We start from the raw sequence: 114,146 nt of genomic DNA, 5'->3' as shown, positions 1-114,146 counted from the left end.
TGAATGATGGTAGCTATTACAACATAGCTAAGTGCCTAGATTGGCATATTGCCATAGACTCTAAACTAATAATTTTTAAATGTACTTCTTTGTTGCCTTATTTTTATGGCATAATTCTGTTATACAAGTGTAATAGCTCAAGAACAGCTACAACAAAAGATCACACTTACAACTCAAGCACATGGACGACAGAGGGAGGTCACATGTCGATCACCAGATACAAGATCCTGCATACATCAATAACATAATTAACCCTATTACACACCTCCCCCTTCAAACTGAAGTATGAGCAGTACTTACAAATTGTGTATGTGTGCAACAATGTTAAACGTTTCCTGATACTCCATAATAGTCTGGAGGTCTGACAACTCGTCCACTTCTAGTCACTGTGCAATGGGTTTGGAGTGAACTTCCATTGTCTTGAGAATGTGAAACTGGCTCAGTATTATGAGTGGTCTGATTGTCTTGGGTCGGGACTAGATTTTCATAGTGTGTAAATAAAGGAGGTGACCAGTTCTCACAAGGGGAGGAATTGTCAGCTTCACCAGTTAACATTGGTCTCACTCGGTTCACATGTACTATGCGCTTTGTGGATCCCATCTGTAATTCTAATGTGAGAGGTCCTTTGATACTGATGATGTTCCATGGACCAGTCCAGCGGGGATCCAGCTTTCCTCTTGTTGGATTATCTAGGAACACTCTTTGTCCTACAGCGAATGTCACTTTCTTCTGTCCAGTGTAGTTGCTCTGCTGTGCCTCTGCAGATTTAGTTGTATTGGCCTCAACCATTTCCCACATCTCCATGAGCTTCCGCTGAAGTTGACAGCTGTAATCACCTGGATCAGGGAATACTGAGGTGGGTGGTAAGGGTAACTGGAGCAGGGGAGGATTTCGTCCAAATAACACTTCATAAGGTGACAGTCTTGTTGTTGAATGCTGAGAGGTTCGGTATGCAAAGAGAAGAAGCTGCAAATGGTCTTCCCAGTTGAGTTGCCTCTCCATCAGTGCTCTCAATAAGTTAAGCAAGGAGCGATTCGTCCTCTCAACTAGTCCATCTCCCATTGGATGGTAGGGTGTTGTACGGGATTTCTCTACCCCAAATGCCTTGCATAACTCAGACAGGATGTGGCTCTCAAAGTTTCTCCCCTAGTCCGAGTGTAATCTTTGAGGAGGTCCAACCATTGTGAAAACTTGATCTCGAAGTGCTGTTACAATAGTAGCTGCTTTTTGATCAGGTAGTGCAACTACAAAGGGCCACTTGGAGAAATAATCTTGTGCCACAAGCAAATACTGATTCCCTCTACTTGACATGGGGACTTTGAGGATATCCACCGCTACCAATTCCCAGGGTCTACAGGTCACAATCGGTTGTAGGGGAGCTGGTGGTCTTGCTGGGGCCTTCACCATGTGACAAGTTATACAGTTGGTGCAATAGTGGCTTGCATCTTTGGCAATTCCAGCCCAATAAGTGAAGTCTAATAGTCTGGCTAGGGTCTGGTCAGTTCCTTGATGGCCAGCAGCATCATGAGCTATGTGAAGGAATTTCTTGTGGAGAGTGGCAGGAACCACAATAAGCAACTTTTCTTCTGCAGCTGAGTGATGTCTCATCTTGTGGTAGAGGACTGAATTTTGGAGAAATAATTGTTGCCACAATTGAAGGTACCGATGAAGAAGGAACTTTCTCCAGTTGCCAGCAACTTGTGGTGGTTGGTTGGCCTCCAATTGGCTGATTAATTGGGACAAAACTGGATCTGACCTCTGGGTCTGGGCAATGGCAACATGGTCTAAAGAGTTTTCTACAGTCACAACTTGTAGGGGATGCCTTGACAGTGCATCTGCATATGGGTTGTCTGCACCAGGTTGGTGTACTATAGAAAATTGAAAGGTACGCAACTCTAGTGACCATCATTCCAACCACTGAGAGCATGATTTGCTTGCCTTCTTAGTGGTTTCCAGCCATTCAAGAGGTTTGTGATCAGTCTCCAGTAAAAAATGTGCTCCAATTAGATAATGACGAAATTTGTGGACAGCCCAAACAATGGCCAAGAATTCTTTCTCGGTCGTTGAGTAGTTCCCTTCAGCCTTGTTGAGGGTGCGGCTGGCATACTCAACAACAGTGCCTTGTTGAGTGGACAAGATTGCTCCTAGGCCAATCTCAGAAGCATCTGTGGCTAGCACAAACTGGTCATCTCTTTTTGGGTAGTCTATAGCAATGGCTGTGTCAGTAAGGCTTGCTTCAAGGCTACAAATGCAGCCTGTTGCTCAGATTCCAAAACAAACTGGGTAGTCTTGCTTGTCAAGGAGGTCAAAGAGTGAGCTACATCAGCAAAGTGGGGAATGAACCTCCTGAAAAAATTCACCAGGCCAAGAAAAGATCTCGCATCCTTGCTGCAGGAAGGTATTGGCCAATCTCGTACAGCCTTTGTCTTCTCTGGGGAGGGTGTCACACCTGCAGAAGAGTACTCAAAACCCAAATGTACAGCTTTTGCATTGCCAAAATAACACTTTGATCCAAGGAGTGTGAAACCTGCTACCTTCAATTTCTGCAACACTCAGCAAAGATCACTGATGTGTGATGTCATGTCATCTGAAAACACTATGAGGTCGTCAACATAATTGTCAACACAATCCTTACATGTTTTTAGAGTGTGATCCAAGGCTCTCTGACATGTCTGTGTGGCCCCAGTCAGCCCATATGGCACAACAGTGAACTCCCAGAGACCATAGCCTGGTCCAGGACAATAGGCTGTCTTTTCAATTGATTGTTTGTCCATTGGGAATTGCCAGTAGGCACTCCGCAGGCCCAATTTGGAGAACACTTTCTTCCCAGCTAGTTGTTGTTGAGGGCCCTCTGGTCGTGGCACTGGATAGGAGTCCTTCTTAGTCACCTGGTTGAGTTTTACAAAATCCACACATATTCTTACCACCCCAGAGCTCTTAGGCACAAATACGGCCAGGGCACACCATGGGCTTGTGCTCGGGCGAATAATGCCTTATTTGGCCATGTCTTCTAGCTGGGCATGTACCCGTTCCGCATAGTGAAAGTGGATCTGTCGAGGTGGAACTTTGATTGGTGTTGCCTCTCCAGTATCTATGACATGCCTTGTCACATTGGTTTGTCCCAGCTGTTTGGAGAATAGCTTCTCAAATTCTTGTATGATTGCTTCCAGTTCAGGGTGAACATCTGTGGGCATCTCAAACTGAATACAATTCTTATCAGCGCACTTTACAGGAATGGCCTGGGGGCAGTCATCATCAATGGTAACTGCACCACATGATTTCAGCTCTGTCAGTTCTAATGGCAGTGCTTGATGTGGAGAATCTGCTCAGTGGAATGTACTGGATTTGAAGTTGAGCACAAATCCATGCTTTCTCAGAAAATCACATCCCAGTATGGCTGGTACAGACAGGTGATCAACAACAATGAAGGAATGTTCAGTAGAAAATGGTCCCAGAGTCACAGTTACATTAGTTATGCCACAGGGTGTGATGTTCCTCCCATCAGCATTCACTAATTTGGTACGGGAAATTGGTTTGATGTTCGGCGGTGACAAGTGATCTTTGCTGAGGACTGAGTATGATGCTCCTGCATCTAAAAATATTGCGAGTGGGTTGCTGTTCAAGTGTCCATGTGTTAAAGCAGTGTAATTGTTGTGTGCAAGTGCAGGAACATGTGCAATGGGTTGAGCATTATTTAAATCTAGGAATCTAGGGAGTGATGGCTTGATGGTTCAGGACACCCCCCTGCCATTTCCCTGACTCCAACAATTCTGATAGCTATGTCCCCTTTTTCCACAATTATAGCAGATCAGCTCACTCCTTGAATGACAGTTGTTGGCTATGTGGCCCACCTTTCCACACTTAAAACAACGTGTGGTGCGGGGACTTGCCTTGTTGACACTTAATGCTGCCAACTTCTCTGTCAGCACTTTCAGAGTTTCCTCCATTTTGTCTAGTCGGCTTGACTCTTCAACTTCTTTCACATGGCTTACAGGGTGAGTTGAGTTTGTGTCTGCCCTCTGATATATCAGGATGACTTCTCTAGCCTTAGCAATTGTCTATGCATATGTTCCCTTGGGTAACAACTTCAACTGAAGAGCAACTTTCTCAGGTAGGGTGCTCATTAAATGGAATCTCAGCTCTGAGTCGCGGATCTCTGCAGGAAGTCCAGGGGATGATCGATCTAACTATATCTCGAACGAGTTCATCTAGGCTTTCGATTCCTTCTAGAAGACGCCTGTGTGTTAGCTGCTTGCGGGCTGCGAGACGATCCTCATCAGTGTCAGGATTGAGTCTGCTGATTATGGCCTTCTTGAGAGCATCATACGATGCGTTGTCAGTCTCTCCCAAAGACTCGTAAATGGCCCAAGCACGTCCCCTGAGTATCTCACTAGTTTCTTGGCCGTGTCCCACTCATTGGCTGCGGTGCACATATCGAATTGCCTGAACCATGACTTAGCGTTTCCATCTTCCAAAGGCTTGGGTAAACAGATCGTAGTTCCTGTAGCCATTGTCCCAGGTTTCAGCACCAATGTAATAACTCAAGAACAGCTACAACAAAAGATTACACTTACAACTCAAGCACATGGACAACAGAGGGAGGTCACGTGTCAATCACCAGATACAAGATCACGCATACATCAATAATATATTAATCCTATTACACACATATGGCTGTGACTGCCTTATTAAAGTATTTTGATCTCCCTTAATTTGAGTGAGCTACAGTACGCAATAGATTAAGGGGCGTAGTTTATCATCTCTAGTTTTCTACAGCAAAATTGCAGCTGATTGCAGCTAGATCATTAATAGGCGTGGTCATGGTGTGTTCTGATTGTTAATAGTGTTTCAGCATGTTCTGATCATTTAGAGGATAATGTGATTGTTTCATAAGTGCAGCTACACATATCTACTCCAATTTACTCGTACAGTTGCTTACAGTAAATGCTTAAAATAGTTTTGTGGTATCCAAAATACACCCTTCTAAGGAAAGTGTCAATGTGGAAAATTAATGCCTTGGCAAGGTTACCTCACATGAAGAAGACAACCATGTAACTGAAAATAAAAGAAAGGTTAAAACATAGAGAACAGACACTCTTTGGAACCTTTTCTGGTTCCAAAGAGTGACTGTTCTCTATGTTTTAACCGTTGTGGTATGAAATGATGGCTGTGTGCTGCTTTGTTTGGCCTCTATCCTTGTGACTGTGGTCAGGCAGGCAGGCAGGCAGGCAGGCAGGCAGGCAGACAGACAGACAGGCTGACCAAGAATTGACTTGGCATCTAAAAAATATATATCAGCCATTTTGTAAGTGTTCTTGCTTTCAATGCTTGGTGTTAGACTATTCCATAAAGGTGGTTTTCACCTTGTAGGGATCGCCCAAAAGTGACACGCGCTGCCAATATTGCCACCTTTAAAAATCATATTCTAGAGAAATACATTATGTGACAAAAATTACCTTTGTGAAATAATATTAGTCCATCTAACATGGAATACAGCAATGAAAACAAGAAAACATTTACCGGCAACCGGATAAAAGTTTTTTTTTTAAATTGCCACAACTCCAAATTGTAGTCTGCACACTGCCTGCCTGACCACATTCGAAAGTCTAGAGGCCAAATGAAGCAACTTATGGCCACCATTTTATGCCAGAGTAACAAACTGACCGGTGGGATGTGTCTTTTGGGGTTCTGATTAGTGTAGGCCCTCAGCACCTTACCTTTACTTTTATCTTCAATCAGGTTGTTTGTCTTCTTAATCTAACAAAATCATATCAAGGCATTAATTTTCTGTAACAACACATTCTTTCGGAAGCATATTTAGACACCACAGAATTATTTTAGAGCTGGATTTCATAAGCACTTCAGTTCTGGTGCTACTATAAGAAGTAAACAAGCAACAACTTTGTGATTAGGATCCTGTTCACGATGGGTTTGTGACCACACCCATCAAATAATAAATATCTAGGTGGACTAATAGTGATAGAGTACAGAGACCATGAACACCTCTTAACAGTCTAGCTATTTACTTAACAGTAGACAAAAAGACCTCACCCCTTGTTGGTCTAGTTAGCTGCACACCCCTTGGCTGACTTGCGATATACTCTAATACAACAGTCATGTGTGATATTCTAATTGAACAGTCACAAGTTACACTGTAGCTAGCTGTGCTACGACAAAAAACTAAAAAAACTAGTATTTTAAAATTTGTTAATTTAGAAATGAAGTAGGAAGCTATGCAATAAAAGTAGTGAAATAAGAGATGAATGATGGTATTACAGCATAGCTCAATGGGAAAGTCCCTACTTTGGCACATTAGCTATAACAATTATTTTGTTCAATACCATAGTAGGGATTTCCCACTGAGCTATGCTGTTATATGAATCTCTTGCTTCACTTTTTATTGCATAGATCCTTTTAAATTAACAATTTTTTAAATACTAGTGATATACAGTGGAATCTGTGTTACGGTCAGACTCACCTGGATTAAGCGGTCCCCTTTGCATAACGGCCATGGTCACGAGGTCCCAAATATTTTCCCATATAAATGTATACATGCTGGTCTGCATTATCCCATATAAATGTATGCATGGTGGTCTGCAATAAGCGGTCACCTGTCTAACGCGTATAACGGCCAACCAAGAATTCGCCTATGAATCATTGTATACATAACTTCATCCTTCGTATAGCGGTCGCTTCCTTTTATGGTGCTTGTTGAGCCAATGGTCTGACACCACGGCACCGTTTCAATTAATACGCAATTATCACGCTTCCTGCCTTTCAATGAATACTTTATAAACTATCAGGCTTCATTGCTTAAACATATTCAGTAGCTATAACCAACATTCATAACAAGCTCACCTTACCCAACTACCCACTTTATTGTGGTTGGCGCGAGCCTCTTAATAATAATTACTCATTTATAACGGTCATAGCTACTAAAATGCTGCAGACCACCTTATGCAGATTTTCTCTATAACAGCCACCTGTATATAAAGGCCAGATATATCTGGTCCCAAGGTGACCATTATAGACAGGTTCCACTGTATATACATATATATTTGTAAGATGATTTTTAATGGCTACATTTTCCATCATATTAGAGGGAAACCCTCCTAAACAATGCTACCATAATTTTGATAATTTAAATAATAGAATTTCAGGAAGAAAGACAAACAGTTTTTATCACATACTGTGAAGATGATGATTCTGTGTATTCATTAAGTGAAACCTCCTTGCTTATTAAGGCCATTTACAGAGCCAGTTATTATGGAATTAAAATATAGAGAGGTGGAATACTAATCATGTACATTGCAAAGTACAGTACATTCAACAAAATAAACATTAAATTTTGAATTTTAACAGAAATGACCGGGCCTGCAAAAATAGGGCATGTGGGCACATGATTTTTGCTTACTTTTTCACTGTTTCATCACTCATAACATTTTGTACCATTATGCTATGGCATTGCAATTTTTGGCTAGTAGCACGCATTTAATTGGCATCATGATGCAAGTTACAGAATGGAAATATACATTTCCACTACTGAGATATGATCTGTAACGTTACGGGATGTAGTTTGTGCCCACATGCCCTGTTTTCGCAGGCCCGGTCACGTCAATGTTGTAACAGCACTAAGATAGTGTTTATGAAATCAAGGATGGCTTAATTTGTTGAAATAATCCCAGTATTTTTCCTTTTACTGAAGCATGCATGTTAATTTTTTTTTACTTCACTAAATGTAACATTCTACTGTAGCTTTGGGATAAGTACATACAGAGGTGTATATGTATGTAACACATGCATGCATATTGGAATTGTACATATGTATAAGTACATAGGATCTTTACACTAACCTGACGCTGAGACACTGTTAGTTCTCACTTCTACAAGTACAGTACGATCAACTGGTCCTGATAATACTAGTTCAAATTCCATGGGAGAATCACTTTCAACAATAGATATTTTCTGTTCAGCAAATTGTACAACAAATGGAGCTAAGAATACAACAATAGAATGTAATATTGCAAAATTAGATCATAAATTAATGTACTTATTTTATTTAATGCTGTCACTGTACAACCCATGTGTAGTAAAGTGTATGACTAGAGTGTGACGTCGTGCTGCAATGCTGCAGTTCATTGAGATTACCAGTTGCTTGCTACACTTGGTGCAGTTGGCAGGATATCATAAACAGCAGATTATCTTTCTAAACCTAGATGTAAAACTTTGTACTGTGGTCTGAAAAGGCACCAGACAAGGTGTGTTCATATGACTGCTGTATCCACTGTACTCGAGTTTTCTTATAGCAACCTGAAAGGATATGTCCCATACTAGTAGCCGCTGATAGTTCCAGGGATGGGATAAGTTAATTACTCAACTTAGAATGTGGCCACTGCAAATGAATGGGATGCAGCTACAAAGTTAAATTGGATAAGTATGCCTAACTGAAAGGACTCAGAAAGCATTTCAAGGATTCCACGAGACACCTATGACAATGTGAAGACCACTCTGACAGAAATATTTGAGCCAGCAAGTAAATGCAAATTATATATATATATATATATATATATATAGAATGCAGAAGTACACGTAAGTGACCAAATGAAGGGTGGGCAGACTTTGCTGAAGAGCTTCAATGCCTGTCATTCCTGGACTTGGATGGAAACAACCAAGAGCAGCACATACTATCGGAGTAGGTTAAACAACTCCCATATTGCATTTGCAGTAAAGCAGCAATGAGCAAAAAAGCTAGATGAAGCTGTTAGGGCCACATTTTAGGTTGAATCATACCTCATTAAACCAGTGATGGTGGGTAATAATGTATCAAACCCAGAAGAAGCGCTACTGACTACAGCTCAGGAAAGCTTATCACTGGTAACATTTCCCATTCATCAGAACAAGTCCTAGTACAACAAATGTCACAGCTACTGTAGAAGAAAACGTAACTCAAAAGAAGTTGAATGGATCTACTGTAACATTAGCACCAGACCTCCCTACCAGCAACATGTAGTAGACCAAGAGTCCACAGGTGGTGTGTTCTGTTTTCACTGCAGAAAGGAGGGTGATTATACTACAAGGTGTACCCTCCACCCCAAACAAAGCCAGGAAGAAAATAGCAACCACGTGAACTCTTGTCATTGGGCAGGGGAGAGTGATATGAACATAACCAATAATGTAATTGATTTTTTGTTGTTAATCCACATGAAACTTTTTACATTACTGATACTATTAACCAGTATCCTGTACAATTCTTGCTAGATATGAAGCAGCTGTCTCACATGGAATAGAATTAAGGGCACATTAACACTACACAGCCATGTGTGAATTCAGGACTGGTGGGGTTGGTGGAATGCCACTAAAAGTCAAGGAAACAGACAGAAGCTATCCTGGAAAATGACTTTTTTGGAGGCCAACCAAAATTCCATTCCTTTTTCCCTGAAGACTGTTGTCCTTGAAGGGAAATGACAAACCCATCACATTAAGCCAACCCAGATCCAAAATGTTACCTACTAATGATGTGTGTATCCCAGAGATGAAAATCAGTTCAATAATGCCTTATCTTTCGCTGAACCTGTCAACAGATGGAAATCAGTGCAATAATGCAAGGGTCTGGCACTATAATGATTGTGGAACAGCTAGTGCTACCTCCTAAACCATTCATTCTAGCTGTTAATGACATCAGTTGTAATTATGCAGTGAAGCACAGATAGCCCATCCTAGTGTTCAATCTATTTGCAGAACCTATCAGTATTCACAAAGATACTAGAGTAACTACAACACTACTCAATAGAAGAATATTCAGCAGCCATACGCAACCATACACCAGACAGACTTACCAGACAACAAATAACAACTTTTGTGGCAAGCAGCAGAATCTCCAGGAGACAAGCTTACCCAAAAGAAGAGGAGTAGTTTTATGTTGTGTTATCTGATTATGCAGATGTGTTTGCTGATCACTTAGAAGATCTTGGTAAAACAGACAAGATGCAACACACTATTGACACCAAGGATACACCACCAGTTAGATAACCAGCTTGTTGCATTCCTGTGGCTCAACAAGAAGAAGTGAGAACATTGTTGCAGGTGATGCAAGAAAAGAATACTGTATTGTTCGACTTCAAGAAGTCCCTGGTATCAAGTGTGAACTACCAGAAGCTGAATGCTGTTACACACAAGGACACCTACCCCATCCCAAGAATTGAAAATACCCTTTAATCTCTTGCCAGTTCTATAATGGTTCAGTACCACTGATTTTTGAGTTGATATTGACAAGTAGGTATTGCAGTGAAAGATAAGGAGAAGACTGCATTCATCACACAAGAAGGATTATTTGAATTCGATGTTATGCACTTTAACCACTGCAATTACCTTCGACATATGCTGCAGTTCATTGAGTATTCTGACACAAGAACAAAAATCCATGTTCATTAAAGTAAGCATTACAGCAATATTGGCTAAAAGTTGAAGTAATGCTGGATATTTATGCATTACTGCAAAAATCTATTCCAAGACCTAAGTCCTAATGCACTGTGTAAAGCACATCTAATCAGCATTCACAACCTCTACTATCCCCACATTGCACTACAGAAACAAGAAGCCATAATTACATACATATGTACACCAATTCAGGGACAAATCCAGGGTTTGGAAAGGGTAGGGCAGCAGATATGTATCTTTTACAATAACATCTACAATGGCATAATGTACATTCAACATACAGATTTCTGCAACATTTTCATAGTACTTGACTACCCTTCTTCGGCACACTACAGCCATTGAAGTAAGTGCCCAGATACCAGGAATAGCACCAGTAAAACTCCTCCTGAATAAGTCTTTAATTGAATAATAGTAAATTTCTGAACCCTTATGAATGAGTAGTAGGAGCAGCAAGGATTGGGTGATAAGGTTGCAATGGTCCACAGCCATGGAAATTCAATAATTTACAGAGTAAATACAATAGCACTAGCTACACAGCAAGACTGCAGGGTAGGAAACATAATTATGTTCACACAATTTTTCAGCCATCTTCCGTACCAAGTAGGCTTGCATCGATTATGCCAGCATAATTTTTGGCATCATAGGGGATGAAAAGCATAAAGCATAATTCTGGCGTAATGGAGCATAATTAGGAGCATAATGGGCAAATTTTTGCCACAGTAAGTATAACTTCTGCTATGACAGTCAAGGGCTAACCTCTTTTCGATGGTGAAATTACTCCTCACAATGAGTAGAAAAATGCACTACAATTTACTACAAATTTACACTGACTCGACAGAATTAATGCTTTTCATTGTGGGTTGAGCTTTTAGGCACATGTAGTCCTGTGCCAATTACAAAGCTAGTGCCAAGGCATAGCAAAGCAGTTTAGGTGAGCTTCAATCATTGAATTTGGCATTATATAAAGCGTCTCGTCGTCTGATTTGTGATATGATGATTATGATTATTGGATGCTCGATTGGAAGACAATTATTATAGCTACAATAGAAGCTCTGATGATAATAAAGTTAGTGTTGAGTCAGCATTGCTAGTGAATGTCTGGACATTGAAAATAGTGAAGTCTGTGCAGGTCTGCAGTGAGACTGGGGTTAATATAAAACTAAGAAAGTGTTTCAAAGAGATCGATATTCTCTAATAGAACAGTCAAAACTCTGATAGAACGATCATCACATGCAACAGAGAGAATGAGAACTATATCCCCAGTAGACTAATATGTCCTTACCATGGTACTGCAAATGCAAGTTACATATTATACTGAGCAGTTGCTGTCCTTTGAATACCAATTGCTACAACTCAGAAAGCCATGTACAGTATTTTATACATAATTATTTGCATGTAAAACAATAAAATGTCTATAGCTTCTGAGATACTACAGATATGCCCCACAGACCCCTTGCTCTAAAATGCCTACTAATTTTGGAGCTCATCCCAATTTCAAGCTATTGGTATTATTTGTATGTTATAGTTGAAGTGACACTTCTCCATTTACATTCTGTCATATGAAGAACTTCTCTGCACAAATAAAAAACACAAAATAAAAGCATAATGCATTTCTGAAAAGCATAAAAATAAGCATAATAGGCAGAAAATTAGGGAAATGCCAAAAGCATAATAGACAAATTTTGGAGCATAATAGACTCAAGCCTAGTACCAAGATAAACGGATAGCTGAAGCACCCGTAACAGTAACAGTGCCATACTCACATACAGGCCTTACAAAAAACTTGAAAGCACTAGCAAGGCCCTTTGGACCTAAATAGTGCTTCACATGATATAGAGCTCCCATCCGCTGGTGACAATGAGTAGATAATTGGTTGATCAGTGCCCAAAGTTAATTCATAACCAAAATGGAATCCCAATATTTTCAAACCATGTTTGAGCAGAGGATCTGGGAAAATAGCCCCTAAAATTCAACATTGACAATTTTAATATAATTATACTAGTTTTGTGTACAAATATCAGAAACAGTGATTAGTGATAACATTATAATTTCTTATCGTATAGTTAACTGTGATCAGTCACTGCTCAGTATGAAAATGTGCTGTGCACTAGGCCTGAGCCTGTTATGCTTTTGAAATTGCCTAATATGCTTTTGAACAATGCTCCAGAATTCCTCTATTATGCTCTAATTATGCTCAGCTGTGCCCCATTATGCCCCATTATGCTTAGAAATTGTATCTTTACTGCTCTATTAGAGTATATAATACATCTGTGAATGTTCTATTAGGATATATTTTCAACTTTCAACCTGTGGTGACTGTTCTATTAGCTTTAGCAACTCTCTTCCCTTTACTCTATACCTCTACTTATTTACCATGTTTACCTCTTTTATTACACTATCTCAATCTGTATCACACAAATATGTGACCAGGCCTACAAAAACAGGGCATGTGGGCACAAACTACACCCCATCACATTACGGATCATATCTCAGGAATGGAATATCTGCATTCTGTAGTTTGCATTATAAAGCCAATTAAATGTGTAATAAGTGATAAAAATTGCATGGCCATAGCATGCATAATTAACTTAAAAGTTATGATTCATGAAGCATTTTTAAAAAAGCAGTCAAATTTTATGTGCCCACATACCCTATTTTCACATGCCCGGTTACATATACGTATAGCTTTCCTGATACCCAATGCATAAAATTAGTGCTTATTATGCTGAAATTATGTTCAATGCTTTTTATGCCCCTAATTATTTTGTATGATCAGCACAGGCTTAATTTAACTTGCATTTGTAGCACCATGCCAACAATTAGTCTAAGAATTCTATGAAATCTTTGTATATGGGATTCATTTGGAGAATTCTCTGATTTAAATGTGATGACTGTTCTATTAAAGTATATCACTGTTATATTAGAGATTATCATTTTGTACAGATATTTCCTTGGTTTCATGATAGGAAGGGAAAGGGCATATGTAGATCCATCATTAAGTTGCTTTGGTTAAACTAAATGAAACTGTTACAGTATTGTGAATAGCTCTAATGTGTATTGTAGGGTTCAGTGAGGGGGTGCACTTGCTCCTTGCACACGTAACTAGACCCACCCCTGCAATTTCTCACTGTATATAATTATGTTTGGTGTAAGCGTTTTTTTATCAATCAACACTTTGTACCTGCATAGCATCTAATGTAGCTATTCTAACAATGAAAATTTAACATGCATATTACCATCATCATCCAAAATTATCCCTCTTGCCATGGTGACATTTCCAGGAATAACAATCAATGTTGTAGGTGTAATTTTTACAATTTCAATAACAAATTCTTCAGTGGGTTCAGCCATATCATCATTAATGAGATTAACACTGACAACCTCAAATGATCTTCCACTGTTAAAAGTTATGTTGGTAGATACACACTGATAATCCATCCCTCCTATAGAGACAGATACAGAAACAAGCAATAATTGTACTGAAGTGCAGAAGTTAACAGAATATATATGCAATACATACAGTAGTGTGTTGTGCTGACAAGAAAGCTAGTGTGTTGTACCACGTATATATTGACAAGAAGAAAGAATGCACTGTTTCACACCTGCATAGTTCTTTTTTCCAAATTACACTGTTTTCATATAATAACTGTCTGTCCCCCTAGGGTGGGCCACACAGTAAATTTGATTAAATTGCTAAACCCATTCATAAGATATTGGCAGCCAAGGTTTTGATTTTTGTTTCTTCATTTTTTTTTTCTTAAGAGGTCTATGGGGCCTAGATTATTCTTTTCACACACTTTTGTAAATGTTGTTACAAAATGCAAATGTGTGATTCTACTACCTTGAAATTCGAAGAGTGTGTCAAGGTGAATTCACGTACTAAGTTGGCAAGGAATTTGATAAACATCCATTGTGCTATGAGCATTTATTCATGTAAAAAAACATAAATGTTTTGTCATGTTTTATGATTTCACAACTTTTCTCATCCAAGCTATTGAAAGCCATACCCTATTTCACAGCTTGGCTGTTTCTATGCGGACCTTATTAGCAACTCCAGACACCTTTATTAATTAAGCTGATCAGTACTCATTAAGTTAATCCTGCATTTCACTTGGACATGACATCCAAAATAACTAATAGTAGCCAGCACTTATCTCCAAACCTTTGATAAACCAGCAGCATAACTGTCGTAGCTGTGCTACAACTGTGTAGTGCATTGACGTGGCAATCCGTTTTTAATTTCAACAAAAACAAGGATAAATGTGACTGGATCTATGAAAATTGTTCTTATCGCCCAAGACAGGAAGTTTGATTTTTTCACACAAACACAAAGCTTAATGAATGCACTATCAAGTTTCACTGCCACAGTCGACCAGAGTAAAGTGGTCTGCTTTTGCTGGCTGCTTTCTAGAGCACAGTGGTGAGCCGTACGAGTGGTCTGGGGTCTTGATGGAGCCCTGGCCGACCAGGAGATGGCTGTGTGTGGCTGTACAGCTCTGTGGTGTTGGACAATGACCTGTGCTGTAAATTTCCTTTCATTTTAGCCAGTTCTGAGCCCTGAATGGCCTATAACTTGGCCTAATTCATCCTAGCACGTCTCTTTTCAATTTTTGAACACCATCTTGCCCGCCTTCCAGGGCCCCCGCCTCCCACCCCTTCTGGAGCTCGCCTGATACAGACAACCTCGGTTTAAAAACTATCTAAAATGGCAGGAAACTTAGCTGTTGACTACTTCTTCAGTGGATGATCAGGAAGGTAAGAAATTGTTGTGAAACGTGTGAAAATTTGGTATGCGTAGCTACCACCATTGGCCAGCTACAACACACAGAATATTTAAAACCGACGTTTCTCGATACTTTTAAATGGGCGATAAGACCGGTTTTCCCAGAGACAGTCACAAATTACCAATTGCTGAAATAGGGATTAAATATCGACTAGTATATCTTTATGCAGGTATAGGCAAACCCCTTGTTTCTTTACATTTTATGACTTCTAACTAAACTTGAAATTCCTAATTTTCCTTGCACTTGTTTGTTTACTTTCTGTAACATAATTATGACTGGTGAACCCATACATACTGCATCAAAAGAATGGTGCCAGACTTATGTTTTTGTCTGCAAGCATGCCCAACTATCATTTTGTTTTCAGCTATGTCACCTGGTGTTGCAAGTGAAGAAGAGTACAAGAAGTGCCCTTGCAACACACGGTACTGTGAAATGACATCTTGCACTGAAAGCAAAGTGAAATGGGACCCAATGGAGGACAAAGGTAGTCCATGCATGATGTATGCATTGTGCTGTATGCCAAAAAGGACCTGATAAGCTGAAACAACATCTAATAGTGAAAAATAAAGTCCATAGTTTTATCAGTTATTGAGTTACACTCATATAGTGTGAAGACAGATGACTTGTAATGGTGATGATGGATTTGTGAGAGCTTTCACTATTTTAGTTGGTTCTGCTGACTTAAGCATGTTGTATGAAGCATACCTGTAGTGCAGTCAGTTCCACTGAATAAAAATGTACAACTTACTGGAAGCATTTCAGATCATACATAAGGCACTTTTGGGTTTGATTATACCTGACCAATATAATCCTGCCAAGGCATCATGAAAGTTGGCTTCTGGTAATTTTTTTTGCAACAAAGTGCATATCTCCATGATTTTTAATATATATACTGTATGATAATTAAATGGATAGGCCATCTCTGTCTTGAATATTTAGGGCCAGAGGATTTTCAAAGGTGGTTCCCAGATTTAGTAGTGAGTGATTCACAGATTTGGGGTCTGGGGGCAGTCAATGACAGATTTTAAACATTAAAAATATTAGTTTTATGACTCAATAATAATATTATGTAGTATAATAATTATAATGAATGTACAATGCATCTGCATTTAAGTAAGAATCAGTTGTTACCACGTGATAGTTAACACTTGAGTTTAGACAACAGCCTATTAGTATATGTAATAGGACGGATGGCTGTGGTATTCGGGATTAATAGTGCGAGCATTGTAAACAGGAAGGAGTAAAATAGTGTGAGGCGAAGCCGAGCACTATTTCCTTCCTTTTTACAATGCGAGAACTATTAATCCCGAATACCACAGCCATCCGTCCTATTGCAAATTAATCCGACAACCTTAGCAACTGTTACTAGGCAACAGAAATTCAAAAATAACCACTGCAAAAGACCAATCACACTTAGCAACCGTTGCCTGGCAACCGTTGCTATGGTCTCATGACTTTTACCTTAGCAACGGTTACATAGCAACCGTTGCTAAGCAACCATATTGTGTAATACCTTGGGGGCATCTATCACTATGGTAACAATAGTTGTCAAATCGGACATTTACTTCTAATGTAAATACACCACACTATTTTAGCCAATCAAAGTAGTATTATAGATTTTTGTCATGGGACCTTGACAAACAAGTGTAATACTAATTCTATTGGCTAATCGCTTGACGTATTTCAATATAATACGTCAAGCTGCTATTGAGAGTATTATATAGTAACACATTCAGTTGTTGGATTATACTGTTAATTTTACCCATTATGTTATGCTGCAGTGCTCAAAATATTAACCTATTACAGTGTGCTCATACTTTAGATCCAAATCCTCCAATTGAAGTGGATAACCACATAGTTCTAGCCTAAGTTGAAGGGTTCTAAATCATTCTTTACATATTTTTATTCCAAACTTTATATACTATACTATTGTCACTCTTTTAAAATTTTGTTACGCATTTGTGTGGCTGTATTATTAAAAGAGTATTGATTGCTCTACTAGAGTATCTTAATATCTTTTTTTCTATTAAAGAATCAATGTAAGCTAATCTGCACTGCACTGTTTTGGTTGTTCTCTATACTTTTGTGCTGCCAAAGTTTTGGTGATTCTGCTGCAAGCCTAATAGGTTTACGGATCCCCTCCCTACACCAGTGACCTAGAACCTCATCAATTTCTACAACAGACACTTTATATGGGATATAATATGTGAGGGTTAAGTACATATTGGGTAGGATTGCATTTGCGTGTGTGTGTTTTTGTGTGTGAATGCATACATGTACACTCATCAACAATTTTTACAATTTACACACAAGTTTTTCTTAGTTTACTTACCCAACGCTGAAACATTACGAGTATGTAATTCCACTTCAAAGGGATGATAGACTGGATGTGATAGTAATAATGTAAAATAAAGAAAATTATCATTCTCAAAAGCTATATATTTTTCTTGATAGAAATAGAGTACAGGGTCAGATGGTAAAGGAACATAGATCACAGCCTCACTTGGTGATCCAAGCATCACACCAAACTTCTTACTATCCTCTGGTACTTCTAAAGTGACATTGAATGATGCAGGGGTATGTAGCACTTCAGGAAACAATAGTATCAGTACTAGAGCTGTGTCGCTACCAGGAGGAAATGGCACTACTTTGAAATCAGGATCAAAGAAAAGTTCACCTACAATGTGAATTCACAAAAGCATATCATATTACGTACCTGTATGTAGACAGTCAAAGGAATGAAATTGTGTAGGTAATTCATAATATTTTTTTACTTCGCGTGGGAGGATCAAAGTGATGCCGCGCATCGTATTGTCCATACAGTGCTAATCAGCTGCGTAACTGTATTGTATGAGTCATCAGAACAGTTATGCAGCTAATTGGGAAAATACAGCACACTTGGCAAATACAATACAGTTATGTGGAGAATTTATTTAAGGAATGTTACGTAAACAACACACTGTAAATCGCTAAAACCAGCCAAACTAATCCTATGAGTTCATTCTACAGCTAGGAATAGATTGTATAAACACATACTGATCGTCTGATCACAAAGCTTTTAAAACACAACTCCACTAAGACAGCATGACTGATCACATGTGTGACATTGTAAATTGCTAAAACTAGCCAAACTAATCCTATTAGTTTGTTCTACGACTAGAAATAGATTAGATAAACACTTACTGATATCCTGATCACCAAAAATTGCAGCGGTTTGAGTACTAGAAAACATCGCTCTGAGCCAGACGATAATACAACACTTAAAGCACTGCCTATGCTTGTGTGTATGAACAATATAGTACTTGGGGGGTGTCTGGAGGCAAATACAGCACTCGGCTTCGCCTTGTGCTGTATTAGCCTCTTGACATTCCCCCTTGTGCTGTATTTTCCATACACACGCACGGCAGTGCTTAAACTATAACATAAACAGCACTGTACTGTGTATATGAATATTTTGCCAGTATGTGAAACAATGTTGAATGTATACATATACCTTGTAGTGCAACATTTTTGGCATCAGGTATGATATTTACAATGAAAGGAGTGTCAGTATATCCAAAAGATGTTACTCGTACAATAACTTCAGTATTGCCAACTTCTGCTTCATAGTTTCTTGCAGTAAAATTGACAAAAACTATATGAAAATAGAGCATGCAGTTAATATAAGTAACTTACAGAATAAATGGCTAAATACATAATTTGAAATTGATTCCACTTACACACCTCCAGAGTTAGTAATTTCTCCATAAGCCATGTCATTATCACCTGTCTTAATCAACAACCTTCCATTGATATTACTGTACTCATCAGGTACTGTCAAGGTAAATTTCAAGACTTCAGTAGGTTCAAATATAGCATCCATTGAGATGTTCAATGAGACGTCCACTTTCATATTACCAGAATTGAATACTGCAATGAGCGTGGCTGATTCAAAATCAACACCATTGCCATCACCAGCAGCTGTATAAAAGCAAATCAGACGTAATCAGCTTAATGTACATTATTACTTATAAGCACCACAGTGTACATGATGTATATGTTTTGTTAATTAAGTGCATAAGCTGTATTTACTGAGTGTAAATTGGTTATTAAAGTTTAGAGTTATATAGTTCTTCTGTAATTAATTGAAAGATTACATAACGGTTGAAACTCAGACACCAGGGAATCCTAAGTGAACTGGGTTACTTTCTCATACATTTTAGGAACCTACTAGTACTTCATACAATAGTACAATACACCATCAACCTGTTGGATTAAGGTGGACATATGCATAGTGAAAACAGTCACCATAATGCAATTATGTACAATGAAGTTTACAAATTTACTTAGGTGACATAAAACGTCTTGAGTAAGGTTGGATTTTTAGCTGTTGCAGCGATTCAAGCTTATATTTTTGTTTATCAACTTCTAACTATCTGGTAGACGCTTATAAATTAAATTAATTGCAAATCAATATTAATTTGCAAAATTAAGCAAAGCATTAAATTTATAAATGATTTACTTAATTTTGAATTTTGCAACTGATTCAAGAATGGATTTAAATCAATTAAATTTAAAAACATAGTTTGCAATTAGTCATAAATTAAATATAATTTAATATATTTAATTTGTGACATAATTTTGCTAATTAAATTTTATTGATTTTCAAGATCAACTTATTTTATAGAAAAGGTAACTAAGATATGCTTAGGTACACATCGCAATTGATGCTGTGTAGACATTCATGAGAAGGACTGTAGAACCATGCTTAGAAGGTTACTCTAAAGAACTTTCTTATGGCATTCTGGCTTGCTTTGTATGAAAGAAATCTCTAGGGTATTGTCATATATTATGAAAAATGTGCTCAGCTGGAATTGTTAAATAATAAAGATTCAGACTTGTTGCACATGTTTGCTGTCAATTCTATGCCACCATATTTAATTGGACATAGTACATATGTTTGTATAATCCAGCATTGAAGCTAATGCGTTGATTTATGTATGTAACTTATTTGGCATCTCCTTGTTTGTATAAAGTTTGCACCAGGTGCATCCCGTTACACCCACAAGTCTTAAGCTTGTTTCTGGGATACTTGCCTGTGGATTTCTGCAATCATACACAGCAACACAAATCCAATAGCACATAAAATACCCCATTGCCTTGAGTAAGCATATGTAGCATGTGCCAGTTTCAAACTGATTGTAAAGCATCATTAGGTTTGTGCCCCAGGAAAGCAAAAGGCTTGCAACATTTCCAGCATTTCTTCTGGTTATAATAAGCAAGATGGCAAAGTGGGACTACATAATGCTTTAGGGTGTATGTGCCTGCACCTACCACAACAGGAGAGGAAGGAACAGAAAACAACAACAACATTGATCCTTCTGAGTGCTAAGCACCTGTTACATCTCAATTAAGCTCATATCTTAAGACTGTACAGTTTAGATAGTAATGCAGTTAACCAATCAATCATGCTACATAGTATAATGATGTGGGGGAGGCTTGACTTATGGTATAAGGCATTTAATTAAGCTATGCATTGATGGTTTTGTGGTGACCACAAGTCAAGCCAAAATAAACTGTAGGTTTCTATGGTTTCTATGTAGTGCCAGCCACTTGTCTCTGTATCAAATTACCGTGCCATTTAAGTAGGGATACCCCAAAAAATTATGCTTTCCAACTAAAATTCCACCTTCAAAAATCATCCTAGAGACATCTTATGCAATGAAAATCACCGTGACCTTTACAGAATAATATTAGTTCATCTAACATAAAGTACTGCATTAAAACACTAATAATAGGTGGCAGGATATAGAATTTTTAAAATCGCTAAAACTTGGATTTTAGCCCAGAATGACTACTACCCTTCCTTCCTGCTTGTCTGACCACTGTCACAAGCAAAGAGGCCATATGAAGCAGCCCACGGCCACCATTTTATGCTACAATAACAAACTCATCAGTGGGATGTGCCTTTTGGGGTTCCAATGAGTTTGTGCCCTCTGTGCTTTGTCTTTCCTGTTATCTTCAATCAGCCTCATTGTCTTGTTGTTGCAATAAAACCATATCAAGGTGTTAATTTTCCCTATCAACACTTTCCTTGAGAAGCATAGCTATTTAGATGCTGCAAACTTATTTAAGCACATACACTTGGTAGATACATGTAACCTCTTCAATGCCACGCAGCCCACACCTATTAATGAGTTAACGTGATCTTAGCTGATTAATAACAATCGAGCACCAAGACCACATCTTTTAACAATCCATCACAATGACACACCCTGTTATCATTGGCCTAGCTGTATTTCATAATGCTAGCACAACAAAATATGAAACAGTGGCACACCCCCTGACTGACTTGAGATACTCTAATACAGCATTCACCCTAATAGAACAGTCACACGTGTATAGCTTTGTGCTATAACAAAAAACCAAACTAGTATATATTAAAAAGTATTAATTTAAAAATGAAGCAGGGATCCAAATGATAAAGGGTAGTGAAACAAGAGATGAATGATGATATTGCAGCATAACTCTGTGGGAAAATACCTGCTTTGGCATTGAACAAAATGATTATTATGATAGCATCATTCATCTCTTGTTTCATTACTTTTTATTGCTTGGATCGCTAAAGTCATAATTTTTTATATACTATAGCGAGTAGTAAAATGACGTAGAGCTTTTACTTGTGGTTTATTAAGTTTTCTCTGTAAAAGTGTTGAATCAGTACCTCGTGCGTGTGTGCGAGCATGCGTGTGTGCATGCATGCATGCATGTGTGTGTGTGTGCGTGCGTGCGTGTGTGTGTGTGTGTGTGTGTGTGTGTGTGTGTGTGTGTGTGTGTGTGTGTGTGTGTGTGTGTGTGTGTGTGTGTGTGGCTAACTTGTGAGACATGCACATACTGTAATGTAATTTTGTTAGGAACTATAAAACATCAGTACAATTTAAAAATTCAAAAAATTCATGAAAATTAGCTAATGAATGTACAAATCCTGAAAATCCAAGTTTGTTTGGGTCTTTTCATGTATTTCCAGTCCCCAGCAAGTTAGCTAACTATTCAGTAATAATTTTTGTTACCCTTTAACCCTTACAAAAATTGTTGCTCACAATAAATAACCTCCATGTATATCAACCCATTGTACACTGAATTAAATAAATACATAACATAATTTTCAAGAGGCAAGAATTCTATGAAAGATCTTTCAATGATATACAGTGCATAATATAAAAGATCTGCTATTTTAAAGATATTGCAAACAGATAAAACTTATACTCCTGAAAAATTTTTAGCTATATATTAGCTAATACTTTACTCGGAATTGGAGCAACAACAGATTTTTCCTATTACCAAAAACCTAGCAAAAGTGGAGATGACCACATGACCACATGACCACATGTAATTACCACATTATAGCGCATTAATGTGTACCACATATGCTGTAACTATAGAATATCTGTTCTGTTCACATAACACTGTACTTTATATAATTGGGTTTGATTATTTACCATGCCTTTTAAAATAGCCAAATGTAGTTAAAATTAAGTGCAGTTGTGATAGAAACAATCCAGATAAGTGTACACACCTGAACCTCCAATCTCCAATGGAGTTACTTCAACAGAGTAAGGCCATGCAGATAATCCATCTGCCTCTAAAGTAATAATCATAATTCCATCTTCCTCCTTAGCTGAATATAAAGCTTTGCTGAAATTCACATATATCACTGCAGAATAACATTCATGGGACATAATCAGTATTCTACTGTACATTTCACAATCAGGACATACAATAGTGTGTTGTGTGGCCATGTACAGCCAGTGTTGGTGTGTGACAGACGAATGTGTATTTTACAGGAACCAAGAAATTTCCATTTACTGTACATGCATCCATACCTCAATAGTTCTTGAACAGAAATTAACCATTTTTTTTGTAGAAACTCCCTCAGGGTAGGGTACCTCCTATTTCAAATTTCAGTAAACTCTTCCTATCCATCACTAAGATACGTGCCTTCAAAGTTAATCTTATTTTCTTGCAATTCTTCTTATGTAAGTATATGTTTTTCTTTTTTTCTTTTCACACACTTTAGAAAATTGCAATAATTTGCTCATGCTTCAGTCAATTTACTTCACATTTATAGTGTAGTATGAGCATAATGCAACACAATCAGATCAGATTAAGAACAAGAGAGCTATGTGCATATTTTTGAAAATACAAAAGCAATTTGTTGACTCATCTACGTACAGGGTAATCCGCTTGATGGAATAACTTGAAAATCCATCTGTACATGAAGTAACTACCATAATGCAAACTTTTTGTAGTTAGAAAGTACTGTGGACATTAGCTAAGGAGATATAAAGCAAAAACCAAACATGCAAAACAAGCACAATTAAGATGCTCCAATAGAACAGTCACCAAGAAGTGAAATAATGTGTAGGAAAAACATCAAAAGATCTTCCAGGGTTCAAACCAGAGACTTCCACACTTATATGCCTAAACCTTTGCAATTCTTCCACTGTGGTGGGTTGCTCACCTCACTTAAGTTCTACCTTGTAAATGGAAGTTCTAGTTTACTACACCAGAACATAATTTCATATATCCTACCATGGAAATTGGATATTTTAGATTGTTCTGTGGGTATTGTATTAGAAGTTCTCAGAAAAAATGTGCACTCTAATAGAGTACCATAAAGAATTTAAATAAACAGGCTATTATAATTATACCAAACATATATAAGGCTAGGAAAAGTAGATTGCTAGTTTTACACCAGCTACATCCTCAATTTGATGCTGGCACATGGTCATTTTCATTATTAGAAGCGTTCAAAATCACAGCAACAGCAGATTATTTGTCACTACAAGGATACCTCAGCTTAAACCATATGCTTAGATTTTAGTAACTTTACCACATTTCTGGAGCAGGAAGAAATATTTTATAGCTGAAAATAATAGCTAGTTTGTCTAAACATTGATACACTAGTGCACAGATCATGCAAACATAGCAGTAATGAATATAAGGCAGCAGGGTGGAAGATGATGTAATGAAAATGTAATGTAATGGAAATCTGTTTAAATATCAAAACCTTATTATAGATAATGTGAAAACCAACCATACATGTATATACCAAGCACATTTTTAGATCCCTTTAGGCCAAGTAAGTTGATTCACAGTTTTTCATCACCCACTCACATCACCTTCCACCCTGCTACCACTATAAATTAATTCGTTATTGCTATAATTGATCACGTGTGCTATTGCTTCAATAGTTAGACAAACCTGCCATCATGGTCCGGAAAGGTGATAAAGTGTGAGCATAAGCTTTAAGAAGGCTAATCCCAGATACCCTTCTGTTGCTGTAATTCTGGGTGACTTTCTTCATACTGGATAATGAAAAATGGCTGCTCACCCACATCAAATGAGGAAGTGGTTGATGAAAAACTAGCAATCTACAGTACATTTCCTGGCCTTACAGAGCAGTCCTTGTGCAAGTTCAGCAACTAACATGCTGTATAATAATTCAAAAAATATTTTAATTAATTTCAACAGAGTACAAAAGTCTCTTAAAATCTACTTCTTTTGTTTACCTGTAGAAAAAAAGATATACAAAAGCCAGCATAGCTATACAAACACAAAAAGAAATGAAAACAGGCAAGCTGTGAAAAAGGGTGCAACCTTCCTAAAATTAATAGGCTAGTAAAATGATATTATATCAAAGGTGGTGGCTATATGACTGCAGTGATAGTATACTGTCATGTAATTTGTAATGTTTCACTCAATTTGTAATGTTACAAATTAAGTGATAGTATAATTATCATTGTAATGGCCACCTTTGCTTTTTCATACTAGTCTATTTTTGAAGACTACACCCTTTTGCACAGTTTGGCTGTTTTGGATAAGATTCTACTTACTATCAGTATCTTCAACTTCAGCAATAGCAATGTTGGGATCGCTTACAGACAGTCCAAGTGCTAAGGCATCCAATGACAGAGAAAGAGTAATTTCAAACTCTTCTGATCCTTCTCTTAGACAATCTGGGTTGATAACTACATTTACAATTTTTTCAGTCTCTCCAGGATTGAATGTCACTTGTATAGTTTCATTGGAGAAGTCTACTACTTCCCTGGCAGATTGTGGATCAGACTCTGATGGTGTTACTATGACAGTGTATGGTATTGATGCTGTCCCTGTGGCTACCACTGTCACTGGTATTATACCATCTGTTTCTGCTCCTGAATATGTACTGTCATTAAACATTACTTTTAGTACTGTAGTGAAAATGGATGGCAATAGTAATGCTTAATTGCAAAGATACATGTACCCATTACCATTGCTATTTAGTATAACTCCAACAGCCTTGAGACTAGCTCCAGCTATCACACATGGAACAATTTTCTCTCTTTCATGATGAACTCCAGTGATTTCTACTGCAAATGATTCAGTTGGTTCTAGTATACCATCATCAATGAGAGTTATGGAGACTACTTGAGATGTGCTTCCAGCAGGGAAAGTCACATTTACCAACACATCATTGTAATCTTTACCTCTTCCTAAATGGAGACACAAAGATTTGCAAAGTAAATAGAATGTTCATTTCAGTATTTGTGACTGGATTTAGGAAAGAAGATCCAAATCACACATTAGAAATTTCGAGATAAACAGTTAAAAGAATTCAAGTCAGTATACTTGCCAAGGACAGCAAGCATTTACACAAGAGATGCATCAATCTATTACCTTTCAGGCCACTTCCAGTACTTGTAGCTACTTGTAGAATTTCCTGCCAAATAAGACAGCAAATCTAAGCAATGGGATGAGTGAAGTAGTATCATGGCTGCTCACAGAGGGGAGGAGGGTGGGGTAGCGAGATGGCCAAGAGGGGAGGAGGGTGGGGGTGGTGAGATGGGAAAGAGATGGACTTCAAAATGGAGGCAGACCATGATTGGAGTCCAGACATGAGATTGCAGGGCTGTGCTGGCTTCTTAGTGGCTGATATACTGCAAAATATCTGGCCAACCTTATCAAGCCATCCACCAGTACACCACTGATTATTGCCAAGCCAGGTCCTTTACAAGGTCATGCAGAAACTGTCATTTAACCTCTCCACACCATCCAGAAAAGATGCCTCTTAAAACAAGTCTGGAGTGGTTTAAGTAATGCTGAGGATCAGAACCAATAGTAGCTATCTGATGGTAGTATTAATTTGATTTTGCCTGATGTACAATTTGGATTAGTTTTGTAAAATCTGGTCATGTAGTAGAGATCTTGACTGACTGCATTAAAATCAATAGTTTGTAACAATTCAAAGTACTGACTTATTTGCTGTGGCAAATATACATATATAGCTACACTAGGAAAAACTGGAACCCATGCGCCACCATCAGCTCTCCAAGTATCTAGAAATTCAAACTGCAATCCCTAACCCGTAATAGTGCATATAAAATAGGAGAATCACTATCATTTGTTGGTGGTGTACATGTGTGTATACCCCTATGTACTTGTACACACTTGGTTATATCTGTTTACTGTCATCTCCAGTTCAATCCATTGATGTACGGATATAACCATGCATCTCTTTTGTATAAAACAACAGTTTTCACTTCAAAAAACAATTCCTATTCTAACAAGAAACACTTTTAACAGATCACTAGTCCAGGAAGGATCCTAATATGTGACTGAATTTGACAAAACCAGACTTCCACACATATATCTAGATTGATTTTAAAGGACAGTAAATCAATGTAGGAGTAAGCTATCACTGACCTGTTATTGCATAATGAATTTTGAGAAAATTGTAGGTCAGTAGCATACTAAATGGCCAAGTTACAAGTGGTTAAAGTTGAAGAATTGGATGTGTGTGGAAGCCTGGTTTTGTCAAATCTGGTCACATAATATTATGATACCTATGGGAATTGTCCATGGTGTGCACTTAACTATGAAACACACAAAACTAGTAAAGTTTATTACAAGTGTGACTAATAATACTATTTTGCCATTATGAATGACAGCTACGTATGGCCATTTATGAGTTGTGTCCTAGCCTTAAGACACTAATCATTTTTTGTTATGCGCCATCCCACTAGGGACCTGCAAGAAAGCTATAACCTGTGAAGCAAGGAGATAAGCAAGGAGATAAGCTCCTTGCTTCAGTTTTTATTCCTGCAATTCCACTAGTTACATACTATCTAAACCAAAACAGCCAAGCTGTAAAAAAAAGAGTGCGGCCCCCAAGGTGAAAAAAGATGTGAAATCCAAGGTGGCGGCCAAGAAATGGCCATGATGGTAGGTTAATAGCAAAAATTTTAATTACAACAATTCTGGTGAATTTGTGTTGCCTCCTCCACTAGGATTTGGCACCAAATTCATCTGAATTGTCGTAATTAAAATTTTTGCCATTAACCTACCATCACAGCCATTTCCTGGCCGCCACCTTGGATTTCACATCTTTTTTCACCTTGGGGGCCGCACTCTTTTTTTACAGCTTGGCTGTTTTGGTTTAGATATCACTTCTTTTTGTATTGCAAGTCACAAAGCTGGCCATATGGCTTTGATGCTGCTTCCTTTTAACTTGTAAGGAATTGTGGAAGAAAGGAAGTGATTGTGTGTATAGCTTTTGTCTGATGAAATATTTGTATATTTAACATTGAATGATGATTATCACATACTGTAGTTAATAAGGTGACTTCTTACATAACTGAACTGTAGCTGAAACTCTCATTGTTTGTAGCTTAACTCTTTTCAGGGTGATTTGATTCTAGCTGAGCTCTCTACAGGATGATTTGTATCTAGCTGAACTCTCTACAGGGTGATTTGTTTGCAGCTGAACTCTCTACATGGTAATTTCTTTGTAGCTGAACTCTCTGCAAGGTGACTTGTTCAAGCTGAACTCTCTACAGGGTTATTTATTTGCAACTGAACTCTCTACAAGATGATTTGTTTCTAGCTGATCTCTCTATAGTGTAACTTGATTGTAGCTAAACTCTCTACAGGATGATTTCTTTGTAGCTGATCTCTCTACAGGGTAACTTGTTTCTAGCTGATCTCTCTACATGGTGACTTGTTTCTAGCTGAATGCTCTATAGGGTTTTCTGTTTGCAATTAAACTCTCTACAGGATGGTTTCTTTGTAGCTGATCTCTCTACAGGGTGACTTGTTTCTAGCTGATCTATGGATGACTTGTTTCTAGCTGATCTCTCTACACGGTGACTTGTTTCTAGCTGAACTCTCTATAGGGTTATCTGTTTGTAATTGAACTCTCTACAGGATGGTTTCTTTGTAGCTGCTCTCTCTACGGGTTGACTTGTTTCTAGCTGATCTCTCTACGGGGTGAACTTGTTTCTGGCTGAACTCTCTACAGGTGATTTGTTTGCAACTGACACTCTACATGGTGGTTTCTTTGTAGCTGAACTATCTACAAGGTGATTTCTTCTAGCTGATCTCTCTACAGGTTGATCTGTTCGTAGCTGAACTTTCTACAGGGTGATTTGTTTGCAGCTGAACTCTTTATATGATGGTTTCTTTGTAGCTGAGCTCTGTACAAGGTAACTTCTTCTAGCTGATCTCTCTATAGGGTGACTTGTTTGTAGCTGAACTATCTGCAGGGTGATTTGTTTGTAGTTGAACTCTCTACAAGGTGATCCTTCTAGCTTATCTCTCTACAGGATGACTTTTTCTAGCTGAACTCTCTACAGGGTGATCTGTTCATAGCTGCACTCTCTACAGAGTGATATGTTTGCAGCTGAACTCTCTACATGGTGGTTTCTTTGTAACTGAACTCTCTATAAAGTGATGTCTTGTAGCTGATCTCTCTACTGGATGACTAATTGCTTCTAGCTGATCTCTCTATAGAGTTATAACTTTCTCTATAGAGTTATAACATGTTTGTATAGCTGAACTCTTTACAGGGTGGTATTTTTGATTGGTTACTGAACTCTTCAGCTACACGGTGACTTTTTTGTACTACAGAGTGACTTGTTTGTAGCTGAACTCTCTACAGAGTGACTTACTTGTAGCTGAACATTGCATAAAGTAACTTGTTTGTAGCTGATCTAGATGAACTCTCTACTGGGTAGCTTTTTTGTAGCTGAACCCTCTATGCAGTGACTTGTTTGTAGTTGAATTCTCTACAGAGTGACTTGTTGTCTCTACAAGGTGACTTGTTTATAGCTGAATTCTCTTCAGTGCGACTTATTATGTTCTGAATCTCTACAGCAACATATTTGTAGCTGAACTCTCTACAGGGTGACTTGCTTGTAGCTGAATTGTCTATAAGATTAACTGTTTGTAGCTGAACTCCCTACAGAATAACTTGCAATGTAATATAATTCTATAATGGAGTAAGTTATAAACCTAGCTGAATGCTCTATTAGGGTGACTGTTCTATTAGAGTATCTCGATCTCGCATATGCTACACGTAGTTGGCTTTGGAATCAGAACTCAGTGGTTTGTAATCCGATTCTTCTGTACTACTGCAAGGACTTTCTATGATGATTATTCCAGCTACACACCGATTTTCAGATCACTGCTCTAAGCGGTTTGCCTGGTAGGCGCGAAAACTAATAGCTTTTTTATTCATAATAATCGATCGTGTAATTGCGACACAGGTTGGGTTTTGTGTCATATCTCGATGGCCTTTATCTGGATTCCTTTCAAACCACAAAAAGGCACTCCTACGATAGTTACTCCATCTACATAGCAATTTTCAGCTCATTCCTTCAAGCGGTTTACCCTGTGGGCGTGACAGGCATTCGACCTTATTTTATGCAAATAATCGGTCATAACTCCGTGAATGTTCATCGGATGCCCACCAAACTTGGTACTGAGATTCGCCTTAATGCGTCCTGTACGTGTGCCAAATTGCAGCTCGATTGAATCACGCATTCGTGTTTTATGGTGGATTTTGCAAAGTGTGCGAAAAGAAGAAGTAGAAAAAGAAAAAAACGAAGAAAAAAAACCCACACTTTGGCCGCTCGTATCTCGGAAATGGCTGGAGCGATTTTCTTCAACTTTGGAATGTGGACTCCCATACCTAGCCGGCACTTCAGCAGCAACTTTAGTTTCAATCGGATAAGGAATCACGGAGCTACAAAGGTGTGAAGATCGCGTTTACTTTCTTCCTGTAAATATACTCACGATGTGACGCGCCGGCTTCTTGGGCCGCGCGACACACTACCGTGTGTCTTGGTACCGTATAATGGATTATTTTCAAAGAAGAAAATTTTCAAACCATAGCCACTAAACAATTTTCGAATGTTTATTTTCATACAAGTCACATCCCCAGTTGCCCACGTACTGGTGTATCACACGTGATGCTTACGTAACTGATTTCTTAAGTCAGCATTGTAGCTTTCTTAAATGTCTCTCTGAAACGGGCCCGGGAACATAGCAACAACACGCTCTATCGAAGTTGAAACATTTATACGAGGTTACCATGTGTACAAAGAAATATGGTCTGCTATGGTCGGTGAAATACTGATTTGCAGCTGCAAAATGGACAACTATCATGATCGTTTTGCTGTAGCTGTTTTGAAGGATACTGTTATTGTTGGTCATGTACCAAAGAAAATATCATCAATATGGTGACTTTTTCTGTGGAGGTCTGGTACAATATGGTGTGAAGTCATTAGGGATAGACAGTACTCTGCTGATCTGGATCAAGGTGCTGGCTAGAAATACCTTGCAAACTTTCATTCTCTTGTAATGATGATCAGCGTTTGGCTACAACTCAAATGTTGCTAGGTTTAGCTTAGAAGAAGAATGATGACACTGAGAAGATGCCACTGAAAATAATAAAGTTTGAATACTTATGGTTATGATGCAATTTTGTAATTGTATTCATTCTATTCTATGTAGAATTGTATGTATACTTTGTATAGTAATGTGGTTTGCAATAAAATTAGATTGTGTTGAGTTATTAAATTGTTTGAATAAATACTAAAAATCAATACAGTTAATACACAATAATATTCTCTAGAAGTCAACACTAAATAATGGTCCTATAAACAATTACAGTTCAAGTGACACTGATAATACCTGCTGCTCGGAATCCATTTTAAGCTAATGAGCTATTTCGCTGTAAATGCTGATAGGCATTGAAAAGCCATTCAGCACCAAGGTATGCTCATACACAAGTCCACAGGAGTGAAATTTCCTGGTGCAGTTGCCCAATATAGCCTTTCTACCTCCTGTCAGTACCAAATCTGAAACCTTTTCCTCAAAAAATCTTTTACAGCCTTAGTTATAGTAAGACACTCCAAACTAGCATCTTCGAAGTATAAACGTTGGAGGAGGAGGTGTTAGAATGATGCAATGAAAGCCAAGGAGGAGCCGAGGTTTTTATTGCATCATTCTAACACTGACTCAGAGGACGTTTATACTTCGAAGATGCTAGTTTGGAGTGTCTTACTGTTTTAGAAAATGGTCTGCCAGCAGTGAAAAAGACATTGCAGATGCCTCGCACCATTGCTAGTGACGGTATCACTGCATAGGGAAGGCTAATTTACTTTCCTCTCAAGGTGTAGTTGCTAAAACAGCACTGTTATTGGTGATACACACTGCTATAACAAGAATTGCATTGGTTTGAGTAAGAAAAATTTGTGAAAAATTAGCGACAGTTGCTGAGCTGCTGTAAAGTTGTATCGTGCTTGGTGTACCAGCCGGTAGGCCCAGACTCTTGACTAGACACCGGAGTATCCTCACAACTATTCAAGGCAAGTCTATACCATGATGGAGATCAATGGATTGGTGTCACTGTGCCTCGTGTAAACAAAGTGAAAGTGGAGGAAGACAGCAAAATTATTGTATAATGGTGCTGGCTTGTCAAGCACTGCAACGCAGCCTATTTTCTAGGAAACTAATACACCAATACCTGCCTTAGCACTCCAGTTAATCCTGCAGCACCAGAATAGGGTGGTGAAGAACATGCTGGTTTGGTTGTGCTATTGTTTTGTTGACAATATTTCTTGACTTGTGGTCAAGACTTATGGTGCAGACTTGTGGCTAACCACATTAGTTAATTAGTTACCCACACCAAGAAATTTATTGTTAACCGCTGAAATATTGGGGTAAGTAGAATTCTAGGGAAACGGGAACGGGACGGGAACGGAAAGCGAAAATGGAAAGCGGAAACGGGAAAAACCAATGGAAAATACTTACCATTTCTCATCAACTATCCCCTGATTTGTTTCCTTGCTTGCTTATTTATCATCATCACCATCATCCTAGCTCATTTCCATACTTATCGTCGCTAAATTAGCACTGCAATAACACAATCAGCCATAAACGGAAATCATGTAGTAATGAGTGGGTGGTCTCGTGAGCTCATTCTATCTTTCTGGTGGAGGTTTACTTGTTGAATGCCTCGTGGCTTAATATTTTATTGTGCTTGGCTTTTGCTTTACACTACTTTGTCACGTTTGTGGTGTCAGACGAGTCTAGAACTAGCGGCTGTGCCAGACCCAGATCTGACAGAGTCTCAGACAGAGTCGACCGTCCAGCCCGAGATCCAGCCAGATATGAATACTAGCCATCAGGCCATTGTAATCTCGTCTGGTGATAGCGGGGATGAAAGCGAGGATTTACCCCCAGTGAAGTTCCCAAGGTACGTAGCTATAGCATTCGCACCAGCAGCTAAACGTAGTAGCTATATTTACCATGCAGAGCCGCTTTTTCGTCTGATTCTATTCCTATTATTTTTGCATGTGATTAGTATAGCATTTACCTTTTATGCTTGCAGGTATAGTAAAGATAATGTGCGGCTGCTGACTAATGACGGTTCTACAAGGTATGTTGCTCACTGTCAAATGCTGCGTTATCTATCTACGAACTTATTGTACAGTAGCAGTGATAGTGGAAGTGAATCAGATGGCTGTGACACATTTGGACCAGCTGTAGTGAAAACTATTGAGTCTCCAGTAAAGTGAGTTTACCATTAGTACGTAGTTGAATTGAATGTGCAATGTGCTTTAAGGTCTGCCTTTAGTTTTGCCAGTGTAGCTACTGAACAGTCAGAGATAGCAGTTATCTGCTGCACTGTGTTATGTGGTGTAGACTATAGTAAATTCAAGAAGGAGATATTTAAGACCTCAGGCATATTCCAACAATCACAGAGGGTGTTATAAGTAGATAATAACTCCTGAGTATGCTGCAGGCTGCTTGTTAAGCTTCACTAACCCAATCAGTGAGGATTGCCTATTTTAATTTGAAATTTCATTGTTGGCTACATCAAAGCATACTTTAAGTGGCATACCCTAATTAGGAATTAAATTCTACTAGCTACACTTCACACTACATGCATGGGGTAGCCACAAGAATGTTCATTAAAGAATAAGACTGCACTCAAAGCTTTAGATCTGGTGCCATTCAGTCTGGTGGTTGTATCCAATGGGTGTGATTGCAAACATGGGATTTTGTTTTCACTTGTGCTGATTGGTCATTGTTATGACTTGAATGGAGGCTCACTTGTTTGCCTATACTTGTTGAAGCATGTGGGATGACTTGCAGCACTTTTTCAGGTTTCTGGCAAAAATCTAAGTACAAACATGATCACATCACATGCGTGACTAATTCTTGGCAGCAAGTTATAGAGGGTGTTTAAGACTATCCCTGGTGTTGAAAGGGATAATCATGTAATTATTGAGAAGTTTTGTATGGTCTTCCCTTCACTGAACTCCACAGCCAGTACCTGTACCCAGGTGTGCAAATTCAAATGATCATACGTGAACGTTTGCACGTGATCCTTTGCCATTTGTATTTTTCACAAGAAACCTGAAAGCACGGTAGTGTGGCAGTTCAACTTTTATAGTACCACTCAGATGTAACATCGCTACATGTGCATGCATGTACATGCAAAACCGGTGCCTGATTGAAGAGCATGATAACCGTGTATGCGTCTTTGTAGCATGATGATAGGTTGTTTTTCAGAAATGTGTCGTGATTCACTTGTGTGCATGTACACATGTGTATACAAATTTTGGGTAAAGCTCTAAGAGACCGGTCAAGAAAACAATTTCTCAGTATGGATAGTTGTGACTTAAAATATTTTTATGAATTGTAATACTTTGAAGCAACTGTGAATGTGTGACCACTCATGTTTGGTGTACTGTATTTTGCGGACTGGACTCGCAGACTGGACTCAAGCACTGAACTGGAAACAACTTTTAAACAATAATCCAGGCATTATCCATCTCTTGCAACGCTGGAGACACCACTATCAAGCTACAACTGCTGGTAATGCTTTTCCTTACAAGTCACAAAGGTTGCACATGCATTAATGTATTAGAATACACTTACGATACTTGTTTCCTAGTAGTGATAAAGCATGATAGAGGCTATTGTAGCGCAGATGCTTTCATTTGCTGCTTCAGTATTGTATTAGGGCTGTAGTGATGAGCCAGTTTATTGGCATAGTCCATCACCTCGTGCCTCCCACCTGCTGTGAGCCTGAGAATAATTACTGGCTCATTACTAGCTACGGCCTTAACACAAGTGCTAAGTACTGAACAGTAAAGAAAACATCTGCCTACAACAATAGCCTTTATCATGCTTTATCACTACTAGGAAACAAGTATCGTAAGTGTATTCTAATAAATTAGTGTGTGTGCAACCTTTTTGACTTGTGAGGGAAGCAGTACCAGCAGTTGTAGCTTGCTAACAGTATCTCCAGTGTTGCAAAAGATGGATAATGCCTGGATTATTGTTTAAAGCTCAGTCCGTGAGTCCAGTCTACAAAATACATTACACCCCTATGTTTACCTTCTTACTGTATTTTGTGACTTTGTTGTATTGTAATTACTTTTGTGGTTAGCAAAAGCAACATAGTCATGGTCCTTAGGGTATAGTGATTGTGTAGAGTAACCAAGTAGTGTAGGCCTTTCTAAACAAGACTGCAGTTTCCCATCCTCCGCCCACATCACGCCTGATCGCCCGCATTGAATGGTACTTATTGTCATTATTCTTTAAAATTGAGCAAAATACGTTGCAATGTTGAAAACTTTACTGTGAAGCATTGCACTCAACTGTGTGTTGGCGGTAACAACTTTTTATGAGGCTAAAAAGAAAAATTGATTGTAGTTGTAGCTATAAAACTGGCTCCCATGGTGACGAATTCATGACTTTAACAATCTTCGGATCAAAATACTCTAATAGAGAAGTCACTTTGTAGTAAATATGCAGGAAAAGTGGGCTGGCTTTAGTAATGAATAATAATAATGGGCCTCATGCCTGCACTGAATTTTGAACTGGAAACTACACTCTCTGTTGAAGTGTACAGTATAGCTTATATGGCATGATTAGTCATGGACGGTATAATCCCCAGAGATAAACAGGTTTTAAAATTGGCCACTGAGACAGGATTGGCTGTACTCATAGTCTACGTATAGCTTATGTATGCTGTGACACATTTTGCCTTATGTGTATATAAATGTTTTGATTGTTTATTGTACATGTATGTGATATTATATTTAGGAAACAACAGCCTATACTGTTCATGATAAACCCCAGAAATTCTTACACAAGTTGCCAAATCTTCCTATTTACAGTCAGACATCTAAGCCATTAAATACTAAAGAGTGTGTTAATACATTGCTCGATCCGGAACTATCATCTAGTTCAGTGTGCTCTAGAGTTCCTTTTGACATCAACTGTAACTGTGTCTTTATAGTTGATATGGCTAGATTGTCTAGCCCTAAGGATGTACTGTGTGATGATATGGGAGTGTGGATATGGAAGGGGAGTTACAGAAGATATCTGAGCATTGATGAAGCTGGTTTTGTTGAAATTTTAGGCAAATCACTTGAAGAAACTCCAGATGTTCCGTATTACCGTGTTTATAAGCGGTACTATCAGAGTAAATCCAGCAAAGACCTCAACAAAATGGTTGTTACTATGGAGGGTAAGCAAAGCTGTATTACATGTACATTTGTGACCTGATCTGTGAAAACTGGGCATAGTCACACCTAGCCTAATTTTTACAGTATAAAGCATTGAATACAATCGGTAAAATACTTGCGTATTATCAAAAGATTCTGTAAAATCTTAAAATGCTTAGTTTGTCATGAGGTATGGTCAAACGGTAAAAGCTTGAATATAATATTATTCTCATATGAAAGAGGAGTTCAAAACTATTTTGTATCATAGCAGAGACCAAGCCAAACTTTAGTAACAGGTATTATTTTACATCATGTCGAAGTGTTAGTATGAATTGATTTTGTTTGTAATGAAGAATAATGAATGTACTCAGCAATGAACATTTTAAAGCTGACATGATGATCAATCTGTATTCCAACTCTGGTATGTCATAGTGTCATTTGGTTATAATTATACCCATTTTAGGAAGTGCCTATGTTTATTTTCCCCATTCTATTTGATCCTTCTGATATTGATGCTTTGTAGGGCTGCAACTCTAATGAAAAGTTCTTGGCATACTTTATCACACCATACATTTGGCGAAGTTAAACATTCAATAACACAGAATTTGAAAATTCTAAATATGTTTGGTTGTTTGCAGATCCATTTACAATTTATATATCTAGTCTCAACTTTTAGCTAGTCCACATGTTATTATAATAGCTACATTTGTGTATCATTACAGATTCTGAGAATGACACTCTAAACCTAGCTTTGGTCCAATATACATTTTCTTTTGAAGAACATGAAGTAAAAGTAGCCCCACATGGAAATTCTGTGAAATCTGAAGGATATGTGCGGACTATGCCTAGTGTTATGAGCAAATTAAAGGATGTCTCTTCAAGTAATTCTGCTAAGCGTGCACTTAGCTTGCTTACAAGTGACATAACAACAGCACATTCAGCAGGAGATATGCCTCGTGGACAACAACAGGTTGATGACATCCGGAAAAAAATGTCATCATCCTTTGACCCACTGTTCACATTAATGATGATGTGCAAAGAAAGTGAAAGCTCCAAATCTCCAGATGCTTTTGTTCAAATTGTAACTGGAGCACCATTTCCTATGATGATGCTGGCATTTGATTGGACACTTGATGATCTTGTCAGGTTTTGCACACCATCTACCTCATTTAGTATTCTGGGAATCGATCCTACTTTTAGTCTTGGAGATTTTGATGTAACTGTCACCACTTACCGTCATCTGTTGTTGACTTCCAAGGATGATGTTCGCAAGCATCCGACTCTAATTGGTCCACTATTTGTTCATGTAAAAAAAGATTTTCAAGCATATAATTTCTTTGCGTCTTCCCTGGTTAGCAGAAAACCAGAACTTGTTCAATTGCAATGTTTTGGGACAGATGGTGAAGCAGCCCTTGTGAATGTTTTCTTGGCTGTTTTCACCAAAGCTTTACATTTACGATGTTTTTTGCATTTTCATCAAAATGTTGAATGTAAACTTCAACAATTGGGTGTTTCTGCTGTTGTCATTAAGGAGTACTGAAAAGATATATTTGGAGACCCACAATCCCTACAACTTGGTCTGGTTGATGTGGTTAGTAATGCAGAGTTGAAAAGCAAGTTCACCAGTTTACAGAATAGATGGAACAATCTAGAGAAGCCATTTCATTCCCCACCAGAATTTTATGAATGGTTTTCAGAACACAGTCTAGAAGTAGTTGGTAACTGTATGATACATCCACTGAGGGAACAGGCTGGTTTGGGTTCACCTCCAACCCCATACTATACTAATGATGTAGAGTCCAAAAATAACATTCTGAAACAACATCTACGACGTAAAGGCTCACAGCTTCCAGAGTTTGTTGAGAGTATGAAAGCCCTAATTACACAGCAACGTAGTGAAGTTGAAAAAGCTGTGGTTATGTATGGTGAGTATCATTTAGTTTCTCATTATTCAAACTTAGCTTGTGAATGCCAGAAGTGGTTCAAGATGACTGAGAAACAAAGATTAAGTAAAATCAACCGATTTATGAAAGCACCTGCTATACCTTTGTCTCAAGATAATTCTGACAATAATTCCCAAACAAATCCACTTGACTGTCTTTTGCTCCCACCGCATATGGCGAAAACCATTTGGAGCCGAGCTAATAACATTGTAGAGGATCAGTCAGCTATTGTACAGGCACCAGGAGATGAATCAGCATATGTGGTAAAAAGTAACAGTGGACAAAAACCACACTATGTGCGACCTGCAAAAGGTGGGGGGTATTTGTGCGATGATTGCTTAGGATACAAGTCAGCAAAGATATGTGCTCACACAGTTACTGCAGTTAGGTTAGGTTTCTTACCCCGGCGTATTTGGTACGTTTCCTCTAAAATGATCGAGATAAACTCTACTGATAGAGCAGTCGTATGGCGCCCACACATACAATAAACTATAGCTACTAACTCATGCTGCTTCCTTTGTCTATACTTCAGTATGTATCCCAGTGGATATACGCTAGGGGCATTATAGCTTTGCGCATGCATACTGAATAAGTGCCTGGTGTATAATTAAAACTGGGTTGTGGAATATATAATCATAGATATTATGGTTGCGGTTACCGACCACAGCATAATGATCACACTGCTATGTAGGATCATCCAATATTTTCAGCATTTTCGCAAGAGTAGAGAGTATGCTAGGGGGAGGAGGTAAATTCACTAATTTAGTGCCAGGTTAGAATGGTAATGTGGTGGAAGTCGAGTGTAAGTTGGGACTCTGAATCTTTGTTTCAGGTTACAAAGCCAGTTACCATATACAAGATTATAAATAATTAACATTCTGTTGACACCTAAAATCAAAGGATAAAGCAAGCGAATTTAAAACCAAAAAATTACACAGGTTATTGTTCATGCACAGTTTAGTATCAACAGTTTTTATAGTAACTATGCTTTTGGATAGTAGTGAGGGGGTCAGTGAAGAGTACTCTCTGTACACTTATGAAAATGCTATTATGGATGATCCCTTACCTATCACACTATGACCAGTGACCACTGACACGCGCTTTAAGAAATTATTAGCTACACCTCTGATAAAAATGCAAATGATAGACATAACTCAGGTACAATCATTAGAACAGTACACCTCAAGTACAACTGCTACATATCAGTAAACTCATAGTGAACTACAAAAATTAAATTGCATAATTAAACCAATGACTAAGTGCAACTACCAGCTACCAAGTGTCCAAAAACTTAGCTACAAGTGAAGGCTGAATTCATCCAACATGTGTTGAACATGTACATCAGACAAGAGTACTTTAACAGAGTAATCCACCTTAATGTGACCATTGGCATCAAAATGCACACAAACACAATCTTTCAATGCATGATAATAAACATTGCGAAGATCACGGCTAAGCTGATAGATGCCTGTGTGAGGGTTCAAAAACAAAACCTTTTCCTTATGCTGCAGCACAATATCCTCAGGTGAAGGCAATCGCCCAATTCTTCTTTTACAACCATTACATCTTGAAATATTACCCTTCACAAAGCAAATCCAAAATGGAGCCTGAACTGGTGGCTTGTCTTGTACTGGGGGTGATACTGTGTTTTCAGCTGCTGCAGATAAACATGGAGAGTCATATGAAACAAGTGGAGGAGGCACAGAACTAAAATGATTTGCATACCCATAATTTGCAAAATAGTCGTAAGTATTGTCATATGCATTAACAGGTGTTTAAGACACATGTGGAGGCATCACAGCACCATCAACGATTGGCCTATGTGATAGCAAACCAGCAGAAGTGCACGTTGTAGGTCCCGACACATTTGAAACTAAAGGAGGGGGAGACTGAAAAACTGGTTCCTGATCGGAAGTGTGCAACGATGCACTAGTAATTTCATTGCAATAACTTTCTTCATCATGAATTCCACTAGTAAAATCATTGTCATAGCATTATTAATATTGGCCTGAATCTGTTCAGAAACCTTCTTGGTAATTCCTTTCCTTGACTTCTTTCCAGTGGTACTGGGTTTTCCACAGTACGCTAAAGCCATCAAATTTGGCTTGCATTTTAACTTTTTATACCATTTTAAAAATAACTCCATTGTGCCAGCTTTCAAACTAGTGTAGTATGCTGAAAGAAATACGCCGATGTAAAAACTCTAACTGTACATTGACATGATGGCCTTTCTCACACATTTTCCGTTGGTTGTTTCCACTTTCCGTTTCCGCTTTCCGTTCCCATTCCGTTCCCGTTTTCCTAGAATTCTACTTACCCGAAATATTGTCAAGTTTCTTAGTAAGTAATAAACTTCAAATTAATTGAAACATCAAAGCATTCTATACATACCATTTTCTAATTGACAGACAGATCCAATTTGCTGGTACCTTAACAACAATGATAATATTTGCTTCAAGCAATGAAGAAATAGCTGGAGTGAGTTTCCCTTTGAATTCATCATAGATTGCTAGTGCTGTGTAGTTTGGTTGAGGCTTCAAATATTTCTGCTTGGCTGTAACATAAGGAATGATTATTTTATGGAACTTCGTCTTCTCTTCATTACTCCAGTAGTTTGGAGTAAATGTTACATTCCAGTCATTTGGAAAGGCATATCTTGGTAAACAGGCTGGTGTCTTTCCTTGGTAAATTAGTTGCAAGGGTAAAAATTCACCAGCAAGGCTAGCACAAAAGACAGCTGTGATCTGTTATTTATCATTAACCCTTCGTTTCCCACCAATAGTTTTTGCCATACATTTTTTGACTTCATGATAATATTTATTTTTAGATGAATAGAAACAGCTTTAATAATAACGTACATTTTTATTGGATCAGTAACCTCTAAGCAAACTTTAGAAATAAAAATTTCCTTATAAGGATCTAGTACAACAAGGCATTGATATATATTCTTATGTACCACTCTGCGTGGGCAGTTCAAAGGCACCGCCAGTGCCATAATTTGTATATTGCACTGCTGCAGACCGCAGCGAGTGCATTATAACTTATAACGCACTGGTTGCGGTTTTTTAGACCACAACGAGTGCATTATAAGTTATAATGCACCGACCGCAGTGCAATATACAGATATTGCACTGGCTGCGGCTTTGTGCAGCATAGCACAAGTGCCGGTGGCGAAGACCACTACGACACCTCACCTAATAGGTGGAAGAACACTTCACAGATCACTCGAATTCTTTTATAGCCTGACATGTAAAGGTCGATTGTGGGCCACAACATCACCAATACGTATAATGTTTACAAACAGCCAATGGCGATCGAAAAAGCCAACACGGGTGGCCACAACTCTAGTCTACATATATATAAACGTACTTATACACCTTACTAGTCTGGTGCCATCTTAGCCCAGATTAAACTGTAGTCCACTTCGACAATGACTCAATAAAACAAATATATTCTAAATAATACTAACCTTTACGTTCGATTGTGGTAACCAGTTTTGTCATGCCACCAGATTCGAGTTTAGCCAGTGTGAATAGTAAGAATTAGACTAGTATCGTTTAGTAGTTAGGTTTTGTTTACTTAAAACGTCTATTTAGCTACTTTTTTTCACTCGAGGGAATCACTATGGCGATTAGTCTGGCGCTTAGTCTATATGGCGATGGAGTGATCATGCTGGCATGTTGAGCACTACATAATGAGAGTCGAACAGCCAATGCAGGTTAGTGATATAACCCATAGCGTACTAGCTTTCAATATCTCAGGTGGCTGCAGTACTGCAGGGGGAACGTCATCGCAACGTCTGGCTTGGTTACCCACAATCGATGTTAGAAACCTGGCCTTTATAAGTGTTACAGCTGTCTTGTGAGACTCTCCCCACCTATTAGGTGAGTGATACATAACAGTTATACAACGTGCACTCGTGCTCTGCCTGTATAAACGCACTTGCCTTCGGGCCTAACGGCCCTCAGGCTCGTGCGTTTATATCAGGCAGAGCACTCGTGGCCGTTGTATAACTATATAATATATTCCCGCATCCATGTCACGACAGTATTTTCTTTGTAAAACCATCATACAGTAATCTTTTGCACTGAATTTTTTTCTGCTTGTCCCTGAATGGTGCAGCTACCCAGCAAACTTGTAAAAGTTGTAAATAAATTCATTACTCCAGTAGTTTGGAGTAAATGTTACATTCCAGTCATTTGGTAAGGCATATCTTGGTAAACAGGCTGGTGTCACACTTTCCTTGGTAAATTAGTTGCAAGGGTAAAAATTCACCAGCAAGGCTAGCACAAAAGACAGCTGTGATCTGTTATTTTTCATTAATCCCAGCAACTTCTACCCTTTTGACCCTCGTCCATGGTGATCCTGGAACAAAATTAAATGCCTATGTGGTCCCAGTTGAAGGCAAGTTCTAGAGGGACCTTTTCCATTTCCACAACCACTTTAATATCCAAGAGATACTGCACCTTTAGCTCAGCAAAGCATAATGGATCTATTTTTGCTGCTGTTGTTGCTTTCTTTTTGACAAAACACATACGATCAAGCAAGCATTTGGCCCAGTATCTGGTTTGTTTGATAGGCCCGCCAGATGCCTTATCCCCATCCTCTTCATGCAGAAGCTTCTTGTTGTGGGTCTTCACTATAGCCTCACCAGCTGCCAAAACCATTGTAGTGGTGACCACTACATGTGGCACGAACATACGATTGCACCTGATTATCTAGTGTGTCACCCACGAGTAGTGGCCTACCCCGTTTTAGGTTAGGAAGAGTAGTTACAACGATTCCACCCAATTCAGCAAGCTGTATATTCTTACTACGCCTTCTAACCTCTTGTCTGTAGCATATTTTGCCATCTGGGCTTGGTACACTCCTGTGAATGTCAAATACTTTCCTCTGCTTTTTTTGCCACTGGTGCCAATATTGTCAGTGGCCTGTTCAACACTGTCATTAGCTGCTTTTATAACTTATGCTGGTATTTCCTTAGACAATGGTCTATTAGGATCAGGAAGCTTGTTTGATATCTTGAAGTAGCAATGGAACAACATAGTTACTACAGTATAGCTGCACGTCATGTCCGGAAGTGAAGCGAAACTGATTGATCAAATAACTAGCTAACTATCCCAAAATCGATTGTGGTTCTACACTAATTTCAAAGAGCTTAATTTTCAAAGAGATTAATTTTCAAAGAACCTGTATTTTCCTAAAAATTTGAACCATACGGTGTCCCAATAACTCATAGTTACCGTATATGTGTACACATTATACAGTGCAAGCTCTATGTAAAAATTAATATAAACATACACAAGACACCAAGTTTACACTAACCAACTGCTGAGCCATCTATAGAGTTAACTCCTACCAGTATAGGATGATTGACTGGTCCTGACAATACCAATTCAAATTGCATGGAAGAGTTACTTTCATAATTCAACACTGTATCATTTGCAAACTGTATAATAACTGGAGCTAAAGGACATAATATTATACATACATAAACTGATGTACAATACAATTATAGTAAATACTCATTGCTTTTTAGTCAAAATTTTATATAGTGGCATTGCATCATAATAATATTACCATGGATTAATTAAGTACATACCATTATCAAAAATATTGTACTATGAAATTGACATACATAAAGTAGTGTATAACTACATGTTATATTCTCCAAACACTAGATAGAAACTTTCTTTATACTAGGTCATACAACCACTACAAATTGCAATGCTGTCAATATTTTAGTTTAATAATAAATTTTCACAGTCTTTAGTGTTGACAATCAGGACACACAATAGTGTGTCATGTGGCCAAGGAAAGCCAATGCATTCAGACATAACCCTGCAAAAAATCTATCAGGGTGGAACATCTTCTGTTGCAGTCCAGTGGCTATTGAAATACTCGCCTTCAAAGTTAATCTTGTATTAGTTTTCTTTTTGCACCACTTTACTCACACAAATCTAATTGGATTATATTCAAATTTGGGAGAATATTATAGGGCTGTACACATTAGTAGAAGTGGAGCAAAGTTATTAGCAATTTTGCAAGTGTAACTTTTTGTCATGCCTCCAGGGTAAACTACTGACAGAAACAACTTAAGAATTGGTATGCAGATGGGCTAACTATTGTAGCACAGACCTTTTGTGATTTGACAGTACTGTGGGTGTTAGCTAAAGATATATATATATATATTTATAAAGCGAAAACCAAACTGTGAAACAAGAAAAGAGCAGCACTGAAAAGTAAAAAAGTAACCCAGGGACCTACACACCTGTACACCACCAAAGCCCTATACCATTTTGCCACTGCTGTCAGTTGCTTACCTCACATAATTTCTAACTTATAAATGACAGTTCTAGTTTACTGCACAGAATATAATTTCATAACTCTATCCATGGAAACTCCGAACATTATATTAGTTTGTTTTTTTTTTACTCAAAAATGTACGTTCTATTAGAGTACTACTACAAAAACATACATAAGAGTCACACAAGTGGGTCACCAACCTTGTGTCCCAATATTTACTTATTTCAAAACTATTTCTAAACATGTTACTATCTTTTCTTAGCAAGATGTTTCACTTCTACGTACTTGAGCATGAAACAAAACAGTGGATGACTGGGGACCACAGGAGCCTCAACAGAAGGAAGTCAATTACAAGGGGGTGACATACAGGCACTCACTGTAGGTAAATCTGCAACCACAGTCAAAGTCAAGGTCACTGTGCCAAGTCAGCAGTCAAGGGTAAAAATTTCCAGCCCACAATCAAAAAGTATTGAAATATTGTCGCTAAGTCACCAGTTAAAGATCAAAAAAGGCTCTTAGGCACAAGTCAAAGCAAAATTTCAGCTGGTCAAGACTTTGACCATGGTCACAGATCTACCTACACACTGTACCTACATGAAACCCCTTGAATTACTCCAACCAGTTGTCGTAGTCACTTACTCATCATCAAAGCCATCTTCATTGTGATTTTAGTCACCCTGACAAGTCAGTAAGTAATAAGTACAGAAAAAATTTTGGAATTTTCAACTAGAGTAGGGACCATAGCACATCGATAAAAAGTACTGAAACTGGCTGGAGTAGTGCATGATATTAAATCACAGTAAAACAATAAGAAGTGTTGTATCTCTATTGTGCTAAAGATATCATAACGGAAATGCACAGTAGGGATATAACACTTCTTAGAAATGGTATGCATAATATGCTTTGATCTTTGGAGGATAATGAGGTCTTTAAAAACCAATAAGAGACCTGCTACAGGTTCTTAAAAGTAATGGTTAGAAAACTGCTAGCAGAAAGACCCCAAGTATCGCTAATCTCACTTTGGATCATTGATTTGCAATGCTCGCTACAAGTATAATGCTGATAGCCTGCAGTGGGTGACCAGTCACCCAGGCCAATATGTGGTTAAACACTCTATTCATTTTATATAGGCATACCTAAAAGAATTCAATTATAGGAGATACAATCTAACATTGTACGTACGTTTGTCACGATGAACGGAGAGTCCAGAAACATCATGGAAAATTCTGTTTAGTTCCCATCTGTTTCTAGAGTGTTTTATGGCTGTTTCGTCTTCCATATTAAACAATGGGTGGATTTTACCACCACCCAACTGGGTAAGCTTCTTTGTAGAACGTTATTTTACATTATGTGTAATGTGGGTGTGGTCCATGTGAACCATGCCTGTTCTTCGTGCTACTGTGGCGCCACTGAATGCACAACTTGTGACAACTCATTCCATCGTATAAATCCACACAAGCTGCTTCTTCGACACGTGTGTTTTTTACACTGCTGTGATGCCATAGGCACTAGTTACCACTAACCTGGCACAACATTATCGATCACTATCATTTCTCAGCTGTGCCAGATCCAAGTTTAACTTGCGAAAGGAAGTGGTGCAAGCTTCAATTTTTTCAACACTTCAACAAAGGCACGCTCAGTCTTCCGTGTTCAAGACACACGGTAGTGTGTCGTGCGGCCTAAGAAGCCGGCGCGTAACACCCGTGAGTATATTGATAGGAAGGAAGAAAACGCAATTTTCGCACCTCCGTAGCTCTGTGCTTCCTTGATGAAACAAGACGATTTTTGCTGTGGACATGCCCTCCAACTTCAGCACTCCACATTCCAAATTTGAGCGAAATCGCTTCATGCGTTCCCGAGATATGCGACTTCAAAAATTGGCTTAGTTTCTTTGTTTTTTTTTTCTTCTTAATTTTCTTCCTCTTGTCGCACACTTACAAAAACTGCTATAAAACGCGAACGCCATATCTGATTGCCTTGAAATTTGGCACACAGAAGAGGGGTATAAAGGCGCATCTCAGTACCAACTTGGCTGCAATACGATAAACAGGCAAAGAGTTATGAGCGATTATTCACGAAAAATAACACCAATATGTTGTCACGCCTACAGCGTAAACCGCGTATGGGAAGAAGCTGAAAAACGGTGGGTGAATAGGTTAACTATTGAACCACAAACCTTTTGTGGTTTGAAAGAAATCGAACTAAAAACCAGGAAGATACAACGAAAAACCAACAGTGTGTAACAATTACGCAATCGAGATTAGCTAATAAAGAAACGACTGCTTGCCACACCTACGTACCAGATAAACCACTTGGGATAATGCTTTGAAAATCGTTGTACAGATGGAGTAATCATCTTAGAAAGGCTCATCAATAGTGTAGAAGAATCAGACTTAAAGCCACGGAGTTATAACACGAAATCCAACTTAGTGCAGCAAGTGCGAGATCGAGATACTCTAATAGAGCAGTCATCCTAATAGAGCAGTCACCCTGAAGAGAATTCAAGAGATCAGCTAGAAACAAGAAACCTGTATAGAGATCAGCTACACACAAGTCACCCTGTAGAGAGATCAGCTAGAAGAAGTTACCTTGTAGGGAGTTCATGCAACTATGGAAAGAGATAGTTCAGCTAGAAGAAATCACCTTGTAGAGTTCAGCTACAAAGAAACCACCATGTAGAGAGTTCAGCTACAAACAAATCGCCCTGTAGAGAGATCAATAGAAGAAGTTACCTTGCAGCTACAAAGAAACCATCATGTAGAGAGTTCAGCTACAAACAAATCTCCCTGTAGAGAGATTAGCTAGAAGAAGTTACCTTGTAGAGAGTTCAGCTACAAAGAAACCACCATGTAGAGAGCTCAGCTACAAACTAGTGACCTTGTAGAGACATCAGCTAGAAGAAGTTACCTTGTAGAGAGTTCAGCTACAAAGAAACCATTCTTTAAAGAGCTCAGCTGCAAACAAATCACCTGTACAGAATTCAGCTACAAACAAATACCCCTGTAGAAAGATCCGCTAGAAGAAGTTACTTTGTAGAGAGTTCAGTTACAAAGAAACCACCATGTAGAGAATTCAGCTACAAACTAGTGACCCTGTAAAGACATCAGCTAGAAGAAGTTACCTTGTAGAGAGTTCAGCTACAAAGAAACCATTCTGTAAAGAGCTCAGCTGCAAACAAATCACCTATACAGAATTCAGCTACAAACAAATCACCCTGTAGAGAGATCAGCTAGAAGAAGTTATCTTGTAGATAGTTCAGCTACAAACAAATCACCCTGTAGAGAGATCAGCTAGAAGAAGTTAACTTGTAGAGAGTTCAGTTACAAAGAAACCATCATTTAGAGAGTTCGGCTTCAAACAAATCACCTGTAGAGAGTTCAGCTACAAACAAATCTCCCTCTAGAGAGATCAGCTAGAAGAAGTTACCCTGTAGAGAGTTCAGCTACAAACAAATCACCCTGTAGAAAGATCAGCTAGAAGAAGTCACCTTGTAGAAAGTTCAGTTACAAAGAAACCACCATGTAGAGAGTTCAGCTACAAACTAGTCACCTTGTATAGACATCAGCTAGAAAAGTTACCTTGTAGAGAGTTCAGCTACAAAGAAACCATTCTGTAAAGAGCTCAGCTGTAAACAAATCACCTGTACAGAATTCAGCTACAAACAAATCACCCTGTAGAGAGATCAGCTAGAAGAAATTACCTTGTAGATAGTTCAGCTACAAACAAATCACCCTGTAGAAAGATCAGTTAGAAGAAGTTACCTTGTAGAGAGTTCAGCTACAAAGAAACCATTTTGTAAAGAGCTCAGCTGCAAACAAATCACCTGTACAGAATTCAGCTACGAACAAATCACCCTGTAGAGAGATCAGCTAGAAGAAGTTACCTTGTAGATAGTTCAGCTACAAACAAATCTCCCTGTAGAGAGATCAGCTAGAAGAAATCACCTTGTAGAGAGTTCAGCTACAAAGAAACCACCATGTAGAGAGTTCAGCTGCAAAGAAATTACCCTGTAGAAAATTCAGCCACAAACAAATTGCCCTGTATAAAGATCAGCTAGAAGAAGTTACCTTTTAGAGAATTCAGCTACAAAGAAACCATTCTGTAAAGAGCTCAGCTGCAAACAAATCACCTGTACAGAATTCAGCTACAAACAAATCACCCTGTAGAGAGATCAGCTAGAAGAAGTTACCTTGTAGAGAGTTCAGCTACAAAGAAACTACCATGTAGAGAGTTCAGCTGCAAAGAAATCACCCTGTAGAAAATTCTGCCACAAACAAATTGCCCTGTAGAAAGATCAGTTAGAAGAAGTTACCTTGTAGAGAGTTCAGCTACAAAGAAACCATTCTGTAAAGAGCTCAGCTGCAAACAAATCACCTGTACAGAATTCAGCTACAAACAAATCACCCTGTAGAGAGATCAGCTAGAAGAAGTTACCTTGTAGATCATTCAGCTACAAACAATTCACCCTGTAGAGAGAGCATCAAGAAGAAGTTACCTTGTAGAGAGTTCAGTTACAAAGAAATTACCATGGAGATTTCTGTAATCAATATATGTATTATATATATAATTTGTACATTTACTAATAAAATATTTAAAGTACATCTACTTCATCTTTTCTTCTTCCTGTGGTAAAGAAAAAAAGATAGGTTAAAAAAGTCCCAAAGACGCCTAAATACAAAAAGAAATGAAATCTAATTCAAAACAGCCAAGCTGTAAAAAAAGTGTGCGGCCCTCAAAAAGGCTATGGTGAAAAAAGATGTGAAATCCAAGGTGGCAGCCAAGAAATGGCTGTGATGGTAGGTTAATGGTAAAAATTTTAATAATGACAATTCAGGTGAATTTTGTGCCAAGACCAAGCGGCACAAAAATTCACCTGAATTGTCGTTATTAAAATTTTTACCATTAACCTACCATCACAGCCATTTTTTGGCCGCCACCTTGGATTTCACATCTTTTTTCACCATAGCCTTTTTGAGGGCCGCACACCTTTTTTACAGCTTGACTGTTTTGGATTAGATTATTTTAACATTGCATGACGATTTCAGTACGACATATAACTCAATCCCACAATGACTCCACCTACAGTGTATATGCACATATATAATGCATACATTTTCTAAGTCGGTTAGAGACTACGCCCTTGGATCTTTGTGGATTTTAAAAACCAAGCAAAATCCATGAAGATCCTCATGCTAGGTCTCTAACCTACACTTATTGTGTTACCAAAGAATAGCTAATATCTTGGGACTCTTGTACACTATGTGAGAAGTCCAATTGTAAATAAATATAAATACATGAAATATTTATTGAAATAATACAAAAATACGCTTTGAAATACTTAAATATTGGGACTATTTAGAAGTTTGCATGGGCGTTGGCAACCCCTCGTGTTTTATTGTGATTTAATATCATACACTACTCCAGCTTGTTTCAGTATTTTTTATCGATGTGCTATGGTCCCTACTATGCAAATTCCAATGTTTTTGTGTAATTGTTTGTTAACTTTTAGCAAATTATTATGACTGGTGAACCCATGTATACTGCATCAAAAAAAGAAATGGTACTGTGCGTCCCAGCTATATCAATGAAGTGAAGTATCTATTACGCTTCGTTATCAGCTATTTTCCATCCGTTACACAACATTACGAATCAAAAACTATTCGAAAAGCACCTCTGCAATCCACGCATACTGCATCAAAAGAAAGAAATGGTGTAGCACGCCCCAGTTATATCAATTATCATCTGAAAAGTGAAATATCCATTGTGCTTCGTTGTCAGCTATGTTCAACCCTTTACACAGCAGTACGAATCAAGAACTGTTTGAAAAGCACTTCTGCAATCAAAGTACCCACTATGAAAAATATGGACAATTTCCGTTATGATGGGAAGCCATCACATGCTACCACCAAATCTACACTTTTCGCTGTCAGAAAAGATGAATGGGACAAAAAAGGATACTGGTAAAAATGAAGAATGCATTGTACATACTGCAGAATGCAAAAGGCACCTCTCGGGCTGAAGTGACATTGAATAGTGAAAAAGTCAGGCCTGTAGCCTTAGTCGTTATTGAGTTACACTTGTCTGAAGGCATCAGTCAGTCAGTCAGTCAGTCAGTTACTCAGTCAGTAGAAAACTCCGTAAAATAATGTTTTTTAAATCCTGTAGCAACTTGTTGAAAACATTTTGGGTCGATCTGAAGGCTTGTTTGGACTTAGGTTTTACCTAACCAATACTGCCTCATTGTTGTCTGAGAAAACACGGCTGGTTTTTGGGTGATATTTTTTCATGGGCCATGCCTACTCCTTTGTCCTACAATACAGTACTATCATACTGTATGATTTGGTAAGCATAAAAATACAACATCCCTTGTTGAGAGAAATATATCCAATTTCGTAGATGATTCCAGATTTCATGATTTCTAAATATTTAACAGATTTTTAATTGGATGGCATATGAGAGTCCCATGCTGTTGGCAACCAGTGACAGAAACACTTTAATAGAGCAATCAGCCTTGCTGTGATTTGTTGTCATGCCTACCAGCTAAACTTATACAAACTAGTTGGATGTCTTGCATGTGTCAGGTAACTATCAAGGTACAAACCTTCAGTAATGTAATGGAAATCTGTTTAGTTATAACATGAAAACCAACCATGCATGCATGTACCAAGTCCATTTCAAGATCCCTATATAAATGCGATGTTCAGTAGCTAATACAAAGTAAAAATAACACAAAATTTTAAAATAGTACAAATGTCCTTTAAAATCTAGTTCTTCTGTTTATATATAGGGAAAAAAAGACAGACAACAGCTAGCAAATACAAAAATCGATGATATCTAATCCAAAACAGCCCGGCTGTGCAAAAGGGTGCATCCTTCCAAAAATAAGCAAGTATGAAAAATATGCGCTAAAGAAATGGTTGCACACAAGAAATGGTTGCAATGATAATTGCACACAGTAGTATGTTGTACAGCCAAGAAAGCTGGTGGACCACTCCATGAGTATATTAACAGGAAGAAAGAAAACAGCTTTTTCATGCGTGCATAGCTCCATGGCCCGTTCTCCAAAGCACACCATTTTTGCATTATAGCTGTCCACCAGGTAAAGTAGGCCACATAGCAAATTTAATTAAACTTGTAACAGCCATTTGCAAGGGGTCACCAATGCCCACGTAAAACCTCAAAATTGTTTACGAGAGTCCCAATATTCAAAAATATTTGTAAATAATTATACATGAAATATTATTTTTTTACAGTGATACTTACATTTGAGTTTTTCTTCTGCTACTTGTGCAGGAAATTCCCGTGGAGAGTGGCTGACATGGTTGCTACCACAGGAGCTTTAACAAGAAACATAGTTGTACTTCGCATAGATCCAGCAGGCAACCAGATAGCCACTCTCCATCCTTTGCTCAAATCAAAATCTTCTTCATTGAGTCAGATTTGTATGACTCAAGAAGACTTGTAACATGACTGATTGTATATCCAACTTGGTAATTAAGTTTATGAACAGACAGAAACGAAAATTATGTAATTTTGGATTTCAGGATTTCTAAATATTTAATGGATTTCTAATTGGATTTCTCAGATAGTGTATGAGAGTCCCAAAGCGTTAGCAACCCCTTGGCCATTTGCGAGATATGGGCATTCAAAGTTTTGATTTAATTTCTTCATTTTTTTCCATCTTCGTATGCCATATTGGGCGGGCTGCATGGGTTTCGATTCATTTTTGTACACTTTTCAAAAATTGTAAATGTGTAATTTTATTGGCTCGATCCTTGGCACAAATGAAGAGCGTATAATGGTGAATTCATGTACCAAATTTGCTATGAACCTGATGAATATCCAAGGAGTTATGAGCATTTATTCATGTAAAAATAAGACAATAGTTATTATTTATTAATCAAGGCTTTAAAGCACAAGTGCTGAAGGTCTGTAGGACACCTGGTTCCACAGCCTGTTTAAATTTGTTACATAAGGTATGTTTGAAAAGGTGGAGAAAGAAGAAAAATCCATAACTGGACCTGGGCAGCCTCAAATCTGCAGCCATCCGGTTGAGATCAAATTTGTCAAGGCTACAGGGTATCCGAGTATGGGAATAACTTGAAAATTGGTGTGTACATTGGCTGATCATCATAGTAGTGCCTTTTGCCATTGTAACAGTGCTTGGTGTGTACATACAGTAGGCTGATCATCATAGCCATGCAGCAACAGAGTAACAGTTACAAAGTTACAAAGCAAAAACCAAACAAGTGTAAAATCACAGGATCAAGATACTCTAATAGAGCAGTCACCATGGGGTGAAAAAGTGCACAAAAATGTCGACAGAAATTTTCCAGAGTATGAACCAGGGACCTCTCATACCTAACACCAGCATCCTATCTTGGTTGATCACCTCACTAAATTTCTGCATTATAAATGTTTAAATTTGCTTATAAGTAATTTCATAGATCTATCAATAGAAGTGCTAATAAAATTCTTCTAGAACATTCTATGTAATTTGAAGTCCTCAAAATGTGCACCCTATTAGAGTATTAGAATAATATTACCAAATATTGAAGTAAATCATATGCAATACAATACATCTATAAGTCTGTCTTCAATAATCATCATTGTGTCTGTATAGAAAAGAAGTATGAGAAAAACAAACCCCAAAGTTAGCCATAGGCTGGTTTTGGGGCCTTATAAAGTACAAAAAGAAGTGAAATCCACAAAAAAAAACAGCCAAGCTTGGAAAAAAATGGTGTAGCCTTAAAAAACCTGGGTGAAAAAAGTTGTGAAATCAAAGGTGGTGGCCAAGAAATGGTTGCAATGATAATAAATTTTAACAATGCACAAAGCCGTTATTAATAAATGCACACAACCATTATTAAAACTTTTTAGCATTAACATCATCGCAGCCATTTTTTGGTTGCCACCTTTGATTTCACAACTTCTTTTCTCCCAGGCTTTTTAAACCTGCACCATTTTTTGTGTGGATATAATTTACTTGTATCAGTAATGATTCCCACACACAATAGTGGAGGCAGCATCATAATATCAGAAGCATTTTTCAGCATCACATAGAAATTTTCAGATTCTTCAGTCAGACAATCATTCATGATTGGAACATTCATCATGGTTAGTTTTTCACCAATTGCAAATGTAATATTTAGGGCTATATCACTGTAATCCACTCCCTCTCCTATCAATAACATAAATGCATGTATAGTAATTGAAACCAACAGACCTTGAGCTTGTGTAGGGGTGGTTTCCTCACTAAACACTTGTACAGTTACTGGACTATCTGAAGCTCCAACCAACTCAATAGCAAATGTAATAAAGCCATTGGACTCTGAAGCAGTGCTGGATTCAGTCAGAAACCTTACTCCTACAAACAAAAATACTTACTTGGTAAAGTTGCAAGATATTAGTCCCCTGAGATTTTTTTCTTTCTCTCTGGCAAGAAGTTAGTTAATATCCTACAGGCTTTTCCTTATGCAACTTTTGTAAAGTTCACATTACAGATAAATTGTGTGATGACAAGAAGGAAACTAAGCATGCAAGTCGCACATATCACTTACAACTACCCATTAAGCTGCATATCTTGCAATAACACAAATCGTACCTAGCTCATCATCATCATCAATTATACCAGTGGCTCTCATTGGATCTACAATCTCCACTAAGTCTGGTGTGTCATCTCTTCTCTTGAGAACTAGTCCAAATACTTCATTTCCCTCATCAACGATGTCATCAGTTATATTAATGGAAATTTCTGCACTAGTGACTCCAACATCAAATGTGACATCAAAAGCGCCAGAATCATAATCAACATCAGCTACAAAACAATATAAAAAATTCTGTGTGCAGTACAGTAAATTCATTACGTAGTCACTAAACACAAATGCATTAGTACAGTATTAATGTAGGTTTGCATACAGTGATGAATACCTGTGGCCATTCCCTCTTCTGTGCACACTTGTACAGTGAATGGTGCATTAGCTGGTCTGTTGGTTTCTATAAAGAATGTCAAACTACCAGCTGACTCATCATCTCTGACCACAGTAGTGTTGAAGCGAACAGTTACTACATAGAAATATCACTTTGTAAGCTTAGTTTCTTATACACAATATAAAAATTATATAAAACTTAAAATGTGCAATTTAGCTGCAGTGTGAAAAATATCAATAAAAAATTTATGTGTGTTACTATAAATCTGGCCTCCTTAAATATATGCCTATTTTAACTATCAATGTAACCATACCTGTTTCATCATCATCATCTATTATACCGGTGGCTCTCATTGGATCTACAATCTCCACAAAGTCTGGTGTGTCATCTGTTGTCTTGAGAACTAGTCCAAATGCTTCATTTCCCTCATCAATGTTGTCATCAGATATGTTAATACAGACAATTGCACCAGTGTCTCCAACACCAAATGTGACATCGATGGCATCAGAAACATAATCATCATCAGCTGTGAAAACATTCAACAAGTAAAATCAAACATCATCTGTACAGTACACTGCAAGTACGTACAGACACATTGCATCCTTATACAGTGGAACTTCTCAAAAATGATATTATGTACAATTAGGGAAATGTGATAATGAAGACACCTGTCCATTGTAGTCTGACAGCACATACAGACTCCTGAAATAAGGACATTTGGCACCTCACTATTAAGAGCACTTTAGCATGGTCTCAAAGTATATCTGGGTAAGGCTCCACTGTAACAGTTTTATGTAATGTGCACCCAACCTGTAGCTGTTTCCAAACCAGGTCCTACAACAATATCTTCTGTACACACTTGTATAGTAAATGATACATCAGCAGGTCTGTTAGTTCCTATAACAAATTTCAGACTACCAGCTGACTCATCATCTCTGACCACAGTAGTGTTGAAGCTAACAGTTACTATAAAGAGATATCACTCTATGAATTGTTTTATCACTATATACAAACATCAGTAATATTGTACAATTGTTATTAATTCTTACATGGAGTGTCATCATCAATGATGATACCCAGTGAAGTGTTTTGTTCAGCTATTGTGACAGGTTCATCTGGTAATTCATCTATTCTTACATGAAACATTTCAGTGTCTTCAATCACAAGATCAGGAACAACTGGTACAGTTATATTAACCATAGTAACTCCAGCTGGGAATGTTACATTAACCACAGTTGGTGTGTAATCCTCATCTCCTGTAGTAGAAAATATTATTTGTTAAAACAGAACTATTCCAAAACAGATATATAAATTAACATATTACTGTATACCAAAGCACGTTTATATTACAGTACTTGTACTGTACATTTATGTATGACCATATTATGTAATATCACCATGCAGTTAAGGATGTCAAAGCATGCATACTTCTAGCAGACACTGGATCTGTCTCTCCTGAGGTTACTTGAACAGTGAAGGGTTCATCAAATGGAAATGATGAAATAAGAGTGAAGGTTGCAACACCATCAGATTCACCAACCGTAGTAGAGTTAAATAAGAACTGGACACCTAGTGAGTAGCAAAATCACATTAATTCTGAATAGCCTAATGGAGCTGTATTCTCACTTGGTATTTCATCATCAAAAATGGTCCCCACAGCAACTGATGGATCAGCAAAGATCACATTATAAGGACTATCTGGAATGTTCTTTAGAAAGACTTCGAATGTTTCATCAGCTTCAGCAATATCATCATTAGTAATTGGAACAGCAAAGACTTGACTGTTATCTCCATTGTTAAATGTGATGTTGGTCACCACACTAGTATAGTCTACATCAGCTAGTAATGGGATAAATATCATGATTATGTATGTATAAACTATACATGCAGTTAAACACACTCACATGTGTACAAGTAAATGATTGCTCTATTAGAGAGTTTGCAATTTTCGTAGTGCATTACTTCAAGTAAGAAATTATATTGTACTGTAGCTGTTATACAGGTTATTTGTGTGTTTTAAATGTCCAAAACATCATAAGCCAATAGGTAAAGGTTAATAATTCTTGAAGTCTTGTAGAGCAGTTAAAGTCATACAACAACTGTGGTTATTCATAAACAACAAACCTTCAGCAGAGACAGGGCTACTGTCTCTTGTGCAGACTTGTATAGAGAATGGACTATCAGATGTCACCAGTGATATGACAGTGAATAGTATGGAACCACCAGACTCCACTGCACTACTGGCACTGTTCAGGAACTGCACAACTGAAAAAAATAAAACTGGTGTATGATGTAGTAAGCACATCATGTGAAATGTGTAATATAATGTTGTGGGTGAAATATACAATGAACTCGTGTTCAATGAAGCCAATTACAACAGCTCAACACTAAAGATTGTAGATGAACATTATTTAGAATTATATCTTACTGAGATCATCATCATCAATGATAGTACCAACTGCCATGGATGGATCCCCAATTAAGACATTATCAGGAGTTGAGTTGCTTGTCTTCAGTGACCCAACAAAAGTCTCATCCTTCTCATGTACTTCATCATCAGTTACACTAACAACCACTGACACACATGTTTCACCAGGAGCAAATGTGACAGTTTCAATGGCAATAGCAGTATAATCTGGACCATCTGTAAGATTATAACATTTATATGTAGCTCTTAAGAGTACGTATGTGTATGTACTTGTATGTATGTAGCATGTGTATAAAGCAGGTGTCTACTGTAGGAAAATATTGGGATTCCAACATGGCAGGAATAGCATATTTCTATCCTTCCTAGTCACAAAAACTGTATTTAAGGTGTTCAGGTAACCACATACAGAGCTACACCTATATGTTGTGTACATACACAGATGACCAGTTAGGTGCTTGGTCCACCTCCACCCTACATTAGTGTAGACCTACGTACTGTAATTTAAAAATGTAATTGCAAAGTGATCCAATCATTGGCCTTACAAGTACAATAGTTTTAAGTTAAATGACAATAATTTCAAACACTTATCTAACGAGTTACACTTTAGCTAAACAATAGCCCTACAATTGTTATTCAATGATAACTGCAGACACATAATTTTATATTGCATAATGTCATTACATGGTACAGTACCTTGAGCTGATAGTGGGTCAGATTCTTGTGTACAGAACTCCACAGAAATTTGTTCATCAAAAGCTTGTGATAATTGTACAGTAAATGTGATGCTGCCATTTCCTTCTGGTGCAGAATAAAAACTCTCCTTAAATGACACCATTATTATTGGTAGGGGAGAGGGGGAAGGACTAGGGCTGGGGGAAGGACTGGGGCTGGGGGAAGGACTAGGAATGAAAGTAGTGATCACTGGAGGTGGAGTAGTTGGTGATGGAGTAGGACGATCTTTACATACACACATTGCGGCCCTTTCTTCCATTGTAGGAGGTAACTGAACTGGTAATCCCATACCATCATCAGGATCATCTGTGGATTTTAGTAAAGCATTACCTGTGCCAAAAACAGCCCAGCTGTAAAAAAAGGCGAGGCCAAGAATGCACAAGTACATGTTCATGGAGTAACCAAAAGACATGATACCAAAATCTGGCCAAGAAAGCATTTACAGTATATAGGCACTTTTATGCATTCATTTTCTATATGCTTCACATTACCACATACAGATAGCTGTACATGTGTGCTTGCAATATAAACAATACTACTGAGATGATAAAAGATGATTACACTGCATTGTTACCAAAATTAATTTAACTAAAAATTTACAATTGGTTTCTACTTGGCCATCTTTTTGCACTGTATATTAAAATAAAAAGATGGCCAAGTAGAAACTAATTGTAAATTTTTAGTTAAATTAATTTTGGTAACAATGCAGTGTAATCATCTTTTATCATCTCAGTAGTATTGTTTATATTGCAAGCACACATGTACAGCTATCTGGATGTGATAATGTGAAGCATATAGAAAATGAATGCATAAAAGTGCCTATATACTGTAAATGCTTTCTTGGCCAGATTTTGATATCATGTCTTTTGGTTACTCCATGAACATGTACTTGTGCATTCTTGGCCTCGCCTTTTTTTACAGCTGGGCTGTTTTTGGCACAGGATATCACTACTTTTTGTTGAATAGAGAACATACAGTTAGGTATTATATTACATAGGAGACACTGCATAATTATATGCATGCATGCATAATAACAGCTTCAGTAACAGATTGAGCTAAATTAGTAGCAAAAGCTTCCAAGTTCAGTGTTTAGAAGTGCTACTAAAAGTGACTTGCTAAGAGAAAATTCATTCAAACTGAAAATAATGTTCAAATTCCCACAAGGACTCACGTGATATCTCGCGTGATGTTTCACGTAAATAAGAACCGGCAAAGTCGAGGCTACAGTCTTAACTGTTCTTGCTGAAGCAGTGGGTTGGTGATATAACTAGTTTAGTCGAAATCTGTGCATGACAAGTGGAGACGAATCAGCTGAAAGTTGTTGCTGAATGTATGCCTCGGAATGGACATGAAGCCTGATGGCACTGAATGCATCACACTCTGATTCTACCAGCAAATTGCCGGGTAAGTTTGTGTATAGCTAAGTCATTGTAAACGGCTATATAACTACCATCATAATTTTACACAGGAATCTCCCATGCCATAGTGGCTTCCTGGGATTATATACTATGTGTAGGCCAGAGCCTCGTAGCTGGCTTGTTCTAGCTGTGTGGGTCAGACCGCGAACAAATTGAGCTGAACCCTGAGAAAACAGCTAAAAATGAAAGAGGATATTTTCTCAACGTTTCAACCAACCAAGATGGTTGGTGATGACAGCAAAGATGTCGAGTCAAGAGCAAACAAGTGCTTCCACCAACAGTTCAGGAAAAGTTAATAGGCTATATACTTTTATGGCTTCCTATAATGCATGGTGAAAACTTTGGCTATAAATAATGCGTCAGGTAATTGAATGATTAGCGAGTAAGTCAATACTACAAATGAGTTAATATTTTTGAGGGCTCAGCTCAATGCGTACATACAGTAGGCCGTAATTACTATGCATCGATTGATTGATGTGATAATAATATAAGCAGATCTGAGACAACCATGGACTCTACTATATAGTAACTGCGCAGATATATAGAGTTATGTATACTCTGATAATAACATGCTAGCTTAGGCCCACAAAGTACAGGCTTAATCTACTTACCCCAGTAGATGCACCATATTATATATAATGCACATATCAATGTATTGCCCTACTATAACCCCCCCTTCGGGCATATATAGGGCTATAGTGGGCACAACCGAATGTTAAATGCCTCATGGTAGGACAAACCTATTGTGTCAAATCCCCACCATTTGCTCCAGTTGCAACGTGGGTGATTTGACATAGCGTAGAAAAAATACTTGAGTGCTTAATGAATGATTGTCAAATGCCCCATAGTGAAGCAGCAGTTTCGTGTCAATTCGCCTTGTAAAGCACCACTTACAGGCTTTACATCCAAGGAGGGATGGTGGGATAACACATTGGTAGGTGCATAATGAGTTTGCTTCATTAACCTTGTGTTAAAATTTAGTCTGTCTTGCTTTTTTCATGCTTATAGCAGCTAATGTGCTTATTCTCAAACAATCAGGACTGGAAAAACTACAAATTGTCTTCTACTTTTATCTATCAACTATCCAATCACTGCTAGTTTATTAAAATTTCCTTTGCTGTTGTGTAACTTGTTTACCATTATGCTATAACCATTAGTCCCTCCTAGTTTATATGTCTCCTAGCAACAAAAATTGTTATGTCAACAATGTAGGTGAGAACCACAAAACAAGTCAAGTAATATATTCCAAAATTGGTCATCAACTGCTGCAGTATGCTGAATACATCTTGGGAATGGCTATGTGGGATGCTCACTTTAACAATAATCATGCATAATAGTGGAATTAAGTGTTTGTTGACATGTTAGTCTGACTATATGATTAAATGTTTTTAGTTAGCTGTGCCTTACCATACTGTATCCCTTTGCAGGGTGGATACTGATGTTGTGACTGTTGGCGGGTGAGTTTATGGTCAATGGACAAATCACGCAAATGGTGAAGAAAAATTAATAAGTGGTACCAAGACCCCTCTACTATATTATGAACTCTTGATGGTACTTCATAGCCAAATACTATAGGGTATCTGGCTTCTTGTGCTATTGTAGTCATTTTTTTTTAATTTTGTGGGATCATCATAATGCAAATGTTTACTATTACAGTATATTCATGCCATCATTAAAGAGTTTCTATAATTGTGGGTTAAGTGCTGAAAGCCAGCGGTGATGCGTTGATGCTGGATTTTAAGTGAACACTGAAGTTTCAGAGGCACTGAAGGGCTGGGGCGGGATTAAAGACGTGCACGGGTAATGTAGCAGTAAGTTACTTCAACTATATCACTACAGCGGGTATGAAACAACTGGCTATAGCTATGTACGGCCCTGCATGGGCCGGAGTCACGCTATAACGAGTCAGTGGAGGCATACCGTGGCGAATTCAGTAAAACAAATCAGTGACTGGGCTCACCGTTAAACCAAGAGTTGACACTGAGCACAATGTCCATCAAATCAGCCAGCTCGCTATGGCTAATGACCTTGCCCACTTCCACACTGTTTGGGTTTGGGAATTGAGGCGGGCGCCTCACACATTGACGTCATGGCGGAAAGTTTGAATCTTCAAAGAGCACAAAAGCGATCTCATAAACTAACGAACAACTTTTAGCGAAATTAAATGTACAGATACATTGTGTAAAAAGCCTCTGATAGCCACAGCCTTTTTACAATACGATTTCATGGTTGAAAGAAAATCGCTCCAATGGGATGCGATGACGAAGAAAATGAAAAAAAGAACGATGCACATTTGAATAAATAATTTAATTAATGCATTGTAAATGGGTGGGCGATGGAACAAACTACTCCAACAATTCGCCTGACTTTTCGTGTGGTAGTTACTCATTATACAAAGGTTACATGCCCCTGGTTTCGAGGCGGAATCTTTTAGTAAGGCTGAGATTTCGCCGTGCGGATTTTAAAAGATTGCGTAATTGATCCCTCATGTAAATGACTCACAGTAATGGTCGCGTGTTTATTATTTTGTGGGAACGCGCTTTGTGCTTCTTGGCCTCGCGACTCACTACCATGAGTCTTGATATATAACACATAATACGTATTAGTAAGGCTAATAATATAGGTAGTATATGTTAGCATTTAAAACCCAGCATACCTATTATTTTCACATCGGCAAAGAATGGTTTACCAGCCCAAACATTGAGTGTCTTTTGAACACTTTTGGGAATGACCAGCAGCAAGCGGAATTTCTCATTTCCTTCCCTGATGTCATCATCAACAATTACAATACACACACTGCTTCTTGATTGTCCTGGCTTAAAGGTTATCCAATAAATGCCACTCTCAAAGTCTACATCAGCTGAAAGCATAATAAAACAGAATCACTAATCAATCTAATGCAGGACATCACCTTTCCTAATACAGATATCCTTGACACACACACATATACAGAAGTTGTAATCTAATTGCTACATTTCATTGCTTCAAGGAGTGGCATGTAGTTATAAATATTTGTCCTATACCTCTAGCTGATGGTATGTAGTGACCCACAGCATAGACTCCAACTACAAATTCTTCCCTCACTTCTCCCACTACCAACAGTGTCACTGATAACATAGTACATGATTCTTGTACTGTGTAGAATGATCTCTCAATATTAACCCTGATTGGGGCTAATGAAATGTATACAAGTTTGCAGTAAACAAGGCAACCACATAACATATCATTAATAACTTACAAGTTGTCGGTGGTTTGGGTGGTTTTGTAGTTGGTGGTCTAGTGGTCGGAGGTTTTGTAGTTGGAGGCCTTGTAGTGGGTGGCCTTTCATCTGTTACAATAGTAAATAATTTATTTTTTTAAGGTACCAACAAAATATTACCATCTTTTATGAAAATAGTAGCACGTGAAGGATCTCCTAGTTTTACACCATTTGCTTTATGATGGTTTGGTATGGACAACTGTACTCCAAATGCTTCTGTTCCCTCCAACAGTTTATCATCAAATATTTGAACTTTGATATAAATCACATTTTGGTTTCCAGGTACATAAGCAAAGAATACACCAGTTTGTACATCAGCACTGCTTGCTGTGAAGGTACAAACATTGACATATAATTATAAAAATGTCACACAATTTGCATAGTATAGTAGGATTCTCCTCTAAAATGAGCGGTGCCTACTAAAAAATTTAATAACGACCATCATAGTATATTGTACATCACTTTATAAAAATAGTAAAAGACACTAAGTGCATTTAACTTCACATCCACCATTAAAAACAAGAAACCACTTACAAATGGCAAATTTAGAAAATGGTCTGCCTGCCTGCCTGCCCACACCTGCCTGCCCGTCTACCCACCTTCCGCCTGAAGCTGCCTGCCTGAAGCTGCCTGCCTGAAGCTGCCTGCCTGACCATGCTAGAGGTCAAATGAAGCAGCACACAGCCACACAATAACAAAATCTTGGGTGGCATGTGCCTTTTGTGGTTCTATATTTTCTGCACTTTGCTTTTCCCTTTACCTTCAATTAGATATAAGGTAATTTCTTCTTCATTCAAGGAGATCACACCAAGGCATTAATTTTCCTTACCATAGAGGAGTGTATTTAGATGCCACAAAACTTTTGAAGTGATTAAGCTACTGTTAGAAGGAGTAGATACCTGTAACTGCACCTTGAGCTGCCTCACAACGTAAAACAGTTGCAAGGTCCTATCATGCCCTTAAGCAATAAGAACATGCTGCAACATTGTAAATGATCAGAGCAGCACACAGTGACCATGACATATGATTTGCTGCAAGACATTGCAAACCATGCCCCTTAAATTATTGTGTATTCTAACGATTGAGATACTCTAATAAAACAGTCACAGCCATACTACTATCCTATATTATTAAGTTATAACAAAAAGTTAACGAATCATAATATTATTGAAGTAGGATTCCAGCGATAAGTAGTGAAAAAAGAGGTATGAATAATGGAAGCTATTATGACATTCAGTAGCTGTGTGGCAAAATTCCTACTTTAGCATTGAATAGATGGGCCAATGTAGTGATTTTCCCACATGTTGTAATACCTCATATTTGTTTCACTACATTTTATCACTAGGACCCTACTTCACTTTAATTGTACTGGTGCAAAATTACATAATTTTTGTGTGAGAATAACAATTGCATGGGTGGTGTTAATGCAGTACTGTACATCAAATGCTGTACATCAAATGCTGTACAAACCTGGGTAGGGCTGGAACTCAGTGTTAGATACAAATACTTTGTAGTTGAATGAAATTGGAAGATATCTTTTACCACTGATTATCACTTTTAATGTTACATAGCCAGCAGATTCATCAACCATGTATTCTCCTTGACTGAACTGTACCATAGTATTACCTGTATGGATGTATGTACTGTAACAAAATATTTGGTCCAGGTGCATAAATGGTCTGGCCGGAACACATATGTTCGACATAAATGGTCCGGCCGGACAAGCTGTGACAACAAAAATGGTCCTACCCGAGCAAAACTGGTCCGGGTTATAAAATTAATGTCAATGGTAAAGCTAAGCCACTCGTCACTAGACTCACTACCTGTCGTCATGGATTAGCTATAGCTCATAGTATAATATTATACTGAGTGACAAAAAGAATTGTTATAGCTACGTATACGTACCATATAACTATTGCCGTACATAGTTTCAGCCACGTCTCTTTGACAGAGGTGTAGGCAGAACCATGGCCACTTGGGTCCCAGGCCCTGGGCAACCATAATTGTACACTACAATAATTATAATAACATGAAGATCGAGATACTCTAATAGAACAGTCAACGTACAGTAGTCTGGTAAATGTTCAGTAATATATAACAGCTACAATTAAACTGATGAAACTAGCCACATATTAAGTCACCCAAAATGTGTTGATTGGATAAGAAAAAAAGTATAGATATGGTTTATTATTTCTTTTTGCAGATAGATGTATAGGCTATGGCCTGACACTATTAATTTTGCATAAACATGAAACCTGAAGATGATAGAAGATGTCTTCATTATGGAACCATGAGACCTGAAGATGTCCTGAAGAAGTCTTGCGTAAACATGAAACCTGAAGATGTCCTTAAACCTAAAACCTGAAGATGTCTTTATTATTTCTAATTTATAGAGTGTCAGTCAATTTTTATATTCTGGCATACATTTTCAGGTACTACGTCGTGAACAAGGATTTTATATTTACGTTCAGTGTAGCATCAACCATATTTAATGCTTCAGATAGCTATAATTACACCCCAAATTCCTGCGCCAGCATAATTGGCGGGAGCATGCACAGCAAACTGGAGGCAGACCATTTATGTTTAGCCCGGACCATCTATGCACTGGCATGGGTGGTCCGGGGGGACCAGTTATGTAAGCACAAGTGGTCCGCCCGGACCTTATATGCCCGGACCATTTGTGTGTTGACAGTACATGTATCGATAAGACTAAATGTGATGTCACCTTGTGGTTTCTTACTTGGATGAATTGGTTTAATTGTGGTTGGTGGTGGAGGTGGTTTAGTAGTCTGTGGTTCATCATCTGTAAATAAATTATGATATCTGATTAGAGTGCTAAACTGTATTAATACCAGCAGAGAACCTGTGATGGTAAACAGCTTACTAAGGTTTAGTGTTTATAGGAACTGAAATTTTATGTGTGATTTGTGGGTAAATCAAAGCCAGTCTTCTCCACCAAAGTAACACAAGTTGTGTCATAACATTAAACAATAAAAGTCTCGAAGCAGGTGTTCTATATACACTGTTGTATGAAACGGTACGGTCGTACCGTTTAAGTAGGGATCACGGTGAATGTTTCGCGCGCCGCCCAAACTTCTGCTTTTAAAAATTATCCTACAAACATTTTTTTTTTTTTTTTAAAGAATATTTAAAATGGTTACAACTACACATACAACTACACATACAACTACACAGCCAAACTACTACTGCTACTACAACTACTGCTACTATATACTACTACTAGGAATACAATCAATCAAGGAAAAAGGGGATTGTTATATTGTCCTGAAGAGCCCAATATCTTAAAATCATTTTAGCATTGCTTTGCCACAGTGCAACAGAAAGTTGTTGTAATAAATTCTTTCTTGCAAGCTTGGTAGGAACACCGCTTCTAGGGGTGGTACGGTCAGCAATAATTCTTAACATTCTCAGGGCAAAAGGGGTCCACACTCCAAAGCACTCCACTACCAAAGGAACAAACTCAGAACCAGCCTTCTCCAGAGCTGTCAAATGCTTCTCATCCTTGGCCAACTCTCCAGCTGCAGCAGCTACCCCAGCACATGCAGCAGAAGAGGAAATGAAAGCAGGCTGAATAGTGCTGCGTACAGAGACATTGAAGTAAGCAGAACGTCCATGTTGAAAATCAGGATGAAAGATATCACCAGGCCGCAGGCCATCATCATATGAAGCCCTCAGTTCCTTAAGGACACCAGGATTGTCTTGAGAAAGGGAATTATAAAATTAATGATGTTAACAAGGGTATCATGACGACGGATTCTCATAGGACCATGAGAGCAACCTAACAGATGGTCGCCAAAGCTGTCTATAGAAGAGAGGCAAGTGCACAATGGAGAAAGAGGAAATAAGGTTACACCAAGCCACAAACGTAAACCTATAACAAATTCTGGACCAGGGATGGCCAAACCAAGACAGGCTTTAGGGATAGCTTTACGCCAGCCACTGCTTGTACCAGAAGGATGTGCTAGAGCAGTTAAACGTGCCTGATCCCTAATACTGAGAGTAGCATACAGGTTATCAAAGATGCTTTGGTCGATTATAGCCTGTAGGTCTTGCTGAGAAGATGGGAGGATTGAAGGATTACCAGAAATTCTAGAAAAAAGTGTGACAGCAGCCTCCTCATCGGGAAAAATGAGCTGGTTGACATCAACAGAATGAAGGGAGGAAGCCAAGCCTCGTACACTGTTACATGAACCTAAAAAGGCAGCTGGTGCAGATTGAACAGATTCACGTAAATCTAAACCACCAAAACTAAAGGGTAAGGAAGCTTGGCACCATGAAGAGTCAGAGAGGCTACCTTACAAAATACGACCAAGAGAACTACGAAGATTGAGGTCAAATTGATGAAGAAAAGGCTTCAGTATGAGGAAAGGTACAGTGCGAAGTAAATGAATAATTTTACAACAACTCAAACAGCTACGTAACAGGTGAAGTTCAACCTGAGAATCATCCAAAATTGAAAGTTTGTCCTGAGTTAAAGCCATTTTATCCATGCGAGAAGAAAGGAAGTCCTTAAAGAAACTGTCATCACCCCAAAGTGGAGAACCCAATAGTTCCAAGCCAGAAACTCGCTTAATGTCAGAGGGGAATTCAGGAAAGGAGTCCCCAGAAGGCCAAAACAGCTCACACTTGGAAAGATTCAAATGAAGTACATGATCTGGTCCACGAGAGGTAAAGTGAGACAGTAGAGATAATAAAGAAGAATGTTTGCCTACTAAAGTTCCGTAATCAAGGCACCAGAGGTTTAATTGTACCAGATCACGAAGGTGGATAGAGTCAATGAACTGGAGAATTACAAGTGAAAATAATAAGGGACCCAAAGGGTTGCCTTGTTGCACTCCTGATGAAGCTAGTAGCCACCTATTACCAAAACGTAGCTTGTACAAACATTGTATGCGCCGAAAACAGCCTTTACGGAATAGTACTAGTCCATATAATACATAAAACAGCATTAAATACAACAAAACACTTACAGGTGGCCGGATATAAAATGTTAAAAAATCGCCAAAATCTCCAAATTTAGTACAACTGCCTCACTGCCTCACTCACTGACCACAGTCGCAAGCCTAGAGCCCAAACGAAGCAGCGCATGGTCACTATTTTACGCTACAACAACAAGCTCACCTGTGGGATGTGCGAGGGGATGTGCCTTTTGGGGTTCCGACGAGTGTACGCCCTGTGCGCCTTGTCTTTTCTTTTATCTTCAATCAGGCTGCTTGTCTTCTTCTTCATCAGTTACAACCTCTTCTACTAGGTCAGACTCTTGCAGTGCAGCTGGATTCGGCAACTTGTGATTTCACATCCAATGGTAAGGGCTTCCCATAGCTTACAGCAAATATTGGCAAGTTAGAACATTGCTGTATGTTATGTGGACTTAAATATTGTCCCACGGTAACCTGAATTATTTTACAGTCTTTATTTAGACCAGCTGTAGTTGCATTTTTAATGTGTTTCACAATGGTGCTTTACCAGTACTGTACATAATTGCACGGAGCTACTGCAGTGTAACCTCTCTATTACGGACATTTTGAGACCCAGAATTTTTGGCCACTTTTTTGCTGTAATACAGAGGTTTTCCTCTTTCAGAGGTTAAAACAGAGGTAAAAAATGTATTAAACAGACCTGTTGGGACCAAGTTTTTTGTCCTTATTAGGGAGGTTTTTCTATTATGTGTCCTTAATTCAGGGTGTTTGTTAAGAGAGGTTCCACTGTATATATAATATAATAATAAAATAACTCCTTGAAGTTTTAAATTTGTAATCACTGCTGGAAATAATAATAGTTACTTGAAATGGATGATTACCATAAGGCAGGAAATTTTAAATTGTAAATACCTTCAAAAGTATGTTTAGATCTACAATTTCTTGATTTTTGAGGACATTTAATTTACCAAAGCTGCTGAAATGTAGATTCATCAATTTTTCTTGTCATACGGTATCTCTTTTATGAGTCTCTGCTTTACAAATTTTTGATCCTGTTAGCACCCCCTAATCTAGTATGATGGGCATTGTTGTCTTCTAAACTCTGAATTCACTGAGAATTGTATTTGCTGGATTTTGATGGTGTAAAATGTACTTTTGTAGCATGTATGTATGTATGTATGAGGGAAATGTCACGGAAGTTTTTTCATTACTGCTGTAGTGTAAGAAACTGTATTGTACCCATGTGTACGTACTTGTGACGTTTGTACTGTACAGGTAACCTTGGTTTGTAAAAGCTGCCAGAACAAACTGATTGTACCAGATGCAGTGTCGTACCATGATAACTCCATTTTGGAATTAGAAGGCCCTTCTGAAGTAACAATAACTTGGATAAATGAAAGTGGCCTTGGCAAGTTGGTCGGTGTTGTGAGGTCTCTTTGTAGCTAGCTATATTACCATCATTGTACCAGGTCTCAATTTCTGAATTCTGACTTGCTGTACCCCTTATTCTTTCCATGCTTCTTTTTTTCTGAGGAGAAATTCTAGTGGCTTAAACAAACACTCATTAGCTATCATTTGGTACTTTTCTCATCATGCTTTCCTTTTCAGTGCAGCATTATTAAAATACTGCTGCTAATTGACAGAACTGTGATAGGAAGGTTTTAGTTATCTGCTGCAGAGATATCCTATAAAGCAAAAAACTTGTCTTATTCATAAAGAGACTATATTACTGCTTTGCTGCATATGAAAATTTTCTTTGATCACCATTCTTTGCAAGTAAATCTTACCTGTTCAAGTCCAATGGTGCTTTGTGGAGCTTGGTCCCGATCACTTGAGGTCATATTTGTAAAGCTTTTGTAGATGATTTAGCCTGGTCCACATGAAGATTTTTGCTGTTTGAGTTTCATTTTTACTTTATGCACTACATTAAGGCTACTAACTTTGCTATTGTATAAGAAATATCAGGAGCTTATGAACAGCCGAAGGAGCATGAAACTTACACTGCCTGCCAGGTGCCATCACAATCCAAATCAGTCGCCAATTGGTTTCTATATAAGGAAAGTAAAATCTTGTTATTTGAAGCTGTATACAAAATTGCATGTGACCAGTGATACATGGCGATGGTAAAGTTGGCTGAGTCTTCCTTGAGGTCTTTCTCTTCTTCGATGGTGGCGAACTCATCTCTACTTCATGCAGCTGGAATTCCATTTGCACGTGATGTAAAACAAACACAGTGACACAATTTGGAACTCAATTTCACACTCCTTCGCTGCCTTCGGTGGCTCATAAGCTCCTGATAATGTACTTAGTACACTATAACACAGTGCTCAACATGTTATGCATAGAAATATGCATCATTGCATTGCCCAAACGATTATTTAGTAACCAATCATCATAAAACAGTCAATTTGTCATACTTTTGTGACTACTCTCAGCTTGACTAAGACACTAATACTGCTGTGTGCTGCTAAATATACAAGTAAAAAAAAGTATATCGCAATCGTATCTTTGAATCAGTTGGGTATCAAAGCCGTGTTCTTAAGATATTGTCTGGCTTGAGCGGTTCCTTTTCCTAAAGTGATCATATACCAACCGATAAAACCTACAATGATATGTTCTAACATAGCAAAGCATAATGATGCATGAATAATGTTCTGAGGGCTATTAATCCACACTTTAAAATCATGATCAATCATCATGCAATAAAACAAACAGGGTGAGTGCTCTGTAGTTCTGTACAGTACTAATTATTTTAAAGTATGTTAGTACTGTACAGTATGGAATAGGTATCACACATATTTATACTCTCCTGCCATAAAACATCATTATACCTTCCTTCATGACAACTTGACTATGAGTATAGGGACGTAGAAATAAAAGCCATTGAAAAGGGAGACCATTCACAACTTCAACTATGCATTTACTAAAGGACACTTAATTCCTACTCCAGTTGTGGCTATACTATATTGACAGGCTGTATAATAATCGAAGTTGGAATTAAATGTGTAGGTGTAGGCAATCTCCATTCTCTCACGGCTTTTTTTATTTCTACTTAAATACACTTTTCCTTATGGGAATAATGATGCCAATTTTGAATAATTCCATTTACCCATCTTTCCTTGGATATATATATGCCAAATCTGAAAACAAAAGAGCTTAGCTATAATCTGGCTAAGTACCTACCCGCAGGCCAAGCTCGTATGCATCCAGTGGTAGCTAACTATAAGCTCTCGGGTAAGCCTGCTTTGTTTGGACCAGTTTGGTGAACAAAACTGATAGCTAGCTATAATATACCACATGTAGTTTGGTGAACTACATCCCAAAACTCACACCAGACCTGAAAACTGGTTTGGCAACCCCCGGGCTGATTTTGGTTGGGCCAGACCAGTTTTGGATGCCAAGAATGGTCCGGCTGGACCAGTGTTGACTACAACTGGTCCAGCTGGACCGATTTTTGACCAAAACTGGTCTGGCCGGACCGATTTTTGCCCTGGACCAAGTTTGGCATTACGTACCATTTAGATGTTGATTACTTATTCTGTTTGTCTGTTAATTCTGCCAAGTCCTGAATAGAAGCAAAAAGTTGAAGTAACTTGAAGGGCTTAAAGAGTCTAGGATGTCTTTCTTTTCTTTTGCTATATAGTTTGGCAATTTTGCAAACATTTCAACTGTAGCTTTCTTTTTGTTACCCTTCAGAGAATGATTTACCTTCTCTGCAACCCTTTGGTATGATCTAGTCCAGTTATAATTGCATGCTCTTTCAATTTCAAAACTTACATATGATTCTTAGTTATATATGAATCATGGTACTAAAATGATCATTCCATATTGGATCTCATGCATGGTCAGTGGCTAAAAAAACTATTATTTACAACTAACCTAAACCTGAGACCGAGGGGGGGGGGGGGGTAGAGTAGTACATATGATAAAACAAACTTTTCTTTGTGTTTGAACTAAATATCTTGTAGTTTGTGTTCTATATTGTCATAATTGTTGTGTAGCAAAATCTCAGTGAAGGGAATAATTGAAGGAATTTTAGGGGAGTGTGGGAGCATATTTAAACATAATTATTGTGGAAAGATTGAATCTGTAAGCAATTTGAGATAAGCGACTGAGACCTGGAACTAGCAAACAAACTTACAGTGACGTACAAACCAATTCTTTAGATCAAACTATTGTTTTATACGATTTTAAGGCAATTATTATATATCAATAGTGGACTGTAAAATGACCATAACTATAAGATGCAATTTTAGTGGACCACAAGTGGAAATTTTATGAAAATGGCAATCTCAAGAGTGAATCTTGAGGTACTTTTAGTCAAATCCCTGTAAACATGCACAGCACATCTATGTAACTTTTGACTTTATTCTCTTCTGTGGTGCAGTCAGACTTCAGAAAAGAATCAAGTAGTTTGACTTTACAACTAGCCAAATCACCATTTACAACTAGCCAAATCACCATTTACAATTAGCCAAAAGCCATTTACAACTAGCTTTTTGGCCACAACTAGCCCCTTTTTTTAGCCCCTGTGCATGGTACTACAGCCCATTTCATAGCTGTATGACTAAAGACCATGGGATTACAGCACTTCCATGTTTTTATTGTGCTTTCCACCAATTAATAATATATACAATAGTAGTATAGTTAATTTATATAATATACATATGGAGGGCTAATCCACGCTAGTAATATGATGGCAGTAGGGGTGGATCTGGAAAAGAAAGAGCACACTGGTAGAAGTAACCACACAATGCATGTGATTCACGCTGCAAATGCAAAGCATAAGATTTCTAGTGGGGTCTGGAATTATCTCTCCAAAGGAAATTTTGAAGAAATAAGCTTTTGAGATTGAATGTGATGGCACTTCAACTTAAAGTTGTTTTATTGAAAAGTCATATACGTATGTACAGTACTGAGCTAGAAAACAGAATTAGTAGTAGCTATAAGGTGTAAAATACAAGCAATGGGCACTGCTGGTGCGAGGTGTACAGGTGCTTTTGCTTTTCAGTTTAAACAACCAAAATACCGATTCTCCCAAATCTACTATGATCTAGATCCTAGTCAGATATTCTTTGTAGATGAATGATCGAGTATAGTGTTTTATAATTATACTACTCTTAAAGTGGTGACTACTCTTAGACTATTACAGTATCGCGATTTTAATGCAGACGGAACTCAAAACCATCTATTTTCCCATGTTCCCCTTGTAATATTATGTCATGGGTAGGGATAGGATTGGGTATATTCACAATCGTAAACTGCACAAAAATCTTTGAAATAATTAGAGCCTTGATATGAACAATGAGTATAACACTATGAAAATTTTCTACCCCAAAATTAATATATTTATAACCGAAGGTGCAGGTATAGTAAGTACTGTACATCAAAGAGTTATACCATACTTTCACAGCTGGAATCCTTGCTAGAAATTTATTTCATTCTTTGTATATACTCTCTTCTATGCAGCACCTGCCAGTGCTACTGCAGTCTAGCTTATGCTTGGAAGTAGACTGTGTAGTGGGGCTAGTTACTTTAGACAAGTTGACAACCTCTTCTCATTCTTCAAATTTCAAGAGGAAAACTACAAATTGGCTTATTTAAATTATTAATTAGGAGGTTTTCACTCGCAGAGAAATGCCACACTTTTGACCAACTTCCTCTTCACACATGCAGCTTAGAAGTATGTGTATCCTTTTTCCTCAAGGGTGGGTAACAAGTACACTACTTACTCCCCATGATTTTACTATATTATTTATATTATTCTATACCTTTTGTAAACCCACATTGCTATATTAGCACAGAAGCTTCTTAAGAAGTTTGTCGTTGAAGATGTACATGATAGACTATAAATAATCATACAATTGTAAGTCTGAAGGAGTGTTTTTTATAGTGTTTCAATAGATACCACAATACCACGATCTGTTGTAATTAAGTTTGTAACTTTGAAGGCATGTTTTGTAGCATTGCCATGGATACTGCAATACCATGGTCTGTTGTTACCATTGATACATCAGGATCCATTTCATAGTGTTGCCATGGTTACCACAAGTGTCTATTATGTTAAATGACAGTTTGCGTAAAATTTTCCCTTTAGAAAGCACATACTATACAATTGCATGCATTGGGTTTTATGTCACTTACTCTGCGTAAAATCTTTCCATTAAGTACACAAAGGAGACATTGGCGTAAAATCTTCCCTTTACAAACAAAGAAAACATCCACGTAAAATCTTCCCTTTATTATCAAAGGAAAGTTACCCCCATAATATGCCAAAGTATGTATGACCGTTTTCAGGCATTTAGCAACTGAAAAACAACGGTGCAGGCCTCGTACACTACCAGGAATAGCCTATCGCTTCGAGTTGAAAGGGGGCGTATCCCTTACGTATGCGAATGAAAATGAAGAGCACAGTTGAAACGCAACCGTCAAAAAATACGCTTTATTACGCGTATTTAGTTGCACAGCTTGTTTTCCTGCAAAGAAACAAGCGCTTCTTCCGGTAGAACACCATCTGACTACAAGCACTTGTAGCTGCCAGATGCAACGCTCTTTCCTGTTTAAACTGGGGGTCACGCAACAACAGGTCACTAGTCTCTCCCACAGCAACCAAATTCGACAGGTGCAGTAAGTTAGCAACGAACTACAAAGCACTGAACAAAGTTGGTGAGTAATGACAAGGTGGTTTCGAGGTGTGGGTACAATTTGTTTCAAGCCATATTAGTGTTGCTAATTAATTTGCACTACTAGACAAAACTGATGCAGAGAAATGATTGTCACCGTTTAACATTGTAACAGGGATGTAGGTTGCTAAATTTTGATGACAAAAGTGAAATTTCATGAAACATGTTAAGACTTGCTGTAGCTACTAAGCTAAAAAAATTAATTAGTGTAAGGCCTAGGCTGCTCCCCATGGAACTTTTGAAAATTAACTTTCTGAGATTGATTTTGGCTGAAATTTGCTGAGTTCAACATTGGAAGTATGAAAGGTAATAGTAGCTATATACTGAGCTACAAAACAGAATTAGTTTCCTCAATAATTTGAGATTGAATTTGGTAGCGATTTTGAATAAAATTTGTAAATGTAAAATTTGTTAATGTTATGAAAATTCAATGCTGGAAGTATGAATACTAATAAAGTCTATAAGGAAATTTTGAAAAATTGACCTTTTGAGAATGATTCTGGTGGTAATTTTGATTGCCATTCATGAGAAAGATGAATATTCTTTGCATCATCTACACCTAGGGATTGTAACTCTTTACAAGTGCTGCAACCCAATTTATGATTCACACAAATAAGTCAAAGGTAGGAACGTTTTTTATCCAGCCACATTTTCTGGTTGCAAAAACTAGGTAAATGTGTTAAAATGTCACTACTACTTGGTATTTGCTCTGTATATACGTACACTAGACTCACTACAATCTTCTTCTTCACTGCTTTGCTGCTTTTCATATCAACTGATTCATCACCAATTACTTCCTTGATAGACATATACAGTAGAAGGAGTAGATGATATATAAATTAGATTGAATACTTGCAAACTAATTAAACCACCACGTGTTCTAATTAATGCACACCTCACGAAATGAAGCTATGAGGATTGTGGGATTAGGATATCTACTGGCTGGAAAATTACGTTACAAGTAAGAATGTGTTACTATTATGCAGTAACTAGTGTTTCATGGATGTTTTTTACTGAGGGATGCTAGCTACACTGCTAACATGGATAGCTGGCTACTAATGCACTTGCCAATTTCATGCCCTACTCCCTGGCGTCCCCACACCCCATGTGAAGATTTGACATTACTTCTTGTCCCCACCCCTTGGGCAATTGACAGTTGTCCAATTCACTGACCGATTTTTGGTAGTTGCATTCCTAATCAATAAAATCACACTCGCTATAATTTACTAGCTACAGGTGTATATATACCAGATTAATTACTAGTTGCATGCATGAAATATGCGCTTAGTAATCCTTGAGGTGTTGTCAAATCCCCTACTAGGGGGTGGGGACATAGTGGGGATTTGACAGCCGATTTATCCCCAGTAGTGGGGAATTTAACACCACGATTTGTCAAATCCCCTGTATCCCTCCCCCAACCCCGGGCATGAAATTGACAGTGCAAATTCAGTTTTAAAAATATATGTCAAGGTGCACTTCGTATACCCCCGTATACCCTCAATTCGACCACTGATTTTGACATGAGAGTGATATCAATATTGCTTGACAGTGTGCATATTGAAAGGGTGATATCCATTTTAAAGCCCAATTCACTTAGCCACCGAGTAGCTCTAAGCTGTACAAGTGAATGCTCTTATAAATCTATAAAAACTAGTAGTTATGTATTCATGTAAGAATCATTATCTGCATATTACTGAAGTGCTGGGGTCTTAGAATGGTTTGACATTCTTAATTGTGGTACTGATTTCTGTTTCAAGTTTTAATTAAATTTTTATTACAGTTGAAACTATCATGTTTTAAGCATTTGACTATTCTCTAGAGTTAATGATTGAGTGTTCGCAAATACTAGGTACTAAACTATTGCAATTGTGACATGTTTAATATCAATTTTTTTGAGTAACAGCAATGATACACAAAGTGCTGTTGTTCCTGACAAGTGACCTGTATCAAAATTGTAACACCAACCCACTACTACAGCCTTTATGGCATCATTCCATTTAAAAAAAATTACTGTGAGGTTTTGAGCTGGGTCATGTGATCTCAATGAGTGCTCAAGTAGGTTTTTCACTATTCAAATTAATTATAGTTCGCGTAAAATTTTCCCTTTAGTAAGCACATACTATGCAATTGCATGCATTGGGTTTTACGTCACTTACTCTGCGTAATATCTTTCCATTAAATGTAGTTTAAAATACCTTTAAACAAAGTTAATGTTGAACTTGATGGCGGCCTCGAGCATTCATCCTTAGACACGAGACATTAATAAGAATAACGACACACTAATAAGAATCCTAGCACATGCGCAGTAGCACGTGGCGTTAGTTGTTAGACAAGTGTTATTAGACAAGTGTTTTCAATTATTATCAAGATGCCTACGAAGGCAGTAGGAAAGAAATCGAAATCGTCCGTAAAGAATGGAACAGGAAAAAACGCTCAGCAGAAGAAGAAATCCCCGCCTAAGAAGCCTCCTGTTAAAACTAGATCATCCGCTGTCTCGCCCGCCACCGAATCTTCCGCTAAGGCAGGAACGAAGCGGGGACGACAAGCTGAAAGTCCTGGAGCCCAACGAGAGAAGAGATCAAAGACGCGTCCCTTAACAACTGCTGACATTCCGGACATCGTGTCGGCGGTGGTCAAGGGCATGCCACAGTCTGCGGAGGCCACCCCAAGTTCCTCTACACGCCAGAAGAGAGCAAGTCGTTACAAGTAGAAGAACACAGACCAGCCTAGCCAAGCAACCCGTCGTCGCGTTACCCGCATGACGCCTACTCCTGAGACGGACGACAGTTCCGACGAAGGAGACGCCGACCACGAGGATTTTGGTAAGTTATGTAGTAGTGCGTGTTATGTCCGTGTAATGTTTTGTTTTACAAAATAATAAAGTGCACTATGCAAAGCCTTCTTCATAACGCGCACCATGTAAAGGCTTCTTGTTAGGCGCACCATGCACAAGCCTATGCTTTATATGTACACCATACTTTATGTAGCCCGCACCATGTTCTAGCCTTCAGTTAATAGCCATCCTTATTATGCCATGCCTAAGCCTCTTACTGTTCCTCTAAAAAAGCCTTCCAATTGTAGTATGCACCATGCTCTAGCCTCATTCAAGGGGTATCTCATAACACCATGCCTAAGCCTCTTACTATGTTTACTTAATCAAGCCATACAATGTTAAAAAATCAGACGTTATTCATCCCCACCCCCCCTTCTCATTGTCTCTCTTGTGTCCTGTTCTGCAGACGAGTCCGCTGATGGCTGTGAACTCCCTCATATCCGACAGTTGGAAGTCCATCCAGATTCCGATGATCTCCTTATCATTGACAGCCATGATTCAGATGAGACATCCCCTTCGGAGAAGTCACGCCCACCAGTGTTAATAAGTAATGGTCTCCCTCCCATCCCATCCAGACTGATGAAGCACGTGGAGGATGGATTGTTTGTTGAGATGGCAGAACTTCTGCCAAGCCACCTGGACTCAGCTGACCTCAACATTAATGAACGGCAGGTCGCATCATGCAAGCGACTTCCTACAGTGACAGATATAATTGATTGGATCCAGTGCTTTGCAGTATATATGGCAATTATTTCCCGCCATAAACCCAAGAGGATTGCTGACCTCCTAGGATACCAGAGCCTAATAATTGGGGCATCAATGGACTGTCGTGAAGGCAAGTGGGTTATTTATGATCGTCGCTTTCGCCTAAAAGCATCGGCCTCTCGGAATGCTCAATGGTCTGTTATAGATGTTACTCTGGAATATGACTTTCCCAGAAAGGGCTATTCAGAGTCATCAGCAGGCAGGCTCCACCCCCTATGCTTCAAACCCTTCCCAACGGTCACAACACCAATATCAATACCAACCAATTTGCCTGGACTGGAACAAAAATCCTAATGGATGCTCTCGGTCGCCCTGCCGCTTCAAGCATATTTGCTACCGATGTGTTCATAATCCCAGAGCCCAAGACAAGAATCACAAGGCCTCCCAGTGTCCATATAGGCAGAAGGACAGGCAGCACAACCAATCTGGACTTGATTGATTTGTTGTTTTTTCCTTTCTTTGTTAACTGACTTTTAGGCCAATACTGATAGTAGTTTCTTTTCTTTCCATATGATTTGTTGTGCAATAACACTATTTAGTCAATATAATATTATGCAATATTATGTGTGGTGATAAGTATGCACAATGCTGACAGTCTAATTATCGACACCTTATCCCCTCGCAGTGGTGTCGGAACAACATATTATTGGTGTGCACACTAAGGACTTGCGTTGTAACTACAGTGACTGGATCTCATCTTGGACCAATCACCTGAGCCACCAGCTATCTGATGTCAAAGTACCACCTGCGGCCAGGGCAGTCAACACACCACTAGATGCAAGCAACTGGAAAAAATTGCTGGTAGATCACCCTAACAGACCATTGGTCGACTTTTTTATTTCCGGTATCACAGAGGGCTTTCGCATTGGCTTCAAAGAGCAATTAACCCCATTGAAATCTGCCAAGTAAAACCTGAGTTGTGCTTTTCAACACCCTGACACAGTGGAGAACTACCTAACCGAAGAGATTGCACTTGGTCGTGTTGCTGGCCCATTCCAAAAGTCTTCGGTCCCACAACCACATGTTAGCAGGTTCGGGGTCATCCCCAAGCATCACCAACCAAACAAGTGTAGGCTGATTGTTGACCTCTCCCATCCGACCAGTGGCAGCATCAATGCAGGGATCCCTAAGGAACTGTGTTCGCTGAAGTACATCACAGTGGACTCAGCTATTGACCAAATTAAGTGCACAGGCCGTGGAGCACTGCTAGCCAAAATTGACATAAAAAGTGCATTCCGCCTCCTTCCAGTTCACCCAGCCGATTGCCACCTTTTGTCTATGAGATGGAAGAAGCAGATCTTTGTTGATGCTTGCCTACCCTTCGGGCTTAGGTCTGCCCCCAAGTTGTTTCAACGTTCTGGCCGACCTACTATCTTGGGTCCTGGAGCAACAGATGGTGACACCAGTCCTGAACTATCTGGATGATTTCCTTACTATTAGCCCACAGGATTCCCCTTTGTGTGCTAGTAATCTTCAGAGGATTAAAGATACTTGCTCCTTGTTAGGAATACCTCTTGCCCTAGAGAAGGTTGAAGGCCCTTCCCAATCTCTAACCTTTTGGGAATCTCTTTGGATACTCAACTCATGCTGGCCCGCCTACCTGATGAAAAACTCTCAAGAATCTGGAACCAAGTCTCAGCTTGGCTATATCGCAGAAAAGCAACAAAAAGGGATATTTTATCCCTGGTAGGCTTGCTGCAGCATGCCACTAAGGTGGTAACACCAGGAAGGACCTTTGTGTCCAGAATGTACAGACTAGCAGCTCGCCTCAAAAAATTATCTTACTTTACGCGTCTCACAAGCGGCTTCCGCTCAGATCTTAGGTGGTGGCACCTCTTCATCACACATTGGAACGGGCTCAGTTTTATCAACGGCTCCACTCCAGACTATATAATTGCCTCAGACGCATCAGGGTCCTGGGGTTGTGGAGCAGTATTTGGATCTCAGTGGCTGCAACTAGCATGGTCAAAAGACTGGGCACAAATCGACATAATGGCGAAGGAGCTAGCACCAATTGTTTTAAGATGCGCTATTTTTGGGAGCCACTACTATCAGGCAGCAGAGTGGAATTCCACTGTGACAACAGCAGTGTTGTTAACTCCATTACCAAAGGATCCTCAAAGGAAATAATGGTCATGCACCTCTTACGCTGTCTCTGGTTCTTCTCAGCTCATTTTGATATAAAGATCTCAGCTTGCCATATTCCAGGCACGTTGAACACTGCCACAGACCAGTTATCCAGAAACAGATCAACAGAATTCTTAAAGCTGCACCCTTACACCTGCCGCTCCCCTGCATCAATCCCAACGTCACTGTTGAAGCTCATATCACCCCGGAGACAAGACTGTACTTCTCCCTCTTTTCTTCGCCACTTCAAGCGAACCATCAATACACTCCAAGGGTCTCCACCTGCAAGAAATAAAAAATCACATACTTAATGAGCTCACATAAAACAACGCTACAACATAATTGACCATACACTTGTTGTTCAATGTAATTGATTTATGCTGTTCATTGTAATTGCTGTATGATTAACTTAGTTGATAATTTATTTGCCATTCTTGTTACAAAAATCCCAATAGACACTTGCAAACAAGGCCACACATACATACTTAAATTCCATTTGTAGACCTACCAAGGAGCACTCACCTCAACAAGCTATTGAACAAAGCCCAAAAGCTACTACATTATGGACTGGCCAAATCCAGCAGAAACACCTACACGGCTGGACGAAGACGATATGTTAACTTCTGTAAAATGGCAAGTGTTCACCCGATCCCAACATCCGAGTGCACCCTAACTCTGTTCATATCGCACCTAGCTACCTCCAACATCTCGCAGGGAACTATCAAGGTGTATCTATCAGCAGTTAGACACATGCATGTATGCAAGGAGCTTCATAACCACTTCAACCGCCAAATCACTCCTAGGCTCCATCTCATCTTAAGGGGAATCAAAAAGCACCAAGCAGGCATGCACTAAGGAAAAACCCGACTGCCGATTACCATCCAGATGCTCTATAACATAAAAGCCCTCCTATCAAAGAAACCTCCTTCCTATTGTAATACCACACTCTGGGCTATGTGCTGTCTCCCCCTTTTTGGGTTCTTAAGAGTCAGCAAGTTTACAATTCCTACAGAAGGCTCCTATGATCCATCATGACACCTATCTCTCAAGGATATTGCAGTTGACAACAGGAAGAAACCCCGTCTCCTGCAACTGTCCCTCAAAGAATCCAAAACAGACCCATTCAGGCAGGATGCCAAGGTGCACATGGGTGCCATCGATAGCTTGGTATGTCCAATAAAAGTAATGATTTCATACCTCGGCAGAAGGAGTGAACAACCAGGCCCACTCTTCATCACTGAAGAAGGAAATGGCTGGACGGGAGCCATGCTTCGTGCAGGCCTCCAGTCCCTGATGGTCAGCCTCAAACTCGATAAGCGCCGCTATAACACACATAGCCTTCGGACTGGGGCAGCAACGTCTGCGTCTCTAGCCAAACTGCCAGACTCTCACATACAAATTCTTGGCCGCTGGAAAAGCAACGCATTTAAAAGGTATATCAGACCTCCCAATGAGGTAGCAAATATGTCCAAGATCATCGCAGCTGGTCGTCACTGACTCCTTTTGACAACCTCAGCATGTAATTGGTGTATTTATATGTACTAAGGACTGTCTAATAGTACTGCATATGTCATATTGATAGTGTTGTACAGTCACTTCATGTTGCTACCGTACTTGTCTTGACACTACCGCAAAGTGGCTTCACGCTATAACGGTTGACCTACACAATTTGTTGACATGCACACCCACCATAAGTGCTGTTCCCAAACAGCCGGTATCTCCAAAACACATAATCTAGATACTTGGGTGAAAGGTCTCTCCCCCCACCCACCTGTGTGCCTGATGGGGGAGGGGGGGGGGGCTCACCTTTCTATGGCTTAAAGGAAGGCCTTTGGTGCGTAGAATGCCTCTGGGAACCAAAGTCCTTTCCTGCCCAAGTATCAGCACATCTGGAAAATAAAAATATAAGACCCGGTAGGCAATTGATCCCAAAAAAGAAATCTTAGGACTGAAAATTCTTTAAATCAAATTAACCCAGCAACCGGGACCAGGTACACATACCAAAACCACCACTACCAACAACAGTTGGTCGGTGGCGAAGAGCGACCAGTGCTGCACCTCCCTGGACACGTCAAAGGTTAGTCAAGTAATTAATATCTAATCAAAAACAGCCAAGCTGTAAAAAAAGGTGCGGCCCCCAAAAAGGCCATGATGAAAAAAGATGTGAAATCCAAGGTGGCGGCCAAGAAATGGCTGTGATGGTAGGTTAATGGTTACATTTTAATAACAACAATTCAGGTGAATTTGGTGCCAAGACCAAGCGGCACAAAATTCACCTGAATTGTCGTTATTAAAATGTAACCATTAACCTACCATCACAGCCATTTCTTGGCCGCCACCTTGGATTTCACATCTTATTTCACCATGGTCTTTTTGGGGGCCGCACCTTTTTTTACAGCTTGGCTGTTTTTGATTAGATATCACTTCTTTTTGTATACAGGAAGAAGAAAAGAACTTAAAGAAGAATTTTAGTACTTAAATTATTTTTGATTTCATTAGTAATTATACAAATTATATACATATATTTATTACATGCCCATTATTCCCCACAGCATATTTTTTTTGTGCAGCTGATCTCTCTACTGGGTGACTTGAAATGTAGCTGAACTATATACAGGATGGTTTCTTTGTAGCTGAACTCTCTACAAGGTAACCTCTTCTAGCTGGTCTCTCTACAGGGTATTTTGTTTCTAGCTGAACTCTCTACAGGTGATTTGTTTGCAGCTAAACTCTCTACATGGTGGTGTCTTTGTAGCCGAACTCTCTACATGATGGTTTCTTTGTAGCGGAACTCTCTATAAGGTGACTTCGTCTAGCTGAACTCTCTGCAGGGTGATTTGTTTGCAGCTGAACTATCTACATGATGGTTTCTTTGTAGCTGAACTCTCTACAAGGTGACTTCGTCCAGCTGATCTCTCTACGGGGTGATTTGTTTCTAGCTGAACTCTCTACAGGTGATTTGTTTGCAGCTAAACTCTCTACATGGTGGTTTCTTTGTAGCTGAACTCCCTACATGATGGTTTCTTTGTAGCTGAACTCTCTACAAGGTAACTTCTTCTCTACAGGGTGATTTGGTGTAGTTGAATTCTCTACAAGGTGGTTTGTATGAGGCTGAACTCTCTACATGGCGGTTTCTTTGTAGCTGAACTCTCTACAGAGTGATTTGTTTGCAGCTGAACTCTCTACATGATGGTTTCTTTGTAACTGAACACTCTACAAGGTGACTTCTTCTAGCTGATCTTTCTACAGGGTGAATTGTTGTAGCTGAACTATCTACAAGGTAACTTCTTCTAGCTGATCTCTATACAGGGTAATTTGTTTGTAGTTGAATTCTGTGCAGGTGGTTTCTTTGTAGCTGAACTCTGTACATTATGGTTTCTTTGTAGCTGAACTCTTTACAAGGTGACTTCTTCTAGCTGAACTCTCTACGGGGTAATTTCTTTGTAGCTGAACTCTCTATATGATGGTTTCTTTGTAACTGAACTCTCTACAAGGTAACTTCTTCTAGCTGATCTTTCTACTGGGTGATTTGTTTGCAGCTGAACTCTCTACATGGTGGTTTCTTTGTTGCTGAACTCTCTACAAGGTGAATTCTTCTACCTGATCTCTCTACAGGGTGATTTGTTTGTAACTGAACTCTGTACAAGTGCGTTTTTGTGGGTGATCTCACTGCAGGTTGATTTGTTTGTAGCTGAACTCACTAAAGGGTGATTTTGCTTGTAGCTGAACTCCTTGCGTTGTATCTAGTTTCTAGCTGATCTCTCTACAGGGTGATTTGTTTGTAGCTGATCTCTCTACAAGTTGATTTGTGTGTAGCTGATCTATCTGCAGGTTGATTAATTTGCAACCGATCTCTCTACAAGGTAATTTGTTTGTAGCTGAACTGTCTGTAAAGTGATTTATTTGTAGCTGATCTCTCTGCAGGTTGATTTGTTTTAGCTGAACTCTCTACAGGGTGATTTACTTGTGTAGCTGAACTCCTTACATTGTGTCTAGTTTCTAGCTGATCTCTCTACAGGGTGATTTGTTTGTAGCTGATCTCTCTACAAGTTCATTTGTGTGTAGCTGATCTTTCTACTGGTTGATTTGTTTGTAGCCGATCTCTCTACAGGGTAATTTGTTTGTAGCTGAACTCTGTACAAGGTGCTTTTTTGTAGGTGATCTCACTGCAGGTTGATTTGTTTGTAGCTGAACTCACTAAAGGGTGATTTGCTTGTAGCTGAACTCCTTACATTGTGTTTAGTTTCTAGCTGATCTCTCTACAGGGTGATTTGTTTGTAGCTGAACTCTCTAAAAGGTGATTTGTTTGCAGCTGAACTCTCTACATGGTGGTTTCTTTGTTGCTGAACTCTCTGCAGGGTGTTTTGCTTGTAGCTACTCTCTACATGGTGATTTGTTTCTAGCTTATCTCTCTACAGGTTGATTTGTGTGTAATTGATCTCTCTACAAGCTGATTTGTTTGTAGCTGAATTCTCTGCAAAGTGTTTTGTTTGTAGCTGACCTCTCTTCAGGGTGATTTGTTTCTAGCTGATCTCTCTACAGGGTGATTTTTTTGTTGTTGACCTCTCTTCAGGGTGATTTATTTCTAGCTGATATCTCTCCAGGGTGATTTTTTGTAGCTGACCTCTCTTCAGGGTGATTTGTTTCTAGCTGATCGCTCTACAGGTTGGTTTGTTTGTAGCTGAACTCTCTACACGGTGATTTGCTTGTAGCTGAACTCCTTACATTGTGTCTAGTTTCTAGCTGATCTCTCTACAGGGTGATTTGTTTGTAGCTGATCTCTCTACAAGTTGAATTGTGTGTAACTGATCTCTCTGCAGGTTGATTTGTTTGTAGCCGATCTCTCTACAAGGTAATTTATTTGTAGCTGAACTGTCTAAAAGGTGATTTGTTTGTAGCTGATCTCTCTGCAGGTTGATTTGTTTTAGCTGAACTCTCTACAGGGTGATTTATTTGTAGCTGAACTCCTTACATTGTGTGTAGTTTCTAGCTGATCTCTCTACAGGGTGTAGTTGATCTCTCTACAAGTTGATTTGTGTGTAGCTGATCTCTCTGCAGGTTGATGTGTTTGTAGCCGATCTCTCTATAGGGTAATTTGTTTGTAGCTGAACTCTCTATAAGGTGATTTGTTTGTAGTTGATCTCTCTACAGGCTGATTTGTTTGTAGCCGATCTCTCTACAGGGTAATTTGTTTGTAGCTGAACTCTCTACATGGTGGTTTCTTTGTTGCTGAACTCTCTACAGGGTGTTTTGCTTGTAGCTGATCTCTCTACAGGGCAATTTGTTTGTAGCTGATATCTCTACAGGGTGATTTTTTGTAGCTGACCTCTCTTCAGGGTGATTTGTTTCTAGCTGATATCTCTACAGGGTGATTTTTTGTAGCTGACCTCTCTTCAGGGTGATTTGTTTCTAGCTGATTGCTCTACAGGTTGATTTGTTTTTAGATGAACTCTATACAAGGTAATTTACTTGTAGCTGAACTCCTTACTTTGTGTCTAGTTTGTAGCTGATCTCTCTACAGGGTGATTTGTTTGTAGCTGAACTCCTTACATTGTGTGTAGTTTGTAGCTGATCTCTCTACAGGGTGATTTGTTTGTAGCTGATCTCTCTACAAGTTGATTTGTGTGTAGCTGATCTCTCTGCAGGTTGATTTGTTTGTAGCCGATCTCTCTACAGGTAATCTGTTTGTAGCTGAACTCTCTATAAGGTGATTTGTTTGTAGCTGATCTCTTTACAGGTAATCTGTTTGTAGCTGAACTCTTTATAAGGTGATTTGTTTGTAGCTGATCTCTCTGCAGGTTGATTTGTTTTAGCTGAACTCTCTACAAGGTGATTGCTTGTAGCTGAACTCCTTACATTGTGTCAGTTTCTAGCTGATGTCTCTACAGGGTGATTTTTTGTAGCTGAACTCTCTTCAGGGTGATTTGTTTCTAGCTGATCTCTCTACAGGTAGATTTGTGTTGATTTGTTCATTGCTGATCGCTCTAAAGGTTGATTTGTTGCAGCTGAACACCCTGCAAAGTGTTTTGTTTGTAGCTGATCACTCTAAAGGGTAATTTGTTTGTAGCTGAACTCTCTCCACAGTGACTTGTGTGTAGCTGAATTCTGTGTAACTGAATTCTCTAGAGAGTGACTTAATTGTAGCTGAATTCTCTACACAGTGCATGACTTGTTTATAGCTGAACTTTCTTCAGTGTGACTTGTAATGTTCTGAATCTCTATAGTGATATATTTGCTTAACTCTCCACATGGTGACTGTCTTCTTGCTGAACTGTCTATAAGATTAACTGTTTGCAGCTGAACTCCCTACAGAATAACTTGTGATGTAATAAAATTCTATAATGGAGTAAATAAATTAGCCGAATGCTCTATTAGGGTGACTGTTCTATTAGAGTATCTTGATCTCGCATTTGCTACACAGAGTTGGCTTTCGAATCATAACTCAGTGGTTTGTAATCCGATTCTTCTGTACTACTGTAAGGACTTTCTATGAAGATTATTCCAGCTATACACCGATTTTCAGCTCATTGCTCTAAGCGGTTTGCCTAGTAGGCGTGAAAACTAATACTTTTTTATTCATAAAAATCGATCGCGTAATTGTGACACAGGTTGGGTTTTGTGTCATATCTCCGTGGTCTTTATCTCGATTCCTTTCAAACCACCAAAGGGCACTCCTAAGATGGTTACTCCATCTACATAGCAATTGTCAACTCATTCCATGAAGCGGTTTACCCTGTAGGCGTGACAACAAATCGATCTTGTTTTACGCGAATAATCGGTCATAACTCCTGAACCATTCATCGGATTTGTACCAAATTTGATGCTAGGATTCGCCTTTGGACTCCCTTTCTGTGTGCCAAATTTCAAGGCGATCGGAGTACGCGTTTGCCTGTTATAGCAATTTTTGCAAGTGTGCGAAAAGACGAAGAAGAAGAAAAAAAAACGAAGAAAAAAAAAACGAAACTTTGGCAGCTCGTATCTCGGAAATGGCTGGAGCGATTTCCTTCAAATTTGGAATGTAGACTCCCTTGGCTGGCGGGCAACTGTGTAGCAAATTTGGTTCCAATCAGATAAGTGATCACCGAGATACAAAGGTGTGAAAATGACGTTTTCGTTCTTCCTGTCAATATACTCACGGTGTGGCGCGCCGGCTTCTTGGGCCACACGACACACTATCATGTGTCTTGATTAAATGTAGTTTAAAATACCTTTAAACAAAGTTAATGTTGAACTTGATGGTGGCCTCGAGCATTCATCCTTAGACACGAGACATTAATAAGAATAACGACGCACTAATAAGAATCCTAGCACATGCGCAGTAGCATGTGGCATTAGTTGTTAGACAAGTGTTACCCTCCCATCCCATCCCTCATATGCACAAATACCAGTTTTCACAGCAACATCATACCTACAACAATAAATTCCAATAAAAATGTACGTGGTTGACCCACATACAGGGTATAACACACACACATATATACATATACATTGCACTCCACCCTCTATTAATCGCTTCAATGGTAGCACTCCTTCGAGCAGGCACACTGGTGGTGATACAACTAGCCAGTACTGCGCCTCCGTTGTATTGTTATCACATGATGCTATCATACTTGTGCATTGATGTACTCATTAGCTCCCTGCAGGTGAACCTATTATACTGCCAATGCTAAGTGGTAGTGTAGCCTGGAGACTATCATGGGCCATTACCAAGCAGCGATGCCAAACGCAAGGGAGCGCCTGGCAGGAGACTGTATCACAGACCAATACCAGAACTTCCACTGCTCTGCCATGCCAAAGCTGTTGCAGTTATTACCCAATATTGCATACTGTATTTTCTGTTTGTTGTTACAGCTACTGATACACACGACGCACTCCTTTGCTCACTGCAGGCAGGGAGTGCCTGGAATGTGACTTCCATGGGTCAATGTCACCTCCCCCAACAGATGTAATTCAAGCAAGGGAGCGCCTGGCATGCGACTCTCATGAGTCAATGTCACCTCCCCCAACAGATGTGATACAAGAACGGGAGTGCCTGGCATGTGACCCCCCCCCCCTCATGAGTCAATGCCACCTCCCCCAACAGGAGTCTTGGCACACAGCTCTGCCACAGCTGGTCAGTGTCAGCTCCTCGTTGCGAAGAGTGTGACACACTGCTTCTTAGCAAATGCTGCCTCTTCCACACTTCTCAGAATCCAGATCAGCATTCGGCCGCCCAGTGCCAATGCTGGTCTCGCCATTCTGAAAACAGAGCTTTTTAAAAGCTCTAGCTGCATTCGCAGCATCTCCATTCCTGATAGAGGGAATGTGATAGTACCTGGTCTCTAGGATGGTTGTTTTAGTATTTAGACCAAATCATGGCTTAAAGGAAGGCCTTTGGTGCGTAGAATGCCTCTGGGCACCAAAGTCCTTCCCTGCCCAAGTATCAGCACATCTGGAAAATAAAAATATAAGACCCGGTAGGCAATTGATCCCAAAAAAGAAATCTTAGGACTGAAAATTCTTTAAATCAAATTAACCCAGCAACCGAGACCAGGTGCACATACCAAAACCACCACTACCAACAACAGTTGGTTGGTGGCGAAGAGCAACCAGTGCTGCACCTCCCTGGACACGTCAAAGGTTAGTCAAATAATTAATATTAAGTACACAAAGGAGACATTGGCGTAAAATCTTCCCTTTATTAACAAAGGCAAGTTACCCCCATAATACGTCAAAGTATGCAGAACTCCTGAAAACCTCACGGGGAAGATAGTCTGAGGAAAGTCACCACACCCGTATTTCAGTCCGCCGAAAAGAAACCACCTCAGAGCAAAGTTCACTTGTGCAGAAGTTTAATACAGACTTCATTTCACTTTTACTTCTTACGTAAAAGTTGCTTTTACCGTTATTAAACGATTTTGCTCACGTGGGTGCGTACGGACAAACATAGATAGGTAGATAGGTACACACACACACTTTTACGGAAACAATTACAGTAAACCAGGCGCACGCCCACAGCCGGCCTTCGGCCGGCTGTGGGCGTGCGCCTGGTTTAAAAATTATGAATTTAAAAATGAAGTAGGGATCCAAGCGATAAAAAGTAGTGAAACAAGAGATGAACAATGGTAGTTATTACAGCATAGCTCAGTGGGAAATCCCTACTTTGGCAATGAACACAAAATAATTGTTATCCCATGCCAAAGTAGGGATTTCCCACTGAGCTATGCTGTAATAACTACCATTGTTCATCTCTTGTTTCACTACTTTTTATCGCTTGGATCCCTACTTCATTTTTTAAATTCATAATTTTTAATATACTAGTGGTATTATACTCTACACTTGGTCACTTGTTTACAATAAATAGAATACAAATTATTGCTAGTACTGACCATCTTCTATTATGACTTCTGCAATGAAAGGGTCCCAAATATTTACTCCTTTATCTTTCTTAAACAAAGTGATTGCAAACGATTCAGTCTCTTCTTCAGTGTTGTCATTGAAGATAGGAATTTTAATAATAGCCTCATTGGCATAAGAGGGACAGTTGACATAATAATAACCAATCTTAAAATCACTGCCAACCGCTGCAAGTAGAGAAAGTGTAATAAAATAATAGTAATGATTACAATTATCTCTCATACATCTAACCTGCTGGTAAGTCAAATTTGGTGGGTGTAAATGCTCTAGCTCCAATTTGTATTGAAGACCTCCTGTATCCACTAACAAGTAACTTAATCACAGCAAATCCATCAGATTCCTTCACTCTGTACTCCTTCTGACTAAGACGGACTTTTACTACACCACCTATACAAATGCAATTCTACATTCAACCACACACAATGGTTTATAGTGATGTACACTTGTTGAATTAGTAGTAGACAAAACACAGAACCACTATAAATGTAAATACACTATATATTGCCTGTGTGGCAGTGAGATTACCTTTATAACTTGTTGGTGGATGGGTTGGTGGAGGACTTGGTGGATGAGTAGTAGCTATATCATCTATGGAAATACAAAATACGTATTCAGTACATGTTTCATCATATGAGACTGGGTCTACAAAAACAAAGTGGCGCAAACCACACCACACTGGTAGTATCTCAGTCCTGGAATGGATTATTTACATTCTAAATCTTGTATTACACAGCCAATTGAAATGTATATAGTAAGAGCTGTAAAGCTGATAGCTACATAGCATGGAAATTTAAAGTATGCAAACGTCACGTGCCCACAATGCATGTTCAGTTGACTATACTCACCATTTTTAATATAAACAGTTGCTATAGAATTTTTACCAAATCTCACTCCACTGATATATACATCTTGTGATATTAATATTTCCACTTTAAATCCCTCAGTGTATTCAACTTTATTATCATCATTAATACGAATATAGGCAGTTGCTTTTGTCTGTCTGGATGAAAATGATACAACCTGAGTACCTTCATGAAAATCTGATGATGAGGCTACAACAAGAAAAAAACAATGAGACAAATAAGCCAATGCAAACTCTACTAGCTGTACCATATGGTCTTAGTTGAGTGTTCACACTAGATTTGATTTTCACTGAAAATGATTTATAATAATAGTATCTGAAAGCCACAATAGTCACAGCCACTCTTCCATCTGATTCTCTTGCACTATATCCACTGTGGCTGAAGGAAACACTCACATACGGCCCTACAGCAAAGTAATAATGACATGAAGAATGTTTTATTATGTTCTGTAGCTAGCTGGCCATTATATATGTATCCTTGCAAACAGTGTGATCAAGTTTGGCAGCTGTGTTACATGCCACTACAGCATAAATACGATTGGGCCTATGAAAATAAGGCATGTGGGCACAAATTATATCCTGTCACACAATAGGACATATTTCAGTACTGAAATATAATATTTACATTCTGCAACTTTTGGTATAAAGCACTTGGATTGTTTAATGCATGCTGAAAATTTCAAGACCATACATAGCATCATCAGCATGATGGTATAAGTTATGGGCAATGAAAAACTTGAAAAGTAGGCAAATTTTGTGTGCTCACATGACTTAGTTTTGCAGGCCTGTTCACAAATATTATGTTTATTCAAATCCTGTAAACTAATAGTTACATACTTACAGTACCATACATCACTAGAATTAAAAGTTACCTACTGTACATTTAAAGTTTGGTGGAAATTAAAACATTGAGCAATTTGGTTGACAAAAGTTTAACATTCCAACCTAGCTTGGATGTTTGTTTTTAAGCAAGAGTTAATGCCTATTTTTCTGGTGTATAGTGTTGGCATATCAAGTACACTACTGTACATTCAGCTCTAAGCACTACATGACTAGTCACTTTTCATTGTGGCAACTGCTTGATTTATCTGTTGACTGTAGTTCAGTAGAGTATTTTGATTTCGAAAGCTAACTGCATTCCAGAAATCGGCCATCCCCACCTCTTGAACTGTGCCTGATAGCTATTGTGATTGTAGTAGATCACAACTGATGTTAGTGTGTATTTAATTACTGGGGACGAAATGACAAATCATGTTGATCATCATCAACTATTGATTGGGGGTGGTGAGCTCCATTTTGATCGTTGAGGTTATGAAAGAGTTAAGGGAAGGATTCAGTTCTAACAGAGGGAATGGTGTGAAGCAATGGAAGTTTTAGAACATTCACAAGTAATTAGCTAAGTTTAGTTGGGATGTTAAACAGTCTAGCTTGTTTTCAAAATAGTTAACACAACTAGCTAGCTATCCTCAAATTCAATGTCAGGAACTCACAATGTGAAAATTAATTTGATAGCTAGCTAGCTAGTAAGCTGGCTATTGACTAACCCAGTCACCTTTCAAATTTCTTAGAATGAATGCTGTCAGGGTACCCTGACTATATCTATAGCTAGCTGCCACATTCCAAAATTAGTCAGTGGTTACAAAAGGGTTTGCAATAATTTTGCAATGCTTCATACCCTCAGGTTCCCTTGCACATATATACCACAATTGGTTCCATAGATAGTAGCACCCTCTACAATCTAAGGAATCAGTTCTCACAATTCTAGTAGTCTCGTGAGTACAAATCTAGAGTACCAATTACGAATTTCAGAGCTGGATCATCGTTTAGGATACAGAACGCTATACTCAACAACTGCAATTGACTCAGTGCTTGGGCCATTTTCTTACTCCTCACATCAGAGCTTTTTTTTAAACTGTACATTTTGTTCACATAATTATAGCAGGTCACATGTAGTGTCTGAGGTATTGTAATTGTGTGTTTTAAACAATCTAATGACGGTTTTTCTCTCTTATGGTTTGGGTTCAGCCATACAGGCTACATCACTATTTTTTATCTCGTCCCGTTTACCTTCAATGTAGAGCATGAAACGCCTCTAAAATAATTACCACCACCTAAGACTCGCCTAATTAAGACCGTAGTCCAGCCGGCTATGACACGAAATTTCTCATCGGTAGCTATTGCCTGAAATTCTCGAAGAAATCATAGACCTAAACAGGTACTTTTCGGGCACTTATGGACGTTTTACTAGTGCTGTCGGTGGGTTGGCAACTTGGCAAGAGCAACCGCATTAAGCCCAGGAAAAGCTTTTAAGGGCGCTTATGGGCAAAATTTTCAACTTTCTTCGAGACCGGCTTTCTTTCTTCACAATTTCCTGTCGTACGGTATAACGTTTGAAACTGTTTCAAAAATTGCTGTAAAGGCTAAAAAGATTCAACTGCAAAACGACATTACTTGGTGATTTTTTTCCGGCTGTAGATATATAATTAGCAGAATTAGCTAGCTAGCTAGCTAGGCATAGCTACGTAGGCTTAGCTATAGGCTGCGATTCATCAATTAGCTACCATGCCCATGACGCCGCTTGCCATGCCGACCTTAAAGAGGTGACCCCTCTTCCAAAATGTGGACCCGCCGCTGCTGCACCAGGAAGGGCAGTGTCTTAACTTGCGTGCAGCTACTTATCTACTGTATAGCTATCTGGGAGTTAGAAATCAGTCAGAAAATTTCTTCTTGAAACGGCTCTCATAGAGCTGATTGCCTGAAGAATCGCTTCCCGTGGCTATTAAATTAGCTATAATGCTATATACTAGCTAGCTACTTACTGATTCTTGATCCAAAGGTAGCATCTCCTTGATGAGTACATAAAAATGTAATGAAGCCATTGGACTCTGGAGCAGTGCTGGAATCACTTTGGAATCTCACTCCTGTGTGTTAATGTGTGTACACTGTCATTTATATGTGCACATGTATGCATAAAAATTGGACTATTAATCTGTGTGGTGACTGTGGTCACTACCACCATACTGTACCTGGTTCATCATTGTCAACTATTGTACCAGTGGCTCTCATTGGATCTACAATCTCCACTAAATCTGGTGTGTCATCTGTTCTCTTGAGAACTAGTCCAAAAACTTCACTGCCTTCATCAATGGTATCTTCGGTTATATTAATGGAAACTTCTGCACTAGTGTCTCCAACACCAAATGTGACATCAAAGGCACCAGAAACATAATCATCATCAGCTACATACAACAGTACCCATGATGGATTCATACATGCATTATCTACCATAATTCATTTCATTTTTGTACAAAAATGTTTCATTTTTGTGTAAAATAGTTTCATAGGTTGACTGCTCTAATACGGTATCTCAATCTTCTACAAAATTGTGGTTTGTATAATTTTTTGCATATGAAAAAGTTTTGCAGGAAAAATAAAGGGGATTGCAGTATGTACACTGAACAGAAAATATTTTACAAGCCTGTACATTTACATAGGAAACTTCCTATATGTGCAGCAATGTACCTGTGGCCATTCCCAACTCCAATCCAGATCCAGATCCTGATCCCACATCATCATCATCTTCAGTGCACACTTGTACAGTAAATGATACATCAGCAGGTCTGTTGGTTTCTAGAAAGAATATCAAACTACCGGCTGACTCGTCATCTCTGACCACAGTAGTGTTGAACCTCACAGTCACTGTAAAGAGATATCACTCTATAAAATTACTTTTTTACACAAGCAGCTATCATTATGAAAGGATCAGTACTGTTATTTCTTACATGGAGTGTCATCATCAATGATGATGCCCAGTGAAATGTTTTGTTCTGCTAATGTGACAGGTTGATCAGGTAATTCATCTATTCTTACATGAAACATTTCAGTGTCTTCAATCACAAGATCAGGAACAACTGGTACAGTTATATTAACCATGGTAACTCCAGCTGGGAATGTTACATTAACCACAGTTGGTGTGTAATCATCATCCTCTGTATAGCAATGAAAATCTTCATAATAAATTCAGCCAATCAAAAATAAAATATACGCACATATTAAACACATTTTGACCAAATAAGTTGTAAAGACTTTTTGTAGGTAAGTTTCTGACCATGAATACTTATTATGTTACTATGCAGTAAATGTTAATTTTCCATATTATGTGCTTGCATACTTCTTGCAGACACCGGATCAGTCTCTCCTGAAGTGACTTGAACAGTGAAAGGTTCATCAGATGGAAATGATGAAATAAGAGTGAAAGTTGCAACACCATCAGATTCATCAACTGTAGTTGAATTGAACAAGAACTCAACACCTAATAGGTAGGAGAATCACATTAATACATTTCGTCAACTACATAATGGTGTTGTATTCTCACTAGGTATTTCATTATCAAAAATGGTCCCCACAGCGACTGATGGATCAGCAAAGATCACATTATAAGGACTATCTGGAATATTCTTCAGAAAAACTTCAAATGTTTCATCAGCCTCAGCAATATCATCATTAGTGATAGGAACAGCAAAGACTTGACGGTTATCTCCATTGTTAAATGTGATGTTGGTCACCACACTAGTATAGTCTACATCAGCTAGTGATGGAATAAAATATAAATATAATGTATCAGTAAATGTATGCTCTATTTGGGAGTTTGCAGATTACATTTGTCAAAATAATAATGTTGCACTGTGCAGATACTGACAATAAAACCATAATTGAGACACACCTAGTAATTCTGTAGAGGGCAGTCATATCGTTATTATATGTGATCCGGTCTGCAAATAGGGGTCTTATAGCCTTTCCAAATTGTCAAGTTTGACTATATAAATCTTAACTCCTCATGTTTTTAACCTATCACCTTCATATTAGACCAAGCCATAGTGCTATGTTAGGGGTATGCGGTGACTAAATTTCAGGGTGATACCACATTCACAAGTTAAGTTACAGGTTGCCAAGTACAGACAATTGAAAAGGCTATAAGACTCCTTTTCACAGACCAGATCGCATATATAAAAAACAAACCTTCAGCAGAGAGATCAATGTCTCTTGTACACACTTGCACAGTAAATGGATTATCAGATGTCACCAGTGATATGACAGTGAACAGTATGGAACCATCAGACTCTACAGCACTACTAGTGTCATTCAGGAATCTGACAACTGAAAGAATAAAGCATATACAACATCAGAAGTATCACTGAATAGTGTGGAGTTTAATGTCTATACAATTATAATGAAAACCAAAAACAAATGCAAATACTATAACTACAGTTTGCTTGAACTATAGACCAAAGTATTATTTATACAATATTCTTACTGAGATCATCATCATCAATGATAATACCACCTGCCATGGATGGTTCCCCAATTAAGACATTATCAGGAGTTGAATTACTTGTCTTCAGTAAGCCAACAAAAGTCTCATCTTTCTCATGTACTTCATCATCAGTTACACTAACAACCACAGACACACATGTTTCACCAGGAGCAAATGTGACAGTTTCACTGGAAATAGCAGTGTAGTCTCTGCTATCTGTAAGTACAATGTTCATATGTGAAGAAGATATACTGCAGCATCAACTGCAAGCATATATTAATGTTGCATGTATAGCAAGATAATTATAGAAATATTAACAGGGAAAGTTTTGTTAATTCTCTTCATTATAGTTAGTAATGTACAGTACTGCACGAAGTGCTGTACTTGTTACTGTACCATGAAGGTTATCTTTCATTGCTGTCATGATAACTTAGAACTACTGGTTGTATCAGTGGCTAAAAAACTGTATCTTCTACAGGTATGAAATCCAGGGGGAGGGGGGATTTTGTGCTTGAAGTATAGTTGTGTTTTTGTTTTTTGTACTCTATATTGTTATGATTGTCCAAATAGCTAAAGTGAAGAGAGGACTTCTGTAGCAAAGTTCCAGTGGAAGGGAAGACTGAATGGCATTCTCACTGATTAGCTTGGTCAGGGGAGGGGGGGATACTCTTCAGGAAATTTTTCAAAAATAGCTGTGATGAGATTGAATTTGAAAGGAAATAATTGGGATCTGGAAGCACTTTTAAGGAAATAGTGAACTAAAGGGGGTGAAATTGAATAGATTGTAGTTGCAGGGTTTGAAAGCAATTATTAAAATAATGTTTTATTAATTTAATAGTGAAAGAAAATTTAAAAGTAATAATGTTTTACGCCGTTTGGATTGCAAATCAAATGGTGGAGAAAACAGCTATCTCAAGGTTGGATTTTTAGGTACTTTTAGTCAAAAGAGATTTAAGGTGCACACATACATATATGTAACATTCAATTGACTTGCAGCTTGCTATTTTAGTGTGACTTTTGCAACTAACCTCATCACAATTTACAACTATATAGCCAAAAGTAACTTCCTTTTTTATAGCACCTGGGTTGGATACAGTTTTGGTTATATTTAAATCAAGTTTCCTATACAATGTATATGAAAAATATTAGTAAACTAACCATAAGTGTGAAAAAATTTGGTACAAAGTATTTCCTATATTAGGGGTAGTTAATCTTACTGACTGATCTAGACAAGTAGCAAAATACCTAATGATATGGGTTTTTATTTTTCACATTTACACCGTACATTCCAGAGACATGCCTTTTTCCATAATGATATTGCAGGAGATAAAATTCATGGCTTACCTTTAATTTGCTCCACTGTATATTTATACTGTACCAATTCTTTACCGTCTAGTTCAAGATGACATGATTTATATATACACTGGCTACTGCATGAAAAATGAAGCAGAAACTGCTTGTAAATTTCAGTACAGTATGTGCCTGCCTCTTAGGGTCAGAATCAGCTGATTGATTACAGGCATATTTCAAGTACTGTTCTTTATGCTCAAAATTGTGTAATAGGCAGAACATGACCATCTACTCCAATGCATGTTACATACCAAGTCACTTAACTCTTTCAGATTTTGTGTTTATGCATAAAGTGTCCAAAACGCAAGGAAATGAAGAGTTTACAGAGGTGGATTCAGGGGGGAGGGGTGCACCATGGACACAGTAGTAGGTAGATGCTAAAGATACTTAGTATGTGTCAGGACTGAAATTTTTGATGTAGAGTAGTTTATGGGCAAAACATCTTAATCATACTGAATTATACTTTCTAAGTCAAGTTCTAAGTAGTCTGCATTGATCAAGAGTTGCATGGACCAGTGACAGCAAGAGTTAATAATATAGAGAGGCATACAAAGGACTCTCCATATTATGAAGGACTTTCTTCTCCATATTATTAATCCTTAGTGACAGTCATAAGTTGTGAGCCTAAAATAAATCATCATATAGAATGGCATACAAAGAACCACGTGCATTTCATTTACAAAAAAATCTCAGTAGGCAAAATATGCTCATGGCCATGGAATGATGTTGTGGATGAAGGTTTTCTTGCATACTCAGCAACTGTGGAGGATTCTTAATAGTGTTAGACTACATGTGGCAACTATTCTATTAGAGTATTTGACTGACTGCTCTATTAGACTATCTCAATCTTGTATAATTTTTTGTTTGTATTATTTTGGGGGGATGGAAACTAGCCAAGCTGAATAATCATTACCTTATTTTAAAAAAAAATTAAAGCTGAGAAACTGGTGAACCCCTAGAAACATGCCTAATGGTAATGTTATTTGGAGTAGGGAGGATGGAGCAACCTATGCATAAAAAAATTGAACCAATTTCTGTCAAGGAATCAAAACACCTGTTACACAAATACAGTAGATTATATAAATATTCTCAGGCATTAATCACATTACTTATAAAAGCATTTACACTGTAAATAGTACAGTACACACCTTCAGCTGATAGTGGGTCAGATTCTTGTGTACAGAACTCCACAGAAGTTGGTTCATCAAAAGCTTGTGATAATTGTATAGTAAAAGTGATACTGCCATTTCCCTCTGGTGCAGAATAAGAACTCTCCTTAAATGACACCATTATTATTGGTGTGGGAGAGAGGGAAGGACTGGGGCTGGGAGAAGGCCTGGGGCTGGGAGAAGGCCTGGAGCTGGGAGAAGGACTGGGACTGGGTGAAGGACTGGGGCTGGGTGAAGGACTGGGAATAAAGGTAGTGATCACTGGAGGTAGAAGAGTAGTCATTGGAGGTGGAGTAGTCATTGGAGGTGGAGTAGTCATTGGAGGTGGAGTAGTCATTGGAGGTGGAGTAGTTGGTGATGGGGTAGGACGATCCTTACATACACACATTGTGGTCCTTTCTTCCATTGTAGGAGGTAACTGAACTGGTAACCCCATACCATCATCAAGATCATCTGTGGATTAAATAACAACATGTTGATACGTATGAGACAAATATAAAGTACTGTTTGGTGTTTGCCCTGTATACCTATTATTTTCACATCAGCAAAGGATGGATTGCCAGCTGAGACATTGAGTTTCTGAGTAGGTATAGGAATGGCTAGCAACAAGCCAAATGTCTCATTTCCTTCCCTGATGTCATCATCAATGACTACAATACAAACACTGCTTCGTGATTGTCCTGGCACAAAGTTTGCTGTGTAAATGCCACTCTCAAAGTCTTCGTTAGTTAAAATTAAACAAGACATAATACACAAAGATAATGTAGTAGGCATATTTCTGATTCTTTAATACCTCTAGCTGATGGTGTGAAAGGATCCGTAATGACCCGAACTGTAAATTCTTCCCTCACTTCTCCCACTACCACCAGTGTCACTGATAACATAGTACATGATTCTTGTACTGTGTAGAATGATCTCTCAATGTGAACTGTAATTGGGGCTAATGAAAGGTACACAATTTTGGATTTACAAGCAATTACATACTATGTGACAATTAACTTACGAGTTGCTGGTGGCCTTGGAGTGGGTTGCTTTTCATCTACGTATTACAATACACAGTTTATTAATTTTATTCTATCTACAAAAGACAACATGCATACCATCTTTAATGAAAATAGTAGCACCTGAAGGATCTCCTAGTTTTACACCATTTTCTTTATGATGGTTTGGTATGGACAACTGCACTCTAAATGCTTCTGTTCCCTCCAACAGTTTATCATCAAATATTTGAACTTTTATATAAACCACATTTTGTTTTCCAGGTACATATGCAAAGAATAGACCAGTTTGTACATCAGCACTGCTTGCTGCAGAAAGCAAAATATTGATGCATAAATGCAATTGATATATTAAATATCTAAGAGACCTGCAAAAACATTTCCCCTTTGAACATGCGTTCTCTATGTTAGGCACCAGCCTATTATGCCTTTAATTTTGTGTATTATGCTATGCTGCATGTTCCAGAATCCAGCCTATTATGCTCAATTTTATGTCCTTGTTTTGGTTTATTAAAGATTAATTAATATTTCTGTATTATGAAATTAGGAAGCACTGAATTAATCATTGTACTCCAATGAAACAGTAATGTTATATAGCTGATGGCTGCACTAATATACTAGAGTTGTTGACTGTTCTATTAAAGGGACTCAATCTTTGAGATATGCATTTTACAGGCATGAATTTATAACAAAACATAATTATACCATATGTATACTATTTTATCATTACATGTGATGCTTATACATTATACTCATAACTATAACAGCATTATCAACATGTGAACAACTACTGGTAGTATGTTCTAATATCTGCAAGGGTGGCTCCAGAAATTTTGGTGACAGGTTTCCAATTTTTCTGTTGCACGCACACAAATGGGTCTGGAGACATGCTCTCCTAGAACTTTTTTGAAATATATATATATATATATACGTATTATTATTCTGAAATTGAATCTGGTAACATTTTTTACATTTCAAACATAATATGGTAGGAGGTGATTGATATTGGCTGCTTTGGTTGGCTTCTGTTGGCATAGTATCAAGAGCAGACTAAAGAGGTAAGAGGTGGAGCTTTGTGAAGTTTGAGCCATACAACAGACATGCATCAATGCCATTTGGGGGTCTGAGGGCATGCTCCTAGGAAACAGTTTAGGTCTTAACCACTCTGAAAAACGATTTTTGATTATTTTTATTGTGTTGATAGTTGGTGTAGTAAACTAAGCAACACTAAAAAGTCTGTTCTATTAGGTTAGCTGACTGTTCTATTAGAGTATTGTATATACCTTTGCAAATCTCAGAAACCTCAGATGTCCCTGGATCCACCCTTAATCTGTGTGCTTAATAGAGGAATTGTAATTACTATCCCACTAGGGACTTGTGTAAGCATAAGGAGCCAGAATCTTGATGAGCAAGGCAAAATCCCAGACCCAAATAGTATGTGGTGACACTATTTGACACACACGGCTAGCTATTTAGTGTAGCTGTATGTGGCTTCAGTGGTCATGTGTTTTATAACCATTATTATACTAAAAAAATATTTTGACACCATAATATCCCTTTTGTAAGAAAAATAATACATTTTATAAAGACATTAATGTTTTATTAAAGTTTGTGTATCTAAAGTTATTAATAATTCACACAATATATGTTTGAAATGATACAAAGCCATTAACTGGCACATATAAATGAGTCTGCTTTTATTTTCTCTTCCTAAAATTCAAAAGCTTCTGCATGTAAATACCGTTTCTGAATTCCACTAATTATGCAAATGTGTAAAGTGTACTAGCTAATTTTTTACTCAGACATTTGCATTACGTATATGTATAAATCAATACAAACCTGCATTAGGTGAAAACTTGTATGATACAAATACTTTGTATTTAAATGAAATTGGATATCTCCTTTTGATATTACTGTTGATTATTATTTTTAATGAAGCATAGTCTGTAGATTCATCAACCATGTATTTGTCTTTACTGAACTGTACCGTAATTGCTAAACAGACATAAATGTAACATGCACAGCAAACACATACGATAAGTTCTCACTTGGTGATGGAGGCTGTTTATCATCTGTAAATAATCAAAGGTGTACATGTAATGTTAAATACCATTAGATTATTACTGCTAGATATACAGTGGAGCAGTAGCACTACAGTAGTGTGTAAAGATAAGAGAGTCCCAACTTAATCCTCTAGAAACAAACTGACCACAAAAGATTCTGTGTCCTCCAAAGGGTGGTTAATAGTAATCATTATGACCTCATACCATTTTTGCAGCTTCAAATATTACAATTTATATCACCATGGAAACTGCATTGTACTTACAGAGAACAAAATTAATGTTTATTTGTCAAGTTGTATGTTGTGTATAATCCAAACATTTTTAACCACGTAACACTTGGTGTGTTCTGGAACTTGTTCCATTTCTTTACTATGGTGGCTACTGTATCTTAAATAAACATTATTATTAGTACCACTATGATTGTAGTTACTAACTAGGGCTCTGTAATATATAGTCATACTATGTATTACCACAATACTATATACTGAGGCCAAATACAAGGAATTAGATGATTTTACCATACCATTAGATGTAAATTACAAGGAATTAGATGTTGTGGCATCAAAATAAACTGTGTGTTTACAGGATGGCTGTATAGCTGAGTACAAATGTTTTTACCTTGCCACTTACTAAATACCATTCTTATTCAACATTAAGTATCCATTCAAGCGCAATACCTACCTAGGTATTATTCCGAATAAAAGTTTTTGGCAGTCCTAGTTACTAGTAGGAAACAGCAATACAGAGTATTAAAAAGAGGCTTACCCACTTCTAATATGCTTATGTAATTGTAGCAGTATGTGTATCCTGGCATGCACAACAGCTGTTAGGAATGATTAAATAGTTTAGGATAACGAATATCTTACTACAATCATAACAAAAAAGTTTGCCATTCCAGCATTCTATTCATATGGCAATTATTTACCACCATGCTTTTGACATGTAGGCAAAGATGGTACAAGTGCAAATAACTTGCAATTTTCTGTGTGGCAATGTGATTAATACATACTGGCTTGAGGCTGGTGGAGGACTTCACGGGTGATTATAGCAGGTATATAATTACTGTATGTACAAAATAACTTGAGCATGAAAATACAAATTTCCGGTCAGTTGAGTATATACTCACCATTTTTTATGTACACAATTGCCACGGTTTGTCCACCAAACTTTATATCATTATTATATTTTTCTTGTGATATCAGTATTTCCACTTTAAATGCCTCAGTATTCTCGACAACATTATCATCATTAATACGAATGTATACAGTTGCCTCAGTCTGTCCAGATGAAAACCATACATCTTGAGTACCTTCATCAAAATCTGATGATGAGGCTACAACAAGTTACAGAATAATATTCACAATATACTACTATACACTATTTTACCATACCATATGGTCTTAGATGAGTGCTGACACTAGACTTGATCTTCACTGAAAATGGTTTAGAATAATGGTATCTGGAAGCCACAATAGTTACAGCCACTCTTCCATCTGATTCTATTGCACTATATACACTGTGGCTGAAGGAAACACTCACATATGGTCCTACAACAAAGTAAAAATGACATGAATTATGTTTTATTATGTTCTGTAACTAGCTGGCCATGGATTATGTGTGTGTGTGTGTGTTTGTGTGTCTGTGTCTGTAAACAGTGTGATCAAGTATGGCAACTGTGTTACATGTCATAAATACGGCCGGGCCTACGAAAATAAGGCATGTAGGCACAAACTATAATCCTTTCATACAATAGAGCATATCTCAGTACAGAAATATAATATGTACATTCTGCAATTTATGGTATAAAGCACTTGGATTGTTTAATACATGCTGAAAATTTCAAAGCCATAGCATGATGGTATAAAAAGCTATGGGCAATGGAAAACTTGAAAAAGTAGGCAAATTTTATGTACTCACATGACTTATTTTTGCAGGCCTGGTCACAAATTTTATGTTTAATTAAATCTTGTAAACTAACAGTTACATACTTACAGTACCATACATCACTAGAATTAAATTTTGCCTATATTTAAAGCTTGGCAATTAAAACATTGAGCAATTTGGCAATACTAACATTCCAATCAATAATGTCCTTGTATGAAATTGAAGGGCTATATAATAATACAGTATGAATATACAGTTGTAGCAAAGCTTGGTGAGACTAAAATCAAACTTTGCAAGTTATAAATTTGCTAAACAGAATTCCAGCTTGCCATGGATGTTTGCTTTTAAGCAGAGTTAATGTCTATTTTGCTGGTGTATAGTGTTGGTATATCAAGTACACTACTGTACATTCAGCTCTAAGCACTACATGACTAGTCAATTTTCATTGTGGCAACTGAGTTGTGTTCTACTACAATCACAATAGCTATCAGGCACAGTTCAAGAGGTGGGGATGGCTGATTTCTGGAATGCAGTTAGCTTTCAAAACCGAAATACTCTACTAAATACTACAATCAACAGATAAATCAAGTATGTTCAAAATCATTTTACCAGAACCCATAGATGAGTGTAAAATCACAGATCTTAGTGTTGTTAATTACTGGGGACGAAATGACAAATCATGCAGATCATCGTCAACTATCGGTTGGGTTAGTGAACTCCATTTTGATCATTGAGGGTAAGAAAGAAAGGATTCAATTCTGACAGAATGAATAGTAAAGTGTTGGAGGCTTTGGAACATTCACAAGTAATTAATTAAGTTTAGTTGGGAGGTTATTCAGTTAAGCTTATATTTAAAATAGTTAACGTAATCAAGTACTGTAACTATCAAAATTGTCCTCAAATTCAATGTCAGAAACTCAAAGTGTGATTTTTCAAAAATTTCTGAGCCGGTTTACTTTTAAAATCAGCATTAAGTCAAAAAGAACAAAAATGTCACCAGATTTAATGTCAGAAAGCTTAACTGATTCTACAATTCCTACCTTCATGATAACCACCAAAGAAATACTCTCATATTCAACATACAGTAGTTCAGCTTTACAATAAGGCATCAATCTATATCTTTCTTTTAGATTGCTAGCACCTTGTGGTATCATACACTTACAGCCAATATGAAGTCCCACACATTCAACATACACAGCACAGTGCATAGCTTGTACAATACCAGTCAGTTATTTGAACTGCATATTGAGGGTTTCCATCTTACTTATCAGAAGTTTTGGAATGCCCTCCACTTGTGCTATGGATGGAAATTGCTGAATACTCTTGGCCACTGTATGTGTGACACATCTTTCACTACTGATCATGCAATGATATGTCGACAGGGTGGTTTGACTTTTGTTTGTCATAATGACCTATGTGACATTACAGCTGAGTTGTTTTCAAATGTTTGCTATTGAGCCACCTCGTCAACTTCTCAGTGGAGAAGTGCTTACTCCTTAATCAGCTAACCGACAAGATGACACCAGAGCTGACATCCATACTCATGAATTTTGGGAAGTTCCTTTGTTGATTTACCCAATGCACAGAACTACCACAATGTATCATACCATCTGTGTATAGATGTCACAAGATGCAGAAGAAGAGCAAGTGTGGTGATTGTGTCCGCGAAGTGGAATTAGCTCTTTTACTCCATTGGTTTTTGCAACAACTAAGGGCATATGAAAAAAGCAATCAATCACTTTTTTAAATCGCTGGCTTGCTGAAATGCACTGCCTTACCCTACAGTAATACTTTGGAGTGGCTTCGCTGCACCCTATCCTTTTTCTTTATGACCATGTACATCTGTGAAAGTCACTCTGTATCTTATAGGTCATCACATGCTTCCCCAAAAATGGGCCTTGTAAGTGGCCCTAGGTATTTAGTTTATAATATCCATGTATTCTTCTTTTTTAATAACTTTAATTACTTTCTACAGTAAATAAATATTGACTATAAAATCAAGAAATCATATATCTAATTAAACGCGTACATTTAGGGGTGCATATGGACATTTTTCTCGTGCTGAAGGTGGTTGGTAAGGGCAGTATATCAAGGGGGTGTCTTGTAGGTATGCACTGTAGATAGATCTGCGATCACAGTTAAACCAAAACTTTGCTGTGGCCTTTGACTAAGAGCCTTTTTCAATTTTTAACCTGTAACTTAGCAATGATATTTTGATTGTGGGTTGGAATCTTTTCCCCTGACTGTTGACTTGGCATGGATTTGGTGGCCTTGACCTGTAACTTAGAGTTTAACTGCAGTCACAGATCTACCTACAGTGAGTGTCTGTGTGCCACCTCCTTGCATATCCCTGGCACATCTTAGTCTCGTACCAAGCTGGGCTTGCGCTAATGCACAAATACCCAGTGTTTTGGATGCGAGACTAACCTAGAAAAAACTTTTAGGGGTGCTTATGGGCGCTTGACAAATTTAGCTGATCCGTCAGCTTGTATTTGTATATTAAGGATAAAGGCTTGTGCCTGAGGAGGGTTTCCAACTCAAAATAGGAAGGTGCTTCCTTTTGTTGTTTCTGGAGATATTCACACAGACTGACCTTTTAAGATAAAGCAAACAAGCGCTAATTTGTTATTGGATTGCTTGTAGCATCAGGTATCAGGATAAGTTTAACACATAAAAACATATAAAAAGTGATCACATTACCAAAAAATACCATAATAGTTAAATTGGACGGCTTATTCAAAATCATTGTATTTTAGGGTGATTTAAGTCACAAGTAGATAAGTGTATTTCTTACCTTAATAAAGACTTCTACATCTTGTAGTGCTATAGCACATAGGCTGTATAGCTGTAATGGGATTGCTGGTCACATGACCACTTTTTGGATATTTACAGTTAAAACTGTTCTGATATTGAAAGCAATAGACAGTTTAATAATATATTAACACTTAATGCCAAAGGAGCAAATACAGATGTTGAGCTGCAACGGCCAGCAAGGAGCCACAAGCCACCCTCCAGACTGACAGAGGAGCTAGATAACTAAGAAGGGAGGAGATGTAATTATTATTAGTTATTACATTATTATTCATTGTAACTGAACACTTAAAATCATTGTAATCATGTGCACGTGTATGTCTTGTGATCCTCATTAAATGGCATTCGATATTGTTTGAGTGAACATGTGGCGGCTCTACAAACATTACATCCCTCAGATTCCCTAGGGTCTGGGGCACTCGATTAATGTCTGCATGAGAATATCTTAGATCTTCCCCTGTTGCCTAAACCTGAAACTCCCTCTGAAAATTTCTAGACCCACCATTGGTATTTGATGACCTCCCACAGCCCTACAAGACTGTTGATGAGGAAGCATGTAATCAAGTAGGATTGTCTAGCCTAACTGCACTGCTTGCATGAACTTTTATGTCACAGCATTACTACTAGCTCAACTATCAGTGTAGCAGATTAAATAGGACAAACAAGTAGTCATAACATAAAAGATGTGGATGACAAATAGAACCCACACACTATTTAAAAAGGCCATACAGCAAAAGCTATAACATGTAGCTACATGTGCTACTATAATACCCTATATTTTTATTAAAATTAATGTATATTTTATATGCTTAGTCATCAGCTACACAAAACACATTGGATTCATTGTTAGCACTATGTATACACTTACTAATTCTTGATCCAAACGTTGCATCAACTTGATATTTACGCAAAAGTAGTAGTACAGTTATGAACAGGCTTATACAACCAAAAGGATTAGCCATGGATCCTCTTGGTCTGCAAAACACAACTGTACAGACGTAGGGCTAGAAGCTAAGATAACCGAACTTGTTTATATAGATAACAAGAAAAACAGCAAACATTTGTATGGTTGCAATAAGCCACAACACATCTAAGTCTTTTTGGTCAGTGGACTACACATGAAGACTACACTACAATAATATGTAACTGTATCTGAAAACTGTATAGTTACCTCTAATAGAATGCTACTACAACTGATATGCTGGCATTATAAATCCTCCACGTACAGGCCGCTTCCATGTGAGGTAGATAGTGGTTAACTTCAAACTTCCATGACAATTCCCTTTAAGGCTATTATCAACCTGGCTACAGAAGCCGGATACATTAAAGTTATTAACAATATCCATTTAGATGTAATTGGATCAGTTTGTGTTACTCCCTTACTTAGACAATAACCAAAGAGCTAACCTTATTCATGGCAAATGTGTGTGAATGTGATTACTGATAGAAGAATTTTTAAAGTTACATTTATTATTAATTACAAGGTTTGTGTATGTAAGACATTTAATTCTTGCTAAAGAAGCGGCCCAATAATAAGAAATTTATATCCTTTTAAGAATAAAGCTGCAACAGATCTTGTCTGTCTACAGCTAGCTTGCAGTTTCTTGTTGAAATCTCTTGGATGTTGTCATCTGATAATCTAATGATATCATGACAAACTCCCTTAGTATAGCTACGTGTTTATCTAATTGACATTTCACATGTAACCATCCAATTACAAATGGGATGTATACGTTAGTTAACCAAAATGTGCTTGCAGGACATACTACCCACACCTAAGTGGTCTATTACAGTGGTTAGTGTTATCTTGTTCATTGAATAAGCATTGCAATTGTTTCTACCAGCAGTTTTGTACTAACATGGCATTGGTGAAGAAATCATGCAATGAAGTCCTGGATTTGATGTTTGTAGTGCTTATCTCATTCTGTGTGTAACTACAGATCTCAACCATCGTGGCTCCACCCATACTGTAGTGATATAAGTGTTAAGTTCTAGATCCAAGCTCCATTTTAGTGAATGCATAGGCTATACCTGTTGCTAGATCTAGAAAATCAAGCCAACACTGTATTCACTGGTCTGGGATGATTTTTTTGCATTCAACAGGCCCAATCCCCCTATACAGACTTAGCCTTCTCATAGAGGGAACCAAACAAATCATGATGAGGTTCATAATGAGAAGCTACTACCGGCCTACTTGATAACTTGAGACATAATTCTACATTCTGGTCCATTACAATTCCAGAAGTTGAAAATCTCCAAATGCTATATAGTACATGAAACCCAAAAGACTTTCTGAACTTCCAGGATATGCACTGTGACCATGGTGTATATATGTCTAAAATTGTCCCTAGCAGTTAGGTAATTCACATACATGCGCTGGTTATATTCCTGCACTCTACTGACCACAGTGGGAGAGTACATGTACCTGTCTGTATTTGAGTTACTTTCTAGCTTGATAACTTAACAAGATTGCATAGGTTCTTATGCCTCATCTCTAGCCATTAATTCAAATATTTATTTGACATATTAAAATGATGTACAGTATGTATCCACATCCAGTAAGTTATAAAAATGAATATTTTTATACAAAGAAGGCAAAGTGTAGATATCAGTTGCATTGTCAACTTGCAATTGGCTTTTAATTGTTCTATACTTCACTTCACTGGCATAGCTGCAACCTTGTATTACATATGTGGCATTTCAATTGCAAAGGTTTTAACAAGCAGTAGGACCTCCATTAAATTAACCAAACCTTTAATTATCTGAACTGTAAATTAGACTATACTATTAAAATGTTTTGTCGTTGTTAACAATTGCACATTCCATTAGGTGCTTCGAACAAATAATTGTACTTAGGTGTTCCAAGTCCCACTACAGTGTAAGTCATCTTGAGAAATGAGATTCTGTAATCATTCTTGGGCATGTCAGAAATCAGCTCTTTAATTGCCAGCTACTGTATTTTGTGATTCTTCCCTGTTTACAGCCAATTGGAAGCTGTTTTTAGATGGTGACGTCGAGTCGTCGACAGTTGGTAGGAGAAGTAAGATTATATACTAATGTTTATGATATCTACGGATGTTCTGCATCCCTTCTTACTGTACACTCTCCATTTGTTAATACAGTGCAGAGTCGATTATCTGAACTAATGTGGTGGGAGGGTGTTCAGATAATTGAAAAGTACAAAACATCCAATGTTTATATACAGAGCATAGCTAAATTACTCTAACAGAGTATAGCTACACTTGTGGACAAAATACTCTAATTTAACAATTATTTTCATGCTCAGATAATCCAATGTTCAGTTAATTGGGGTTCGGATAATCAACTCTCTACAGTCATCTGAGCTGGCCACTATAGCTAGTCCTTATTTATAAATGCACATTTTTATTATCGAAGATGGCTTCTATAATAGGAGGACCAGGATAAAATGTACTGTACAATTTGAAAATGCAGCAAGGTAAATGTAAATTTAATATGAGTCATGATAAAGTCCAATTTTCAATCTTTTTGCTGTTTACATTTAATTACATTTACATTAATTCTTGACCACAACAGAGATCAGCTTTTCTATCATGGATGTGCCCTTTTTACAGCCAAGCTGTTTTTGCATGGGATATTTATTGACTACTGAATACAAAATAGTGAGAATATCAATGTTGGACCTTAAATTTCTTATTTCTACATGTGCAATTTGCATTAGTTTGAATGCCTAAATTAAACTCTCAAGAATTGAAATAAACTATCACTGCAAGACCATTGTTGTGATATTAACTCTTAGAGCTGGCAGTGGAGGAGCACTCCCAAGCCAGCATTTTTTTACATTAATGTCATTATTACACCATTACACCTGAGTGGTTGTAAGCATCAGTGAATGTGTTGATTTTGTTGAGTACAGTAACTGAATCAAAATTCACACACACACACACACACACACACACACACACACACACACACACACACACACACACACACACACACACACACACACACACACACACACACACACACACACACACACACACACACACTCACACACACACACACACACACACACACACACACACACACACACACTCACACACACACACACACACACACACACACAGCACACACACACACACACAGCACACACACACACAGCACACACACACACACACACTCACACACACACACACACACACACACACACACACACACACACACACACACTCACACACACACACACACACACACACACACACACACACACACACACACACTCACACACACACACACACACACACACACACACACAGCACACACACACACACACAGCACACACACACACACACACACTCACACACACACACACACACACACACACACACACACACAGCACACACAACACACACACACACAGCACACACACACACACACACACACTCACACACACACACACACAGCACACACACACACACACAGCACAGCACACACACACAGCACACACACACAGCACACACACAGCACACACACAGCACACACACAGCACACACACAGCACACACACACACAGCACACACACACACAGCACACACACACACACAGCACACACACACACAGCACACACACACACACACAGCACACACACACACACAGCACACACACACACAGCACACACACACACACAGCACACACACACAGCACACACACAGCACACACACACACACACAGCACACACACACACACAGCACACACACACACACAGCACACACACACGCACACACACGCACAGCACACACACAGCACACACACACACACAGCACACACACACACAGCACACACACACACACAGCACACACACACAGCACACACACACACACACACACACACACACACACACACACACACACACACACACACACACACACACACACATGGAACTGAAATGACTGTAGAGTTAGATTGCTCTATTGGATCTATAGTTGATGAACTCAATTTGAGGAGGATTGCACCCACAGGGTCTGTGGAGAGAATGTCTGTACACATGTACATCTATGTCTGCCCATAGTAGTGATTCCGGAATTCCGTAAATTTTGCATAAAAGTTTCTCCGTGAATCTTCCATTGGAGAGTTGGCACAATCATTTCGCTGCCATACGAGCGATTGATCAAACAATTGGATCTTTTCTAGGGTTTCTGTGGGCAAGGAATACGATGGTGCAGTTAGTTTTCTGCTACAAATATGTGTGTGGAGTTTTATGCCAATTATAAGATTATTTTGCAATATAGCCACCACAATGTTATGTTCTTTTTGCAAGAAATGACCCAGCACACGTTAGTTACACCAAGGTGAGTATTTTTGTCCATGTAATTTTCAATATTACTATGCTTAAAGGCAGCAAATTTGCACCACAATGGCTCATCTCTTTGATGCGCCATTTTGGTAGCTGTCAAGGAGCTGTACATTAAGTAGTGTTGTTTTAGTTCTAAGGAACTAGAACTAAACCTAGTTTTATTACAGCAATTTAATTCTAGTTCTAGTACACTAGCTAAAATTGTGGTCTATTTTAGTTCTAAAACTAAAACTAAACTAAAATTCTTTCAATTTTTTATTCAAAAACTAGAACTAAACCAACACCATTAAAACGTTTAGCTCAAGAACTAGACCTAACTAAACGGTTCCTCAAGCAATCCTACATAAAAAGGTATTGTGCACTATATAAACCACTTAACACTTTTCTTTGAAGATGGTGATGCCTGCAAATGCTACTATAAAACATTGTTATTCAGCATTAATTCTGCTGATTTAGGTTATTTAAGCATTCTATATAGAGCTTATGTTCATTTGTGCTGAACCAGGTGGAAGGCCTAAGTCAAGTGGAGTGTGGAACCACTTCAGGCATGATAAGATCAAGGACAAAAGTGTGTGTACTGTGAAAAGTACTGATGGTTTGATTTGTGGTATCTAAAGAATTTAAAGGACAATATTCTATAAACTTGAAGAAGCATTTGAAGACATGCCATACTGATGCTTATAAACATTTTGAAGCAGCTGAAATTGAAAAGACAAAAGGAGAGGTTCTTCTAGCTAGTTGAAACAGTCCTCCTTGCCAATACATAGTTTAGGATCTAAATTGTACAACCCTAATAACTGAAACAGTCCTCCTTGCCAATACGTAGTTTAGGATCTAAATTGTACAACCCTAATAACTGAAACAGTCCTCCTTGCCAATACATAGTTTAGGATCTAAATTGTACAACCCTAATAACAATAAACTTAAGGTTATTATACATTTCATCTTGCAATCTTTATAGGTACTAACAATGTACCACTGAATTTAGTAGATAACAGCAAATTCCGTGTATTAATTGAAGAATTGGATTCTCGGTACAGTTTGCCTCATTGATATAAAATGGGAAATAAAATTGAAAAATCTATCAAAACACCAAATCTAAAGTTTCTGGAAGTCTAGGGGGTGCTACCAAGGTTAGTATAGGTGAAGATATCTAACACTAAAACTAACACTAACTAAAATGAAACTAAATACTAACTAAAATTACAGAAATATGGGTTACTAGAACTAAAACTAACTAAAACTATGATGGAATTGGGGTACTAGAACTAATACTAACTAAAACTATGGTGGAATTGGGGTACTAGAACTAATACTAACTAAAACTATGGTGGAATTGGGGTACTAGAACTAGAACTAAACTAAAATGAATTTGCTGTACAAAAACAACACTAACATTAAGAGACAATACAATTATGTAAGCAGCTATAAATCAACAGTACAACTCCTTGCTTTGCATGTACATTGTATTTTTGAGTGGAGATGACTGGAACAGAGTGGTTGCACTTCACCATGTGTATGTTGTTTTGCCATCCGCAAGATGCTAAATGCATGCAACTATTTAGTGGCTTTCTGTGGAGATGACCTTTATTCAGAGGGTCTTACAAGTACAGTTACACTGTGGCCCATGTATTAAGGTATTTATAACAGAAAACAGAAGTTCAAAATGTTATTGCAAAGCTCAGTTATAAGCATTTGTTCAATTGTGCCATTTTTGGGACTTTTTTCAATGGAAAGATACGGAGAAAATTTAGCTTATTTTAAAGGACAAAATTGCTTATAACTCCGCCATCCTATAATGGATTTTTAAAAACTAAGTGTTAATGAGATCCTCAGGGAGTACTACACAAGGCTATGCTAAATAAAAATTATTTCCATTAATTTTAAAATTCTCCCGGAATTGCTACCAAATACCCATAGCTTCTCTGTGCATGATTTGTATAGTACTATGCATTTGAGCAAAGTGGAGGGAAAGAACATTTGCCAACAAATGACCCATGCTGGATCCTCCATTACGTTTTTACACAAAACATGCTCAGAACAGTTTTTCTTACTACTAACATAACAACTTCTTCATTCAGTGGCGGATCTAGAAATTTTCAGAGGGGGATTTCAGATTCCACTCAACTTCAGCCTAGCTGTAAGTCGAAGACCAAAAAAAAAAAGGTCCCAACCTGCTGTTCAATGCTGTAATTGTGATTTCAAAGGCAAAAGTATGAAGTTCCACCAGTAGAAAGTCCTTCTATAGCACACTCATAGCGATTTTATCACCCACATGACGACTCGTCAATAAATTTGGGGCGCACGCTATTTTCAGAGAGGGTTTCAGCTGAAACCATTGCAACCCCCTGTATCCGCCACTGTCATTACAAAGCATTCAAAGTCATGATCAAGTTGATGAACTCCTGTAGTTTCACTGACTTTAGGATGATATGCTGTATGTACATATGTGACTGGACCTGCGAAAATAGGGCATGTGGGCAAATGATTTTCGCCTACTTTTTCAAACTTTTATCACTCATAACTTTTTATACCATAATGCTATGGCAATGCAATTTTCAGCTCTTAGTAAGTATTTAGTTGGCTAGGATGCAAGTTACAGAATGCAAATATTCTGTTCCAGTACTGAGATATGACCTGTAAAGTGACGGGGTGTAGTTTGTGCCCACATGCCCTGTTTTCGCAGACCTGGTCACATAATCTTATAATCATACTACTGAGTATGAGATGGAGAATGAAGGATCATAGAGATAAGAGCGATTCATATGAAACTTGTAAGTAGCTATAGTTTTTCCCCTTGTAGACATACATGAAGACAAACATTATTGCAATTGTATTTTGGGAGCAGTCTAGATGGTATTATATAGTCCATACAAGTGTAGTGTGCGAAATAATTTTTCAGACATGTCCTGTCGTACTGTCAGGGTATTATGAAATTTGAGTGGACATCAAGCAATTTGACCGGACATTTTAATTTTTACTGTTTCTCCTCTCCTGTGTTTCTATCACCTGGATGTTTGTTTCAAACATTAGGGCCACCAATGTACTGTAGAGCTGATTACTTATCAAATACTCACTGATACTGATAGTACAGCAATTTAAAGAGTAGCTACTGGTCTCATGAAAGGGCTTCTATGGAATCAATTGGGCCTCTGTAGGAAAGGAAGTCATACGGACTTCAGTTAAGACCTTCTGCTTGCCTTGGAATGATAATAGCTATATGGTCAAACTTAGCTTATGCTGCTATGGCTTAGAAAATGGTTTGCATAGAACCCTTTGATCTTTGGGATGCACTGATATCTTGTTCATTCTAGCTTAAAAACTGGTTGTGCAGGTGATTATGAATACCACAAGTAAATGTACTAATGGCAATCAGGTTATAAATACATTTTACTACTGCAGTACAGGTGACTGATACAAGCTACAAGTAGGCTGGCACAATGTAGTAAACTGTTAACCTCAGAGGTTAACTTGGGCATACCCTTGTGGTCAGTACAAGCCAAAAACACATTACTTAATTACATGTCAATAGCATCATGTCTGGCCTCCCTCCTA

At 38.3% G+C, this 114,146-nt stretch overlaps 2 protein-coding genes across 2 annotated transcripts; both read right to left on the bottom strand.

Annotated features, from left to right (window-relative positions):
• Positions 1-25,088: 25,088 nt before the first annotated feature.
• Positions 25,089-67,315, bottom strand: LOC136253842 (uncharacterized). Its single transcript, XM_066046502.1, has 25 exons — positions 67,208-67,315; positions 66,386-66,867; positions 65,952-66,334; positions 65,470-65,784; positions 64,791-64,928; positions 63,536-63,691; positions 62,186-62,392; positions 62,045-62,134; positions 61,830-61,979; positions 61,463-61,666; positions 57,350-57,694; positions 56,657-56,872; positions 56,353-56,493; positions 55,855-56,067; positions 55,657-55,797; positions 55,278-55,484; positions 55,039-55,194; positions 54,542-54,754; positions 54,229-54,363; positions 53,903-54,115; positions 53,525-53,665; positions 53,285-53,479; positions 43,318-43,458; positions 25,514-25,735; positions 25,089-25,453 (listed from the first exon to the last, which is right to left on the bottom strand). The coding sequence occupies exons 1-25, from the start codon at positions 67,313-67,315 to the stop codon at positions 25,089-25,091; spliced, it is 5,277 nt and encodes a 1,758-aa protein (XP_065902574.1).
• A 12,246-nt stretch (positions 67,316-79,561) lies between these two features.
• Positions 79,562-106,222, bottom strand: LOC136253841 (adhesion G-protein coupled receptor V1-like). Its single transcript, XM_066046501.1, has 24 exons — positions 106,129-106,222; positions 101,957-102,112; positions 101,692-101,898; positions 100,551-100,574; positions 100,342-100,497; positions 98,605-98,811; positions 98,508-98,543; positions 98,298-98,444; positions 98,032-98,223; positions 97,484-97,957; positions 94,986-95,201; positions 94,691-94,828; positions 94,047-94,259; positions 93,843-93,983; positions 93,454-93,660; positions 93,194-93,370; positions 92,698-92,910; positions 92,491-92,592; positions 89,920-90,075; positions 89,655-89,861; positions 89,335-89,397; positions 89,041-89,196; positions 88,782-88,976; positions 79,562-79,695 (listed from the first exon to the last, which is right to left on the bottom strand). Exons 1-24 carry the CDS (start codon positions 106,220-106,222, stop codon positions 79,562-79,564), a joined length of 4,011 nt encoding a protein of 1,336 aa, XP_065902573.1.
• Positions 106,223-114,146: the final 7,924 nt, after the last annotated feature.

Source organism: Dysidea avara, chromosome 4 (assembly GCF_963678975.1).
Source record: "Dysidea avara chromosome 4, odDysAvar1.4, whole genome shotgun sequence".
NCBI classification, from domain to species: domain Eukaryota; kingdom Metazoa; phylum Porifera; class Demospongiae; order Dictyoceratida; family Dysideidae; genus Dysidea; species Dysidea avara.
This window is presented reverse-complemented; position numbering and strand designations above follow the sequence as displayed.

Bases quoted from the DNA above. Each gene is read 5' to 3' on its own strand.
- LOC136253842 (XM_066046502.1), bottom strand. From the start codon at position 67,315: ATGAAGAAGAAGACAAGCAGCCTGATTGAAGATAAAAGAAAAGACAAG. The intron at 66,335-66,385 runs GTAAGGTAGCCT...CTTACCCTTTAG, and splicing joins AGTTCTCTTGGTCGTATTTT to TTTTGGTGGTTTAGATTTAC. The intron at 61,667-61,829 runs GTATAGGACAAA...TTATGCTTTCAG, and splicing joins CTACATACCATCAGCTAGAG to CTGATGTAGACTTTGAGAGT.
- LOC136253841 (XM_066046501.1), bottom strand. From the start codon at position 106,222: ATGGCTAATCCTTTTGGTTGTATAAGCCTGTTCATAACTGTACTACTA. The intron at 102,113-106,128 runs GTAAGTGTATAC...ACTTTGTTGTAG, and splicing joins AACGTTTGGATCAAGAATTA to GACCATATGTGAGTGTTTCC. The intron at 93,661-93,842 runs GTATGCAAGCAC...ATTGCTATACAG, and splicing joins TGATCCGGTGTCTGCAAGAA to AGGATGATGATTACACACCA.